Source organism: Solanum dulcamara, chromosome 7 (assembly GCF_947179165.1).
Source record: "Solanum dulcamara chromosome 7, daSolDulc1.2, whole genome shotgun sequence".
NCBI lineage: Eukaryota > Viridiplantae > Streptophyta > Magnoliopsida > Solanales > Solanaceae > Solanum > Solanum dulcamara.
The window spans coordinates 25,732,038-25,876,216 of record NC_077243.1 but is presented as its reverse complement, the minus strand read 5'-3'; the positions used below and the strand labels follow the sequence as shown (position 1 = coordinate 25,876,216).

General features: G+C 35.6%; 5 protein-coding genes across 6 annotated transcripts in view; 3 read left to right on the top strand and 2 right to left on the bottom strand.

The window, feature by feature from the left end:
* LOC129896015 (uncharacterized) overlaps positions 1 to 967 on the bottom strand; it is a 9,304-nt gene extending 8,337 nt beyond the window's left edge. The window contains exon 1 of the mRNA XM_055971833.1: positions 606 to 967. Within this exon, the coding sequence (XP_055827808.1) occupies positions 606 to 722 (117 nt within the window). The 5' untranslated portion in view covers positions 723 to 967. The remainder of the gene's footprint in view (positions 1 to 605) is intronic.
* Positions 968 to 28,374: 27,407 nt separating this feature from the next.
* LOC129896104 (uncharacterized) lies at positions 28,375 to 33,544 on the bottom strand. Its single transcript, XM_055971928.1, has 4 exons — positions 33,527 to 33,544; positions 30,992 to 31,063; positions 29,104 to 29,356; positions 28,375 to 29,031 (listed from the first exon to the last, which is right to left on the bottom strand). Exons 3-4 carry the CDS (start codon positions 29,338 to 29,340, stop codon positions 28,729 to 28,731), a joined length of 540 nt encoding a protein of 179 aa, XP_055827903.1. The 5' UTR covers positions 29,341 to 29,356; positions 30,992 to 31,063; positions 33,527 to 33,544; the 3' UTR covers positions 28,375 to 28,728.
* Positions 33,545 to 48,647: 15,103 nt separating this feature from the next.
* LOC129896511 (uncharacterized protein At3g06530-like) lies at positions 48,648 to 85,797 on the top strand. 2 transcript variants are annotated; one of them, XM_055972431.1, is made up of 39 exons: positions 48,648 to 48,959; positions 49,432 to 49,645; positions 49,801 to 49,896; positions 49,976 to 50,093; positions 50,194 to 50,367; positions 50,818 to 50,988; positions 53,113 to 53,168; positions 53,277 to 53,366; positions 53,445 to 53,578; positions 54,067 to 54,149; positions 54,268 to 54,387; positions 55,495 to 55,569; positions 57,045 to 57,213; positions 57,299 to 57,438; positions 57,533 to 57,625; positions 58,232 to 58,412; positions 60,548 to 60,642; positions 60,737 to 60,889; positions 60,972 to 61,125; positions 62,363 to 62,496; positions 62,703 to 62,784; positions 62,950 to 63,112; positions 67,699 to 67,774; positions 67,855 to 68,028; positions 68,113 to 68,184; positions 68,311 to 68,415; positions 69,499 to 69,588; positions 75,216 to 75,427; positions 75,551 to 75,752; positions 75,841 to 76,023; positions 76,300 to 76,395; positions 76,517 to 76,584; positions 76,659 to 77,010; positions 77,825 to 78,040; positions 78,406 to 79,086; positions 79,183 to 79,592; positions 80,389 to 80,647; positions 84,206 to 84,376; positions 85,109 to 85,797. In XM_055972431.1, the coding sequence occupies exons 1-39, from the start codon at positions 48,809 to 48,811 to the stop codon at positions 85,337 to 85,339; spliced, it is 6,444 nt and encodes a 2,147-aa protein (XP_055828406.1). In that variant the 5' UTR covers positions 48,648 to 48,808; the 3' UTR covers positions 85,340 to 85,797. The 2 variants fall into 2 exon arrangements, with proteins under 2 accessions (XP_055828406.1, XP_055828405.1); XM_055972430.1 differs by having other exon boundaries at positions 53,445 to 53,584.
* A 2,277-nt stretch (positions 85,798 to 88,074) lies between these two features.
* Positions 88,075 to 92,741, top strand: LOC129896885 (acid phosphatase 1-like). The gene is made up of 3 exons (XM_055972869.1): positions 88,075 to 88,814; positions 89,410 to 89,619; positions 92,407 to 92,741. Exons 1-3 carry the CDS (start codon positions 88,399 to 88,401, stop codon positions 92,582 to 92,584), a joined length of 804 nt encoding a protein of 267 aa, XP_055828844.1. The 5' UTR covers positions 88,075 to 88,398; the 3' UTR covers positions 92,585 to 92,741.
* A 14,072-nt stretch (positions 92,742 to 106,813) lies between these two features.
* Positions 106,814 to 143,967, top strand: LOC129896521 (uncharacterized protein At3g06530-like). The gene is given in 39 exon segments (XM_055972446.1): positions 106,814 to 107,125; positions 107,598 to 107,811; positions 107,967 to 108,062; positions 108,142 to 108,259; positions 108,360 to 108,533; positions 108,984 to 109,154; positions 111,279 to 111,334; positions 111,443 to 111,532; positions 111,611 to 111,750; positions 112,233 to 112,315; positions 112,434 to 112,553; positions 113,661 to 113,735; positions 115,211 to 115,379; positions 115,465 to 115,604; positions 115,699 to 115,791; positions 116,400 to 116,580; positions 118,716 to 118,810; positions 118,905 to 119,057; positions 119,140 to 119,293; positions 120,531 to 120,664; positions 120,871 to 120,952; positions 121,118 to 121,280; positions 125,870 to 125,945; positions 126,026 to 126,199; positions 126,284 to 126,355; positions 126,482 to 126,586; positions 127,670 to 127,759; positions 133,387 to 133,598; positions 133,722 to 133,923; positions 134,012 to 134,194; positions 134,471 to 134,566; positions 134,688 to 134,755; positions 134,830 to 135,181; positions 135,996 to 136,211; positions 136,577 to 137,257; positions 137,354 to 137,763; positions 138,559 to 138,817; positions 142,376 to 142,546; positions 143,279 to 143,967. Coding segments are annotated over 39 exon segments (6,450 nt in total). The 5' UTR covers positions 106,814 to 106,974; the 3' UTR covers positions 143,510 to 143,967.
* Positions 143,968 to 144,179: the final 212 nt, after the last annotated feature.

Sequence of the window (144,179 nt, the reverse complement as noted above, 5' to 3'; positions counted from 1 at the left end):
ATTCACACATAAAGAGCAGTTTTTAATTGATATCACATATCTAGAGACAATAAAACCATTCAAATCTAGTTGGTATTACAGATAAAGCTGTGACCTCTCCTTTTAGTTGTGTCAATGTCAAATGTTAAAAGACAGAGAATGGGACGTCTAAAGAGAAATACCGAACAGAAACATCCCTCTTTAAAGTATATCACATTGTTGTGTAATCAGCTTGTAGCAGACATTAAAAGAATGAAAATGAATCAAGTCTCCCGTTGAGGAACGTATTCCACATACAAAATAAATAAGTAAGAACATCCTATCGCTAACAACTTTAGTTTTGAGATGATGTGGTAACTTAATTCACTACAACTTCTTCCAAAGCCGCGTGATGAACATGATGATAAGGTCAAGTTCTGGACTTTATGTACTGGTTCAATAGGGTTATTAGATTAAAATGCTGCCCTGTTGTCTTAGATAATTTTTTCAAGAACGTAATTAACAGGTTTGGAACTGCCAAATTTTGCGGAATTTCTACTTAACCAAAACCAATAAATTGGCAATTAACATTCATTTATGTAAGAATATTCATTGAAGATTATAAAATTAGTAAAAATGCAAAAGACCTTGAGTGAGAGAACGTCACGAATCACGAGGCGATAATCGACGGCTACAGCGAGAAAGCGAGCATTTGGTGAGAAAGCATAAGAACCAGTTTGCTTATAAGCTTCTGTAAACTCCATTAGAGGTCAACTCGAGATTGCATTAGCTATAAAGGAAACCCACATCAACTGGACACCCACATTGCTTGATTTTTTTCTACTTTGTTGGTCAACAGATTTCAATTTAAGGTGAATGGATGGATCTGTTGGAGTTCCAAAGAATGTTGGAGAATGGAGTTCGTGGATCTCTGAGTTGTGAACTGTGGAGAGTGAAAATTAAAATGTTACAATGAATTTTGAAATATGAGAGGGACTAAAAATTAGTAATTTTTAAAGGAGATCATGGCGTTGTCACTTGCACTTGGCCAATTAAACTTTTAAACATATTAGAACATAATATTTTAAGCTATTTTTTCCTCTGATTAGTACACTTGTAATAAACTCGATTACACGTGGAATTTCATGTCATTTCTTAATGTCACATAAGAAATTAGGTGTTAAAAAAATAAAAAAAATCAATTTTGTAATTTCTGAAAAAAATTTAAATAGTCATCTTCTTCATATTTGGTAACAAATTGAGCATCAAATTCATACCCAATAAATTTTAAAAAAATCGATTTAACTTGTAAATTCAATTGCAAGTTCACCAACACAAACGGAAAGAACTCCAATCAACTTTTTTTAATTAATTTTACAAATTCACAAGATCCATTTGTTATTTTTCAAGCCTTTTCAAACTTATCAATGGAGTTTTATAATTTTCAATACTCACAATCACATTTACATTATCCATATCTCCTCTTTGAAACTAACTAACAAAATAATGACCTCAATGTTTTTAAAACATAAAAAATAAAAATTTCAGGGACGGGGGTGGGGGCAGAAAGAAGAGATTAGGGATGAATGATTCGTATCAAAAAATAAGAATGAAATGAAAAAGAAGAAGAGGAGAAGAAGAGTGGATGTGGTGGGTAAATTTGATGATTAAGAAAAAAAAGGGCTGAAGAAAGAAGAAAGTTGGGGGCTGGGGTGAGGGGCGGAGGAAAGAGAGCTGGTGGAGAAGAAGAAAGGTGTGAGTGGCTGGTGGGTGAACGAGGACTAAAGAAGATATATATATATTTTTAAAATATTTAATTAATTTTTTAAAGTAAAATAATGTTCTAACTCGCTTTTCAAATGCGTGTAATCACGCATATTTCCAACTCAGCAATACTAATAACATATAAGTTTGGTCAATTGTCAGATGGGTTTAAAATATTGTATTTTGATGAGTTTAAGGGTTTAGTTGACAAAGTGATAAATAGGAGGGTTCAACTGACAAACGAAGTCAATTACAGAGGTCTCCCAAGTCATTCTGCCTTTTTAAAACTTAAAATAAAAAAGTTACATTTTCTGAATTGTGAAGCATACCAGCGGATGAGTTTTTATTAGCCTTTTCAATTTATATTTTTAGATAAACGGAAGTCCCAGAACGGAAGGTAGATTTTTAAAAATTATTTATTTTTTCATCTTCAAAATTATCAAATTTTCTCCGCTATGTTTCCTTTTCAATCATTAGCTTTTAATACATCTTTTATATTTCAAAAAATTAAAATTGGGATATAAATAACAAAATCATCATCTACTTATTATATTTTTTTAATGTTTTGCATTGCATTTATTCAGTTTAAACTTGAAATTAATTCAAAAGAGAATTTTTAGTAAGTATATAAATTATTTTGTGTCCATTCTTTAGCTGGATTTAGTGAATTCAATTTATTTATTTCAGTTAATAACTTTCGTAGTTGTCTGGATAACTATGGAAGTTGTTTGTAGAAATAACTGGATATGTCTATTACATACAGAAATTGTGCAACAAATGTCTGTAGTTGTCAGACGATTACAGAAGTTGTTCCAATAAGTACGGCAGTTGTAAGATAATTTTGTTCATTTGATGGTCAACTAATTAATTGTCGGATCAATAATTTAATTATTTGTCTATAATGTACTATGATGGATCTTTTTTGCTGATTTTTTTCTATTTACTAATTTTTAACTATTTTAGTGTAAATATAATGATTCAATATAAGAGGATGAGAAGTGAAGCATCTTAATCCAATCCAAATGCTAGAGAAAATGTTGAAAGCTTAATTGTTGCTAGAAAAAAGGTACCACAATACTTCAAAGTATCGATGGACAACCATCTGGAGAAGAAAAAAGTGATCAAAGTAGCTGCAAGCAATCTAGTGAAATGAAAAAAAAGGTAAGAATAGCAGTGATCTATCAGGTGAAGAAAAAAGTGATGAAACTAGCAACGAAAATTCAAATGAATAGAAAAAAAATGATGAAGGTGACGGAGATAAATCAAGTGTAAAGAAAAAAGTGAAAAAACTGAAAGTGAGCAAACGGATGAAAAAGAAGAAGAATATATTTATTCCTCTCCAAATTATGTCAAAATCATTTTCAATGATAAATATAAATTTAAGATCCACTTGAATGTGTCTGGGTCTTATGATTCAAGAATCAATGCGAGAGTAGATTTTGAAGCTCAATTTGTTGAGTTTAGAAAGATTTTAATCGCACAACATCTTTAAAATGATTTCAAAAAATCTTGTTTTGATCACTTTTTAAAATTGGATCAAGTTGTAGCAGTACAACTTCCAATGAAATTAGTTCATGGCATTTGTCTTTGTCGTATATTTTTCTGAAAAGAAAAAAAGAGGTTTGGATTGATTATAATGGTTTGCCTACTTGTTTCAGAATTAATGAATTTTCTATTATGACTGGGTTTCGATTTCATTCTCTTTCTCCTCTAAGTCGGTAATTAGCCAAAATTTTTAAAAAAGGTAAAATTTTGATTGATATAGTGAATCAATCTACAAATACTGTTGTACTCATAGAAAAGACGTGTGATCTAGAGTTGACTAAAAACCAAAAGCTTTCTATTAGTATGGTTTGATTTTTCCATTATTTATTGTGTTCAAAAAGCGCAGATAGGAAGGTAGAAACTCATTGGCTAAAGATAGCGTCAAAAAAAACGTATTTGATTCATATCCATGAACTCATGCAAAAACTTAGTCAATATAAATTTTTTGAACTTGACTTTGTGTTTGAGGTTCCTTATTACCCTAAACCACATTCAATACACTTAAAATATTTAGAAAAGAACTTTAACATATATGTACAATTTAGAAGTCATTGGGTTCGGACCTATATGCATACGGAGGATGGTTCGGATCTTTGCTTAGAAGTTATGAGCCATTACAAACCATAAGGATTGAAATGGGTTATTACAATAGATACCAATTTACCTATCACTCATCTCATAGTGATCAAACAAGAAAAGTTGCGCTAAGTCAGAAAAACAATAGTACCTGAATCCTTAAACAAGAGAATGTACTTGTCCCGCATGTCACTCTCGGTATCCTAAGTAGCCTCCTCAATCGGATGATGCTTCCACTGAACCTTTTTCGATTTGATCTCTTTTGTCCTCAACTTTTGGACATCCCAGTCAAGAATCGCAACCGACTCTTCTTCATACTATAGATCCTTGTCTAATACTATTGAGTCCCACTTGATGATATAATCTCCATCCATATAGTACTTCTTCAGCATAAACACATGAAAACCTGGATGAACTCTAGACAAGTTGGATGGTAGTGCTAACCGATAAGTCACTTCCTAACACTATCAAGAATCTCAAATGGAGTAATATAACAAGGGCTAAGCTTATCCTTTTTACCAAATCTCATGGCTCCTTTCATAGGTGACACCTTCAGCAATGCTTGTTCACCAACCTGAAAAGTTATATCCTTTATCTTACGGTCTGCATACTCGTTTTGTCTAGTCTAAGCTCTATCAACTTGGCTTGGATGTTTTTTATCTTCTCCCAAGCTTCCTTCACTAGACCAACACCCAAAGGTTCTACCTCCTCAGCCTCAAACCACCCTATGAGTAACTGTTATTGTAAGAGAATTCACATAAGAGTAAGAATTGATCGTAATGGACCCCAAGTCAATCACACATGCTCTCGGTATATCTTTGACTACTTGTATCGTCATTTTGGACTGACCATCAGTTTGTGGATGAAAGGTTGTGTTGAAAGTGAGTTGAGTGCCTATCATGCCCCGAGATGGTACCCTAGGCGTGGCTGGCACTCAAAGACCATTGTTGGTCCCCAAGTAAACCACTTGGTCTGATCACACATCTAATCACTTAGTGGAAGACTCAAAATGAATTTAAAAGACATTCAAGTGGGCTAACTAAATCAACATTTTGAGAAGAATAATGTATTTAAAACAAATCTTAGATCACTTCATATCATAAGGATAGTTTTGAAAACCAAAACATCTACTCAATACTATCATTTATTTATCTATGAAGCCTCTATCCCTATTCATAAGGTGCTAATGATAAGTCCATGGCTACCCAAAAGAAAAATATCAAAAGTAAAACAAAATAATATGATTCCTCCGAAAACAAGAAGGTCTCACCACTATCAGAAAAGGAAAAATAGATCTTTAATGGAGTACCTATTGATGATATCTGACATCTGTAACTGCATCATGAACAAGTGAGATATCAGTACATGAAATATATGAGTATGTAAAATAATTGAAGAAGAAGCGGTCAACAATACTCAACTCAATAGATATGCAAATTAGAATTTAGCAATGTTTTCAAATCGACTCAATCATCTACAATCTCAATCAAACCAAACATATCATGCACTATCAACTCAACAATAAACTAAAAGGACTTAACTCAATAGATATGTAAATTAGAATTTAGCAATGTTTTACAAATCGACTCAATCATTTACAATTTCAATCAAACCAATCATATCATGCACGATCATATCCAATTTGGGAGTTCCTCTAACCGACAATCATCACCTATGAGCCAGTGATGCACAACGAAGCGGTGTCGTTTACACACCTAACCAATACTTTGCTAGGGTAAGGGAGAATCACTGTCATTGGATTCACAATCAATCAAAGTCTATCATTTTGGGACTTAAGAGGTTTAACCCTCCATCCTACGTTGGTTATGTAGTTCATGGAATTTGAGTTGTAACTATACTACTACTCAAATCGATGCTCAATACTCCTCCCAAGACTCAATATGCTCATATCTATGAGGTAAAATATTCAAATCATTTCATCTGATCTCACTGGACCCCTTTCAAAACTCAATCTCATCTCAATCATCATTCTTTCAATTAGACAATCCTTTCAATACCCATTCATAACTCATTGGGACTCTGAGTCAACAATCATCAATGCTTTCATTTAAGACATGCTTTTAACTCAATCATGCAGTCCCATCACTCTCGCTCAAAATAATTATTTATGTTGAAGAAATATTCATATTTCAAAGTAGTAAAATGTTTAAATACATCAACTTGACTCATGTTTAATGTATCTTCTTTCAAGATATTCAAAATCATGGTTTCAAACTCAATCAATGTAGGAGATATTAAATGCATTTAAAACATAATTTTAGCTCTTCAACTCAATCACAAAATAGATGTTTTAATATAAAAATGTTCAACTCCTTTATACTCAAAATAATAATTATAAGACTTGTCAAACTCATTCTCAAAATAATAATTAAGAGACTTCTCAAAATCATGCTCAAAATAATATTTAAGAGACTTCTCAAATTCATTCATATCTTTCCAAAATTCCATCTCAAACAATCATTTATACTCAAAATACTAATGTTGCAAAATAATAAAGTTTAAGAACTTGTTAGACTCAACTCATTCTCAAATATATGTTTAAAAGAACATATATAAATTTTCAATTCTTTCATACTCAAAATGGTAATTATGTGACTCCTCAAAACTCAACTCATTCTCATTCAAAAACCTTCACAAATCATATTTTAAAAACTCAATCACTTCATAATATAACAAAAAATAAAATCTCAATTTGGGTTCATATGAATGAAGACATAAATGGATACTTCAAATAGTCAACTCAAGAACATCATCAATACATATGAATTTATATACAAAGACTTAATAGAAATTATAGATAACTCAGAAACTCGATTTATGGAACCTTAAAACTCACTCAACTCAACTCAATGAAGATGTAGGGCACGAGGACAAACTCAGTCCAACTTTATGATTAATCTTACATACTTGAATCTTAGAAATTATTGAAGAAAAACATTGGGTTTGGAACCTTGTAGCTTGAAGTTGAGAAACCCTCCTATGGATTTATTGGAATAGAAGTTTAAGGAAGAATCTTGATTGAAAACCTTAGGATTCATGAAGGAGATCTTGAACTTGGAGTCTTTAGATCTTTCCATATTGGAGAAATCCCCTTTTTTAAGTTCTTGATATTTGGGAGAAGGAGAATTAGGGATTTTGAGAGTATCTATACGTATAAGAATGTTATTAGGTTGTAAGATTAAGATAAATGACTTTTTAATGAGTTATGTCGGTCAATTCAGCAATCTAAAGGTCTCCTCGTCAACCTATTCGGTGAGTCGTTGAAAGGGTGCTTTAGCTCTACTAAAATAGCAATTTCTGGAGGATTTTGGGTCTACTCAGTGAGCTAAGTTGGGATTTCGTCGAACTATTTGGCGAGTCACAAAATTGGCTAGTGAGCTCGCTGAATTGTCTTATCCAGACATGCTTTAGTAAAATGATAATAACTTTCTATTTCGAACTCTAAATGAGGCAAACTTGGCAGAGTTGGAAAGAAAACTCAAATAACTTTAATTTTGATAGGCCACCTAATTCCTTATATTCTAGAAGATATGATCGTTTAAAGCTTGAATCTTATACAAACTCATGTGAAAACTTAGTCAATAGAAATTCTTAAGATTTATCTTGGTGTTAGAGATCTCTTATGACCCTAAACCACATCTAATACACTTTCAATACTTAGTAATTGATCCTAACTCATATATATAATTAGAAGTCATTTAGTTCGAGTCTATACACATATGAAGAATGGTTCGGATCTTGGCAAATTATTTTTTTGGGGTGTTACAGTGCCCAACACTTCATGCAACTTTCCTAAAATTTAGAAGTAAATTGAGTGCCACGATCTGAAATGATAGAAAGGGACACCCCATATAGACTTACTATCTCTTTGACATAAATCTTAGCCCATTGTTGAAAGTTGTAATCGACTATAACTGGGATGATGTGGATTAATTCAGTCAACCTATCTATAATGACCTAAATTGAGTCATGTTTCCCCAAGGTCTTAGGGAGTCCCACCACGAAACTCATAGCTATCACTCTCACTTCCACTCAAGAATAGACATCCTTTGGAGTAAATCTACAAGTCTTTGATGTTCATACTTTACCTGTTGACAGTTCTAGTATTTGGATACATAGTAATGTCTTTTTTTCATTTCGAGCCACCAATAAAGTCGCCTCAAATTCCGATATATCTTGGTCACACCCAAATGAATCAAATACTGTAAACTAGATGACTCTACCAATGCACTCTTAATCAAATCATCAACCCGAGAAACACAAATCCTCCCTATAAAATTAAGCATAACTCCTGCATCGAGAGTAGTATCTTCGGTCTCCCCAGACACCACCTTATTTCTAAGTTTATTCACGTCCTCATTCTCAAATTGCTTAGCCTCGATATCCTCAATAAATATGGGTTTAACCTCAATATTGACCTAAACCTCATTTTTCTCTGAAATTCCCAACTGCATGAACTTAGATTCTAAGGACTGAATTTTTCTAGCTAAGGGTCATTTGGACACCCCCAAGCAAGCCAAAGTACCCATGCTCATTGTCATCTGGCTCAATGCGTTAATCACTACGTTTGCCTTATCCGGATGATATTGAATTGTCACATCATAATTATTGAGCAACTTCATCCATCTTTTATACCTTAGATTCAAATTCTTCTAAAGAAATACATGTTATAGACTACGATGATCTGTGAACACCTCATACTTGACACAATAAAGCTAATTTCTAGATTTTGAGAGTAAAAACTATCACTACTAACTTCAATTCATGTGTCTGATAGTTCTTATCATAGACCTTTAATTGCTTTATAGCATAGGGTATGACATTCCTATCTTGCATCAACACAACACCCAAGCCTAAAAGTAAAGCATCACAATACATAATAAAGTCTTTTTTTTCCACCGGCAATGTTTGGATAGGCGTTATAGTCAGGGTGGTCTTGAGTGTATGAAAACTCTTTTCGCACTTGTTAGACCACTCAAATGGTACCTCTTTTTGAGGCAATCTTATCAGATGCGTAGCAATAAAATAAAAGTTCTTGACAAACATGCAATAGTAGCTAGCTAGTCCCTCAAAACTCCTAACATCACTCACAAAGGTAGGCTAAACCCAATTCTTGACTGCCTCAATATTTTGGGGATCTACTATCACCCTTTTTGTAACACCCCAAAAGTTGAAAAGTCTAAACAAAAAAAATAGTACAGAAAAAGTTCACTGATGCAACTTTTACGAGCTGACTTATGGGTCGTTTGATAATCTATGGACCGTAAAGGTCAGTCATAGGAGGACTAAGTACTTAAAAAAATTTTTGAAGCCCAGGAGTTTGAATGAGCCCCACTTACGGTCAGTACAAAGACCTACGAACTGTAAGAGAGCATCATAGGAACAACTTAAGGAATTAGGAAGACACTATTTCAAAGAAGGGTTTCTACAAAGGGGTTCTACGGACTATAGAAACACGTACGGGCCGTAGGTGGCCCCGTCCAAGTGCATCATAAGGTTGGGTAGTAAGGTTCAAAGGACAAAGAATTTTGACGAGCTGTAGGGTCATTACAACCCGTAGACTTGGGTCGTAGGTTAGTTTCTAGTAGCTTCAATTTTGGGTTTTGATTTACACGAGTTTGATACACGACCCGTATAAGGACCTACAACCCGTAGATAGGTCTCATAGAGTCTCTTTGATAGTGTTATGCCCCAGGAGGGTACTCTAGACGTGGCCGACACTCGAAAGCCATTTTTGTCCTTCAAAAAACCACTTGGTCCAGTCACACTTTCATTCAATCACATTCTATCGGCGGAAGACTATATTATAAGAATACTATTCATAATTTTAGGGCCAAAGGCTAAACAAATACCCAATAAACAACTAGATAGAATAAAACTAGACAAAACGAACAATCCAACACTTCCACACTCTAGTCTAAGAAGCCTCTATCAACAATCCAAAGGTGCCAATGACAAGTCCATGGCTACCAAAAATTAAAAGAAGGGAAAAACAACTCACAACTACAAAGATAAATCTCGGTATCCTTCGGAACAAGGAGGACTTACCAACTAGCTAGAAGTAAGTCGATCTTCAACGGTACGCCGGTTGACGATCTCTAATACTTGTTTCTGCATCATAAAATGATGCAGGCCAAATAGCGTCAATACATGGAATATACGAGTATGTAAAATGGCTGAATGAAACAACATCAGAAAGAATCAAACCAACTCGGAATCTCAACTCAGAAAGAAGAACAACTCAATCAAGTGTCCTGCGTCTAAACAAAAATATGATTTAGACGGGACCATTCACATACAATTCAACCCAATCCGACTCAGAGTACTATCAAGACCTACATTGGAGTTTTTTTTATCCGACAACCATCACTTATAAGCCAGTGATAGTACAATAAACCGACATTGTTGCAGCGTCCATTCATACTTTGCCAGGGTATGAACGAATCAACCAATCATGGATCCAATCCAACCAAGTCCTATAATGGTAGGACAATAATTTTGGGGAAGCATCCGACTTTAACGGTTCCATCCCCTCCTACGTTTGGCGACGTAGTTATTGGATTTGAGTTATTACTTACTCTTACCCAGTTTGGTGCTCGATACTCTTCCCAAGACTCAATGCTCATAAAACTCCATCTAATCAACTTAGTCAAATCATATCAACAAGTCTCATTTAGAACCTTATCAACTCATCAACTCTATCACAATCAAACCTCTCCCAATCATACTATCCGATCAATCCCTATCATATCTTTCAAGAGTAGATTAAATATGCATTTATAACAACATACAAACCTATCCAGTCATTCCTCTATTCATTTAACAAATCTTTTGGGATTCATCACAACTCCAAGGTTTTAAATCAACAATTCAAGATAAGCAACATATTTAAGAAAATTAACATTCTTTATCATAATCAACATAGTTAAGAAATTAACAATATATGTTCGACCTCTCATCTCAATCAACTCATACCAACATGTAGCACATCACTTCCTTGACTCCACAACATCAACATAATAAAAATTAGGGTAATAGATGAAAAAGACCTATTTGGACCTAACTCTATCAATAAACTTCATTCTTATGAACAATCAATCTCAAAGAAGATATAGGGTACATGGGTGGACTCAACCAATGCTTTGAATAGCCTTACATACCTTGGTGATGACTTTGAAGAAACCTTCATATTAGGTCTTCAATGGAAGGCTTGAATCTTTGAAGTTCTTGAAGGCAATCCTTGTTGGAGAAAGATTTGAAGGAGAAGAGAGGGAATTTCTAGGGCTTTTTTAGAGAGAGAGTAGAACTGAAAAATGGTCCAAAAATGTCCAAGGCTAGTCTGTATATATAATTTGGGAAATGCCCAATTTGCCCTTTCTTTGAAAATCTGGAAAAAGGAGCTAAAACACTCCTGGCGCGATAATGACGCGTCACGCCACTGCGGCGCCAAGTCGAATATAGGCTTAAAACCTGCACATCTGATAGTGGCGTATCACGCCAAGGACCAAACTACTGAGGCTGTTTTATGGTACTATAGTGGTGTATCGCACCCTTACAGCGCCAAGCCTATATTTTCTGGGTTCTGGAAAATAGGCTTGAAAACCCTGCACATCTCATCGTGGTGCGCCGCGCCAGGGACAAACTACTGAGGCTTGTTCCTGGCGCGATAGTGGCACATCGCGTCACTGTGGCGCCAAGCCCAGGTTTCTAGCAATTGCCACCCAGGCTTGAAATTCCAGCAGTACTAGTCCATCTTAGGATAGTTATAACTTTTAACTCCGAACTCCAAAAATTACAATCTTGGCGGTGTTGGAAATAAGACTCAAAGACTTTTAATTTAATAGGTCATGGTCCACCCAGATCATCATAATTCAAAAGGTATGGTCGTTAGAAGTCGATCCCTTATACAGACTTATTCTAAAACTTAGCCAAGATGAATTCTTTGGACTTAGCTTGGTTCTAGGGATCCTTTATGACCCCACATCACTTCTAACGCTCTTCAATTACTTGGGAACTCATCCTAACTCATGCATACACTTCACAATAGTCGGGTTCGATCCTACACGTATATGAAGAAGTGTTTGAATCTTAGTAAAGAATTTTAGGGGATGTTACATTATCTCCCTCGTGGGATCATTCGTCCTCGAATGACGAGTAAACCAAGGATGGACTCGGGGTACAAATCACAATCAGAATTCAGTCATGCAACCAATCAAATTCTCAAAATAATTATTATCCAAACTCAAAATGCACAAACGAATTCAAGTCAAGAAAATGGACATTACCTTCAACGAATTGATTTCTCCACACGACTTTGACAGAGGCGATCTCTTTGTTCCTCAATTTGTGAATTTGGCGATCAAGAATTTGGATTGGAACCTCTTCATAGGACAAGCTATCCTTAACTCCAATACTATCAATGGGGACTACCAATGAGGGATCACCCAAGGATTTCTTCAATATCAAAAAGTGAAATACCGGATGAATGACGGCTAGCTCCGAGGGTAACTCTAATTCATAAGTTACACTTTCTATCCTCCACACAACCTGGTAAGGACCAATGTATCGAGGACTAATCTTTCCCTTCCTTCCAAATCTCATAACGCCTTTCATTGGGTGACACTTTTAAGTATACCCAATCATCCACCTCAAACTCTAAGTCTCTTCTCCTCACATCGATGTAAGATTTTTGACGACTTTGGGTTGTCTTTAGCCTATCTTGAATAACTCTCACCTTCTCCATATCTTGGTGAACAAAATCAGGCCCAATCAACTCAGCTTTACCAACTTCAAACCACCCAATTGGTAATCTACACCTCCTCCCATACAAAGCTTTATAAGTAGCCATTTGTATGCTTGCATAATAGCTATTATTATATACAAACTCTATGAGAGGTAAGTGATCATCCCAATTTCCTTTGAAGTCAAGTACACATGCCCTCAACATTGTTACACCCCACATCTTCGAACTCGAAATGTCCCTTAAGTTACTTAGAAGCTAGCATGTAAGCCACTTAAGTTATGACACTATCAAACGGCTCTAAGGAATGGAGAATGTGATACCCCATACTAGAGAAGGTTGGAGATGAAATCATAAGAGTCTGGAAGGAATTGGAGGCCAAGTAATGAGTCGTAGGACTCGATTTACCTATGTAAGCTACTGAGTTAAAAGTCATATGCACTTGAACTACTTAAGCATATATTAAACTTATGTAGCACGGATTACATAGGTACATAAAATAAGACGAGATTACGAGTCCACGAGGAAGGGAAAAAAGATGACACATGGTAGCCAATGAAGAAGCGACACGTGGCAGCACCTCAAGCAAGAAGGTGACCCACCTGCTTGGGGTCAAGTAGGTGACCCACCAGCTTGGGGGCGGCGGACCCCACTACCACGTGGCAGCCCATAGTTGGCAGCATGATACAGTGGCCCAATAGGGGTTGGACACGTGTCACCTCTTGGGGTTGACACGTGTCACCTCTTGGGGTTGACACGTGTCATACCCTAAAGCCACATTTATATGTTGATATATATCATATACTTCAGTTATCCATCAAAACATCAGCCAGCATAGAGAAAAAAAAACGTGAGGGAGAGAAATAGAGAGGCAGCCATGGTTCTTGAAATTTAAAGGTTAGTTTTCCAATTTTCTTCTGTGAATTAATTATATATGGTGTACCTTAAGTACGTGGATACGTATATATGTATTTTCAGACCTTCATGGAAGTAAAACTCCAGCTTTGCAAGTGGAATTTGGAAGAGAAAATAAGAGAAAACGCTAATTAACAAACCCGTTTTTGGAAGGGACAGTGGTTAGTAATATTGGTATAACTTCTTGTGTACAGATTCGTTTCGAATGATTTAATATGTTTTGGAAAGGTATTTCATGGGTATATAACTTTTATTCAGACTCTAAAATCCATTTTTACATGTATCAGCTTGAAAAATGGTGATGAAGTATAGAGGAGGTACTGCTCAGATTTGGTTTTGGAAATTCTACACTGACAGCTGTAAGTATTTTGGTCATATATTTTTGTACAAAATTTATGTAGGGATGATTCGAAATTGTTTGCGATTATAAGACACATGTATATAACTTTCATGAAGGACGTAAATCCTTTTTCCCTCCATTACCCCTTCGAAACGAAGCGACAAGGTAAAACAGTAAGCTGTCCAGATTTCACATTTTGGATAGTTTTGGCGAGTTTGACAAGTTTAACGTAAGGTAAGGCCTTTCCTTTTAAATTGGAGTTTATGGTATTGTTATATGGTGTATTACACCCCTTGTATGCTGCTGGAAGTTTAATAATGTCGTAGAAATGCTTGACGTTCGAAATAAGCTAAATTGGAGTCGTTAGAAGTGAATTGTCATCGAAATAAAGTGTCATTCTTGTGAGTTGCTGCTGCAGGGGTGTGGCTTGTTGTTGCAGGTCCTAAATATGTCCTAATGTGGTTTAGGGTGCTTCTGGTAGAATCCACATGACCCCTCGTTATGTATAATTAAAGGCGTCACAAAATAAAGGCTAGACGCCCTATTTTGATATCGTATTTTTGAATAAGTTGTTTGGAGTTTATGTTGTATATTGTTGGTATGAATTGCTGCAGGTTGTTATTGTTGGTTGGCTGTAGTTCTTAGGGACCTGATTGGAAATTTGGATAGGGAACATTACATGGGAGGTGCTTCCCAATTTTCGTTGACGCCTTAGCGAATAACAAAACTAATCGGGGAAACGACTAAGGAAATAGATTCCATTGATACTAAGGTGTAACCTAAGATGCTGGAAAGTTAAGAGGCGTTGATATTAATATTACTTTCATGTTGAATAGGTTCAAAGGATGGAGAAACAAGCAGGATAAGGAATAATTCAGACAAGGTATGTAAAGTTTTCTCTTGGCATGTTTTGGTATAAGCTCGTACAACTATCTTTCTTTCCTTTTGGCAAGTTTTAGCCTTAAGTGAATTGTGTGTGTAATGTGGGGATAATTTCATTCCCAAAACTCCAAGTACGCCTCATAACCCCTATCCACTACTTAGTTTTGGAATTTCTGTAAGGATTGAGTATTGCCTAGTAAGGCTTCTACGTGTTAAACAGTAGTGTGTGAAAAGTTATCTCTCATTTTCCTCGACATGTATTTGATACAAAAGTGAGATTATGATGCCATAATGATTCACCGAGCCCCATGATGGGTCAGGTATGAAATATGTGTATGTATCTCAGCTGGAAGAGGCTCCATTATATCGGGGCCTAGTTTTTGATACTGTCCACGGATGTATAGAAATTGTTTTATCCATTCAGGGGTACGGCGGGGGCCCTGTCCCGCCGTATGTTATCATTTATTTGTTTAGAGGTTTGCAGACATGTATATGTGAGTTGTGTATGTCAGTTTGATTAAGTTGGGTCTACATGATATATGATATATGTTATTATGTTATGGCAGTCTTGTCGTCTTGCGTGCCCTGTCATGTTGTGATACAAACAAAAAGGGCTACAGTTTATGAAAATGTTATCGCCCAGTGGGGTTCTGTTACATGATATTGTCTTATTTACGATTCAATGTGACCTCAGCTAATAGATATATGTATAGGGGGTCCAAGTCGGACCCCAATCGCGGCCTTTGGGGTTGGGTCATGAAAAACATATCCTCCAACGTTTGGATGGTGCGCTCCACTTGGCCATTTGTTTGGGGATGAAAGGTCTTACTAAGGTTCACCTTCGAACCCAGTCCCTTCTGGAAAGATTTGCGAAATTGGGAAGTGAACTGAGCTCCTCTGTCTGAGATGATAGACAAGGGGAACGCATGCAATCTGACGATCTCCTGAATATATAATTTTGCATAATCGTCTGCGGTGTTAGTAGTCTTAACTGCCAAGAAGTGAGCTGATTTCGTCATTCTATCTACAATCACCCAAATCGAATCATGTTGCTTTTGGGATCTTGGCAAACCCGTAATAAAGTCCATGTTGATCATTTCCCACTTCCATTCTGAAATTTCTATGTTTTGAGCTAACCCACATGGCCTTTGATGCTCAACTTCAACCTGTTGGCAATTTAGACACTTGGAAACAAATTTTATGATATCTCTCTTCATTCCACTCCACCAATAAACTTCCCTCAAGTCATGGTACATCTTTGTAGAGCCAAGATGAATAGAGTATCTGGAACTATGCGCTTCGGCCATAATTCTTTCTCGAATATCATCGACGTCTGGTACACATAATCTATTTTGGTACCTCAACACACCATCTTCCCCTTTGGTAAAAACCATCACCTCTTACTTATCAACAATTTCCTTCAACTGGAGAAGCATGGTATCTTGGTTTTGCTTCTCTTTTACCTCTGCTACGAGTGAAGATGCAGACCCATCCTAAACATTAACTCTGCCTTCATTGTTCTCTTTAATACGAACTCCCAATCAAGCTAACCTATGTACTTCCTTCGCCAATTCTTTCCTTTTCTCATCTATATGGGCAGTGCTACCCATAGACAACTTGCTAAGAGCAACAGCAACAATGTTAGCTTTACCTAGATGGTAGAGGATGCCCATATCATAGTTTTTGAGTAGCTCGAGCCATCTTCTTTGCCTCAGATTGAGTTCCTTCTGGATGAAGATGTATTGTAAACTCTTATGATCTGTGAACATATCAACATGCACTCTATACAAATAGTGGCGCCAAATTTTAAGAGCAAATACCACAGCTGGCAGCTCAAGGTCATGAGTTGGGTAATTTCTCTAATGAATCTTAAGCTGTCTTGAAGCATAGGCTATTACCTTTCCCCTTTGCATCAACATACAGCCCAAACCAACTCTAGACACATCACAATAGATCACAAAATCCTTTATTCCCTCGGGCAAAGTTAGAACAGGAGCAGTGGTTAGCTTGGTCTTTAATTTCTAGAAACTCTTCTCACAAGCATCGGACCATTGAAACTTAGCCTTTTTGGGGTTAGCTTGGTCAATAGTGATGATATGGATGAGAAACCCTGTACAAACCTTCGATATTAGCCAGCCAAACCCAAGAAGCTTCTTATATCTGTTGGGGATGTGGGTCTGGGCTAATTTCTCACTGTCTCAGTCTTCTGAGCATCAATCTGAATACCATTTCCAGATATAATGTGGCCTAGAAAAGCCACTGATGCAAGCCAAAATTCATATTTGGAGAACTTTGCATATAATAACTGGTCTTTCAAAGTTTGCAAGACAACTCTAAGATGATAGGCGTGCTCCTCTTTATTCTTGGAGTAAACCAAAATATCATCTATGAATACAATCACAAACATATCAAGATATGGTTTAAATACTCGGTTCATAAGATCCATAAAATTTGCAGGGGCATTAGCTAACCCAAAGAACATAACCAAGAACTCGAAATGGCCATAACGGGTCCGAAAAGATGTCCTTGGGATGTCACACTCTCTCACCTTTAACTGATGGTAGCCTGATCTTAGGTCTACCTTTAAGAAATAGGTGGCATGAGAGGGTATTTGTTCTTTATGGTGATCTTGTTCAGTTGCCTGTAATTAATACACATTCTAAGGGACCCATCTTTTTTCGCACAAATAGGACAAGAGCTCCCCATGGTGAGACACTCGGCCTAATGAATCCCTTATATAATAAGTCTTTCAACTATTCTTTTAACTTAGCCGGAGCCATTCTATATGGAGGGATAAAGATAGGTTGGGTATCAGGAAGAATATCAATCCCAAAGTCGATCTCCCTATTAGGAGGGATTCCGGGCAGGTCTTCAGGAAAGACTTCGGGAAACTCATTGACAATCGGAACCAACTCAAGGGATGGAGACTCAACCTTGTCATCTTTCACTCGGACAATGTGATAAATACACCTTTTGAGATTAGCTTTTTGGCCCTAAGGTATGAAATAAACTTACCCTTAGGCACGACAGGACTACCCTTCCACTCTATGACAGCCTCATTCGAGAACTTGAACTTGACAATTTGAGTCCTACAATCAATAGAGACATAATAGACATAAAGGCAGTCCATGCCAAGGATCACATCAAAATCAATCATGTCCAACTCAACTAAGTCAGCCAAGATATCCCTGTGATAGATTGACACAGTATAATCTCTATAGACTTTCTCAGCTAAGACAGAATCACCGACAGGAGTAGCTATGCAGAAAGGTTCATGAAGACATTCAGGAATTTTATTAAATTTACTTGCCACGTAAGGAGTCACAAAAGATAGTGTGGCACCCAGATCCATTAAAACATAACAGTGAAGAGAAAAGACTCGAATCATACCCGTCACAATATTTAGGGACTCCTCTTGATCTTAGCGACTACCCATGACATATAGATGGTTTGTACCTCCACTCGTACCTGAAGTAGTGCCTCTCTGATTACCTCTAGCTGGTGGTGCGATGGTAGAATAGTGGGCTTTATTCCCCCATGTTGGATACTCCTTCTGAAAATAGTCTGTTTGGCCGCATTTATAACAACCAACCCTTCCCGCTATGAACTCTCCCAAGAGGAGCTTACCGCACTTACCGCATGGTGGTTTTCCCCTCGAACCTTGACCCACGCTAGCCTGGGATTAAGAACCCTGAGATCTAACATTCTGGTGATCTTGTCACTGCCGATCATACCTATTATGCAGTATAAGTATACTTGTGGTGGACGAGGCATAGTTGGAAGGCCTCTTCTGGAAGAAGGACCTGTTGCCCTTGTTTTGCCACTGTTCATTCTCATGCCCCGCTGATTTTACCTTTTTGCTCAGATGCTCATCTCTGTCTTTCCTCTTCTCATCCTCCACATGTTGAGCGTACACCATTAATCTTGAAATATCCATATTGGAGATTAACAATGCCGCTTTGCACTCCTTCTTCACATGTCTTCCCAAATCAGAGACAAATTTCCTCATCTTCGACCTCATATCTGGGATCATCTATGGAGAATATCTGGACAGCTGGATGAACTTTAGACTATACTCCTTAACGGTCATACTTTCCTGTGTCAAATTCACAAACTCTTCCACCTTCACTTCCCTCAATTCTCTGGGGAAAAAATGGTCAAGAAAGGCTCTCTCAAATTCATCCCACATAGTAGGTTTAACATTTTCACCTCTACCTTATTCCCATTGGTTATACCAAATATTTGCCACATCTTTAAGTTGATAAGACACCAACTCAACCCCCTCGATCTCCATAGCATGCATAGCTTTCAAGATCTTCCATATCTCATCAATAAAATTTTGGGGGTCTTCATTAACCATAGACCTCGTGAATGCCGGCGGATTCATCCTTAGAAAGTCTCTAATTCTGGTGGCAACAGACGACTCTTGGGAACTAGAGCTAAGAGTTGGCGAACTCTGGTTACCATTTTGGGCAGCCACTAGTTGAGTGAGCATAGCAATCGCTCCTCAAAAATCTGCTTTCGAAGTTAGTGCAAGTGGAGTAGTAGGCACTTGAGGTGCCTTCACATACCTCGCAGGTCGGCCCCTAGCCCTTGATAGTAGTACCTCTAACTGTGGCATCTCTGCATCATCAGCATTCTTCTGGCTAAAAGTACGTTTAGGAGGCATTATCTGTAATGTATAAATGCACGAATTAGAAAGGAAGTTTTATAGAGTTTAACTCTATCGCACGAATTCAGAGTATGAAAGAAGTGAAACAATTCTTAATATCTTATAGCCTCCTGATTATAAGTGTGGTGCACAACACACCCATAAGCAAGACTCTATTAGACACGACTTTATAGACTCTCTAGGACTCTTGAACTCTGTGCTCTGATACCATATTTGTCACGCTCCGGAAAGTACCCTAGACGTGACCGGCACTCGAAAGCCATTTCTAGCCTTCAAGCGAACCACTTAGTCCAGTCACATTTTCATTCAATCACATTCTATCGGCGGAAGACTATATTATAAGAATACTATTCATAATTTTAGGGCCAAAGGCCAAACAAATACCCAATAAACAACTAGATAGAATAAAACTAGACAAAATGAACAATCCAACACATCCACACTCTAGTCTATGAAGCCTCTATCAACAATCCAAAGGTGCCAATGACAAGTCCATGGCTACCAAAAATCAAAATATGGGAAAAACAATACACAACTACAAAGATAAATCTCGGTATCCTTCGGAACAAAAAGGACTTACCAACTAGCTGGAAGTAAGTCGATCTTCAATGATACGCCGATTGAAGATCTCTAGTACTTGTCTTTGCATCATTAAATGATGCAGGCCAAATAATGTCAATACATGGAATATACGAGTATGTAAAATGGCTGAATGAAACAACATCAGAAAGAATCAAACCAACTCGGAATCTCAACTCAGAAAGAAGAACAACTCAATCAAGTGTCCTGCGTCTAAACAAAAATATGATTTAGACGGGACCATTCACATACAATTCAACCCAATCCGACTCAAAGTACTATCAAGACCTACATTGGAGTTTTTTTTATTCGACAACCATCACTTATAAGCCAGTGATAGTACAATAAACCGACGTTGTTGCAGCGTCCATTCATACTTTGCCAGGGTATGAACGAATCAACCAATCATGGATCCAATCCAACCAAGTCCTATAATGTTAGGACAATAATTTTAGGGAAGCATCCGACTTTAACGGTTCCATCCCCTCCTACGTTTGGCGACGTAGTTATTGGATTTGAGTTATTACTTACTCTTACCCAATTTGGTGCTCGATACTCTTCCCAAGACTCAATGCTCATAAAACTCCATCCAATCAACTTAGTCAAATCATATCGACAAGTCTCATTTAGAACCTTATCAACTCATCAACTCTATCACAATCAAACCTCTCCCAATCATACTATCCGATCAATCCCTATCATATCTTTCAAGAGTAGATTAAATATGCATTTATAACAACATACAAACCTATCCAGTCATTCCTCTATTCATTTAACAAATCTTTTGGGATTCATCACAACTCCAAGGTTTTAAATCAACAATTCAAGATAAGCAACATATTTAAGAAAATTAACATTCTTTATCATAATCAACATAGTTAAGAAATTAACAATATATGTTCGACCTCTTATATCAATCAACTCATACCAGCATGTAGCACATCACTTTCTTGACTCCACAACATGAATATAATAAAAATTAGGGTAATAGATGAAAAGGACCTATTTGGACCTAACTCTATCAATAAACTTCATTCTTATGAACAATCAATCTCAAAGAAGATGTAGGGTACATGGGTGGACTCAACCAATGCTTTGAATAGCCTTACATACCTTGGTGATGACTTTGAAGAAACCTTCATATTAGGTCTTCAATGGAAAGCTTTAATCTTTGAAGTTCTTGAAGGCAATCCTTGTTGGAGAAAGATTTGAAGGAGAAGAGAGGGAATTTCTAGGGCTTTTTTAGAGAGAGAGTAGAACTGAAAAATGGTCCAAAAATGTCCAAGGCTAGTGTGTATATATAATTTGGGAAATGCCCAATTTGCCCTTTTTTCAAAAATCTGGAAAAGGAGCTAAAACACTCCTGGCGCGATAATGGCGCGTCACGCCACTGTGGCGCCAAGTCGAATATAGGCTTAAAACCTGCACATCTGATAGTGGCGCATCACGCCAAGGATCAAACTATTGAGTCTGTTTTATGGTGCTATAGTGGTGTGTCGCACCCTTACAGCGCCAAGCCTATATTTTCTGGGTTCTGGAAAATAGGCTTGAAAACCCTGCACATCTCATCGTGGTGCGCCGCGCCAGGGGCCAAACTACTGAGGCTTGCTCCTAGCACGATAGTGGCGCATCGCGTCACTGTGGCGCCAAGCCCAGGTTTCCAGCAATTGCCACCCAGGCCTGAAATTCCTGTAGTACTAGTCCATCTTAGGATAGTTATAACTTTTGACTTCAAACTCCAAAAATTACAATCTTGGCGGCGTTGGAAATAAGACTCGAAGACCTTTAATTTAATAGGTCATGAGCCTCCCAGATCATCATATTTCAAAAGGTATGGTCATTAGAAGTCGACCCCTTATATAGACTCATTCTAAAACATAGCCAAGACGAATTCTTTGGACTTAGCTTGGTTCTAGGGATCCTTTATGACCTCACATCACCTCTAATGCTTTTCAATTACTTGGAAACTCATCCTAACTCATGCATAAACTTCACAATAGTCGGGTTCGATCCTACACGTATACGAAGAAGGGTCCGAATCTTAGTCAAGAATTTTGGGGGGTGTTACAGATAGATTAATCTCTGGGGTATTTTTGTCATACCCGACTCTTTTAGCACCTAAGCTGCATTGTTTTGGATTAATTCCCCCAACCTATAAGTACCCAAACCCTTCAAATCTTTTCTATTCCCTCTCATTCACCTATAATTCTCAAGAGCTGTCAAGGGTTTTCTTTTCAAAGGTCATCTTCTCTTCCAAGCTATGGTTTGAAGAACTTACGTCTCCTTTTCAATTTCATAGCTAAGAATCATTGAGGTATGTGGGAATTTCATCAATGGATTTTTTTCGTCCATAGAGTCCCAAATATTTCTCTCTTTCCTAAAATTTCAATCCAATTATTCTAGCATTTTGATGATTGAGTATTGAGTTTATTCAATTATAATTTCACTCATTTTCAATGATCTTATTATGCATGAATTGATGTTAATTACATGTTTTCAAGTATTTTTAAATGAACCCATACATTATGACTAGGGGTGCTCACGGTTCGGTTTGGATCGGTTTTTATTTAAAAAATAACCAAACCAATTGAGTCGGTTTTTCAAATTGTCAAACCAAATCAAACCAAACTATATCGGTTTTTACTATTCGGTTTTTGTCGGTTTTTATCGGTTTTTTCGGTTTTTGTCGGTTTTTAAAATACCTTGTAGTCACTATTTGAATAAAACAGAAAATAAATTTCAAAAGTATTTTCTTATTATAAATTTTATTGTAGCCAGTAGCTACTAGCCAAGATTGACGCATACATATTTAATAATAGAGAATGACTCACCTAAAGTTTTACTATTTGTAATTGTGAGTAGCTTTTCTGCGTATGAAGTCTATATTTTATTTATTTTTATTTTATTTAGTGTAATTCAAAAGAATGGCCCAAGATCAAAAATATAAAAACTCAATATAAATTGTATTTTTTTCATAAAAAAGTTAAAATACACACACATATATATACAAATTTAATTTTTAAAATATGTATATATAAAGTCGGTTTGGTTCGGTTTTTCGGTTTTTTTAGACTTGAAACCAAAATCAAACCAAATATAGTCGGTTTTTAAATTTAAAAACCAAACCAAATCAAACCAAATAAATGTCAGGTTTTTTTTCCGATTTGGTTTGATTATCGGTTTGGTTCGATTTTTAAATTTTTCGTGTTCAGCCCTAATTATGACTATTTTATGGCTATAAGCTATGTTTTGAGAGTATGCATGCACCATGATTTTTATGAACTATGATTTAAGAATTCTTCTAGATGAAGTATCAATATAAATTTTATGAAAAACTTATCGTGATTTTGATGCTTTTGATAAGTATCTTTATGAATATCCTATGATGTTATGGTATGTTTAAGGAGTTATTCTTACGAACTACGTGTCATAACTATGTGTCATCGTAGGAGAAAGGATCACCCGTTAGTAGAGGCTTGGTTGCTTAGATAGGGTTAGCTATTAGTTGAGGCTTGATTCCTTAGTAGCTTAGTGGATCCACTTAGGCGATGTAATGACCCTTACCTTGGCAAGTATGGATCCTCTCTTTTATGTGTACAAGGAAAACACCAAACTCCATGTTATAGCTTACATGATTTATGTCAGTTAACAATATCTCTCACTATGGCTTATGACTCTCTCAAAGACTTATGATTCTTTCACTATGTTACGTTTGACTTATGATTTTCTTACAAGTTTTGCATTGACCATGTATTATATTTCACATGATGTTTGAAAGATTTTTGACTATGTTTAACTTGGTCATTGCATTTTTATGATTTACGACATGCATTGCATATTCTCCATACTTAGTACATTGTATGTACTAACACATATTTTTGACAATCACGACGCTCATTCCCATCCTCGTGTTCGAATTCCCCTAAGAGTTACTATTTTTTGTGAATACTTATGATTTGATGGTATAATCCCTATGTCTTTTCCTTATGTTCAGACTATTTTACTTTCTTATAGTTTGGGTGAGCTAGGACTTGTCTTACGCCCCTGTCTAATTGGTAGAGGCAATGTCAGACCAGTGTGATGTTTCCGCATTTCAGATGTAATTCTTAGACTCTTGAGTAAATATGATAAGATTGTTTTTAAGACTTACCTTCCGCCTTTAAGATTTGTCTTTGATTTCATGTTATGAATGTCATGCTATGTAATCTAAGTGGATTGGTTGGAGTTTCTCAAAATTTTAATTGGCATATCACATCTAGGGTCTAGCTTAGGTCATGACACCCTCTTTCGAAATCACATGCCTTAAGAAGGCAACCAAAGACAACCAGAATTCACACTTGAAAATTTTTGCATACAACTTTTATATCCCTAGGATACCTAGAACAATACGAAGGTAGTCTGGATGCTCCTCCTTACTCTTGGAATAAATCAAGATATCACCCATAAACACAATCACGAAAGAATATAACACTAATTTGAACACCCCATCCATCAAGCTCGTAAAAACGGTCAGCACATTAGTCAAACCTAAACAATGTAACTAGGAACTCATAGTGCCTAAACCGAGTCTTGAAGGTCGTTTTATGTATGTCCTCAGGCCTAATCTTTAACTAATAGTACATCGACCTCAAGTCAATCTTATTGAACACTAAAGCACCCTACAACTGGTCAAATAGATCATCTATATGAAGTTAGGGGCACTGTTTTTGGAGGGTGACCTTATTCATTTGCCTGTAATCTATGCACATTCTCATTCTATCATACTTTTCTTTACAAACAACACCAAAGCACCCCAATGAGAAGCACTAGTGTTGACACTCAATTTTGACCAATCTATAACCCATTTCCAAATTGCTATTCAATTAAATGTGTATTTTAAAACTTATTTCTTTTATTGTATGCTCAAGTTTATATTTAGTATAATATTCATAATTTACAAAATTTTACTATTATTATTATTATTATGTTATTTATTTATTTTATGGATTCTTAATTTATAATAATGATTTTCAAACTTTCAAATTTTAAGTATTCATTTAGTATATAATAAGTATAGTGAAGTGCATTTCTTTTATATGAAAAATTATTATTTATTTACTTATTTAATATGTGTAGTATTTTTATTAATTAAGTAGCAATTCATTTAATTTTTCCTCCAAATTATTTAAATTGTGGCCTTTTTCATTCAATTCATGTTAATTCTAGCAAATTTTAGTGCAAATCTTATCAATTCTAGCCCGTATGAATCTAATGTAATCTAATTTTAAATTTCATTACCCAATTTTAATCTCACCCGTTCATTTTGTATTGATCAACGGCTATGATTTAGTTTCTCCTTTCTTTCCTTTTTTTATTCCTACACAGCCTAAACCCTATCACAATTTTCATATTTTCTCTTCAATGATCATCCTCTACTAGTGAAGACCACCAGAGAACAAACCTGCCACCGTCGTTCCTCCCTCTCGTCTTCCTCTCTAAATCGCATCGCCGGAGGACTTAGCCGGCCCTGCATTTCTCCACTGCCACTTTACTTCGCCATCTCCTCTCAACCAGACCATCGCCTTCTTCTTCTTCTCTCTCCCTCACCGCATAGACCACCGCACTACCCTTTTCTCTTCTCTTCTCCGATCTCTTTCCTCCCTTATCAGACCAGCACCACCTGGAACTCCACCCGATAACCATCATGGTGAGCTAATCTCTCCTCTTCTTTTCTCCTCCCTCTTCGAGTTTGACCAACTAAAACAGAAATTCTGTCTCACCACCATATCCGACCCGTGATGCCACCCATTTCATCTTGATTTTCACTAAAGTTTCAAAGTTCATAATGTTACGAATCTGCCTCAAGTATGATTTTCTTTGTACTCGGTTACTATGCCCAATTAGTGTGTCATCGGTGGTGCTACTCGGATTGGAATTTTTGTTGAAATTGATGCTAGGTCAATTTCACGGAATAACTTTTAAACATCAATATAGAATAAGCATCATATAACTTTAGCATTAAAACATCAAGAGGTGGAACAGCTCATTAAAACCTTTGGTTTATAATATCAACATGACTTTCATATCTTATTTACCATCCTACTAATGAACCTTGATTTATAAAAAAAATTAGGTCTATAATAAGTGATGGTATTTCGAGTACCATGCTAATCGGATCTACCTTTTAGAAAAAAATGTTCAAAAGCATTGACTGCATAGAGAGATGTCATACATGTCATATCATAATCTTAAACATTTAATTTGATTCAATGTGAGGATTATCCTTTCACATTGAAACCTTTGGCTAAGAAGCCCTTTCATCAATCAATCATTTCATAAACACTCTCCTTCATAAACATTTACCTCATAGCATTCATTGGAGTCAAACTTCATTTCAACTTTGCTTTATCATAAGAAATAAGGTGGGTTCATTTCGTAAAAATCATTCAATGCCTTTAAAAAATTATTGCATGCATGAGAGTAATGGAAATGCATAAAATACACATTTTCAAAGCAACCCACCACATATGTCTTAAAACTATTTTAAAGCCTTCATATAGGCACTTTAATAATATCATAACTTCATGAAATCAAGAGTCAATATACATCAATATATGTAAAAAAAATCAAATATATCATAATCTATGCATTTAAAGTCATCATATAAAAGCCCATAAGATTTTATCATTTTGAATTAAAATGCTAGGTTGAGAAAATATTTGGGCTCCATGGGTGGAAGGACTCATAGATGAAACCCACATACCTTGAGGGAAGCAAAATCCCTAAGAATACTTGAGGAAGAGAGGAGACTTGAATGCCTTGAATTTGAAAACCCTAGCCTTGACTTGAGGTTCTTGAGAGAATTTGGGAAGAGAGAATTTGAGAGCCTTAAGTCTAAGTGTGAAGAATGGAGTCTTGGAAGGGTTTAGTGTCTTTAACTAAGAGAATTCAGTCCTCAAAATGACACTATTTTGATTTAAAACATAGGGAAAAACTAGAATGCCCCTTTAAAAATCTGGCCGGAAGAGACTTCATGGGGACCCTTCACGGTCCATGGTGCTCACCAAGGTCCATGGTGGGGTCCCGTGATAAGGGACTTAGAGAAATTCAGGAAAAGGACTTGTAGGGTAGTCTCTGAAGTTTCTTCACGGACACCTTAACGGTCCGTGAAATGCATCACGACCTGTGATGGTCGTTCGTGGACCGTGCCTTCACGGCCATGGTTCTCACCACGGTCCATGATCCTCCATCGTGGTTAGTCCCCTATAGTCTGAGCCTTTTAATCTCTACCACGGTTGCACACCACAGTCAGTAGTGCTTACCACGGTCCGTGAAAGCTTCCGAGGTCAACTTCTGGTGCTAGTTTTTGCAACTTTCTGAGAATTCGTCCTTGGTTCCTTGGTTTAGAACCATTCACATTTCCAGGGTCTTACAATAATGAAGTTTAGTACTTATGAAGTTATGTTGAAATGAGTATTCTATTTTGTTTACCTACATGGGCATGCACTTGTTTCCATAGGCTGGCATCTAAGAAGCTTACATAAGATCTCAAATTGCCTTGACCCGTGAAGAGCATTCTTTAAAATTGTTCAATTGGCTATATGGTAGATGCAAGTTTGGAATGACCTCTACAAGTTAATGTGAAACCAATTTCTCTTCTTGAATGTGCAGAGGAATCATCATAGCCATTGTTTTTTCCAAACTTCTTTTTCATAGATACAGATGGAACAAAGGAATGACACGCTTCTTAAGCACTCCTGTATTGCCATAAGATTTTTGAAGTTGAAACTTAAAATTTGAGTTTATGAAATTGTGTTTGTACATACATTTTTTTTTTGTTGGAAAAAATTAAAGTTGTGACTAAAAGTCTCAAAAATCCAAAAATTAATTTTGAGTCAAATTTTGGAAACTTGAAAATATTCATTTTAATTTCACGATTAAACAAATATTTGACGATAAATTTATGATCAAATGCTAGCTAGAATGTGCTTACTATTTGATTTCAAAAAGACAATCATGTTGATTTTGGACCTTGTTCAAAATAACTCACATTTCACCATTCAAGCTAAAAAATGAAACCATAAGATACAATGAATCCTATCATAGATGAACTTGCAATCATAAGTGCAAAACAAATACCAACTCCAGCAATATATTGGCCTACTACTAAAATTGTGTAACTCCAGCAATATATTGGCCTACTACTAAAATTGTGTAACTTGGACCGTATCCCAATAGAACAGATCCACATAAGAAAATTAAGAAACCTATAAGTATAACGTAACGTTGGCCAATATAATCAGAGGTTCTTCCAGCAGTGAGTGAACCAATTAAAGCACATAAATTTAGTATCCCTGCTAGAACTTCTCAAAAATAAAAATCTGGACAAAACTCAAACATTAATTCTTTACCAAACTTCATAACTTAATACCAACTTCAAACCAAAAAAACATAAGCATTCATTGTTTTGCATCTACCAAATTAACCTAAAATAAAATGCAAACATTCATTGTTTTGCATCTACCAACTTCAAGAAAAAATAAGTAAAAGCTATCAATTTCTTTGCACTATTCAGAACATGCGAAATCTGAGATCTCCCATTAGTTTTTCTTGTCTTCAACTTGCCCACCTTCTTCTCTCTGTCTCTTTCCAACTGGTTCTTAGTGACAACTTATTTTTCTTTTCAAGTGAGCTTAGTGGGTGAGTAAGGAAAATTTGTACGCTCGCTAATTCTAGCATGATCACCTTTAAAAGATATCACTCTATTTCCAAATGCTCTTTTTTATTCATCCTCATCTTCAGTTTTGTGAGATGTTCAGATATGACTTGAGGCCTTATATTTGGATCACTTTCAGGCTCTCTAGCAGGACCAAATGGTTCGTACCGTTGCTTTGTTAATGTAGGTGTAGGCATAAAATGGTATTCTTCCTCTTGTGTTGGTCTAGGGGATGAACTATTAATGTCATAAAGATGTTCATGAACTTCTTCAACTTCTTTTTCATCTTCTTCAGTTCTGGCCCTTTTTTTCTTCAATGTAGCCTCTTGTTCTTCTTCACCAAGCTGAAAATAAATAGGTTTATGTATTAAGAACTTACGGGTACAATTAGATATGTAAATAAGAAAGGCTCTTACCTTGCATGTCCTTGCATTATGAGTTGATAAACCACACTTACTACATGTCAATTTAGTTCCTTTTCTTGAGTGAGCCCACTCTCCTGCTCTTTTAATTGATGCATCATTTTCCCTAGTTCTTTTGATATTTGGTCTTCCAACAGTTTTCACAAGATCAGGTGGGTCCATTGCATGTTCTGGCAGTACATTCCAGAATTTTTCACCTCTTACAGGCATCAACTTGGCCATATATGTCATCAAGTAAGCTTCCTTACTGTACCACCAATTAATTTCAGTCATTGGCTCTATTTTCTGGTACAACATAGCCTTGATGGCATAGGGGCATGGAATGCCAGTCAACTGTCATGACCTACATGTGCATATTTTTCTCAACCAAGTTCACTGTGTGCCTATTGTTATGTCGGAAAAAAGACGATTTAAAATTAATTTCAACTTTTTAGAGAAAAAATCAAATTTAGAAAAGAAAGTCGCCACTTAATTTTTAAGAAAAATCAAGAAACCTTAATTTTAAAGACCCTAACATATTTAAGTCTTAAAATTAGAGAAAATAGATAAGGGTTTAAATTTCCACTTTGAGAAGGCATTAGCATTCAAAGTGACCATTAACTTTTGAAAATATTAATTTAAAAGGAAATAAAGATTTAAAAACTATTTTTGAAAAAATGATCAAGCTTATACATTGGAAATAATATAAAAAGAAAGTGAAGTTTATCAAAATGGATAAATAAAGGTAGAAAATCATTTAAAAAGTAAATTAACATGAAATGGTTTATTTTTATGGGAATCTAATTAACTGAAACTAAACTAAGATTAATATCTAAGCAATCATAAATAACATAAGTAAATCAATTATTACAAACCGAATTAATAAAAATAAATAATAAATAACATATGAAAATATGGTCTGGCACTTAGTTTCTGTACGTCTGGACTAAACTGTTATGCCACCTGCATTTTGGACTTTTGGCCCAATTCTACTCTATATCACAGTTGTATATACACTATATATAGTGTATACAACATTATTTCTATATATTGAACTATATACCACCTGTTTGCTCCTTGTATCTGTTGTATATCATTGTATATTAGATATCAGTGTATACAACATTGTTTTTCTGCATATCAGACTGTATATATACTACATATCAGTGTATACAATAATTTTTCACCTATATTTTGTGTATACAGCCCAATATCAATATTCAAACCATGTATACTAGCTTCCTTTCCATGTATCAACTTTCCACCAATTCGAGCAAGATAATGGAGACTCAAAATTCAACGATATACAACGATGGAGTCCAAAGATGAACTCGAATTTATATTACATGCACCAAAATAAAATTACATAAATATCTACTCATTTTAAGCTAAACCAAGAAATATATCATAATATTTTAAGGTACCAAATTAATGAGTCTCTTAGAGATGATTAACAACATATATATATATATATGTAGACAGAGAAAAAGAAAAGAAAGAAGAAATATATTCAAGTAACTAAAGGACACGGAATTAATATATACGCTATACTAACTCAAATTTTAAAGAATGTATTAAATCAATTAGGTGATTGAAGTTCTAACTAAATAATAACATAAGTATATTTTTGTTATCTAAATAATGTTGAAAGAAAAAATTGAAAACATAAAAATTTATATTGTCAAAGGAAACTACTTGGAAAAATAATGAACAAAACTAAGAGCTTTCATAAAATAATTCTAAAACATGCTAGCTAATTAATCATAACACATGCTAACTATAAGAAATTTTTATCATTAATCAAATTATTCTTAATACATACAAACTAAAAAACAAGATTACGAATCAACTAAATATAAAATATGAAATAATTAAATAAAATAAAGCTGAGAAAATATTTTACCTCTTTCCGAGCAGCGAGACTGAAGACGACGAATGAAAGACGACTTCACCACCATCCAAGAGTTTGATGGAACTCCAATCCATAAAAAAAAAATTAAAAATTTAGACTCGAACCTTCGTGGATTCAACGTTATAAGAACTCTGTTCTTAGCCTAAATTTTAATTTCAATCTCCTATTTTTCTCGAAGAAAAATATGGATTGAAAGCTAGAAATTTAGGCTAGGGACGAGTCCAAAATCCTAGTCAAGTAAAGAAAATTTCTAACTTTGGGATCGTCCAAAAACCTCCCTCTTCTTTCCCCTTCTTAATGAGAATATGAACTTTTATATAGGCTCCAAAAACTCCAAATTCTTCAAGAATTTTCAATGTCGGAGAATGAGATTTTATTTTTAGAAAAAACTAAATTTCAAAAATACAAATTATAATTAAACTAACCCTACTAACATTGTATTTAATAAAAAAAAAACTTTTGAGATGATTTTCGAATAATCATATAAATAGTAATCAAAGATATAGTTATATAAAAATATGTATATTATACTAAAATTTATAAAAAGATAAAAATAGTTAAGAATAACATGAAAATATCTTTGTTTTTATAAAAACTAATTATTTAAAAAATATTTGAAATTTAAAGAAACTCGATAGTTAATTTGCATTGTGGAGGATCAAAATTGGGTATCAACACCTATCTTCACCCTCAGACACTTCATACCCAAGATCACCATTGAAATCAACATTACATAACTGGGTTGTTTTCATATAGGCAGTGAACAATTTCATGCACCTAGGACTATAATTAGTAGTCCATTTGCTTGCATTCTCTTTCTTCACTCTTAACCTGTTCATTATTTTGATTCTTATATCTTCAAGCATTTTTAAGATTGGCTTACCTCTTGCTTCCCAGATCCAACACTTAAAGGACTCTGTGAAATTATTATCCACCATTTCATTTTTGCATATAGTATCCAAATATGCCCTACACCATCTTTGGGGTGGATATTTTACCAAATCTTTCGCAGAACTTGTTGACAATGCATCAAGTGCACTTAACTGGTCCTTAAAATCTTCATCATAAGTACTCTAAGTAGCCTACCAAAACAGTTTCTTTATCTCCCCTGAACTAAATCTTTTCATCCAGTTGGCTTCAATATGCCTAACATAGTACCTATAACCAATTAAAGTGAACAATTAGTTAACTAACTTAAAGATGAAAAAATAATCAAAGCATCTTAAAGAACCTGTGATGAGACAAAGGAAGGACATTATTCGCTGCTTTTAATAGTCCCTTTAATGTTAAATAAGTAAATACACAGTTATAAATTGTTATAAAAAAGGGACAAATTTATTCAAATAAATATAAGAAATTAGTTACCTTCTGCATATCAGACATAAAGGTAACACTTTCACCTTCTTTCAGATTCAATGAATTGTTCAGGAGTTGTAGAAACCATGTACATGTTCTAATTGTATTTTTATCCATTATAGCCCATGCCAATGGGTAGAAATAATTCTCACAATCTTGTGCCATAGCCACCAATAGTTGTCCCTTGCATTGACCCTTCAAGAAGGTCCCATCTAGTCTAATAAAGGGTCTGAAGCCTTCTTTTCAGCCTAACTTCAGTGCATTGAAGCAAATGTACAATCTTGAAAAACGTTCTTTTACCTTGTTCCAATCCATCCTTTGATAAATTGATCACAACATCACTACCAGGATTGCTCAACCTAATCTCATTTGCATAAGTCACTATTCTGTTGTAATCATTTAAGAAACTGCCCTGCATTTTTTGCAGGGCCATCCTCTTGGCCCTTTTCAACTTTGTGAGATTAGCATTCAAGTTGAATTGATCCTTCAAGTCTTGTCTCATATCCTTAAGCTTGTACTGAGGATTATTTTACACTTACTCTTGAAATATTGTGCTAAAGTAGTTTAGCAAACTCTAAGATTTTTAAATACATTCTCACAATTGTGATTTGTCTTCAATGTTTTAACCTTAAAACCTGGACCCTTACTATCTTGTGAAATAAGAAGGACAAATGGACAACTAACTATGGATCTATACCATAATTTTGTTCTGTCACTTTTTTCCACTACTATAGGTTTAGCATTTGCAAGGGCATACAAATTCACAATTTTTCTTGCTTCATTCAAGTCCTTGAAGGTCATAACGGGATAAAGTTCTTTGTAATGACTGAGCTTCTCATTTACTTATCTAGTCTTTTGCATCTTAATGAGTTCTAACTCTTCAAAGTTATATTCATCATCATCTGACTAACCAATATCACTAGAACAACTTCCTGATTCAGCATCAATTCCATATTCACATTCAACCAAGTGTGTTTCACTGTGATGAATAATATTTGGGGTAGAAATAGTTTGTTCAAAATCATCAACAACAAAGAAATGAATCCACCTTAAACTGTTCATTCAATAAGCTTTGGAGTGTCCTAATACCTTCAGTCCCTTCAGTCAAGTAAGATTTTCCAGAAGACAATTTCATAAGTAATTGTTTCACAAGCAGAAAGTCAAAGTTACCTGTGTACTCTTCCACTATCTTATCATACTCTATAAGATGTGAATCAGTATCTCTCCTAGTAGCAACATACTTTTTGTCATATTCTAGTTGTGGTTTTGTAATCCATTTACCCCCATAATGCAACATAAGGTCAACCAAAAGATGTGTCATATTGAACTGGAAAAAAGCAACATAATGGACCTCAAATCAATACAGTAATCATTTTAGAAATCTATATTAAAATAAAGCAAAAACATAAATGGGCCACTTTTATATTACAACATAAACAATTGAGGGAAAGATTCTCAACTAACAGGCCCTAATAAACAATGAAAAGGGGCATTGGGACCACACACATCATGAAAAAGGACATTTCAAATAGATGTTGACACATACTACAAAAGAATAGAATTTGACCATTATAAAATTCTCAAAAGATTACAAAAATCCTAACTTGCCTATGCACAATGAATAAGAGACGAAACCACATGAATACTACTATTTTAACTCAAACAAATAAATAATTATTCCCCAAGTCTAACATAACAGAAAAGGACCACCATATACAAGACAAAATTCTCAAAAGATTACAACAATCGTAACTCATCCCAATGCACAAATTAATCAGACCTAAAATCACATGAATACTACTATTTGAACTCAAATAAGCAAGTAATTGATTCACTAATCTAACATACCAGAAGATTACGTAAATCTTAAACCCTAACAATGTTGCTTTGAAATCGTAAAATCTGAAAATTGGCTTAAAAATAATACAACAGGACAAATGATTTACTAACCTACAAAGGGAAGCCACAGATATCTGCAGATGATGCTTCGAAATCTAGAAATGAAGAGAGTTATCTGAAAATTTTGTGGGGAAGCTTAAAATGGAGAAAAGAACGATTATGGTCTTTTAATGGGTTGGGTCTTTTTAATCGGTTGGTCTTTTAATGGGTTGGGTCTTTTCAATGGGTTGGTTCTTTTAATGGGTTGGGTCTTTTAATTGGAATGGGGTAGGGTGGGTGCTTATGTGGACATCCTATGTGGCATAAATTAATACACATAGGATGCCACATTTCATTCCGTCAAATAGAAGGGTAAAAGTGACCTAATAGTATAACGAAAGGGTAGTTTTGAGCCCAAAAATAGTTGAAAGGTATATTTGAGCTATTTCAAATAGTTGAAGGATATTTTTAGTCCTTTTTCATTGTAAAAATAATGATTAGGTAATAATTGCATAGATATTAGGTGATATGACATTTAGTGAATCTTTGAGAAGTCATTGTGTTGATTCCTTTGAGTAGTATGCCAAGGCTTTCCAGTGTAAATGCGTTCATGGCTGCTACTGTTTTGATGGATTAAGCGATTTTTTTTATTGGTATGATGATTTTGTTTTCAAGTTTTGATATATTGAGATAGGTAATTAAATATTAGGTATATTGTATTATATGAATATTATTAGAGTTATGATATTTGAGGAATTGATGCTTAACCCTGGGCTTGAGTTTTAAAGAATTGATTATAGAGTTGGGTGAGTTGTTGGGTCTAGGTTAAACATATATATATAATATTAGTGTTACTGATTTATTTGCTTACGAATATTGTATACTTGATAGATTGAAAATGTGAGACTTTGAAGAAAGTAAAAGCATTGGTGAATTAGCTTGCTTGACTTCGATTCTTCGGTTAAGATATGTTATGGTTTATTCTATATCATAGATAGACTCTTAATAGTGATTGATAGTCATTGAGTAATGTGTGAAGTTCACTATGCATTTAATTATTATGGTTTGAATGATTGATATGTTTTTGTGATTGGTTTGCAATCCCAAAACCATGAAATCAATTATCTTGAACTTGCTCTATCAAAAGTAATGCTTTGAATAATAAAGGCTTGATGAAATATTGTTAATAATAAAGAATAATAAATTAATTATATATTTGGATCGGGTGTCACAAGCCGACACAATATATTTGGATCGGGTATCACGAGCCGACACGTTATTATTTGGATCAGGTGTCACGAACTGACACGATATATTTGGATCGAGTGTCACGAGCTGACATGATATTATTGGATCCAGTGTCACATTCCGACACGATAATATTAAAGTAAAATAAATTAAATGACTTAATACTACCTAATCTCAAATAACTCATTTCCCAAAAGAGCGTGGTGTTACACCCCACACTCTTGAGCTCGGAACGTCTTCTTAAGTTCCCTAGACACTATCATGTGAGCCGTATAAGCTACAACACTATCAAACAACTCTAAGGAAAGAAGATTGTGATACCTCGCGAGAAGGGAGGTTGGAGATAGAGTCATAAGAATCCGGAAAGAGTTGGAGGCTAAGAAATGAGTCGTAGGACTCGATTTACCTACGTAAGACACTAAGTTAAGAGTCTTATACACTTAAGTTGCTTAAGGATATATCAAGCTTACGTAGTACGAATTACATAGGCTCTTAAAGTGAGACGAAATTACGAACCCGCGAGGAAGGGAAAAAGACGACGCGTTGCAGCCAATGGAGGAGCGACACGTGGCATCACCTCAAGCAAGCAGGTGATGCATCTATTTAGGGTCAAGTAGGTGATGCAGCTGCTTGGGGGAGGTGGACCCCGCTGCCATGTGGCAGCCCCTAATTGGCAGCATGACACGGTGGCCAATCATGGCTTGACACGTGTCATCCTTAGGGGCTGACATGTGTTACCACCTAGGGACACCTAAATATATGTATATATGACTAATGTATTCAGTTCTGATCCAAAAATATCAGCAGCAACAAGAGAAAAACAAACCCTAAGTTAAGAGAGAAAAGGGTGATGGCTTTGGGAGAAAAATAAGGTAAGTCCCGATTTCGTTCGGTAAATTAATTATATAGTGTATACCACGATGATATGGAAGTATTAGTAGTATAAAATCAGGATTTGGTGCAGCAAAAATCGGACAAGCTGCCACAACGATTCAGCACGTGAAAATAATTCTGAGGCGCGATTTCGGCGAGTTCTAGCCAATTTCGGGAAAGGTAAGTTCTTCCCCTCTAATTTGAAGTTTATGATGTTAAATTATGGTGTATTGCACACCTTAGGAGCTGCTGGAAGTTGGGTAAAAGGTTTGAAAAGTTCGGCGTTCGAAATAAACGAATTTAGAATCGCTATAGTTAAGTTATTGTCGAAATAAGGTGTTGTGTGCGTAGGGGCTGCTGCTGGTTGTGTTGTGGCGTGTTGCAGGGTCTAAAAGTTCTCTAAATGATGTGTGGGAGCTGCTGGTTTCATCCACATGACCCTCCGCTTTGCAATTAAAGAATTCGCGAAAGAAAGATTAAAAAAAAACTCTAGTTTTGGTATCTTAGTTTCGAGTGAACTGTTAGGGGTTTATATTGTGTAATTTTGGTCGTAATATGTATATGTATGGGCTGCTGGTTGCATTGTTGGTTGGCTGCAGGTGCTAAGGAAATGGTTGGGAATTCGGATAGGGCACATTATAGGGGAGGTGCTGCCCGATTTTCGTTAACATCCTAACTAGTTAAGGAACTAGTCGAGAAGGCGAGCGAAGGGATGAATGTTATGAATACTCGTGGGTAGTCTAAGTTGCTGAAAAGTCCAAGGTTGTTAATACTTACATTACTTCCATGTTAAATAGGTTTCGAGGACAACGATGTGGACGTGATTAAGAGAAGTCCATACAAGGTATGTGAAGCTTTTCTTTGGCGTGTTTTTGGAATAGATATGTAGAGCTATTCTTCTTTTCTTTTGGCATGTCTTAGATATAAGTTATGAATGATATGTACATGATATTTGGGATTCAATCCATTCATAAAGCCCTGAGTATGAGTCGAGACTCTTGTTTACTTCTTGATATTAGAACTTCTGTAATAGCTGAGTCATTGCCGTTTAGTCTTCTATGTGATGAAAATTAGTATATGTAAAGCCTATTTTTTTCTTTCCTTTGGAATGGCTTAATTTTAAGTGAAATGGTATATGATATAGGTTTAGAGGTAATTTCATTTACGAGCTTTGAGTGTAACTCATGACTTGTAATCACTCCTGAACATAAGAGTCTGAAAGTAGTCAAACTACTATTCTCGAGCCTGCTATATAATGAATAGAAAGTAGAGGTACTAGCTCCTCTTTTTAAAGGCTCTAAAATGGTAAATGCGTCTGATTTGCATAAGTTGAGTCTTTGACTAGATAATTGTGTCTCTGATTGCATAACTGTGTCTCTGATTACATAAACCATGTTTCTGATTGCATAAGCTATATGACATTGTCTGGGTGCATGTTTGTGATTCTTGAGGCCCCAACTGATGTAAGCCCTAATGACATCTAAAGGGATACCTCGGATAATTACTCCCCCAGTCTTCAGGTGACGGTTCACTTGACTGTTTCATCGAGTCTTAGATAATGACTTAGTTGCATATGGTTTCTCACTACTCTACTCGTGCATACTGTAACCCATCCTTCCTCGAGTCCCATGATGGGCCGAGATATGTTATCGTGCACAAGTGTTACTACTTCTTTCACCGCGTCCCGGGCCGGATATGTATAGTTCCACGCACGAGGAGACGATGTCGTACGTGAGGTGTGATATATGTTATATGTTATGACGATACGATTATTCACCGAGTCCCGGGCCGGCTATAATATGATAGTATATGTGGTGGAATAAGGAAGGAACACTGAGTCCCTCCTTAGAGGGCCGGGTACATATGTATATTATGATGGTACGCTATAGACGTACACCACTCCATTCACCGAGTCCCTCACTAAAGGGTCGGATACTTTATGTAGGCATGCATATGAGATTAAAGCAATACATTATGACCATGAGCCCCGCAGTGAACCGGGTATAATACGATGATATACATGATAAGATGATACCGTATACGATGGTATGATATCGTAGACGATGATATGATGAAATGAAATGCATTATGACACGATGATATATAATTATGAAGTAATGATGATGACACCGAGTTCACTAGAGGGTCGGGCACAGTATATGATGGTATATAGGATCACGTGTCCTAAAGTGCAGGTACAGTAATTTGTTAATTGTTATACTTATCCCCTGCATCCCTATTTCAGTTATGATCTTAGTTACAATGTGTTATGCTTTACATACTCAGTAAATATATCGTACTGACCCCCCTTTTCTCGGGGGGGGGGGGGGCTGCGTTTCATGCCCGCAGGTACATATGTTTATTTTGGAGATCCATCAGCGTAGGAGTTCCTCTCTGCTGTGTCGGAAGTGCTTCACTATTTTGGAGCCTAAATTTTGATGCTGGTCACTTAATGTATATATTTGTACATTCAGGGGTACGACGGGGGTCTTGTCCCGCCATATGTTGTTGTTACTATTCTTAGAGGTCTGTAGACATATGTATATGTGGGTTGTTTATAAGTTTGTTTTGACTGTGCCTATATGTCATGTTGTAAATGTTTTTATATTATGGCAGCCTCGTCGGCGCGTGCCCTTTCATAATATGATACAAACGAAAGAGGCTACATGTACATGAAAAAGTTTTAACTCATTGGTTATTTTTGTGAGTAGTATCACCTTGTTCATAGTTCAATATGACTACAACTGATAGATAGATATACAGGGGTCCAGATCGGACCCCAATCGCGGCCTACGGGGTTGGGTCGTGACACGTGGTGTGGAGGCTTGAGTCCTCAAAAATCCTTTTGATATTGTTGACTGACTACGTAATTATTTTATTGTATTGTCATTGATCTTGTTGTTGCCACCTGTTAAGTGTTATAGTTGATTTCCTACAATTACTTTATGCATATTGATTTCTATTTTGAGTCGGTCGATGATACTTACTCGATATATATTATCCTCTGTTGACCCCTACTTGTATTTTTCTTTATTTTATTTTATGGAGTGCAGCGAGCGTACCCGTGATTTTGATTCCCTCTCAGCTCAAGCCAATGTTCAGCATATCGGGTTCTAGGGTGAGCTATTACTCTTAGCTCATGTTAGATTCTCTTAGACTTGACATTTTGAGATTAGATGTCCTTGGAGTGATGACTTTCAGATTTTGAGGAACATTTCAATAGACTTTAATGATTTTTATTATTTTTTACTTTCATAAATTAAGCTTCCGCATTATTTTCGTATCTTAAAAGTTGGATTTTGTATCAGTGGTTCTCTCACCTAGGAGGTTAAGTGTGGGTGTCACTCATGACCATTTTGGATCGTGGCAATATTCCTTCTCGTAGAACTTTGACAAGAGATTGTTATGAACTCTATAGCGAACAAAGGCAAGTTTTGAAGAAGGTTTTCAAAGAAGCACGTCCAAAAGTTTATCTTAAGATAGATACTTGGACCTCTATACAAAGAATCACCTATGTGTGTCTGACAACCCACTGTATAAATAGAAATTGGAATTTGCATAAAAAATAATTTTTTTTTGTCCTATTTCTAGTCATAAGGGAGAGGTTATGCGGCTTCCATTACTAAATGTTTGCTTGAATGGATTTGGATAATGTGTTTACTATTATAGTTAACAATGCTAGTTCTAATGATGTTACGATGAAAGAAATGTCTAAGCAATTGAGTAATTGGAGAACTAACTTAATAAAGGGGGTGAGGGTGAACACCTTCATGTGAGGTGTATGACACATATTCTTAATCTTATTGTGCAAGATGGGTTGAAAGAAATTAGTAAGTCCATCAAGCGAGTGAGACAAGCTGTGAAATACATTAAGCAATCTCCCATAAGAATTAAAAAGTTTAAAGAATGTTGTGAATCTCAATTGATAACTTGTGAGAAATCATTAGGTTTAGATGTTCCTACTCGGTGGAATTCTACATACTTGATGCTTGATACATCACAACATTTTGAGCTTGCTTTTGAAAGATATAATTTTTATGATATTGAATTTTTGGATCATCTTTGTACCCATCTTTGTGAAGATGGAACTAGTGCAAGTATTCTTACAAGTAATGATTGAGAAAATGTGAGGTCAATGATAAAGTTTCTTAAAACTAACTTCTTACTTTGAAAGTCTCTGATTCAAAGTATGTCACTAACAATGTGCATTTTGTGGAAATTGTTGAACTTGATCTTATTTTGAAAGAGATGATGAAAAATGAAGAAGGTAATTTAAAAAAAATGGTGAAAAATATGATGATAAAGTCCAGGAAGTACTGGGGTGAACCAGAGAAAAATGAACAAGATGATCTTTATTTCATCTGTGTTGAATTTCTGTAACAAGCTTGATTATGTTCCTCTTGCAATTGTGGATATGTTTGAAAAAGAAATTGGGGACTAGCCAACTTACCTGAAAGCTTTGTTTGGTTATTATGTTAAGAAGTCATCAAAAGGCTCTTTATTTCCATCATTTTCACCAACATCATCAGGCAACTCATCAAGTACATTTAGTGTGAGTCATTATGACAACTTTTAAAAAAAGGAACAATGAGAACAAAATAATAATTTGAGAAGTATAAAAAAATTAGTGAAGGTTCATGTAGTAAATCATAATTAGATAGATATCTTGTCGAAGATATTGAGTCAGATAGTGATGGCTTTGATATATTAATGTGGTGGAAAGTTATTGATCCAAGATTTTCCATTCTTGCGAAGATGGTTCGTGATGTGGTAGCCATTCCTAGTCCAAGCATCATATCAGAATGACATTCAGCACAGGTGGTCTCATTCCTTTTAGGAGTTCTTTGACTCCTAAACTTGTGCAATCTCTTATTTGTCTTCAAGATTGGCTTAGAGGTGAGCCTATTCCAATCAATATTGAGGAAGATTTGGAGTATCTTAAGCAACTTGAACTTGGTAAGAATTTTATATTTTTAATTCATTATATCAAAAACAATTTTCTTACTCGTGTTTCATAACAGTTAACAAATTTGTTTTTCAACTTCGACCTATTAGTCTTAGCAATTTCTCTAATAAGATTTTATCTAAAATGTTAGCTGTGAGACTCAATTGAATTTCTTCTAGAATTATTTCTGAAAATCAATATGCCTTTATCAAGGGTAGATAATTTTTTGAGAACATTCTTCTTACTTAAGAGATTAGTATCAGATCTAAAACTACTTGTTGCAATATAGTCATTAAACTAACTATGTATAAAGCTTATGATAAACTCTGTTGGATCTTTCTAACTCTGTTCTTAGAGCTTTGCTAAGGTTTTTATTAAAATGGTTTACAGAATGCTTGCTAACAATTGGTACTCTGTGATCATTAATGGGACTAGATTTGATTTCTTTAAATCAACCAAAGGTCTAAAACAAGGTGATCCTTTATCTTCTGTTTTTTTTATTATTTGCTAAGATTCTTTCTAGAACCTTGAATTATTTGAATCATAATGAGAGGTTCATTAATTTCTCTATGCATAGCAAGAGACCACTGCTCAATCACCTTAGTTATGCTGATGATATTGTTTTGTTTACTTCTAGTGATAAGTGCTCCAATAAGCTTCTTATAAAACAATTGAATTTGTATCAACAAGCTTTAGGATAATAGATAAATCAAGAAAAATCTTTCTTTCTAACTCATAGTAAGACTCACAGACTGCTTAACAGAAGGATCAAAAGGTGGACCGGTTATAAGTAATCTCTTTTCCCTTTAACTATTTAGGTTGTCCTATTTATTGTGGTAGATTTTTTTTCTTATTTCTCTGATATTTTCAAAAAGATTCTAAACAACACTGCAGGTTGGCAAGGCAGACTTTCGTCTCCGGTAGGTAAGGTTGTGATTATCAAACACATTTGCCAATCTCAGGCTCTACATACCTTGCTGCTCTTATGCCTCCTGCCACTGTTCTTAACGAGACTAAAATGCAGTTTGTAAATTTCTTCTGGAGTAAAAAAAATGGTAAGTATAACTATCACTGATCTTCTTGGGAGAATATGTCCTTTCCTACCAAGAAAATGTGGCTTGGGCTTTAAAAGTCTCCTCGATATCTGCAACACTTTCTCCACTAAGAGATGGTGGAGATTAAGGACTTCTTTATGGGCTCAATTTTTAAAAAATTAAATACTGTTCAAGAAAAAATCTCATTTCAAAGGTTATTGCTTCTAAAAACTCTACATCCTGGAGGGATCTTCTTCGCATCAAGAACAAAATTGAATACAATATCAATTGGATGATTAATTTTGGCAATATCAAATTTTGGTGGGATAACTAGACACACAAAGGCTCTTTAAATCAATTGGTTAATTCTACTTCTAAACCCGATAATCTTAATGTTAATAATTTTATTATTAATTATCAATGGTAGTTGGGTGATATCAATGCTTTGACACCATTGAATACCTTGAACTTGATCAATAATATTTTTATTAGCAGTGAAGATATTAAGGATATGGCCATATGAAAATTGAGTAAGAGTTTCACTTATTCCACTGCCTTTGAAATTCTTAGAAATCAAAATGTTGCTCCTTCCATTTTTACTATATCTGAATGAATAAAATTCCTTTTAAGATCTCTGTTTTTATGTGGAAGCTTTTAAAAAATATCCGTTAGATGCTTCTTTATCCAAATTTAATATTCACAAAGGCCTTAGTTGTTCTTATTGCAAAATTGCATGTTAAGAAACCACTGATCATGTTTTTGCAGAAAGTGAAATGGCAAAATATACTTGGGACATCATCTCAAGACCTTGGGGACTTCACATGACAAGATATACAGTAAATGCTATCACCTGGAAGTGGTGGAGACATCAATCAAAGAATATTATCCATAAATTTCTACTCTGAATCACTCCGATGATAGTGTGTTGCAAAAATTTGGAAAGCAAGGTGCACTCAAAAATATAAACACAAAAAAGTTCTGCTTTTAATATATGTTTTTAATCTTTGTTTCAGATTAAGGTTGCCATAAAAAAAATTCAAGTTTATAGACTACAACTGGAATTGAAGCAGAGTTTGTCTCATGACTGAGAATTTTAAAGCAGTGATTACAAGCAAGATGATCAAATAAATTAAGCCATCAGGAACTACTTGGAAGCTTAACATCAATGGAAGTAACATCAAAAATCAAAATAGGGCTAAAGCTGGAGGTATTGTTAGAAACAGAATTGCGAACATGATTATGGCTTTCTCATATCCTATTCAATTCTGCACTTACAAGTATAGTGAAGCTCAGGCGGCTTTAACTGGTATTTCATGGTGCTCTAATCAACTGTTTGAGGATCTAGAAGTTGAGTTGGATTCCATGATAGTGGTTCAAATGATTAATAAAATTTGTAAGCCTCCTTGGAGGATTGCAGGCATCATTGGTGAAATAAAACTCTTAATTAGCCACTGAAATATAACAGTCAAACACTGTTATAGAAAAAGGAATGAAGTGGCAGATGCTTTAGCAAAATATGCCACTCAAATTCAAGATCCGAAGATTTTTTGCAAGAAGTTGATTTGCCAGAAGTGAATAAAGCTATTCTTAGGATTAATAAATTGGGATTTCCCACCTTCCGAACAAGAGCCAAGAAGACTGATACCTGACAATTCGATCCACCTTGAATACTTTTTTTTTATATGCATTAACAAATATAGTTTAAATGCATTAGTATAATTATTTTTCTTTTGTAAAGATCACTGGATCAGAATCTTAATAACATAGGATCTCTATTGTCCTAAAATGTAAAAGTAGTTTAGGCTTTATGTCCCCCTCCATTTGGTTGTTAAAATGATAGAACGAGGGCACTTTGAAAAAAAAGTTCTTTCACTTTTTTTGATATGGCTTGTAGTGGAAATGAATCTAGTATTGTGGATATGTAGTTACATCTATCAATGTCATGATCCAATTTAAGACTGTGACTGGCGCTAAGGGGAAGAGTCTCAAAGCAAGCCTTACCAAAATTCTACAGAAAGTTGGACAGGGTTTCCTCTATTTTTGAGCCTATCCAAAATTTCCCTATCTCAGATATCAATATCACCACAAACAACATCTCTAAATTAAGCCATAACATCCATCATCAATCTAATCGCCACAAAATAATATCAATACATCTCCAAATACGAAAAGAAGTCTAAAAGTAATCACATGGCTACAACACGAAAGAATACTCATGACCCTTATAAAGGAAATGACTATTGAGCGACTCTAAGAATCCAAAGAAAGGTCCAAGTAAGTAGATAACTTGTTTCCCGCGCGAACAAGTGTGGGGCTCACCATGGAATCAACTTGCTAGCTCTAGCTAACGAAATCCACGCCAATATCACCTATATTTTCTAGAAAAAATTAGCGAGGAGTGAGACGCTAGCTCAGTGAGTAATAAAACTTAATCACAACCGTTTTAATGAAGGACAAGTCAGAAAATATGCTAGTATGATAATCAAAATCATAAAATAAATGCTCTTTTTAGAAAACAATAACCATAATCAATCTTGTTTGTCTCATATAAGCAATGTCAACTTAACCATTCAGAAATAAACTCAGTAAAACCACTTTCGTATCAAATCTTATACTATTCGGGAGGTTTCCAAGGATGAATCATGTAATCAGTGCGGCTTTCTTCTTTAAAGAATAGTTCATAACAGTGGACCCCTCATAAAGGAGTCATATTCATATGAATAGGTCCCTACTCGAGGGATATCACTAACGGTATGCTAGTTCTACCTTTCCACTAGTGAGGGCTCTATCGGTAATTAGTAAATACAAAGTGCACCAGGTCTAACGAACCCGCCATTAGCTACGGGATCCATCAAGATCTACTCCTATCTATATTTTTCTTTATAAACAGTAGAAGAATTTCCAAAATAGTACGAGGCATTTAAAGTTCTTATCTAATCATATTATATAAGACTTTAAATGGAAAACACAAGTCAAAATAATATTTTTCAAGCAAATATTAAATTCTTTTGATAACGGTAATCATGTCTCAGTTATCAATAAACATGTCTCATAATAGCAAGTTCGTCTCAAATAATAATTTCGGTATCATATCAAGTAAAAGACTTGTCCCACATGCAAATTTCAAACATTCGGTAGCACATTCACTTTATAAACCATGTATAAATCATAAAAAGTTATAAAAGCTCAAATTATGATAAGATTACTGCTCACAATACTTGTGCCGAAATACCAATCTCATCACTCGAGTAGTCTATATAAATTCCTTCGGTCACACTATAAACATATTCATAACAATTTCGTGTTAACTTTTTTATTAGGCTATTTTATGCTAAATTTAGAATACCCAACCCCTTTTGGACTTCCTGTTTTTCCACCAATTTGATGCATCATATATATTCAAAACATGAATAATTTAGTTGGAGCAATAAGCTATTAACTTCATCTAATTTTTCCTCCTTATTCATCTACTTCTATAGCCGGAACTACATCTCATTAGCCAAACTTGCCTTTAGTAATTAAATTTTAACACCCAAAGTAACTTACCTAGACTAAGAGTCTTGACAAAGTTATTGAAGAAGAAAAGAACAAAGATATACCTCAAATCCGATAACAAAATTTATGATAAACTTCTTTCTCCTCCTACGCCCCTCACAACCCTTCCGCTTTTTCTTCTCTTCTGTGTTCGTTCACTGGAAAGGCACGCAGTAGCTTAATTTTTTTTTAAAAAAAATTCAAAGTGGCTAAAGGAGAATAATAAAAGGAGTAAGCTCTTCCCCTGAACGTGTAATGGGCTAAAGCCCACTTTGTTATTTTTTCAAAACATAATCTGATCTTTGTACCTCTTTTTTTTTTAATCAAATGACATAAATGTCCTTGTTTAGTATAGGGTATTACAATCAACTAGTGACACGTGGTAAGTAAAACACTTTTATGCATAGCTTGTTTGGTAGTTTTATATATTTTATTATGAAATATTTATTATTTGTCTAAAGAGTTTCATTTTCTCGCAATTTGAATGTTATTGTAGATTTGCAGTGGTTGTCTGGTTGAGCTATAAACGTACATCGCTGCATTGTTGTTTTCTAAGTTGCTGCTTGCTGGAACTAGAAGCTATAGAAGGGCATTATGTTGTTGGTCTTTTGGAGTTTTGGTTACTGATATTGCGGTGCTGCCTACTGGAAGGCTTAAAGAAGGAAACAATATTTTGTTATTGTGTTGGCCAAGCAAAACCATTATGTGAATGGCTAAACTTGGAGTATGTGAAAATTTCGCATGTGCTTGTTGGTTACATTTACTTATATACTTGTGTTTTCCCTGTTGCAAATTTGGTTGTTTGTATTCCTCTTCATCGGATCATTTGAATCCATAGAATGACTGTTTTGCTTCATGTATTTGGTTGAAGCAGCTATCCTAGGGTTAGAAACTTGGGCTTTGATTTTTTTGGTTATTTTGCTAAGATAATAAGCTACCCCTGTCTTCGTTTCTTTCAAAATGCACAAGATTTGGTATAGAGTCACTTTGATCTTTTTTGTACATACTTCCAAATTGTACTTGCCTTAATTATCATTTTTTAAAATTGTTCTTTTTTAGGTTAATTGAAATTAAGCATTAATCCCAGCTGGTTGGTGTTGTTTTGTTTACTCTGAAAAAATTATGATGAGATAAACGTTCTTTGTATGAGACTATGAATAAACTGGTATATTGTAATACTGCTAATGTTGTTTGATATATTAAATTCATAGATTTGACACTATTTATTGATGTATGAAGAAGTTTGATAAAAAAAACTCACAACTTGAAAATTGAACCGAAATAAATCGAATTGAAATTGTAAAAATCAAACCAAATCGAATTTATTTTAATTTGATTCGGATTAACAATTTCACCAAATAAAAAATCAAAAAATCGAATAGAATCTTATAAATTGAATCTACCCGACCGAACACCTAGCCCTAATAAGAAGCTCCTCAACCACTATGAATCAAAGTCTACTGTGGAACTTCTGAATAACCATCCGTAGAAGCGGACATAGCTGATTGAAATGGACAGGCTAAGTACATTTGCTGATCAGAACCCTTGAAGTAGGACCCACTGTAATTGCCCACATTCTAGGGCTTCTTAGCCAAAGCCTTGACATGCCCGTCTTGTCGAACTCCCTCCACTTCTTCACAAAGTTAGTTACCTCGTTGAAGCTCTTACAACAGAGGTCAACTTTGCATTATTTTCATGATTTAGCGGCTATATTTTTAAGGTGCGTTTTTAAAATATCTACTAAAGAAAATAATATATGTATAATTTTATTTAATTTTTTATTTGGTAGAATTCTGAAACCAATAATATATGATATATAACTAATACATAACAAAATATGATATTAGTAATACAAGGGTTATTAATACGAATAAGTATGATTAAAGACAACTATTCCCGATACATCAAATCAAACAATAATAAAAAGTAATTTTAGATTAACTAATCTTAATATTATTAATACATTTTAATTGCGTAGTTTATTAATAATTAAGGAATCTATATATGTGTAATGTAAGACTTAGAGGCCTTTTTGATTGTCTTATAAGTTGCTTTCAATTTTTTTGAGTGTTTGGCTGACCAACTTAAAATTATTTTATGCTTAAAATAAGCTAAAAAAATAATTGAGTCTGTTTAGCTTAGTTTATCTAAAACAACATATAAGATTAAAATAACTTATTAGCCAAAAAATTAAGTTGGGCTACCACAACTTTTTTTTAAGCTTATAAGCAATTTTCAGTTTATAAGTTGCTTAAAATAAGTTAAGCCAACATCAAAATGACTTCTTTTAAAATTCAATATTTAAGGAATTTTGTTAAATTAACGTCAACATGACTCTCTTTGGATATAAATTTACATCTTTAAAATTATATACTTGTTTTTTCCACCCAAGTTATATACTCCAATATATTTGATATGTTTAATTGTTCCCTTTTATTTATTTTATCTGTCTTAATTTGACTGAATATAAATTTAAGAAAATAAAGGATATTTTTGAATCTTATCGTTTTGATAAAAAAAATATGTGAATCGTATCAAAATATCCTTTAAATTTTGTCATCTTAGATTCTATCCGAGATATTATAAAATTAAAGAGTTTATTAAATATTTTTTTAGTTCAAGTAACATTTCTTTTAAAAACTCAAATAAAAAATAAAATATATAATTGAAAACAAAGGAAGCATGTAACATGAACAAGAAAATTACTGGGTGCATAAAATGTGCACCTTTTAACAGAGGTAAATGTGACCATTTTAAAAAAAAAGTGAAGTAAAGAAAAAAGAACAATTTCTTGTCAGATTCTAAAACCCTAAACCCCAAACACGTCGTCCCCCTTCTTCCTCCATCCCTCTCAGGTTTACAAAAGCGCCTAACTCTCCCTTTCATCTCTCTCAGGGTTACAAAAAAGCAGCTTAACAGTTGAGGTATTAAGGTTTAACGATGGCTACTTCACTAGTTGCTCAACTGCAGCGGTTAGCAGTCCCGGATACTGAGCAGCGTAAAAGACCATTCACTCGCCCTTCAATCTTGTTTGACCCTAAAGAAGCCGCTGATATCGAGCTCGACACCATTCTCAACATTGCTCTATCAGGTGCCAACCCTTTTTAAGCATTCACAATTCACAAATACAGCTGCTTGTTACTTGTAATTTTCAGTAGGATACCAGGAAATTGTTTTGGTGTCTACTTTTTTTGCTCGGTCCTCATGCATAGTCTTCTTTAATTGCTCCAAAATACCAGCTTTCAAGTGCCACATGTGCCAAAACCAATGACTAATTGTTAAGCTGCGCACTTCAGTGTTTTTGGGCTGAAGTGAAACAAGGAAGATTATTAACAGTTCCTAATTGGGATTTTCTGTATTATAAGAAATTATGTATTGGACAAATGTATCTTACACATGTAGATACACAGGGAAAAACCGAAGAGTTTTATATTCATTTTTTGTTCAAGCATTTGTGCTTCATATTTTTCAGGACTTTGATTGTTATTATTGTTATTGTGATTCATTTGTATCGGACATCATCTAAATAAAGCTTTTGCTGGTGTTTCTTATTTGTAATTCAGGTTTGGAGGTGTTAATAAGTGTTGAAGAAAGATTTAAGAAGTACAAAAATGACTTGTTTAGTTATGGGAGTAGAGAATTGGATCGAGAGTTGATGGGCATTGAGGAAAACAACAGAATCAATGCATCGATTTATTCCTACTTGCAGTTGTTATCAGGATATTTTGAGTTATCAGCAGCCCTAAAGACGTTAGAGTACTTGATTCGTAGATACAAGTAGGCTGCTCACTTCAGTTGTTGAATTTAATGCAACACACTCTTTATTGGTGCTTCTAAAATATTTCTATACCACTTGATTTGCGAACATTGTTTGTTTCATGCTAGTCACATTTGTTCTGTGTCTAACTCTTATCTGTTTTTTCTTTCAACAGAATCCACATATATAATATCGAGGAATTAATTTTATGTGCCTTGCCTTACCATGACACCCATGTATTCGTTCGAGTAGTGCAACTAATAGACACTGGGTAAGAATGTTAATGTTTGCATATCTCATGCGGTGGCCTTGGTGATCAGATACAGGAATATAACATCTGCCTGTTTCAGGAATAGCAAATGGAAATTTCTTGAAGGGGTTAAGGCTTCTGGTGCACCGCTCCCCAGGAAGATTATTGTGCAACAAAGTATACGTGACTTTGGGATCTTAGAGGTTTTGTGCAACTATGTATGTACCTGCCCCTTGTGTGTATACCTGATTGTCTTTTCGATTTTTTTAAAAATAAATTTATTTTGATGTCTTACAAATTTTGAATGGAAAATTATAGGTGACAACTTCAAAGAAGGTTGAGCCATCAAGGCCTGCCACTGGGTTTTGTACAGCTGTAGTATTTGAGGTCTTAGGATCACTCACTACTATAGACAGTGAGGCAGTGAGGAGAGTCCTGCCTTTTGTGGAATTTGGACTTCAACCGGGCTCCAGAGGAGGAACCGACCAAAAGGTTAGCTTAGTGGCTTTGTATGCGATAACAGTTTTATGTTATAACTCTGTTTGACACTCTTTTCCTTTTGCCTCTTGTCACCAAGGCCTCCTTAGACTAAAGATGTCGAGCACTGTTTGATACTCTAGAGTAGAGGTTGGCTTGACCTTTTATGTACAAATATGGAGGCTGTCATGTACCTATGCCGTGTTTGAATGTTAGTGCTACCCAAACAGAGATTTATGCATGTTGGGACTGCGATGTGGAATACAGCCACATTTGATGTGTTTTTGCTCATTCCAATCACGTTAACTTACATTGCTAAGTCTTCCCCTGTAGTGTCCTTTTTTGCCTAGTTGATTAAATGCGTGGCACATTTTGTATCGCTGGAGTTCCTTACATTCAGACATTCTAGAGGCTTCAATCCATATCATTCATTGATCTTTTGACTGGGACTTTGGCTTTTTGTAGGCTGGTGCTCTGATGATCGTAAGCCTGCTAGCTGATAAGGTAGCTCTGTCCCCTAAGGTTGTCAAAAGCTTGATCCGTTCCCTTGCTGAAGTTGCTCGAGCAGATGCAAGAGATTCTACGGACTTGCAGTGGTGCCGTATGTCTTTGATGACCCTAATCACTCTTGTCCAGGTATTGTTGTGTTCCATTCAATTTGGTAGAGATTATTTTGAGCATGCCTTCCCTCTGGTTTGGATGAGGAAAATGTAGTATGTGGTTCTTTTTGATATTTTGTATCTTAGGGTCTATACTAAGGGTCCGTTTGGACATGATTTAGGTTGAGTTGAAGTTGAAATTTTGTTTGAACATGCGTTTGGATTTCTTAAGTTGTATTTTTTCTTATAAACATGAAAATCCCATAATTTGTGAAAATTATCAAAACTTCCCCAAGCAAATCATTGTTTTTAAACAACGTATCAGAATATCATAAGACGTTGAATTAATAAATCACATATGTTCATGTTTCCTTTATAAATAAATATTGCGATTACATATTATTACAAACTTTCAAATACACATAATTTTACAAAGATTCACTGGTCCAATAAATCATCAATAATGGTAATTAACTATTCTTTCATGAGATCCTCCTAATCTCTTCACATGGAACATGAGTCTTTTTTTATTTGGTTGCAAAATTTAAAATTATGGGTCTTTTTTTGAAAATATAAACTTAAGGGTCAAGTTTTTTATTTAAAAAAAATTGAAATCACAATTTGAAATTCTGAACCCTACTTTTTGGAGAATTTGGGATTTGAAATCATGATGGAAAATTGACGTCGAAATTTCATGCAGATTTCTTAAGCAAACGCTCATTTGATATCAAAACTTGAAATCACGCTCCCAAATCCTATGGACAACAACAATAACAACAACATACCCAGTGAAATCCCACAAAGTGGGGTCAAATCCTATGTACAAATGCCCACTAAATATGCAAATTATGTTGTGTTCTAGAATTCTAGTGGAAAGTTTTGTGGACTTAGAAGACTGATTTCTTACACTATTACTCTGATTGTGTTGTATATTTTGCTCTTTATCACTTAGTTACCTTAAACGTGTTATTGTTCTTATTTTCGCTGATGCTTAAAATCAACCAACAATTAACTGCTTGTATATATTTTAAGACAGCTAGATATCTTAACAGATATGGACAATAGTAGGTGAGCTTCAAGAGTGTCTGTGAATTATGCTTCTATTTTTATTACAATCAACAGTCTGTAAAAGCTTAGCCCCAAAAAACTCAAGTAGTAAAGTGGTGGTTAGCAGAGAACTTGTTATTGTATGATTTTAAATCAGGAACTGTTGAAAGCATATTTATCTGTTTTATTGTTTGGTTCTAGGGGTAAACAGTGATTTTTATTAGTCTATTGCTGTATTCTTTTAGACACCATTTTGTTATAGATAGACAATTACATTTAACTGAAAAAGGAACTTCTGTGTGTCGATTTTCTGATTACCCCTTTCTACACAAAAACTAGGAAATCATGAAATCTGGAACAACATTTTTTAACAGGTTTAGTTGCCAACATAGCTTGTTGGAGAGTATCTTTGTCTTTTAGTATAATGATAATTCAGAATTTTATGTAGTATGCATGGTTCCTAATGAGAGCTTTGGATAGAACCAATTGAGATCTAAGCTGAAGGTAAAAGAGGAACTTAGCTGTATCTACTTTGTTTATGGTATAAGTTACTAATAGTTTTGTTGTGTGCACATTTATCTTGGACCTTCATTATGATAAAACGATGGACACATTATATGCAAGAGAGTTAATCCTTTAGAAGTAGAGTCTTGAGGATCAATCAAGGATAGGATTCCCAAGATGATAGTCTGTTCCTTCTCAAATTTCATTTCTTTGCTTGGATGTGATCCAATGAATTATTTGGGCTTTTCTGGTGGCTGTATCTAGAGAAATGGACATTTATCTAGATCGCCAAATGCTTAAAGTTTTTTAGATGTCAATATGATGTTAAGCCTATTACGTCTCCTCATCTGTATGTGTCGTGGTGTCTGTCTGTCTGCCCATACTCCAGATAGAGTGCTACTAGTTGTTTAATTGATTGAATATTGATTGCTGTTACCTTTTTTAAAAAGGCAAGTTGTTTATCTGATTGCATGAGGAATATCACAGGAACATATCCTTCTCTTTTTTTACAATGTTGACAATTGGCATGCTGGTTGAATTTTATATGTGTTCTAGCAATTGTTATCTATGTCTCTAACTTTGTACTTCTGTTTAAAATCACTTTATGCAGTTGCAATCTGTTGAAATTATCCCCAAGAAGATTGTTGATATCCTCAAGGACATCAGGTACTATGTAGTGCCCTGCTCATATACTAACACATAGTAGACCCTATGTTGCCTTGGTTGAAATTTATAACATTCCTCTGAATCCTGTTTCTGGTTGTTTGTCCAAAGGGATATTTCGGGACTTCTAAGTGAATTGGTAGAGGTATTCAACACAGAGAAATTTCTGGCCTTGTTTTTGGACTCTCTTGTTGAGTACAGGTGGGAAAGGCTGCTTTACCTGCTGTGGCGTTTTACTATTTGCTAGACCCACTGACTTAAATGTTTTATGTTTTGTAGTTGTTCTGATGATCTTTGCCATGAAACTCTGTTGTCTATAGTAGAGATGGTTCCTTTAAAGGACTTTGTTGCTCGTATAGTCTCAAAGCTGCTTAACACATCTTTGCGAATATTGAAGGACAATGATTCAGCAGGTGCAGGTTTGCTTTGTTTTAAGATTAGCATGCACACCATCTATTCCATCCTATTGCATTTAAAAGATTTTCATTGATTTTGCCAACATGATGTGCATAAGTGTCATATATGCTATAACTAGTTGAGTAGGCACACACTGTCCAAGCGTCTGCTTAATTTAAATTCAATTAAATGTTGATAAAAGGGAGACATGTACTTGGGTTCAAAGAAAAGAAGCAGAAGAGTTGTTTTTTTTTGCAGGGGTGGGGGTGGGATATGTGGCAGACTGGATATGAAATTAGATTAGCTCCCATTCTTTTAGGTGATGAACTTTTTACCTTTTAATTTGTAGTGGTTAAAGGGGTATTACGAGATGAAACATGCAATTCTTTAACTGCATATCTGAATAAGCATCTCAGATCCTATAGATTCTTGAATAATATTTCTCTTTCTGCTTTTGCTAACCTGCATTTATTTTTTCATGTCATTCTATGCTTATAATTGTTAGGGAGCCGGTGCAATCAGATATTGGTTTCTCTCCATAAGAAATATCTGTTTGAGTCACGTGAAGCTGTCAACAGATATATTGAGGTTCTTTTTTCTTGCTTCTCTCTCCATATTCTGTGTGGTTTTTGATCTTTTCTTATTTATGCGGTAATTGTTTAGTTAAATAACTAATGCAAAATATCTTTTTCTTCTTTGCATGCAGGATATTAAACTGCGGTCAAAAAGTGACTATGAAATAGTTTTAAGGATGTTGAACTGTAATTTAGATCTTTCACATGAAATATCTAATTCAAAAGTTTGGTTTGCCATGGAACATCCGAAGGTATCTTTGTTTACCTTCCCATATTATACATTTCTTTCCTGATGGCTTCACCCTTTGGGCTGGCTATTTCTCTCTTATCTTTTGCTTATAAGTGCTGTGTCGCTTAGAAGTAAAAGAAAAAGGATAGTTTGCCAATTTTAAAAAGAAATAATAAGATATTTTACACTTCACATCTTCAAATGGACGAAAGGTATGAGTACAATTGGGATTTTTCCCTGATAATAATGATTTGGAGCAATCTTCAAAGCAGCAGCTCATCGTTGGCAGTTAGATGATCTTTTTCACTAAATGGATCAGAATGGGTGCATATTCGACCCCATTGTTAAGTTTTATAGTAGCAAGAAAAACAACCCAAATTAGAAAAGGACAAAACAGACAGAAGTATAGCAGCTATGCTGCATTGCTGTTGGCATTTTGAGTTAAAGAGTTAGCCATAAACTGAAGTCGTCCATTAGCCAGAAAATGAAGTTGTCCATCTTTTGATAAGAAACTTCACCAATACAAATTAATTCTTCAACTAAGAAGTGATATTGAGTTATTGACATTTGGAAGAAGCACAGTGATTTTTGTAATAAAGATCAGATTTCTTATGAGAAAATATAGATAAGTTTTCTTATTGGAAAAAAAAGTCCGTACTTTTTAAAATGTTTTAAAGAATAGCACCCAAGGGTGTGGCCTGGTGGTCAATGAAGTGGGTTGAGAACCACATGGTCTTAGGTTCAAATCCCAGAAGAGATAAAAAAACATTAGGTGATTTTTTCCCATCTGTCCTAGAAGGCTAGGACAGAGTTACCTGGTAAGTGTTGTTGGTGGGAGGTGACCGATTTCTCGAAGAATTAGTCGAGGTGCGCGAAAGTTGGCCTGGACACCACAATCATCAAAAATAAAATAAAATAAAATATTTTTTTAAAGAAGAGACTATCATCTGTTACTATTCTCACAATAAGAAAGAAAGATGATCATGTGTCTGTACTTTGTAAATGATGTTTAAAGAATAGATCACGAGTCTGTGCTTTGTACTTGTCGTTTTAAAGAACTTCTGAGATCAAATCTAGTTAAATATGGTACAAACTATTATTTACACATTTATGTGTGTTTTCCTTGCAGGCAGAGGTTCGACGATCTGCTCTTTTGGGGCTGGATGTCCGTGGTATGTTGAATGTTGAAACAACGGATTCTCAGGTATTGCTTCATTCTTTTAATCTAGATGTGCTGTATTCCCTTTCCCTACTAGTTGTTTTTCTCTGGTTTTTGACCTCATTCAGAGAGAATTTAATCTAGATATGCTATACTTTGATAGATCATAAACAAAATTAATGTTATTACCCTCTAATAGAAAATAGACCTTGAGCCTTGACTCAACCCTAAAAACTGCTCATGAAGTGAAGATTGCTTACGACCATATAAAGAGACCTTTCTGTTCCTAAATAGCTGATATGGGGAACTCAACGCCCCCCACACTCGGGCCTAGTGGAGCATAGATGATATAATATGAGGGCTCAACATTGGGTAAAACCAAGGATTGGGATGTGCCAAGCTTTGATACTATGATGTGAAAATTCTGCCTAACTCAGCCCCAAATGTGAACTCATGAGGTGAGGATTGCCAAATATCATATAAGGAGACAAATAACCTTACTCACAACCTATGTGAAGACTTTGACAACCAACCACACACGCCCGCCCAAGAATGGACATCTGGAGTGCGTAAAATTTAGTATGAGGGCCCAATATCGGGTAAACCAAGAGTTAAGATGAGTCTGAATCTCTGATACTATGATAAGAAATGAACCTTTAGCGTAACTCAACCTTCAAAGCTAGCTCAAAAAGGTAAGGATTGCCAAGATCATGATCCTATAAAGAGACCTTCCCATCCCAAAATAGCCGATATGAGAACTCAATACTCCTTTGTTGATGATGTCTGCAGAGCTTTAGATTTCTGGCAATTGAGCTGTAATCTGAATTACCTAGACCCCGAGTATCGTCTTTCTGTTTTTATATTTACTCCTATCCAACTATCAACTCGAGTAATTGATATACGAGACTCTGAGAACTTTATCCTTGGACTTGTTTTACCATAAATGACATGAGATAGTATGTTGAGGACAACGTCATCACTGTTTAATTTAGCTTGTATTGATGTGATTGTTGATGATTTCTTTCTGATATTCATCTGTTTATATATCTTGTTGAACATCAAGCATGCTCCTAATATTTTTTTGAGATTGAAAAATGTTCAAGCATGCTCCTAAAATTTTGGTTGCTGAATGTTAATTTCCTCTGTTGGGATGTTTAGCGCATTACAAGGTTTGTCTTTGTATCTAAATGGGGAAGAACATGTTGTTGTGCTGTGTTTGGGAAGCTCCAATCTTGCTTTTTAGTTGTATGTGTTACTGGGCCCCACCTGGAACTGTTGAGGGATTGATGCCCTAATAGTTTTACTGGGATGTGACTTTGCAATATTATTTGATTGTTGCATGCAGCTGTCTCTTTTCAAATAATTGTAGTTTGGATGTTTAACTGAATTGGTATATGCTAGCTTCTCTGTAATTTGGTGCTCGTATATTCTGCATGAATCTATTTTTAGGAGGTGCATTGAATTATTCTATTGATAAAGTCTCTTCAGACTTCATTTCTAATATGTGCTCTTCCTTTCAGAGATTTGGCACCATTCAAGATGCTATACTACGCCGGCTGTGTGATGAAGATTTGACTGTTGTTCAGGCTGCTTTAAACTTGGAGGCATTGCCCGAAATAATAAGTGCTCCACTTTGTATTGATGCATTCAGGAATGTGCTCCCAAGATGCATTAAGTTATTATCATCAGGTATCTTTACTTATGCGTTTGGTGAATTTTGTCCTAAATTGGACATATGTTTGCAGCATGTTCGCATTAACTCCTCAAATTACAGGTGCATCTCGTGGTGCTTCTCTAGCAGTTGACATTGCTCAGTCTTGCCTCCAGCATGCTGCAGCGGGTTTGCCGGATGAGGGTGAACATGTGAAGATGGTGGCAGCATTAATTTTTCCCTTTATTATAATAATTCCGAAGGTTTCATCGAAGAGTTTCAGTTGTTTCCTTTTAGTCACCGAACTAGCATGATTAGCTTGCTCGTTATCTTATTCTTTTCTGATGTTTGATACAGACCCAAAGATTAAATTTGAAAGCTCTTGAAATGGCCAAGCAAATGAAGTGGCCTTTCTATGAGAATCTGGTCAGTGTTTCTCTACTGGACAAGGTAATGGCTTTTATCATATTGCTGTGCATCTCTTCATTATTGTTGTATAATTGTTCATCAGAATTCAGATAAAAGGATACATTGCCTATCTTCAATTTGAAACTTTAAATAGGTCTTTTAAATTTGAGTTCCCAATTTGCTCCGTTTCTCGCATATAGTGATTTAACTGCCACTGTTATTGTTCTGTAGAATCTGAGATTGTAATCTAGCCATCACAAATTCCATCTGCTATATAATTTTGTAATAGGTCTTTCAGTTTATTTCTTTTCCTTATGTTCAGATGTAAAACTATGTGTGTGCGTGTGTCTGTGTAACACAATGTTATCAGAAATCAACTTTGGGACTTGCTTGTAATGAGTTAGGAAATAAATGTTTGCAGAAGCCTATTCCATTTACGTTTTCAAACAATTCTCCCTTTTCTTTTACTCTGGGGGCAGACTGGCAGAGGAGGTTGACGCCTAACTGTTCTGGAAGAATTTTGTCGTGAAAAATCATTAAACAAACCTCCTTTGGGGGGGGGGGGTTCATTTGTTCTTAATTCTTATTTAATTTGGTCAAAAAATGAATGATCATTGAACTAATCTTGCATTTTTTATTTTTATTTAGAAATTAGATTCTGGGAAAATAGTCTCAATCAACGCGGAGAACATTAATGTGCTAGCAAAAGCATTGTCAAGACATCCCGAGGAACATTTGCCTTGGCTGGTAGAATGCTGCAAAACCTTGGAACTGTCAAAAACTTTGTTCTTCTTAGTGTTGTTGCAATCTTTCACACTGCTGGAAACAGGTAAATTAATGGCTAGTTTGATGCTCTGGTGCTTCCACTAATCCACTCTATCTCCGTCTTTCTACCCCAGTGTTCTAGGCTTCCTTGATGCTTTAAACAAGTGTAAAATAAACACCAAATTTACAGTGCCTATTTATCTCCGTTAGTGCAAGTCTAAGCGTTTAAGATATCCCAAAAGGACTCATTGTAATTGTTATATATTTTGTCAAAAAAATTTGTTCAATTATATTTACTAATATTTGACCTAGAATGACTTACTTTAGTTCTTGGTAAAATGTTCTGATTTGATTATTCTTTTTTTTCCTGATAACTGAGAAATCCTTGTGGGCCAGTGTCACATGATTAGAAACTCGTGGATAATATGCCCTCGGAGATTTCTCGATTATAAAAAAAGATATGAGTCATTATTGTTTTTTTTTACTTCTCTAGAATCGCCCAATGTGGCAAAATGAAACATAAATTCGTAGTATATTATGCTATTTAATTACACTTACAATTGAATCAAATCGTGGCAATCTGAGTTGAAGTTTGACGATCTTGAAAATAATGCTAAGGCCTTTCTTTAAAACAAGCTAACAACACCTTTTCAAAAACAACAACATACCCAATGAAATATCAAAAACAACAACATACCCAATGAAATCTAACAACAGTAAAACAATGTGATAATCAAAACACAATAAACGAGTAAACAACATATGATAATAGATTTCAAAAGAAAGAAACTACAATAATATGACTAGTACTACAACAAGCATCAACACGCCTAAACCTTCGAAAAGCAAGATATCACATAACTGCCTACGAACCTTCTACTTGATACACGACCTCCCCACTTTCCCATCTAAAATCATGTCATCGGTAATATGAAGCTGTGGCATGTCCTCTCTAATCTCTTTTTTTGATGACCGTCCATGGGATACCGCCACCTCTCACCTCCCACCAGCAACAGGTTCTGTCTAATCTCTTTTCCCCAATAGTTTTTGGAGGCAACTCTCACCTTGTCCTGGATACCTCCATTTCTAATCTTATCGCTACTAGTATGATTGCACATACGTCTTAGCATTCTCATTTTTGCAACTTGCATCCCCTGAACATGGGAGTTCTTGACTGACATTTCTACCCCATACAACGAAGACAGTCTAACCATCATTCTGTGGAACTCACCTTTAAGTTTAGGTGGTGTCTTTTTATCACACAATATTTCGGAGGCAGGTCTCCACTTCATTCATGCCACACCAATGCGATGTGTGACATCATTGTTGATGTCCCCACTTACCTAGATTACAAACCCAAAATACTTGAAATTCTCTCTCTTGGGGCTAGTCTGTGTATGAAGTCTCACTTCCACTCCTACTTCATGCATCGCATATCCAGAAACCTAAGAAAAGAAGCCAGCTTCTTTTCTCAACACTTTTTTTTTTTCTTTTAAAATTAGTTTTTAATACTACCCTTATTGCAGTTCTAGAAATTAGAATCTCCGTTCTTGTGTTTAACATTTTATACCAAGGAATGGTACCTGAGGATTCATGTTGCAATTGGCTGCTTTGTTAAAGTCAATTCTTTAACGAAATTTTAATTATTCCAATCAGTGATGGAGCTAAAGTTAATTAAGCGGTTCAATTGAATCCTTCTTGTTGGAAAGTAATACTGTGCAAGTAGGGTAAAAACAAAATTTTGCTTGTATGTATTTACTAGTCATATTCTTAGTGTTGTATTGAAGGAGGTCTTGGAGTAACTGGTAAAGTTATTGCCATGTGACCAGGAGGTCACGGGTTCAAGCCTTGGAAACAACCTCTTGCAGAAATGCAAGGTAAGGCTGTGTACAATAGACCCTTGTGGTCGGGCCCTTCCCCGGACCCTGCGCATAGCGGGAGTTTTAGTGCACCGGGCTGCCCCTTTATTCCTAGTGTTGTATTCTTGCATCTTTTTATCCCCTCATTAGAATTTCTGGCTTAGCTACTGATTCAAATTTAAAACTCAGAAAGAGTATAGAAGCTAACTAATATTGGACAAAGGTGTAGAGTAAGTTGAAAAGATACTTTTGCTCTTTACTTTTACAACTCTAATGATGGATTACTGCAACATTATTTTGGAAAATGTTATGTTTACTTTCGGCTCCTCCTCTTTGTTAGGAGATGGTCAATTTTCAATGTTCTTTGGCATTTGCTTTCCGATCCTCCGAATGGAGTGGGAGTTGCTCGAGTCTGCTGGGAATATTTCAGAAGAGGTGGCTGATATGTAGTTTTCGGCCGTTGACAGTAGTAGGTTATTGTTGTATTTTGGCACCAGCTTTTGCTAATATTTACCTTAAACAATTGCAGTTCAACCCAGGATTATCGGAGCGAGACATTAATATACTCATTGAACATATGGTTGCTACCAACCCGAAAGAACTCAATGGTGAAATTCTGACTTACTTGTTTTGGAAGCTGCTTGGGTCATTTAGTAAAATAGCAGCTGAGACAGAACCTTTGGTTGGTGATCCTTTTTCTTATTTTGACATCTATATTTTTTTCGCTTTTTCGTCACCTGATGTATTTCCTGTCTCGTTTACAGGATAAGAATGAGAACTGGTTATGCTGCTTTCGGGATCTGTTTGTCTTTCTTGTATCCCGTATGAACCATGTCTTTAAGAAACATCTGTGTGTTGTTGTTGCAAAATGCAAGATCCAGACATCACACTTCCTCTCAGAGTTCTTTACTGATGAAGGTTTTGAGACAGTGCCTTTTAACTTCTTCATCATTCTGTATTAGTGTTGTTATTACCAACTCATTTTTTTGTGTATCTCTCTTGTAATTGTCATCTGTCTTTTCTTAAGCAGTAATATATTGACACTCGAGAATATCATTTCCTGGAAAAGCATCCTGTTAATAACTGCTGTTTCCCCCCATAGTGATACATTGTTTTGTGATTTTTTTTTTCAGGAGTTCTTTACTGAGGGAGGTTTAGTAACCGTTTCCATTAAATTCTTGTGCATTCGCTTACCCATCTTGCTATTAAAATTTTTACCTTAATATTCTTCTCCTTAGTTAACGATTAAGAAAGTTCCTTTCCTGCAGTAGTTGTTCATCATGTCTTAAAAGCCTCATATTTTGATGTTTAGCATATCAGTTTCTGGATAGACAACTGACCTGACAAAAAGGGCAGCCCGGTGCACTAAAGCTCCCGCTATGCGCGGGGTCCGGGGAAGGGCCTGAAACTGATATGCTAAACATCAAAATATGAGGCTTTTACCAGAGTGTTCAAGTTTGCATATTACTTTCATTTCTGATTGATAGTTTCATTTGAGATTAAGGCACTTGAATTACAAGCTTTTCTGCTCAACTGAAATGGTCTCTATGCAAGCTATTAAAGAACATTAGTATCTAAAAGCATCTGTGGAACACAAGCATGTTGGAACTACATTCAACCTGTTACAATGTGTAAAATTTAGGTTAGGTGTGAAGCTAGTGATGTGTTTATAAAAGAAAAGAAACTGTCAATTCTTTTAGGGAGTTCTCTAGAGAAGAAATTGGGGAGATGTTGCACTGAAGAGTGTATTCATACTGGACTAGCCTTCCAGGTATGTAAGGATAAACCTTGTGCATTTTATATGGTCTCTCAAGGTTAATTCTGAACTCTTCACATCAAGGAAACAAAACGGTTGAAAGGCAAAGATACAGTCTGGGATAACTGTAGAATTTGATTGAACTTCCTAATTTTGCCAACAGTGGGAGGTCTGATGAAATCTAAACCGATTCTGGAAGGTTTAGGAGCCCGTGTCAGTTGCTTAATTAGTAGATAGTTGTGACGGAAGTGATGCTTTTGTGATGTTTATGGATTTGGTGAGGATGTCCATTCCGGCGTAGTAAACTATCTGGAATTTTTTATTCACTCCTCCTTAATGATCTTTTTTGAGGATTTGTGTTACTTTTTTACCATATTTTTGGATGTTTTGATCCCACAGGTGTTTCTGCTGCTCTCCTTATTGGAAGTCTTCAAGTTTTCACATTTCTCTGCTCTCATCCGGATGAGAGTCTCACATTCCAACTCTTTGCTGAATTTCCCTTGATCCTTGTTCCGCTATCAAGTGATAATCAGGTTTTGTATTTACTTTTTACATTTAGAATGTGGCAGCAAAACAACTCAGACTATTTTCGTAGGATTTTTTTTGTGTTTCTCTCTTTTGTAAAGAGAAACACATTTTAGCTTGTCTTTTTATTGAAGGAAAAAGGAAACATGCTTTTCGCTTTTGATGGTGTTCTGTTTCACATTTGAAAGCAACATACTTATTTTTCTGTACGTAGGATGTGCGCAAAGCAGCAATGAATAGCATTGAAGGACTTCTATCCCTGTGGTCACGCGTTAATTTATCCAGATCTAAATATGGTATTCCTCTCTGGCAGAAGTCAGTTAACTCTCGTATACTTCTTGTATGCCTCTCTTGTACGGGGAATTTTTCCCACATCAACATATAAAATCCTCCATGAAAAAGAAGGTGCTCCAGTGATGTCTTTCTCTTCCATATGGCGTTAACATTCTGCAAAATGACAGGTCCTCATGCTGTCCGTGTCCATTTTCTGGGAGAACTTCTGGGCTTATTGGTTCAGCAGAAGAGATTGCTAATATCAGACAAAAATGTCCTCTCATCGTTGTTTTCATCATTGCTAGGCAACTCCAGCGATTCTCTTTTAGTGCAACACAATGTTGGAAAGAGGTTCGCTTTGTGGTCCAAATCTCCAATAGCACCCATCACTTTTTGTAGTAAATGTTGCATTCTTTGCTCCATATTTATTTTTTGGTCTGTTTAGGAAAAAAATAGATAATAGATTGCTTTCTGTTGCGGCCTGCGGTTGAGGAGTGGGTTTCAGTAACTTAGTTGAGTATGCTAAAAGACATTAATCTGAGGACCAGAGCTCTTCTATTCAATGTTTCTTTCTTAATAAAAACCCATGAGCAATAGCTAAGCAAAGGGAACTCGGTCAAGCGCTTTTGTCGATATCCAGTAGTCAAACTCCAAGACAAGACGGAAGATAGAGTGAATCCTCTTCAAAAGAATGCCCCACCTGCCGATACCAGAGCCTGAGCTGGTAAAATTGTATAAATAAAGAACATAATTCTTGAACCAGAGCAGGCAATTGTTCTACCCTTGGAACTTGGAGATTAAAGAAGATCACGCTGTGCAGCAACAGATGCAAGATCTCTATATGTTGATAGATACCCGAGAGACTGAGTCCTTGGGGGAGAGAAAGGAGGCATTGCTCCCAGAAAACGTGCAACCAACCTTTCCTTCCTGCTGCTTCCTTAAATTCGATCTCATAGAGTTCAATTCCCTTTCTCATCCCTTGAACTATATGAGCTCGCAATTTCCTTCACAACTCCCCGAACTTCTTCGTAGTGGCTCTCCTGCATCCCTCATTTTAGAAGGAACCTCAAAGTGGCTCTTTTTCATTTTTTTTGTTGAAACAGGTAACTTTTTATATTACTACCACAGTACATAGGCAGTGCTGAACCATATTTCCAATAAGTTCATCAAATCCAGCTATCTGATCCTAAATTGAGTCTATTACATCAATTAGGGAGGTAGCGTCATTGGAGTATAACTGATTACACCAAAAATACAGTAGCAGCAGGCAATTAAGCTTGACTTTTTGCATACTGTTTTCTATAATATCAAAACATTTGGAATTTCTCTCCTTCCACATTGCCTACCAAATGCTAGCAGGGACAATTCTCCATCTCTCTCTGCTCTTAGACAGCATTCCAGCTTCTTCCCAATTCTGAACGGCTTCAGCAATCTTGCAAGGCATGACCCATGACATGCCCTTGAGATTTATGAATAGTCTTCAGAGCTGGCTAGTCACTTTGTAGTGTAGAAAAAGATGGTTAACTGTCTCAGCAGTTTCCCCACAAAATAGGCACCTTGAGCACAATGGAATCGCTCTCCTCATTAGGTTATCTTGGGTCAGAACTGCTTCCTTAGCCAATAACCGCACAAAACATGATACTTTCAGGGGTATTATGTATTTCCAGATTCTTTTCCAAGGACAGTTACTAGTCAAACTGGTAGGAGTTGTTCAACCAGTCATAAGCACCCCCCCCCCCCAATTTAGTGGACGAATTTCCCAATCATTTAACTGTCTTCTAAAGTTGAAGTTCCACCCTTGAGGTATAGTGATCAGCTATGGACTTATGCTGGTGTGGCACTAAGGTACTAATATCTGGAAACAGATTTTCTAGCCTGCCAACATCATCCATACATCCTTCCAGAAGTCTGTTCTTTCCCCATTTGCCACTTTGATCCTTGTATTGTTTTTGAAATAATCCCACAAGGATCTAATGGACCTCCATACACTTACTCCGTAAGGTGTAGTCATCCAGTAATCTTCCCCTTCATACTTTGCACTAATGACTTCCTTCCTGTAGGATTGATTTTCATTGCAAAACTTCCACAACATTCTGAGAGCCTTGCTCTGATTTTTCAAGCTCTTAATACCCAATCCCCCTGGTCTCTTACCCACTGCTACAACATCCCATTTGACCAGGTTATAAATCTCTTTCTCATTGTTTCCCTGCCACAAAAACTTTCTTATGATTTTGTGCAATTTGTTGATGACCCTCTGAGGAATTGGAAACACTGACATCATATAAGTTGGGAGTGAAGGACAGAAACTATCAAAGTCAGTCTCCCACCTCTGGACAGATATTGTGATTTCCGCCTTGCTAGCTTTATTTCATTATATTCCATCCATATGCCAATTCCATTCATTTAATATCCCTTTGGTATTGTTGATATGGCAGATGTCGTTTCTAGTCTCTCTTTCGGTGCTAGGCGAAGTTTGTTATTATTTTTCAATCTTTTCTACTAGGTAATCTAGGATAAGTAATGTTATTTTCTGGTGATGACATGGACTCACAAATTACTATTCATAAGTTTTTGGGAGTATATCTGGCTGAAGAGTTGTATGATGATTGTGTACTACAACTTTGTTGCAATCTGATGTAAACAAGACAAGAAGGACAAACTTAAATGTATTTTGTTGTTCTGCTTTTGGTGTACAAACGTTTACTCTAATGAGACAGTCAATTTTAGATGTTTTAGGGTTGTTCTCTGGAAGTTTTTTTGTTTTGTTTTTTACCTTCCTCTGTTGTAAATAAGGTTTCCTCCAGTACTACCTAAGTACTAATATCAATACAAATGTTACCAGTTTTCCAAATATACAAGAAGAACGACATAAAAGATAGAAAATGGTTAGAAATGTAAAGCTAGATGTAAGTAGAATCAGAGAGTAGGCAATAATTAGATTGAAAAAAAGCAAATTACCTCTCACAATGGATACTTAACACCTATACTATAGAACCCCTAAAGAAGACATAAATTCCTCTTGCAAGATCCCCACCAAAAGTTGGAAAACATCCAAAGACGGCCAATTTCACCATTAGGCATTAGGAGATCTACCTCCGAAACCTAAATCCATCTTTTTAAATGGCTAATGGCTATTAACAAGATGGATGATTATCCCAGCTTGAATTGGTGGACAGTTTGAGAAGAGAGAAACCATAGATGCTTTGAAGATGAAGTCAACCATTTACAGAGGATAAAATGAAGTGTTTGGGCTGTTCAACTTTTGGTGTAAAAGAATATTTTTAGAAGATCATGAATTAATTTATGATTTGTTAGAATCCTCGTGAGATGACATAGGATCAGATGCTTTATGCTTTTGTGATTTGTAATTAAATGGGACTACACAGTTTTTATGTAGTCTTTATATCAATATACAAATATGTTACATTCTAAAAAAAGATAAAAATTCACCATTAGGTCCTGTGGTGTCACTCTGGAAATCTTTGTGGATGCTCCTATGGAATCTTCTGTATTTAGCTTTTTGTAAAAGATTGCCTTACCATTTTTCTCAAGCCTGTAGGAGGTCTATGGTAAATTTTCCCTTTATCTCTAAAAATTTACAAGTGTTTTTTTGTTAATTGTATCTGGTATAGCTTTGACCATTCGTGGTGCTATCTTTCCCTTCTTGGACATGCCCAGTCAGTCATATTTGTTAACTTGTTTCTACATTTGTCTGTAACTTTTAGTGGAATAAGTTATATTACTTCTTGTTGTTATATAGCATGTACCTGTGTGTACTTTGTAGTCAACAAAAGGTAAATATTTCTAGCTAAGCATTAAGGAGAACAAACCCAACAAACATTGTTGTGGCATCTTATTAAACTTTTTAAATTCCATTTTTGAAGATTCTTCTGCTGAAGACGTTCTTATGTATAAATAAACATAATTGCTGTTTTTCCCGGCCAAGGGTCTATCGGGGACAATCTCTCTACCTCTGAAGTAGGGGTAAGGTCAAGATACATTCTACCCTCCCCTGACCCCACTACGTGGGACTACATTGTGTATGTTGTTGTTATTGTAAGCATAACTGCTGTAAGTTAAGCGTCATCTCATGATTTATTATAATCTGTTGTCAATGTTTGGGTTTTTGTTGATAGGAAATAGTTTTCGTTAGTGGCTGTTAGACCTGGGGCTTGTTAAAAGGATTATTATTCTTGTAGTCTTATCTGATGTCATATAAGATGAGGTTATCCGGGAGAAGGTAGGAGTGGCTCCTGTGGCAGACAAGATGAGAGAAGCGAGACTCAGATGGTTTGGGCATGTGCAAAAGAGGTGTGCTGATGTGCCAGTGAGGAGATGCGAGAGGCTGGTTCTAGGGGGTACCCAGAGGGGTAGAGGTAGACCGAAAAAATATTGGAGAGAGGTGATGAGACAAGACATGACGCAACTTCATATTATCGAGGACATGACTCTAGATAGGAAGGAGTGAAGGTCGCGTATTAGAGTAGAAGGCTAGTAGGAGTGGAGTATTGTCTTGGAGTGCGTAAGTTTAGGGTTGTTAGTGTCTATCATAGTACTAGTCATACCCTTGTAATTCTTGCCATATGTTGGATTATCTCATATTTCACTATTATTATTGTTTCCTTCTTGTACACTTTACACTGCTTTTCTTATTATGGACTATGTTTTTCATTGTTTTCTTCATTTATGTGGGTTTGATGTACTTGAGCCTAGGGTCTTTCGAAAACAACCTCTCTGCCTCCTCGAGGCAGTGGTAAGGTCTGCGTATACTCTACCCTACCACACCCCCTTAGTGGGATTACATTGGGTATGTTGTTGTAGTCTTATCTGATGTCAACATCATCTTATTTACTGTCATCATTGTTTTTGAAATATGTCGGCATTAGTGGATGTTACTTAAATTCTGCAAAGGTGGTTACTTAAATTTGCTCTTGCAGATTTGATCAGACAACTAAAGACGAAATCCTGGCTTTCTTGATAGATTGTGCCCTTAGATTTTCTGCATATGCAAAGGTTGGCCTTCTTGATATGTTTATACATGCAATATTTGTTTTCTCTTGACCTTAGCTATAACTGTCAAAATTTGTATACAGCTAAAGATTTTGTCGTTGCTCAAAGGTGTTGGAGATACGGTTCTACGTGTTAACGGTATTGAATCATTAATGCTTGATCTTCTTGATAGACGCCAGAAGTGTCATATTGGGTTTGACAAATCATGCCATAAGTTGTCTCAAGTTGAAGTCACCATTCTTTGTCTTCTACTCGAGGTAAAATTTTAAAATATGTAAGTCCCTTCTGTTAGTTCCTATTATGTTGATCTAAGCTTCGACTTGGATTGTCATTGTTCATAGTTGTGTATAAAACCTTCTACTCCAACTGTTGGTGACCTTGAGGTCTTGGGCCTTGTATTAAAAGCCTTACAGGTTAGTTGGCCTTCTTTTCTGTACCCTCCCATCCTTTGAGCATGCACCTATATAAATTTCTATACTATGATGAATCATAACTTTCCGAGAAATATTCTGATAATATGCCATACTTTCTGGCCCTAGGTCTGTGATGTGTCGTCTGGAGACCCTGCTATTCTGAAGCCTTGTATGACTGTCCTCGGGGATCTTAGCAATTCCTTCTATGCAAGTCTGAAGACTGAGACCCAGGTTGATGACTGAGCATTTAATACCTCGCTCAATGTGCAAAGACTGATCTGAAGCAGTTTTTCTCCTCACTTGTTTTATCGTGGATTTTTGACATAGCTGAGCTAAAGGACTTTGATGTTAAGAAGAATAAACAAGAGTCGATTGACATATGATAATAATACTCCAATACTTCCTTAATTATACATTTTCTAATAATTGGCTATTATGTATGTATTTTTTTTTCATTTGGCTATTTTGCATTTATGAAGTCTGTTGTTTTGGTTATCTGTTTCTGTGTGTCCATGTACCTAATGTATACCTGATAAAGTACTTGTGCTTCTTGAGCTGGATCCAGGGAAAGTTTATGTCATGTATACAATCTAGGAATTTTCATAGAGTCTAGAGAGTATTTTAAAGGCTTACATGTGGTAACTGCATTGTAAGCCTACTTTAGGTTAAATTTCTTTGTGTTTCTGTAGGTCCACTTGGCAGCTAGCATAAGCTTTATAATGCAGCACCATTTTCTTAGTGTCTATGGCATGTAGTTGGCCTCTTCAAGTCAGCTTCCTTTTGATCAGGATAAGAAGGGAAACTATAGAAAAAATTGATTTCTGGCACACTCTTGTTCTTGTGGAAAAGAGAGAATAAACGGTTAAGCGGGAGAAGGTTTTCTCCATCACCCATATATTCTATTCTCAATTGCTTTCTCCATCACCCATAGGTTCTATTATCAGTTGCTCAATGATAAAAATATTCTTCTCATAGTTTTTCCAATTTTACGCTGTCTTGGCTTCTTTTTTCTGCTTCTGCTACTACTAATTTCTTTAGTACGCAGGTAGTGCGTGGATGCCTGACAGGAGAAAGTATCTCCTCTATTATCATATTCTTTTCAATCTCTTAATATTTGGATGCTTCATTCGTCATACCATCTGAACTTCTTTTTTTGATATGAATGTTATCTAGACTTCTTTGATTACTTTTGCTGCTATTCTCATTCTTCTTTCTGAGAGTAGAGTGCATGAACTTGAATATCTTCTTTTAACTAAGTATTTTTCCTGAAAACTTGTATTTGTCGATGTCATTGATCATGGTTTGAACTTTCAGGATCTTGTCTTTCGGCATCTTGTGCTCTTGTTTCGCAGTACCAATGGGGATATACAAAAAGCTACAAGAGAAGCCCTGCTTCGCATTAATGTATGTTACCAACTTTCTCCTCATCTGATTTGCAGTGATTGTTCACTGTCTAAGCATGTTCCAAGTTCCAGAATATCTGGCACCAATGTACATGTATTTGTTAAGAAGTCTATGCGAAACTAATATAGCTCTTTGAAATGAGAAAAATTGTGTCTAGAGTGTTCTCTGAGTTGGAAATCATTCTTTAGCCTACACACATACTCGCTCTTTATGCTGTGTGTCTATATCTAATCTGAAGTACATACGTCATACGTGACAAGTTAGTTGGTTGTATCCAAAACACATAGGTGAGAATGTTTGCAGTAATAAAAAATTGACTTGGGAATCTTTCCATGCGTTCACGTGCAGATCATTCCAATAATGCTAGAGTGCATTCCGCTTTGATCTGGAACCTGCAAAAATTTAAGGCTTTCATATAGTCTTTATGCTCTAGCTTATGCTAGACTTAACACCTATTGCAGTTGAGTTAAACCATATATGTCCATTAGCCCTAAGTTGTGTATCATGTACTCTAGGGAGGTAGTTAAACAAATTCACATCTCTTTCTAGATTGTGAATGTATTGGAGTGTTCACTCAGTCGGTTCGGTTTTTGGTACTCGGTCCAGTTTATTTGTTGTCGGTGTTTGGTTCAGTTTTTCTTGATTCAGTTTCCCATTGTATTCTTGCTTAAAGTTGAAAATATCTTTCAAGTACATAAAATCATTGTCTTATGGTAAAGAGAATTCACACTGTTTACTTACCTGGTGGACATCGAAGATATAATTTTCTGGATTCTTTTTTAAACCTTGTACTCTCCAAAACCCTCTTTTAGTGGGGAGGAATAGTACACAATGCTGTTCTTGGGCAAGGGAATCATTCCTCCAAAAAAAGAGCTGGTCTAGAGTCTTTTTTTGTGCATGTGAACTTGAAACCAACAATTATGCCAAAAATCAGAAAGATGACATCAGACGCTGAGCCTGAGGATATTGTGGGTAAACTGAGCTTATATAAAGCAAAAGATTAGACACCAAGCGCTGTGAAGACAACAACATGATAGTTGAAGTACTCAATATCAGATGTGCAATTATTTGTGAAGTAGAATGAAACTTCTAGCAAAGAAAGGCAGTTGGCCGATGCTAGTAATAAAACTTAGAAGAACTAACTTTGTGAATGATTATTACACCACTGAATCCACTGATTTTATTTTTACCTTCAGCTGCAAAGTAAGAATTTTTTCTCCTCTCGATGCTAGTGATAGAAGCACCAACTTTGTGAGTGATTATTACATCACTGAATCCACTGATTTTATTTATACCTTCAGCTGCAAAGTAAGGAAAAAATATTCCTCTGCGATTGCGAGGGGAAAAAAGTAAATCAGTGTGAGAATTATATGAACGAGTTAAAGCTGAACAATAAGGAAAATAGTGAACCATTTTATAGAATGTAATAAGGCATCAATAAGCAAACGAAGACAAAATGGAAAGTAGATTCTTCATCTCTCCATTGAGCAATGCCAGCTAGAGACAGGCAAAATGAGGGGAGAGGAGAATGTTAACACCACCAACAAGAACTACAGAAGCCTTTTGAAGAAGAGGTCTTACTCGGACTTAAAAGCTTGTGCTGTAGACAAAGCACCAGGCCAAGATGGATGCACTATGGTTTTTTTAATTAAATGCTGGGAGATAGTGAAGGGGGATTTGATGGCAACTATGCAGAACTTTCATTCTCATGAGTTCTTTGAAAAGAGATTCAATGCAACATATATAGCTCTTGTCCCAAAAAAAGAGTGGTGCTAAGAAATTGAGAGACTTCAGACCAATCAGTTTAATTTGTAGCGTTTACAAGTTGATAGCCAAGATTCTCACAGAAAGATTGAAGAATGTGATGCACAAGCTAGTAGATACTTAACAAATGGCCTTCCTGAGAGGAAAGCAAATCACTGATGCAATCTTAATTGCTAACGAGTGTCTAGACTCAAGAGTGAAGGGACAAGTCCCCGGAGTCATGTGCAAATTGGACATACAAAAAGCGTATGATCATGTTTGTTAGTTTTTTTACTTGAAATCATGCTTAGGATGGGTTTTGGATTGGAATGGATCAGATGGATACAATTTTGCATAAGCACAGTTAGATTCACAATATTGATAAATTGATCTCCTGAAGGTTTCTTCCCCTCAAACAAAGGATTGAGGCAAGGTGACCCTCTCTCACCTTTTTGATTCATACTAGTGAAGGAAGGCCTGAATATTATCCTAAAGACTGATCATATCAATGGGTGGATAAGGGGTTTCAATGTAGCATAGGAGAGGAACCAGAGATTGGAAGTCACACATCTCCAATATGAAGATGATACTATCATCTTTTGTGATGCTGAAGAAAGCCAACTTACCATCTTAAGAGTGGTACTCATTTTGTTTGAAGCAACTTCAGGGCTCCATATCAATCGGTGGAAAAGTCATACTTTTCTAATTAATTAGGTGAACATAATACAACAATTGACGGAGATCTTGGGAGGAGAAATAGGTTAGCTGCAAATATTATATTTAGAGCCTGTTTGGATTGGCTTATTTTAAGTGCTTTTCACCTAAAATAGCCTTTAAACAGTTTTGTAGTATTTGGGTAAGTTGAAAAGTGCTTACAAGCACTTAGTTTTAAGCTAAAATGACAAAAATAAGCCGAAAGCCATAATACAACAACTGACAGAGATCTTGGGAGGAGAAATAGGTCAGCTGCCAATATTATATTTAGGGCCTGTTTGGATTGGCTTATTTTAAGTGCTTTTCACCTAAAATAGCCTTTAAGCAGTTTTATAGTGTTTAGGTAAGTTGAAAAAGTGCTTACAAGCACTTCGTTTTAAGCTAAAATGATAAAAATAAGCCAAAAGCCATAAGTTAGAATTTCTAACTTATGACTTTTGGCTTATAAGTCAAAACTGAAAAGCCAATCCAAACAGGCTTTTAGGGATGCCTTTGGGAGCCAAAAGCAAATCCAAAGAGATATGGAATGGGGTGATGGAGAGATGTGAAAGAAGATTGTCTAGATGGAAAGCACGGTACTTGTCCAGAGGTGGAAGATTAGTCTTAATCAACTCAGTCTTAGATGCTTTGCCAACATGCCTGACGTCAGTTTTTCTTCTCCTAGCAGGGGTGGAAGAAAGACTTGTCCTTTAAGGTGGAATTTTTTGTGGAATGGAGAGATAAGAACAAAGGATTCCATTTGGTCAAATGGAAGACTATAGTTCTGTCAAAGAAACAAGGTGGGTTAGGCATTAGAAATTTGAGGGAACAGAACAAAAGCCTAATGATGAATTGGTTGTGGAGATTTCCTAAAGAGGAGCAGTTTCTATGGGTTCGAGTGATTCAGGCCAAGTATGAGAAGATAGGCTACTGGAAAACTAAGGAAGTGACTTCTGTCTATGGTATCAGCTTGTGGAGATTCATCAGAAATTTGTGGCATAGCTTCTTTGAAAGCACTAGATTCAATGTAAACAATGGAAGGAAGATTTTGTTTTGGGATGATAACTGGTTAGGAAATGGCAGCCTCAAGCAGCTTTTTCCAGACATCTATCTGTTGAATCAGCAACAGAACGCCACTGTGAAAGAAGTCCGGTTCCATTCATGGATGGAACTTAACATACAGAAGGGTGATGCAAGACTGGGAGGTTGATAGACTGGCTGAATTTTATGGCACCCTAGACCAATTTGGAGGATGGAAGGAGGGTGAAGACACTCTCAGGGTGGATTTGTCATAGCAAAGGTATTTCCACAATTAGCTCTGCCTGCAAGAATCTAAACCAGATAGGGACTCATATCAGATGTTTGACTTGGAAGCTTATATGGAAAGTTAAAAATCCATCCAAGGTGACGGTTTTAATCCATACAAGGTGGCAGTTTTAATTGGTTGGTAGTGAAAGGTGCAACACTAACTCAGGAGAATCTCATGAAGAGGGGAATACATGTGTCCAAGATGTTTTTTTTTGTGAGCAACAAGCAGAGACAATCAACCATCTATTTCTTGACTGCAGGGTGGTTAGGCAACTTTGGAACCTGTTTACCTGCTTCAGGGGGCATAAGGTGGACTATGCCAGAAAGGGCAGGTCAGGCTCTTGAAAGCTGGAACAATAAGGGTAGAGGTTGTACAGACAAAAGCAGATGGAGAATTGTCCCAGCAGTGATTTGGTGGACCATATGGAGATGTTTTGAGAGCATTAGCAGTCCTTTACATCGGATTAAAATGAACTGCATTATCACTTTTTGCTATTGGTGCAGTTCTAGTATATAGATGATCCTGTAGCTATTATAGATATTCTAGGTTCTTTGTAAGATGAAGTAGAATCGTAAGATAGACTTTCCCTGTATTTTAGTTTGTTGAGTCTCTACTCAATTGTATGTAGCTCTATGGTGTAAATTTGGGATTCCAGCCTTTAGTGCTGAAGATTAAGATACAAACCTGTTACCTTTGTCAAAAAAGAATGTTAACACCAGCAGTGAAATGTAGCAGAAGGCGGGAATGTTTGCTCAAAGAACCTTAAATAAACTAAAACCAAAATAATGAACCATATTAACTGAAATTTCAGTTACTGTTGGTTTGAGTTGAATAATGCACTCCCTTGTCCGTATGCTAAACTGAAGAATACATACCACAATATTGCTGATGCCATTAATTAAATTTGGTTTATGATTGTCATAATTCGTGTAAAAGATTTTGGGATTTGGTGGAGGTAAGAGAAGATGTTATAGAGGTGAATAATTTCCACAAGAATGTGTTGTGTTTGGATGGATGACAGGCTATAATAGTTCAAAGATATTTTGTCTATTGAATAATCTCAGACAGTAGTCTATCTGGCATCTTTGTGGTTTAAAATTGCTTTGCAATGGGGACTAAATGAGAATGACTTTCTATACTGCGTGAGGATTAGACCATTTGTGTAGCTCGTAGGAGAGGTGTATATTAATTTTATATTTGCTGTTGATATTTATGTCTTTTCTTCTAAAGCTGTACATCAGAATTTGATGACAATGTTCACAGCTTTGCCATTGCATTATCGTCGATGTATAACATCTAGCAAATTTATGGCTCATTATGTGTTATAGTTCCAAACTTTCATATCCTTAAGTTTATTAATAACAGGAGCCACCCTTGCTGGAGTTATTAATCCACCCCGTTACTCTCTTGTGAGTTATATTGGTGCTAAGTCATCTTGTACTCATGCTGGACCTTTCTTCTTCTTCTTCTTCTTCTTTTGCGCACACAATATAATTTGCGTCATTTTACTATGTGAGGGTGATTTGTATTTTTGCTAAAATTTGAAATCGTATTTAGCTAAAAGATGCAGATGCTTACTTGATGCTGGTTTTTTTGTTTCGTGATCTTGTATTTCAAAATATTTTATGGACAAGAACAACATAACATACTAGTTGTACACCCAGATAGATTTCTTTCTGCAAGTAGATGTTACTTTTGTCTGACTTGATTTACGATGAGTCGTGTCTCTAGTATCCTTGTATTGTGCTAGGACTTTGTTGGCCACTGCCTGGTTAGACTATCCGGAGCACTTCAAAATTGTATAATTCAGTATCTGATTAGTTTTCCTTCACAATGCAATGCACTGAGTAGCTAGTGGGGACTGACTGAATTCTTCTTCCAGATCACTTGCTCGATTGTTAGTCGGATACTTGAGTTCATTTGTGAGCAGAAAGTTTGGTCAATTGGGTCAAGGCATGAAAAGAAAAGAAAGAAAGGAAGTGCCTGCAATAAACGTGATGTTTGCCTTGATATTATTCCGGGAGGTGGAAACGTTGTTGCTTTTGTTGGTTCTCTGCTTGATGTGTTGCTGTTGAAGAAAGACATGGAGAACAGGTCAGTTGGCTTGTCATGCTATCATCTTATTGACTTGTCCACGAGAAGTGCTGCAATGTGACTAACCTATGATTATAGATACCCTTGTTTTACTATTGATGATATCAATCAATCATTTTGTAGAGCTTCTCTCATTTGTCCCTTGTTCAAGCTTCTTCAAAATGCCTTCATTGATAATGAGTGGATTCATCTGGCTGCCAACCAGGGCGATTTACATTATCATGCTTCATCTGAAAACTCTCAAATCATTGCTGATGCTGCCGTTCACATCCAACAAGAGTTGCTCCTTATCTTGGAAGACATTACTGCTAGTGTCACACCTGAGGTTTTATTAGGGGCCCTTTTTGTCTAACTGGTGTTCTACAGAGTTGCTTTGGGTTTCCTTATTCACATTTACTTGTGCATTTTGTCAGGATAAAATTTCTGTGAACTTTGATGTGGAACTCCTCATTAAATGTGCCCGTTCTTCAACCAATATGGTCACACGCAATCAAATTTTCTCATTGTTATCTGCTATTTCCAGAGCTAAGCCAGATGAAGTTTTAGACCATATCTTGGAAATTCTTGTTGTCATTGGGGAATCTGCTGTTAATCAGGTCTTTCTTTGATCATGTGAATTTTTTCCATTTTCTTTTGCCCCTCTGTTCTATTTCAGTACTCCTGTGTTGCGATAACTGTTTTGAATTTATGCTTCAAATTTGACTAATGAGAGTTGAACACCATGTCACATATCAGTCTGCATGTTGAATCTGTAGTTGAAACTAGAAGTTCAACAATTGTAAAATTGAACACTGCATTTATGGTGTTGAGTGTGTGTATATTTATGTCATCTCTACTGAGAGATTTTACATCCTTAAGTTCTCTCTCTACAGTGGGACAGCAATTTTCAACATGTATTTGAGGACCTCATATCTGCGGTTGTACCATGTTGGTTGTCTAAAACTGAAAGTGCTGACACGTTGCTTCAGGTAATATGGGCAGCATCCCTTTACAAAAACAAAATAATATAAAATATATGGGCAGCATCCACAGATAGATTCCATAACTCATGGAACTTCGTACTGATGCTGTAAATCTTTACTTTTCCAGATCTTTGTAAGTATTCTGCCTCAGGTGTCAGAACACCGGAGGATTTCAATGATTGTGCACGTTTTGAGGTATAGAATTCAAATTTTGAGCTGTAATATGTTCTCTGCCTGCATCATTTTTCTTTAATACACTTCTTTTGCAGGCATCTGGGTGAAAGTGTTAGTTTAGGATCATTGCTTTACCTCATATTTCGTTCGCTAGTTGCGCGAAACTGCTCCTCCTTGTGTGACAGAAGTGATCCGTCTTTCAGTTACTCAATTTCCCTCATAAATACGCAGTGGGAATATTTATTCGCTGTAGATTTGTTGGAGAAATATTCGTGTACAGTATGGCTTCCCTCAATTTTGATGCTTCTTCAGCGAATAGTAGTTAGTGACAGTGATGCAACACTCTTCATGGAGCAGCTAGTTGCAATGCATTTCATCTCAAACAAACTCCAAGATCCTGAAATTGCTTTTAAGCTGGATTCAGGGGAAGATTCAGACAACATTCAGGTTTGTTTCCGTTGTAATTTCTTTTGCACTACTGTTTGGTAAATGTATGATAGTCATCCTGATCTCTTGCAAGATGAATAGCACACGAGTGCTTCATAATGTGAGGAATGATTCTTTTTTTTTAATGTAGCGAGGAATGATTCTTCTTGTATTCATGCAATAAATTTTTTCGGGTTTGTATGCAAATGGATATTTTTTTCTGTCCAATGGCCGTCTCTTTCCTTTGGTATCCTTGTAATAAATTATTTTGGGTTCATATGCAGATCATTGTTTTATGATCTTGCTTACCATCCTATGATAACTTTTTCAAATTTCATTTGAGATCTTGATCTAACATCCAGCAAAGCATGGAGGAATCCAGAAATTTTAGGAGTGCCTTTAAAGCTTTTCTACAAAACCACAATGTTTCTTACTTGTGCTTGGCTATATAGTAATAAATATAAATACTTGAAGTTACTTGTCTTTTTCTGTTTGTTATTGTGACATAAATGGACTGCTCTTGTTGTTGCTTTCCATAGTTGGAGTTTTTCTTTGCATGATGCCATGCCTTATGTTCTAACCTAATAATATTCTTGAGTTTTTTTCCCCTAATTGGGTCCTTCAGATTTGTCTTTTAAACCAAGCTTCTGAAATGATGACTAAATTCTAGGTTTCTTTAGATGTATGATTGCAGTGACTCAGCTTTTACTGTGATAAAGTGCCTTCTGTACTGACAATTGATCATTTAAACAGCATGACAACTTTTACTGCTGTTTTTTCTTGTGCATTTGCATAATTCTTTTCTTTAACCCATTTAATTTTATTGCTGGTGCAGCTGACAGTTGGGTTAATCATGAAGGAAATTGTTTGTCATCTCCAACTTGTTGACTCAAAAAGAAAACAGATAGGTGTTCTTTCTGTTTTCCGGAAGGAGCTAAAGGAATATATGAATACTGTTTTAAGTGCGGTTACGAAACGACTTACACCCTCTGTATACTTCAAAGCAATCGTTCAATTGCTGGGTCATGCGGATAAATGTGTGAGAAGGAAGGTAATGTAGACACTTATCCTTGTCATTGTTATTCAGAAAGCATTATTTACACTTGTGACACCTGCTATCATTGGGAGCTTAGGCACCTTACATGTCTTACATGGTGCATTGAGAAAACTGTTTTGTCAATTCTTTTTTCTTCTCTTATGTGACTAAATTTAAAACAATTTCAGCATTTGGGCCTATTTCCTGTTGGAAACAGTCTAATTGATGCACTTTTATTCTTTGTAAAAAATGGGTGTGAGCATGTGGCATGTGAAAGGGATCTTGTTGGAATTTTTCCTGTTAATCTATTTTGGTGTTATTTCAGTTTTATTGTGGTGATACTGTTTTTGTCTTTTATGATCTCTGTCTTTTATAAACAGGCTCTTGGAACTTTGTCGGAGACAGTGAAGGATAATGGTCTTGTTGGCTTAACGCATGAAAAAAAGGGTCCAGCTTTGAGTTCAAGAAGTTCGTGGTTTCATCTGAACGAGAATTCTTTGCAATCCCTGGACACCTTGTGTCTTGAGATATTAAAATTAGTTAATTCACAGAGTGAATCAAGTAGTTCTTTGAAACTGGCAGCAGTGTCAACACTGGAAGTTTTGGCAAACAGGTTTCCTTCAGATAATTCAGTATTTAGTGTGTGCTTAGATTCTGTTAGTAAAAGCATCTGTACGGACAATTCTGCCCTTTCTTCTAGTTGCCTTCGTACAGCTGGTGCCTTGATTAATGTGCTAGGGCCAAAGGCGCTCCCTCAGCTGCCTTTTGTCATGGAAGGCATGATTAGGCAATCTCTCAATGCTTTGTCAACTGTAACAGCAGAAACCAAGCAAACTGATGGTGATGCTTCCATAGTTTCATCAATTCAGAATGATTCTGTCTTAATGTCTATTTTGCTCACCCTAGAGGCAGTTGTAAACAAGCTTGGTGGCTTTTTAAATCCATATCTTGGTGATATTTTGGAACTTATGTTATTGAAGCCTCAGTACACTTCCACGTCAGAACTAAAACTGAAGCTGAAAGCTGATTCTGTACGAAAGCTAATCACTGAAAGAGTCCCTGTAAGTTTCATCTAGTGCATTTCTTCGTATGGTATAATTTATATGTGCAGTACTTTGAATGTTACTATGAACTCCTCCTACTCCTTGATTGAGCAGGTTCGTCTTTTACTTTCTCCATTGCTGAGGTTATATTCTGATGCAATTACGTGTGGGGATTCTAGTGTATCGGCTGCTTTTGAAATGATACAGAACCTTGTGGCTGCTATGGATAGATCATCGGTTGGTGCCTATCATGTAAGAATTTTCGACGTATGCTTACAAGGTCTTGACCTGCGACGTCAGCACCCTGCTGCTGTTAAAAATGTTGATGCTGTTGAGAAGAATGTCATCAATACTGTGGTGGCGCTTACCATGAAACTTACAGAGAAAATGTTCAAACCTCTTTTCATGAGGAGTATTGAATGGTCAGAGTCACTTGTTGAAGAAAATGAAAATGTGGGGACCAAAAGTATAGACCGATCTATTGCCTTCTATGGCTTGGTTAGCAGTCTAGCTGACAGCCAAAGGTGAGTCATCAGCATCTTTGTTTTTTTATGATATCCATTCTCACGTATTCTTGTAATTGATATAGTTATGAGACACAGCCAGTACAATTTTGCAAGTAGATCTCATGTGGATAAAGACTTTGATGGAATGATTGAAATATCTGGGACCAGATAGTGAAGGTCACAGTGTGACACCGCAACATTCAGTGGAGGCGTTTGGCATATCACACATTCCTATTCCTACCATACTCACTCCCCCCCCCCTCTCTCTCTCTCTGTAGTACGTTTTGAGAGGTGAAGCTGGCTTTTGCTTAGATTTCGGTAGTAGGCTCAGAAATTTCAGCAACTCATAGAAGAGGTCTTCTACAAACTGAGACTGATACCTGAAATAGTAGTTTTAGCTTACGGACTACAAGGTTCAGTTTGTTTTTGACTGCCCACCACAAGCTTATGATGCCTAGGAGAACTCTGCCATCATTAGGCATTCATCCATGCAAAAGTTGTTTTTATGAATCTTCACTCTTCTGTGTTTCTTTTCCTTTCTTTTCATTGCACTAGTTCCCTCTCTGAGGCACCTATGGCAATAGGCATGGAACTCCTTGTTTATTATATCATCTTGGCTTCTATATGAATCTTTTCTGGTTGAGCGACTATCTCCAAAAAAAAAGAAGGAATTATTGCAACAGTACTCTTATAAACTGATGCTTATTATTTTAGGAAAAGTTTGAGATTATTGCAACAGCACTCTTAAAGTGATACTTATTTGCTGGAATATTTCTGAGAGAGCTAGAGTATTAATATTTATGTTTCGCCTCAGGTCGTTGTTTGTACCAAACTTCAAGCACTTGCTTGATGGCTGTGTGAGACATCTCGTGGATGCTGAAGGTGCGGAATTGGCTCTAAAGCACAAGAAGAAAAAGGTGAAGCTTCAGGAAAGTAACAGCAAGAAGAAGGATAGCGATTGTGGTTTGTCCATCGGTTTGTGGCATCTGAGAGCTTTGATTTTGTCCTCCCTTCATAAATCTTTCCTGTATGACACTGGGACCCTGAAGTTTCTAGACTCAGCAAATTTCCAGGCAAGTTTTACTATCTACGCCTTTCTCTATTAATTTGCATATTTGAGAAGCTCACTAAATCATTTTCTGCATTTACTGTTCAAGCTGGTAACACAAGTAGTTTTTCATTCTTGATAATACGTGATATTCTTCTTTTGCCATTTTCCATCTGTTTCATTGTCTGCCTATATGTTTGTGTAGGGGGAACCTCAATGAATAAGTTTGTTTTCTGTTGCAAAGTACTTCCTTATTCAACACATTAATGCCACTAATGTTGATAGATTATCCCTTGGTTTGGTATTTGTAAGCTAGATTCACTTATTGTTGGAGTATGGATAGCTCATTCTTAATTGTCTGTTGCTTGCTTAATACAACCCGATCGACTTTCTATGCCGAATTAAAAACAGTGCCTTCAATCTGCCTTATCACATGATTGCTTTGTTTTATGAGGATTTAGTCAGGTGCGTAGGGTAGGGGTGGACACACGTAAATCCAAGCGGTGTCGACACCGCTTGGTCTGGAAAATATTCACTTATATGAAGGTAAATAATATGCAGAACATAATATAAGATAAATAAAAAAGAAATGACACCACTTCGCGACAGGATTTTGTTAGCTCACTGGTGAAGCGCTCAAATAATCCTATCGCTGTTGCAGAATCGAAACCCCCTGACCAAATCTTGGTTTTAAACTCTTAGTGTCATCAAACTACTGATGGCAACAAGACTTGATCCCTTGACTTCTCCTTCAAAAAGAAGAAACTCATCCAACTAAGCAAAGATCCGTTTGGTTTAGATTTCTGCAATATGTAAAAGAGCTGTGACCCTTATCAATCAAATCAGAACCTGGGAACAGTAACAATTTTAAGCCGTTCTATTGTTGGATTATTCAATCAAAACTTAAAACCCTAATTTCAAAAAATCTTCATTTACCAATTTCAGTAGTCCTAACTTTTCTATAATTTGCATTTGTAGGAGATCAAATGTACTATGTGCTACTCTTTTATTTGTTAATTCCCTTAATATTTTTTTTCGTTCTTGCTCTTTTTAGTTTGAATTTCTTGAAATTATTCACTGTTGATGAGTTTTTTACCTGTGGTCTGGTGTCTTACATAGGAAAAATCTTAGTAATATATTCTAATGAGTCTGTTGATACATTTCAAAAAATGAAAATTCGTCGAGAAGTGTTATAGTAGTGTACTTGATCCCCTCCACATACACAACCACCACTGAAGTATGTGTTAAAGATGACAGAAGTCCCACATCGGTGGTTAATGAGATGAGTGGTCTCCTTATAAGGCTTGGTTAATCCTTCTTCCTCTGAGCTAACTTTTGGGGCGTGAGTTGGGCTCAAGACGTAATTTTAATGGTATTAGAGACGGATCCATCTCACCCGATGTTAAGGCCCCCATATTAAATTTGCCCACACACCAGATGTCCAGCCCTGGGTGTGAGGTGGGGTATTATAGAACGAAAAAGTCCTATATCTCGGTGATTAATAAGATGGGTGGTCTCTTTGTAAGGCTTGGGCAATCCTCCTCCCTTTAAGCTAGATTCTGGGTGTGAGGTGGGGTATTATAGAACGAAAAAGTCCCATATCTCGGTGATTAATAAGATGGGTGGTCTCTTTGTAAGGCTTGGGCAATCCTCCTCCCTTTGAGCTAGATTTTGGGGTGTGAGTTAGGCTCAAGACCTAATTTTATAGTATGATATCATCCTAGTGATTTATTTATTTGTTCATTTCTTTTAATTTCAACACCGCTTACAAAATGCTGTATACGCCATTGGCAAAGGGAATCTGATAAGGTCAACTTGGGAATGAGAACTAAATTAATGTCATGTCCAACATTTTGCAGAGTTTGAAATTGAGCTAGTTTTGAATCTCCCACTGAATTTTTGCAATGTGTCAAGGACACCTTTTCGTCATATGGAATGTGTATTGGAAATTCTAGTTTATTCCTGCATTGGTATATTGAAGTCTTCTGCATATATATGCTTAGAACTAACTAGATTGATATTACTCGTACTAGATCCAAGGCTGGTGACTTTTGCAGGCATGACCCTTAAATATGTCTTCTGTTGATATTAGCCCTTTCCTCTTCTCTAACGTTCAACAAGTGTCTCAAACTCAATGTGAGAAATCTCATTTGAGTTTTGCTTATTTTGTAAACATAAAAAATACAGTGTTGAAATAGAGTAGAACCACTAAAATGAAAACGCTGTTGAATTTTTTAAGTGACCAACTGCACAATAGAAGATTGTGCTTCTTGCACATTCTCATAAAAAACAAAAAATGCAATAGCATTGAAATCATTTTTATTGACCAATCAGAATTGCTTTCCAGGATCTATTATTGCCTCAAAATGTCCAATATATATACATTATTGGACCAAAATCTATTCTCTGACCTCTGTCACCCAAAAACAGGTGTAGTGTTGAAAATATCCCAGCAATAAATGATCATTGTAGCTTGAATTGGTGGAACAATGAACAAACATTCCATGTGTAGAGGAAGGTGTAGGTCATTGTGGAGAGGGACTTCTCTGGTCACCGGATAAGAAGAGACGTGAATCATCATAGAGTGGAGCCCATATGGTCACCGAAGAGATGAGCGACATTAGGTTGCTTGAAAAGAAAGGAAGAAAAAACTAGTGTCAGTTTGATGCTGCCCGGAAGCTATCTTTTAGTCTTTACTAAGATTGTAGAGGTTTTGATACCATGCGAAAAAGTATAGGAGAAGAATTCTCCCGTGTTTAGTTAAAGTGGCAAAGGTTGAGGGACTCGTGACTTGAGTCGCACCTTCGAGCCCTGCGCCATGTGAGGTCTGGATGGGTTTCTTAGTCATCCAAAAAGAAGTACAAGGGAAGAATTCTTGTTGACTTGGTTAATAGTGTTCAGGAATAGGTGTTGGGTTACATACAAAAATGGCACATAATCATTTTCTGTGCCTAATAAGCTAAGTAAATATTATGTAGTTTAAATACATCATATCTTAACAAATCCTATCTCATATCATGTTATTTTTTTCTTACTCAACAATGAATCTTGATATGTGAACTTAGGGATATGTTATCTTAAAGTTCTACAAGTTTTGATCCTTTTTTCGTGTGTGGGGGTTAGGGTGGGTGGGGTTCATGAGCATCTCCTGTCTGTTACAAATTTTATCTGAAACAGAGGTTTATCGTAAATGTCGGAGTAGGTACTTTAGTTGGGTGATGTCAGTGGTTAATTGTTTCTTCCAATATTGTTTGCTGGTAAAGTTAAGGCTGCGTACAATAGACCCTTGTGGTCGGGCCCTTCCCCGGACCATGCGCATAGTGGGAGCTTTAGTGCACCGGGCTGCCCTTTTTAATATTGTTTGTCTTAATTTTGATTTATGATTTTGCTGAATACAAGTTGCTGTGCATACAATTAATTGAAAATGTGATTGGTCATATAAGGTGTAAAAGGTGTGTTGTACTCAATAAAGGTTGTATGAGCAGAAGTAAGGTTCTTGTATCTGTACAGATGAAAGTGCCATAAGTATTTCCAACTGTTTTGTAGTTCCCTCATTCGACTGACATTCTTCGTGCTTCATTAGGTTCTTTTAAAACCGATAGTGTCACAGCTTGTAACAGACCCACCAGCTGCCCTGATGCAATATCCCAATGTGCCATCAGTGGAAGAAGTTGATGATTTATTAGTTACATGTGTTGGTCGGATGGCTGTAACTGCTGGTTCTGACCTCCTCTGGAAGCCGCTAAACCATGAGGTGACTACTTAATTTACTTTTACAACGTTTATTGCTTACTATTATCTTCAGTTTTATGATCACAGTGGATGAATTCCTGGGATTAAATATGTTTCATGTATATTTATTTGTATAAGCTCCTACCATAATGACTCCCCCAGAATCTCTCTGTTGAGAAGAATGAGACGAACTATAGATTCTGTATTTGATTTCTTGTTGTCCTCTCCAGCTGATACCTGAGATCAATTCGGTACTTCTTTTAATGAATTCTGCTGAGCTAAGCGGGTTGTATCATGTCAGTTGGGCTGCTATAAGATATAATTCATTTGAACTAATTGCATCCAAAATCTTATTCTACATTTGGTTATTTCATTTGTCGCATTTGAGAATAATACTAAATACAATATGAAGGGCAAATTAAACCCATGCTTCTATGTCGTGGGAATTAGCTCATAAATTTGAGTGCACCTGCTCATCCTGGCAAGATTTTAGGTATAGTTTCTCAGTTCTGTTTAATCATCAAATTCTCTTCTTCATTGCACCTGATTCATTACTAGTTGTGGCCTTGCCAAATTGGATAAATTCATGAAATGGTATTTTTTTGTGGCGTTTATCAATATACATGTCTTTTATGCAAAACCCTGCTACCTATGTCTTGTCCTGATAAGATCATTCATTTGCTCTTTTGATGTGTTTCAAAAACCATATAATTTTTCGAAAGAGAGATGTTGACTGTTCACACTATCTATACAGGTGCTGATGCAAACTCGTAGTGAGAAGTTGCGCTCTCGAATTTTGGGGTTGAGAATTGTGAAGTATATGGTGGAGAATCTGAAAGAAGAATATCTGGTGTTATTGGCCGAGACCATTCCCTTCCTTGGGGAACTGCTTGAAGATGTTGAGCTTCCTGTCAAGTGTCTTGCACAAGAAATTCTCAAGGAGATGGAATCCATGAGTGGTGAAAGCTTACGGCAATATCTCTGAACTCATTAATCTGAACTTGATTGTGAAAATCTATAGAAGCCTCTCCCTCAAGGGTGTGCAGCGCAGGGATTTTGCCTTCTTGTTTTGAAAGGTAATGAGCAGGTTGCAGCATTCTGCCTTTCCTAGTCCTGCATACTGAGATATCAGGGCACATATAAAGCACTTGGACAGGACTGGACACTCATCGTGGGATGATACCATATTTTCCCTACTTGAGAGTTGTGCACAGAGCTCGAAAATCTGAGAATGTTGGAAATAGTTTTGTAGCTGGTTATTAAAACATTTCTAGGATAGAAGGAATCGGCTCTTGTATATACATGGTGTGGCCTTACCTCTTTTTCTCCTCTAGATGGGAGGCAATTTTGTTGAAAAGGAAAGAGAACTGAGTATACTGCTGTTGTCAACAGTAAATGTGTATTTTGCTAAACTCACATTGAAGAGAAGTCGTTATTGTTTTCCTAGCCCAAAACTGCTACCTTTACTATTTGAACCATAATTTGATGTTACTTTAAATGAATGACGACAAATTCTCAGTACTAATTTACTCTGTTTTTATCTTGCTATCCCAAGTGTATTCACAATATCTTATTTTCCACCAAATTAAACCTTAAGGCAAGATCATAAGTTTAGATTCTCTCGTGTTTAGTGTCTATTGGCTAATAATCAGGATAAAGTTAAGTAATAACATAAAGTCGAACTGCAACATTATTTTATCATAATAATAAGATGATTGTAAATGACATTTAAGATATTCTAATCTTGATTTAGGTAAGTTCATTCATTAGGTTTTGATCATAATTGATGTTATTCCCTTCATTTCATATTACTTATCCATTTGTCTTTTAACACATCCTCTAAAAAATCATAAATAAAAATAGCAGTTTTACTAATTTACCTTTTAATTTGTTTTAATACACTCCATGCGTGTCTTATTCATCAATATCAAGAGTAATGATGGGGGAATTAGCCTATTTTTTGCGTGTAACAAGAACTTTATAATATTTATACTTACAAAAGAATTGATTCAAGGGTGAAATGGCCTCTTTTTTTAAAAAAAATATTAATTATATATTGATTTGTAAATTGACAAATAACTTGAGACAATTATTTTTATTAATGGACAAGTAATGTGGGGCAGAAGAGTAACATTTTTTTAATCAAGCCCTCCGTTCATTTTACTTTTACTTGTTAAGTATTAACTTGAGGAGCAATATATAAATAACAATTTTACTATATTAACCTTTTAATAAAGAAAACTCAATGTTTTGGAAATTGTAAATGACTATGGTTAATAATGAGGATAAATTAGGAATTAATTCCATGTTTGGATACAATGTATGAGATAACTTATCTTAGGATTAATTATTAGTATTGAAATAATTTATCTCTTTTTTTGGTGGAATAATAATCCTGGGATAACTTATCTCGAGATAAATTAGTTAAAATGCAAAACTACCCCTGAAAATTCTTTTTATAAATTACTATTCATATCATTTACACTTATGCAGGATATTTTTGTAAACAAATAACTTATTCTTAGAAATTATGCAATACATGTTATGTTGAATACAACAAACTATACATTCAATAAAAATCATTCTAGAATAACAACCCGTCATATCTCGTATACAAATCAAATGAGCCATAAGTGAAGAATTATCTTTTATTTTTTTCTTTTTGTAAATTGAACAAGTAAAAGTAAAGGGGGGAAGTATATAATTTATTACTCCCTCTGCTCCAATTTATGTGACACACTTTTATTTTTAATTCGTCTCTGAAAAAATATCACATTTCTGTAATTAGAAATAATTTAAATTTTAAAATATTCCTTTTATCTTAATGAAATAATTTTTAGTTACCCAAATAATCAAAAAATATTCTAGACCATAAATTTCAAATATTATTAAATTTACCCATCATTATATTTTCTTCATTGCAATTCAAAGCTCTAGTCATTTAAGGAATAAAAAATAGAGAGAATACATGCCCCCCTCTAAATTAGTATTGTTTTTTAAAAAACACTTAAACTTTGAAGGGAGGGGGCTATGACACCCTAACAACTTGGAAGTAATATTATTACCTTCTTTTTCGGTCGATTCCAATTTTAAGGAGAGAAGTGATTACGTACAATCTCAAATTGTCACGTGTTAAATGTTATAAATTATAAAAATAAATATAAGAAAAAACTATATATATAAACAAACGCTGAAATACAATTTCATTTAACTAGATATATCAAAAAATTTAACATATACAAATATAAATCACACCAAAAAAAAATTTTAATCTCTAAATCAACAAATTTAAATTGAAATACAAAAAATACAAACAGAAAATCAAAAAATACAAATACAAATCAATCAAATCTTAGTCTAATTTTAAAATACAAAAATACAAATAGAAAATCAATCGATACAAATACAATTTAATTTAATATTTGTGAGATTTTTTTCGAAATTACCGCATCTATTATTAATTCAATTGAAAGTATTATTTGTATAAATACTTAATAGTCACATGAGATACATATATACAAACTCAAATTATAGTATGTTATGTCATTAACCAAAGATTAGTTATTTTGTCTGATTATGTTTGTAAGTGTTTACTATTTTTAAAATAAGATGATTTGATAACTCCCTCCCTTTGTTTTTGGATTGAAAAAGGTAACAGAAAGAGTTTGAATTGTAGGCAAACATAAGAATGCGTGCGCCCAATCATAACGAATGAAGCAATGTGATTGGCCTGCCAGCACCCACGTCTTATGCGCCTTATGACATATTCTCTGCATTTTCCTCTCCATTGACTCCATTGCTTTCTTCCTTGCTCTTTTCTGATTTGTCCTTCTTTTGTCTATCTTCTTCCTTTTTTTCCCCATCTGCATCGAAAATCGCAGCTTAACTATTATCTTCACATTTCATTTTACTTGGTAAAACGGGAAAAAAGAAGAAGAAGAAAAGTAAAGAATCTCTGCAAAACTCGAAACCCCATCAAGCATCTCTTCTTTCTGTATATATACCCTTTTAAGCACAATCCCCTAATCCTATAAGGAATTCCAAATGAGAATAATTTTGGTAATTTCCATTTTCTTGATTCTGTTTATTTTCGCCTTCGCAAATGAAAATTTCAATACCCATGTGGTTGATAGGCCATTGATTGTTGAATTTTCTGAAAATAATGAACCCCAATTGAAGGAAAGCAGTGAGGAGCTTCTGTTAGAGTGTACAAGTTGGAGGTTTGCTGTGGAGGCTAATAATTTAACCCCATGGAAGACAATTCCAGAGAAATGTGCTGATTACGTGAGACAATATATTACTGGTGGGGCTTATGACATGGAGATTGATAGAGTTTCCAATGAAGCTGGAGCCTATGCACAAAGCATGAAATTGGGGGAAGATGGAAAAGATGTCTGGATTTTTGATGTTGATGAGACTTTGCTTTCCAATCTACCCTATTATTCCCAACATGGTTATGGGTATGATGTTTATGGTTATGGTTAAAAAATCAAATTAAATCATAATTTGAATTAAATTAATTAAAAAAATTGATATTTAATTTAATTTTAAATTTTGAAACTAATTAATATTTTGGTTTGTTTTAGTTTTACTAAAAAAAAACAAAAATAATCAAACTGAACTTATAATTATTTATATATTATTCTATCAATAAAATCTAAATATTTTGTTAAATTTTTAAGTCTTTAACTTTGTCTTTCTCAAATTCTAACGCTTAAATTTTTGTATATAATTTTCTTATACCCCTCCCCCGGTTAGTTCTTCAATTATTGAGCTTGAGTTTATTTTTTTTGTAAAGATTTGATCTTTTAACCTTAATATTGTTTAATTAAATCATTTTGTTCGTGTAATAATAACTCTAGTGTTATTTAATTGAATACACACTAGTTATCATGTGGATTGTTCATGTATTAAGTGTTTGTATGCCCCTCAAGGAACATATATACTTGTTCACGTCCTGGGTGTTTGTTTATTATACTTGAAGTTATACTTGAGCTTTTTGAGCATTGTTCACTCTGTATCTACTGGTTGATTTTTGTGATAAGTTATTTGTAGGTTGGAGGTTTTTGATAGTGTGGAATTCGATAAATGGGTTGAGAAGGGAGTGGCGCCAGCAATTGGGTCTAGTTTGAAGGTTTATCAAGATGTTATGAGGATAGGATTCAAAGTTTTCTTGTTGACTGGGCGCAGCGAAAGACACAGAATAGTTACTGTGGAGAATTTGATGAATGCTGGGTTTCAGGATTGGGACAAGCTCATACTCAGGTGAGTTACACCTTTGAGATATCAAACAGTAAGATTGAATCTTGGATACGTATCTATTCAGTTCCATTTCATTATTTGACTAAATTCATACAAATTAGAGATACTTTAAAACTATAAATCAAGACCTTATTAACTTGTGAAGAATCAAATTGCTCTTTCTTAAGAATAAATTAGTTCGAGGAAAGTCTGATGAATACTACACCATTAACTCAAACAAGTAATTGTTTTTGCATCATTCTCATGCTTAGTTGTTGCTTAAAGTTATGGCTGCATATATTATATTCTCTGACCTCAGAATTCAAGTTTATTCATCAGTCAACAGATGAAAATTGGATTCGACATGGCTACTATTTTGATTAACCCTACTTGGTCTATAGAAAGGTAGCTTTACCTAGACGATAACTAGTTAATCTAGAGGTGCTAAGACTATAAGAGCTCACGTTCAAATTGCATCAATATTTCATTTCCATCTTAGATGTCGGTATTCTCCATAACTAGTATGCTAAAGAATGCCATTTTTTTTTATAGTTGGTGATGTAATATTTGATACATCTCCTTTATCAAGGATAGCAAGACATGTTTATAATGAGAGGCGGATTCAGAATTTTGAATTTTGGGTGTCACATTATTTTGAACAGTAACCTACGAGTAAGAAAATATTTAATATTTATTAGCAAATTTGCATACAAAATTTAGACTTCTTCTATTGGTTTAGTTAAGATTTTATTAATCTACTTATTCACAATTCCTTTTATAATAAATTCGCTAATGATATCTTACATCGTAAAAAAAAGTTTTAAGAAAATATACTCCATAGCAAGGCTCAAACTTGCATCTCTACGATGGTAAACTTGAGCTTTAACCACTGGCACCACAAGATTCATTATTTCTAAGAGTGCCACGTTTAATATTTATACTTTCCTTATAAATATATATACAAATATACAAATTTTCAACCGAGACCACGGGGTGCTGCTTCCGGATGCACATAGATACGCCCCTGTGTCTATTGCTAAACCAAGATTAAAACAGAAACAGAGATAATAATCCATGGAGAGTAAGGTTTTAAACCAATAAAATCAGATAGTTTTAGATCTTGAGTAGCATGTGTAGAAGAGCTTTGCTTCTTGATACACCTAAATCATTGCTGTGTATCTTTTCGTCTGTATTTCTGTGCATATGGAAATTCTTTTCCAGGTAAAAGTATTTGAGTATAAAAGCTAATAGGGGCAAGTATTTAAAGAAGTTATAGTAATCTGCATGAGACTTCCTCTAAGGGAGTAACAAGTGGAGTATTTTCCATATAATGTAATGGCAGTTTATCAACTAGATGAGCAAAAACATCAGAATATTATTAGAAGGAATATGATGAAATAAAACCAGAAAGAGGTAGAAAAGTGGGGGAAAAAACTCTTATACATAGTGCTTCATTCTGTAGTTATGAGCATGTGATCTTTTGATATCTGCAACTTGTCTCCATGACTTCAAAATGGAAAAGAGACTCTGGATTTCTAAATCAAAATGCATATTATTCATCTAGGTGAACCTATAGAAAATATATTTAGTTTTGTGTTTTAATTGACTAAGTTTACCATATTGCATACTACATCGACAATCTGCAGATTGCAGTGGGGCAGAGGGGCAAGACAGGGAAAACCTCAATTTTTGAAAATTTTAAATGGGACAGGGTGGGTGCATGGTATGTTTCATCTTGTCCATTTGTAAGTTTCTTAATCAAATTTATTACTCCTAGTAGTTTATTGTTGTCCCTTAGTTTTGTACTGTATACAAGAATTTCTACCATGTTTAAAATTCTGCTTGTTTTGTTTTATGGTTGTTTTTGTTTGTTTTATTGTCAAATAGGATTGAGTTGTACCATTTTTTTAATACTTGTTTAGTCGTTAATTATCAATGTAAGTTTTTTAGAAAAAGGATTACATTACTTTGTCACTAGCTGGTCTCTAAGTAATAAAAAATAAAAGGAGTAAATTTCCATTCTTATAATGAAACCTACTCTATTGATTTTTTCATTTAGATTTTCTCTAGTTTTGAGCTTGATATATGTAATCCTCATTCTTGAGTTTTTCCAACAACAAATAAAAAACGTTGACATATATTTAGTGTAGTCATTAGGAATCACATTTGTTTTATGTATGTGCTTTTGAAATAAGAAAATTTACTAATACCCAAATTCATCCATTTTGGCACTTTTAAATTACTCAACACTTGTTAGTGCAACTGTGAGAATGCAAAGTGAAGATAAACATTTTAGCATGCATATTTTCCTTCTCTTTCTGCTATGTTTAGATGCCAAAGTCTTGAGAACAAGTAGTAGTGATTCACTTCGATCTTGGGGTTTGGATGCTAATCGTTGTGAATAAATATTGTAGATGTCTGCCTGGGTATGGGAAAGAGGCTTGGGCATGTGGGACTATTTTCAGTAATAATGTGTACAATCCTGCAGTGATTAGTTGTTTGTACGTTTTCCATGTGGAACACAATAATAATGTGAGCATGTGCACTGTTCCTTTCCTAGTGCAAAATCAGGATATCTAACCAGGGCATTCAAAAAGGTTCAAGTATGTCCAATAACCAACCTACAACCTAGAGCAATTGTAGAACCTGCTCAAGGAGATTCAACATTGATCATTGGTGCCTTAAAAGTAGTAATCTTAGCGTTTCCTCCCCTTCATCTTCTAAGAACTTGTCAATGTAAGCTCTAATACTATATCCTTGGCTAAGGTGACACCAAAAATTCTAATGTTTGTTAATGATGATGTTATGCAGGGGATCAGAGGATCATGGGAAATCAGCCACAATTTATAAATCAGAGAAAAGGAATGAGATGGTAGAAGAGGGGTTCAGAATAGTGGGCAACTCTGGAGATCAGTGGAGTGATTTGTTGGGCTCTTCTGCATCTAATCGCTCATTCAAACTTCCTAACCCAATGTACTACATTCCTTGACATCCCCAATAATTTTCTGCGGAAACATACTTCCTCTCATTCTTTCGATAAGAAAATCCATAAATTAACTTATGTACCCTCTGCAATTCATGTCATTCCTTGTAATAACATATATATAGGTTGGCAAGGACAAAATATAATTTCTTTTATTGTGAAATTAAGTTGATCCTTTTTTAAAAAAAGAAGAAAGACAAGTGAAGTGAGAGAGCCAAACCTAAGATGATTGGAATTAGGAAAAGCATGATGATTCATCTTGATTAGTTGGAATCATGACCTATGATACCTAATTCTTAATTTGTCAACCTAGAAATGGTAAATTTGAGAATATAGATCTCTAAAGATTTGTTTGATAGTTGGTTAGAGTTGTAAATGTATTAATAACTAGTTATAAAAACGTGCGTTGCACGTTTATCCAAAATACTTCATATAAATTTTGTATTGCAAATGACGTATTTTATTCCCTTCAAATCTATTGGTATTTACTAAAAAAAACCCATCATTTTTACAACAGTAAGTACATATATCTTTCTAATTAAAAAAATACATCCTCAACTATTAAATTGATTAAAAATGCATAAAGTAAAAATAACTAATTATTGTACAAATATAATATTCAAATGGGGGTACTAAAATACTACATGCTAGGCTAATGTATAAAAAATAACAAACCACTGTAAATTCTCAATAATAATAACAAAACAATATAATTAAATAAACAAGAAACATAAACATTTGACAAAACAAATAAAAAGAGAGAAGAGAAGAGAACATAGAGATTTTCTCATAAATTTTTTTCAACTGTTTTAAGTGTGTACTATATTGTGTCAAATGTCTCTATTTATAGGATATAATTAAGGAACACAAATAGTTGTCATGAATATGATATTAATCCATTTGAGATCATGGATGAGAGGTGGGAGTAAAAAACATAGTGAATATAATTATTAGTGGGAGTTACATATATTAAGTACATATAAAATTTATATAATGTACTTCACATTAATGCAAATATTTATATATATAAAAAATATAATATAGATATTTATGGTTTTTTTTTCTTTTTGTGAAGGACAAACATAACCATTCATATTTTCAATTGAAAGATGAACAAGACAAAATATTAATGAATTTACTCCAGCATGGAATGAATACAAAGATACATATTCAAGAGATTTAATGGTGGTTGATTCATGTACTAATATGATGATTTACTATTTACTATTTAATTTATTAAATAGTTTATAACATTTAAAATTTAATGTAGGGGTAAAACCGTAATGTAACTTTTCCCTAACATTCTTCCCACTTTTAGTATAATATGATATATGAATTAGTCATGAGTGAATTTATGTATTGTTTTATGCATGATTAATTACTCATGTATTAGGCGTACATGTATTAATTATTTTGATATTCTATCTTGCATAAAATAATACATATATTCTCTCATAACTTATACATGTATAAGTTATTCAGGTTCTAAATTATCAACCAAATATTGTATTAATTTTATAAATGAATAACTTATTTCCTATCTACTTATCAAACATAATATAAGTTGTACGAAAAATGCATGAATTCATCCCCTCAAAATAGGCAATGAATTGCGGACAACTTTCTCCTTCGCCGGTAGTTTCGAGAGAAACTCATCATGGTCAATTCTCCTAACTCAAGTGGTTACTTGAAATTTAGTATAAAACCATAAATAGAACTGCTACCAACCACTCCTTGAGCACAATTGTGTTTGATTGTATGACCATATTTATTACGTCGTGTTAGAAACACTATGTATGCATAAAAATTTGGATTCTTATTATTTTTGGTGTTTCACAAGTAATCACAAGTAAGCAGAAATTATTATCGCAAAAACTAGGGGTGTATGTAGATTAGGTCGTTTTGAATTTTTTAAATATCAAATTAATTTTTTTGTGTGCGGTTTTTAAATCTATAATTCAAATTAAATTAGTAAAATTTAGATTTTTCAACCTCGGATTTTTTCGGGTTTCTCAGATTTTCAAGTGTTTCGATAACGTATTCATACAAACATACAATTAACTTGTGTTTCAAATATTTCTTTAGTCCTACCAAAATATATCTATATCTAAGGTGTTTCTTAAAAAAACACAAAATATGATATGAGTGATGACACTAAACTATTCAACCAAAATAATAATAAAATCACATAAAACAAATATTGTAAATAAATAAGTCATAATGAAAATGATCATAATATTAAAGTACTAAATCATGCTAAAATAAGTCTAACAAGTATTAATTACATGACGAAACATTAAAGAAAAAATAAAATTAGATTACCTATTTTAATTGTCAAAACTAATGTAAAACTAAAGAACAAATATTCAATATTATTGTCATTCTTAGTGTTAAATTGATTTTTTTTAGGCATAATACATAAATATGCCCTTTAACTTGACCTCATGTCACATTTATACCTCCCAACTTTAGGTGCATACAAGTAGGCACTTAAACTTGTATAAAATTGAACAAGTAGACGCACACATGTTCTACGTGGCACAATACACGTAGGATGCCACGTAGGACACAAAATTGTCATGTAGGACGAATGTGTCTGTTTGCTCAAGTTTTGAATAGTTAAAGTGCCTACTTGTGCACTAGTAAAGTTAGATGTCATAGTTGCTAACTGAAGCCAAGTTAAAAGTCATATTTATGTATTATGCCTTTTTTTAATAGCATTAGTATTGATTTAATTTTGATTTGATCTTTATTATAGTTACTAATATCTATAGACTACAACATTTATTGAAGCATTTAAAATTCTAAGTCAAACTTGAAATAATATGTTAAAAGATAAAAACTATGAAAAAGTACAAGAAATTGTAACACCCCATACCATTTTAACTTAGCGTATCCTAAGAAACAGTAGAAAATTTGTAAAAAATCAAACTAGGGACCAGTCCGCGTCGCGGACCTGGGAGAGTAATTTTGATCTGAAATTTGTTTTAGACAGTAGAGTCCGTGATGTCTCCTCGTCGTGGAGAAGAAAAAAATCAGAAAATTGAATTTGGGGACTAGGTCCACGTCGCAGACCTGGAGACTTATTTTTGCTCGATTTTTTTAATGAGGGGCATTTTAGTCTTTTTTCTACCTTTCCCAAACTTAACTCACTTTATTTTGGGACCAAATCCATCCCTTATCAGTACCCAAAGGTTTTTTCCCCTCATTAAACACCCAAAGCTTTTGAGAGCAAGAACTAAAGAGAAGAGGATAAGCTAGGGTTCAAGAAATTCAAGCGTACCTTTCAATTTTCGCTTAGGAAATCTTCATTTCAGGTATGTAAGGCTATCATAATGATGGACTAAGTTCGTCTTCGTGCCCTACATATCTATATAGTCAAGCTAAGTTTCAAGATTGAGTTTTTGTTATAAAATAAACTAACTTAGCAAAATTAGAAAGAGAGACAGTAAGAGAAAGAGAGAGTTGAGAAGATATCAGTGTGTATTAATTCCATAACACATAAGGCTATTTATAGCCAAATGTGTTAAAGAGAAAGCTATAATAATAGAAATACAATGATGTCCATTAAGTGATAACATCATTATGTAGGGAAAAAGAAGAAGAAACTGTCATGACCCAAAAATCGAGGTCATGATTGACACACATCTCAAAAATCAATCTGATGTGTAACCCTAAAAATAAAACTCATACAAGACTCTCAAAGGGGAAAGTGATGCCACAATTTAAATAAAAAGAAAAACAATAAAGAGAAAATTATCCCAAAACCTGGTGTCATAAGTATAAAGAGTATCTAATATAAGGTTCGAATATGAAGATACAACATAAGTCTCTGAATGATACAAAAGACTGAAAAATAAGGATAGAATAGTGACGATCCGAATTCTGGGACCTCACCACTAATCTGAGAATACACAATCCGCTAGAATATCAACTGCCACGTGAGGTACCCCGACTAGTATCTGCATTAAAAAGGGATACAGAAGTAGGGGTGAGTACAATTCACATGTACTCAATAGGTTTTAGCTGTCCGAGTATAAGGAATTAATCAAATCTATGAAATAAACTAAGTAACTCTTCCACCTGCATATAGAAAAGTCCCACTTCGGCATCGGTGCCGCCAGTTTTTATATATATATAGTGGCGCGAGTAAAGTAAACCGTAATAACAGCTCATAATCACAATTAATTAGATAATTCAAGCAGCACATATATTAATGCAATGCAATATGATGATGCAATGAGGTGGTGGTACGGTGGAATCAAGACTGTCACACAGCCTGTCGTATACACCTGCCGACCTGTGCTACCAAGTAGGACCCATGGGGGTCTCACAGATCATATACCTCAATCAGAATATCTCATTATCCTTGCCACCTCCTCGTGGTCAAGGGATCACAATGCATCCACTACCCTGCGGTAATACTGCCTCGGACAGGGACTCAAGATACAAAGGTTTAAAAGTGTTTCATTTTCCTTCTCAAAAAGAATTTCCATATTTCTCAACTTCTATGATGAATGAGGATGAATGCATCAAAACACATATGACATGAAAGTAATATTCAACTCACATGTGGTAGAAGGTTCAAAGTTCTCAAAACTTAACCTACACATGATATTCACCCTCAATAAATAGTAATAGGAATATTCATCCCTTTCTCAACAATATTTCAATACTCAAGCATTCTCAAAACCCCCAACTCAACCTCTCAGGCGAGCATCACAAGTCAAATAATATACTCAAGCCTCTCTCTTAGGCAAATCATGAATCACATGCTCTCAAAGCAAATAAGATAACAAATAAGGCCTCCACATAGACTATGTAATACAAATAAATCCCCACATGGCAATACATTAATAAATAAGCCCCCACACGGGCATCACAATATATGCATATTGATTTCTATTTTGAGTCGGTCGATGATACTTACTCGATATATATTATCCTCTGTTGACCCCTACTTGTATTTTTCTTTATTTTATTTTATGGAGTGCAGCGAGCGTACCCGTGATTTTGATTCCCTCTCAGCTCAAGCCAATGTTCAGCATATCGGGTTCTAGGGTGAGCTATTACTCTTAGCTCATGTTAGATTCTCTTAGACTTGACATTTTGAGATTAGATGTCCTTGGAGTGATGACTTTCAGATTTTGAGGAACATTTCAATAGACTTTAATGATTTTTATTATTTTTTACTTTCATAAATTAAGCTTCCGCATTATTTTCGTATCTTAAAAGTTGGATTTTGTATCGGTGGTTCTCTCACCTAGGAGGTTAAGTGTGGGTGTCACTCATGACCATTTTGGATCGTGGCAATATTCCTTCTCGTAGAACTTTGACAAGAGATTGTTATGAACTCTATAGCGAACAAAGGCAAGTTTTGAAGAAGGTTTTCAAAGAAGCACGTCCAAAAGTTTATCTTAAGATAGATACTTGGACCTCTATACAAAGAATCACCTATGTGTGTCTGACAACCCACTGTATAAATAGAAATTGGAATTTGCATAAAAAATAATTTTTTTTTGTCCTATTTCTAGTCATAAGGGAGAGGTTATGCGGCTTCCATTACTAAATGTTTGCTTGAATGGATTTGGATAATGTGTTTACTATTATAGTTAACAATGCTAGTTCTAATGATGTTACGATGAAAGAAATGTCTAAGCAATTGAGTAATTGGAGAACTAACTTAATAAAGGGGGTGAGGGTGAACACCTTCATGTGAGGTGTATGACACATATTCTTAATCTTATTGTGCAAGATGGGTTGAAAGAAATTAGTAAGTCCATCAAGCGAGTGAGACAAGCTGTGAAATACATTAAGCAATCTCCCATAAGAATTAAAAAGTTTAAAGAATGTTGTGAATCTCAATTGATAACTTGTGAGAAATCATTAGGTTTAGATGTTCCTACTCGGTGGAATTCTACATACTTGATGCTTGATACATCACAACATTTTGAGCTTGCTTTTGAAAGATATAATTTTTATGATATTGAATTTTTGGATCATCTTTGTACCCATCTTTGTGAAGATGGAACTAGTGCAAGTATTCTTACAAGTAATGATTGAGAAAATGTGAGGTCAATGATAAAGTTTCTTAAAACTAACTTCTTACTTTGAAAGTCTCTGATTCAAAGTATGTCACTAACAATGTGCATTTTGTGGAAATTGTTGAACTTGATCTTATTTTGAAAGAGATGATGAAAAATGAAGAAGGTAATTTAAAAAAAATGGTGAAAAATATGATGATAAAGTCCAGGAAGTACTGGGGTGAACCAGAGAAAAATGAACAAGATGATCTTTATTTCATCTGTGTTGAATTTCTGTAACAAGCTTGATTATGTTCCTCTTGCAATTGTGGATATGTTTGAAAAAGAAATTGGGGACTAGCCAACTTACCTGAAAGCTTTGTTTGGTTATTATGTTAAGAAGTCATCAAAAGGCTCTTTATTTCCATCATTTTCACCAACATCATCAGGCAACTCATCAAGTACATTTAGTGTGAGTCATTATGACAACTTTTAAAAAAAGGAACAATGAGAACAAAATAATAATTTGAGAAGTATAAAAAAATTAGTGAAGGTTCATGTAGTAAATCATAATTAGATAGATATCTTGTCGAAGATATTGAGTCAGATAGTGATGGCTTTGATATATTAATGTGGTGGAAAGTTATTGATCCAAGATTTTCCATTCTTGCGAAGATGGTTCGTGATGTGGTAGCCATTCCTAGTCCAAGCATCATATCAGAATGACATTCAGCACAGGTGGTCTCATTCCTTTTAGGAGTTCTTTGACTCCTAAACTTGTGCAATCTCTTATTTGTCTTCAAGATTGGCTTAGAGGTGAGCCTATTCCAATCAATATTGAGGAAGATTTGGAGTATCTTAAGCAACTTGAACTTGGTAAGAATTTTATATTTTTAATTCATTATATCAAAAACAATTTTCTTACTCGTGTTTCATAACAGTTAACAAATTTGTTTTTCAACTTCGACCTATTAGTCTTAGCAATTTCTCTAATAAGATTTTATCTAAAATGTTAGCTGTGAGACTCAATTGAATTTCTTCTAGAATTATTTCTGAAAATCAATATGCCTTTATCAAGGGTAGATAATTTTTTGAGAACATTCTTCTTACTTAAGAGATTAGTATCAGATCTAAAACTACTTGTTGCAATATAGTCATTAAACTAACTATGTATAAAGCTTATGATAAACTCTGTTGGATCTTTCTAACTCTGTTCTTAGAGCTTTGCTAAGGTTTTTATTAAAATGGTTTACAGAATGCTTGCTAACAATTGGTACTCTGTGATCATTAATGGGACTAGATTTGATTTCTTTAAATCAACCAAAGGTCTAAAACAAGGTGATCCTTTATCTTCTGTTTTTTTTATTATTTGCTAAGATTCTTTCTAGAACCTTGAATTATTTGAATCATAATGAGAGGTTCATTAATTTCTCTATGCATAGCAAGAGACCACTGCTCAATCACCTTAGTTATGCTGATGATATTGTTTTGTTTACTTCTAGTGATAAGTGCTCCAATAAGCTTCTTATAAAACAATTGAATTTGTATCAACAAGCTTTAGGATAATAGATAAATCAAGAAAAATCTTTCTTTCTAACTCATAGTAAGACTCACAGACTGCTTAACAGAAGGATCAAAAGGTGGACCGGTTATAAGTAATCTCTTTTCCCTTTAACTATTTAGGTTGTCCTATTTATTGTGGTAGATTTTTTTTCTTATTTCTCTGATATTTTCAAAAAGATTCTAAACAACACTGCAGGTTGGCAAGGCAGACTTTCGTCTCCGGTAGGTAAGGTTGTGATTATCAAACACATTTGCCAATCTCAGGCTCTACATACCTTGCTGCTCTTATGCCTCCTGCCACTGTTCTTAACGAGACTAAAATGCAGTTTGTAAATTTCTTCTGGAGTAAAAAAAATGGTAAGTATAACTATCACTGATCTTCTTGGGAGAATATGTCCTTTCCTACCAAGAAAATGTGGCTTGGGCTTTAAAAGTCTCCTCGATATCTGCAACACTTTCTCCACTAAGAGATGGTGGAGATTAAGGACTTCTTTATGGGCTCAATTTTTAAAAAATTAAATACTGTTCAAGAAAAAATCTCATTTCAAAGGTTATTGCTTCTAAAAACTCTACATCCTGGAGGGATCTTCTTCGCATCAAGAACAAAATTGAATACAATATCAATTGGATGATTAATTTTGGCAATATCAAATTTTGGTGGGATAACTAGACACACAAAGGCTCTTTAAATCAATTGGTTAATTCTACTTCTAAACCCGATAATCTTAATGTTAATAATTTTATTATTAATTATCAATGGTAGTTGGGTGATATCAATGCTTTGACACCATTGAATACCTTGAACTTGATCAATAATATTTTTATTAGCAGTGAAGATATTAAGGATATGGCCATATGAAAATTGAGTAAGAGTTTCACTTATTCCACTGCCTTTGAAATTCTTAGAAATCAAAATGTTGCTCCTTCCATTTTTACTATATCTGAATGAATAAAATTCCTTTTAAGATCTCTGTTTTTATGTGGAAGCTTTTAAAAAATATCCGTTAGATGCTTCTTTATCCAAATTTAATATTCACAAAGGCCTTAGTTGTTCTTATTGCAAAATTGCATGTTAAGAAACCACTGATCATGTTTTTGCAGAAAGTGAAATGGCAAAATATACTTGGGACATCATCTCAAGACCTTGGGGACTTCACATGACAAGATATACAGTAAATGCTATCACCTGGAAGTGGTGGAGACATCAATCAAAGAATATTATCCATAAATTTCTACTCTGAATCACTCCGATGATAGTGTGTTGCAAAAATTTGGAAAGCAAGGTGCACTCAAAAATATAAACACAAAAAAGTTCTGCTTTTAATATATGTTTTTAATCTTTGTTTCAGATTAAGGTTGCCATAAAAAAAATTCAAGTTTATAGACTACAACTGGAATTGAAGCAGAGTTTGTCTCATGACTGAGAATTTTAAAGCAGTGATTACAAGCAAGATGATCAAATAAATTAAGCCATCAGGAACTACTTGGAAGCTTAACATCAATGGAAGTAACATCAAAAATCAAAATAGGGCTAAAGCTGGAGGTATTGTTAGAAACAGAATTGCGAACATGATTATGGCTTTCTCATATCCTATTCAATTCTGCACTTACAAGTATAGTGAAGCTCAGGCGGCTTTAACTGGTATTTCATGGTGCTCTAATCAACTGTTTGAGGATCTAGAAGTTGAGTTGGATTCCATGATAGTGGTTCAAATGATTAATAAAATTTGTAAGCCTCCTTGGAGGATTGCAGGCATCATTGGTGAAATAAAACTCTTAATTAGCCACTGAAATATAACAGTCAAACACTGTTATAGAAAAAGGAATGAAGTGGCAGATGCTTTAGCAAAATATGCCACTCAAATTCAAGATCCGAAGATTTTTTGCAAGAAGTTGATTTGCCAGAAGTGAATAAAGCTATTCTTAGGATTAATAAATTGGGATTTCCCACCTTCCGAACAAGAGCCAAGAAGACTGATACCTGACAATTCGATCCACCTTGAATACTTTTTTTTTATATGCATTAACAAATATAGTTTAAATGCATTAGTATAATTATTTTTCTTTTGTAAAGATCACTGGATCAGAATCTTAATAACATAGGATCTCTATTGTCCTAAAATGTAAAAGTAGTTTAGGCTTTATGTCCCCCTCCATTTGGTTGTTAAAATGATAGAACGAGGGCACTTTGAAAAAAAAGTTCTTTCACTTTTTTTGATATGGCTTGTAGTGGAAATGAATCTAGTATTGTGGATATGTAGTTACATCTATCAATGTCATGATCCAATTTAAGACTGTGACTGGCGCTAAGGGGAAGAGTCTCAAAGCAAGCCTTACCAAAATTCTACAGAAAGTTGGACAGGGTTTCCTCTATTTTTGAGCCTATCCAAAATTTCCCTATCTCAGATATCAATATCACCACAAACAACATCTCTAAATTAAGCCATAACATCCATCATCAATCTAATCGCCACAAAATAATATCAATACATCTCCAAATACGAAAAGAAGTCTAAAAGTAATCACATGGCTACAACACGAAAGAATACTCATGACCCTTATAAAGGAAATGACTATTGAGCGACTCTAAGAATCCAAAGAAAGGTCCAAGTAAGTAGATAACTTGTTTCCCGCGCGAACAAGTGTGGGGCTCACCATGGAATCAACTTGCTAGCTCTAGCTAACGAAATCCACGCCAATATCACCTATATTTTCTAGAAAAAATTAGCGAGGAGTGAGACGCTAGCTCAGTGAGTAATAAAACTTAATCACAACCGTTTTAATGAAGGACAAGTCAGAAAATATGCTAGTATGATAATCAAAATCATAAAATAAATGCTCTTTTTAGAAAACAATAACCATAATCAATCTTGTTTGTCTCATATAAGCAATGTCAACTTAACCATTCAGAAATAAACTCAGTAAAACCACTTTCGTATCAAATCTTATACTATTCGGGAGGTTTCCAAGGATGAATCATGTAATCAGTGCGGCTTTCTTCTTTAAAGAATAGTTCATAACAGTGGACCCCTCATAAAGGAGTCATATTCATATGAATAGGTCCCTACTCGAGGGATATCACTAACGGTATGCTAGTTCTACCTTTCCACTAGTGAGGGCTCTATCGGTAATTAGTAAATACAAAGTGCACCAGGTCTAACGAACCCGCCATTAGCTACGGGATCCATCAAGATCTACTCCTATCTATATTTTTCTTTATAAACAGTAGAAGAATTTCCAAAATAGTACGAGGCATTTAAAGTTCTTATCTAATCATATTATATAAGACTTTAAATGGAAAACACAAGTCAAAATAATATTTTTCAAGCAAATATTAAATTCTTTTGATAACGGTAATCATGTCTCAGTTATCAATAAACATGTCTCATAATAGCAAGTTCGTCTCAAATAATAATTTCGGTATCATATCAAGTAAAAGACTTGTCCCACATGCAAATTTCAAACATTCGGTAGCACATTCACTTTATAAACCATGTATAAATCATAAAAAGTTATAAAAGCTCAAATTATGATAAGATTACTGCTCACAATACTTGTGCCGAAATACCAATCTCATCACTCGAGTAGTCTATATAAATTCCTTCGGTCACACTATAAACATATTCATAACAATTTCGTGTTAACTTTTTTATTAGGCTATTTTATGCTAAATTTAGAATACCCAACCCCTTTTGGACTTCCTGTTTTTCCACCAATTTGATGCATCATATATATTCAAAACATGAATAATTTAGTTGGAGCAATAAGCTATTAACTTCATCTAATTTTTCCTCCTTATTCATCTACTTCTATAGCCGGAACTACATCTCATTAGCCAAACTTGCCTTTAGTAATTAAATTTTAACACCCAAAGTAACTTACCTAGACTAAGAGTCTTGACAAAGTTATTGAAGAAGAAAAGAACAAAGATATACCTCAAATCCGATAACAAAATTTATGATAAACTTCTTTCTCCTCCTACGCCCCTCACAACCCTTCCGCTTTTTCTTCTCTTCTGTGTTCGTTCACTGGAAAGGCACGCAGTAGCTTAATTTTTTTTTAAAAAAAATTCAAAGTGGCTAAAGGAGAATAATAAAAGGAGTAAGCTCTTCCCCTGAACGTGTAATGGGCTAAAGCCCACTTTGTTATTTTTTCAAAACATAATCTGATCTTTGTACCTCTTTTTTTTTTAATCAAATGACATAAATGTCCTTGTTTAGTATAGGGTATTACAATCAACTAGTGACACGTGGTAAGTAAAACACTTTTATGCATAGCTTGTTTGGTAGTTTTATATATTTTATTATGAAATATTTATTATTTGTCTAAAGAGTTTCATTTTCTCGCAATTTGAATGTTATTGTAGATTTGCAGTGGTTGTCTGGTTGAGCTATAAACGTACATCGCTGCATTGTTGTTTTCTAAGTTGCTGCTTGCTGGAACTAGAAGCTATAGAAGGGCATTATGTTGTTGGTCTTTTGGAGTTTTGGTTACTGATATTGCGGTGCTGCCTACTGGAAGGCTTAAAGAAGGAAACAATATTTTGTTATTGTGTTGGCCAAGCAAAACCATTATGTGAATGGCTAAACTTGGAGTATGTGAAAATTTCGCATGTGCTTGTTGGTTACATTTACTTATATACTTGTGTTTTCCCTGTTGCAAATTTGGTTGTTTGTATTCCTCTTCATCGGATCATTTGAATCCATAGAATGACTGTTTTGCTTCATGTATTTGGTTGAAGCAGCTATCCTAGGGTTAGAAACTTGGGCTTTGATTTTTTTGGTTATTTTGCTAAGATAATAAGCTACCCCTGTCTTCGTTTCTTTCAAAATGCACAAGATTTGGTATAGAGTCACTTTGATCTTTTTTGTACATACTTCCAAATTGTACTTGCCTTAATTATCATTTTTTAAAATTGTTCTTTTTTAGGTTAATTGAAATTAAGCATTAATCCCAGCTGGTTGGTGTTGTTTTGTTTACTCTGAAAAAATTATGATGAGATAAACGTTCTTTGTATGAGACTATGAATAAACTGGTATATTGTAATACTGCTAATGTTGTTTGATATATTAAATTCATAGATTTGACACTATTTATTGATGTATGAAGAAGTTTGATAAAAAAAACTCACAACTTGAAAATTGAACCGAAATAAATCGAATTGAAATTGTAAAAATCAAACCAAATCGAATTTATTTTAATTTGATTCGGATTAACAATTTCACCAAATAAAAAATCAAAAAATCGAATAGAATCTTATAAATTGAATCTACCCGACCGAACACCTAGCCCTAATAAGAAGCTCCTCAACCACTATGAATCAAAGTCTACTGTGGAACTTCTGAATAACCATCCGTAGAAGCGGACATAGCTGATTGAAATGGACAGGCTAAGTACATTTGCTGATCAGAACCCTTGAAGTAGGACCCACTGTAATTGCCCACATTCTAGGGCTTCTTAGCCAAAGCCTTGACATGCCCGTCTTGTCGAACTCCCTCCACTTCTTCACAAAGTTAGTTACCTCGTTGAAGCTCTTACAACAGAGGTCAACTTTGCATTATTTTCATGATTTAGCGGCTATATTTTTAAGGTGCGTTTTTAAAATATCTACTAAAGAAAATAATATATGTATAATTTTATTTAATTTTTTATTTGGTAGAATTCTGAAACCAATAATATATGATATATAACTAATACATAACAAAATATGATATTAGTAATACAAGGGTTATTAATACGAATAAGTATGATTAAAGACAACTATTCCCGATACATCAAATCAAACAATAATAAAAAGTAATTTTAGATTAACTAATCTTAATATTATTAATACATTTTAATTGCGTAGTTTATTAATAATTAAGGAATCTATATATGTGTAATGTAAGACTTAGAGGCCTTTTTGATTGTCTTATAAGTTGCTTTCAATTTTTTTGAGTGTTTGGCTGACCAACTTAAAATTATTTTATGCTTAAAATAAGCTAAAAAAATAATTGAGTCTGTTTAGCTTAGTTTATCTAAAACAACATATAAGATTAAAATAACTTATTAGCCAAAAAATTAAGTTGGGCTACCACAACTTTTTTTTAAGCTTATAAGCAATTTTCAGTTTATAAGTTGCTTAAAATAAGTTAAGCCAACATCAAAATGACTTCTTTTAAAATTCAATATTTAAGGAATTTTGTTAAATTAACGTCAACATGACTCTCTTTGGATATAAATTTACATCTTTAAAATTATATACTTGTTTTTTCCACCCAAGTTATATACTCCAATATATTTGATATGTTTAATTGTTCCCTTTTATTTATTTTATCTGTCTTAATTTGACTGAATATAAATTTAAGAAAATAAAGGATATTTTTGAATCTTATCGTTTTGATAAAAAAAATATGTGAATCGTATCAAAATATCCTTTAAATTTTGTCATCTTAGATTCTATCCGAGATATTATAAAATTAAAGAGTTTATTAAATATTTTTTTAGTTCAAGTAACATTTCTTTTAAAAACTCAAATAAAAAATAAAATATATAATTGAAAACAAAGGAAGCATGTAACATGAACAAGAAAATTACTGGGTGCATAAAATGTGCACCTTTTAACAGAGGTAAATGTGACCATTTTAAAAAAAAAGTGAAGTAAAGAAAAAAGAACAATTTCTTGTCAGATTCTAAAACCCTAAACCCCAAACACGTCGTCCCCCTTCTTCCTCCATCCCTCTCAGGTTTACAAAAGCGCCTAACTCTCCCTTTCATCTCTCTCAGGGTTACAAAAAAGCAGCTTAACAGTTGAGGTATTAAGGTTTAACGATGGCTACTTCACTAGTTGCTCAACTGCAGCGGTTAGCAGTCCCGGATACTGAGCAGCGTAAAAGACCATTCACTCGCCCTTCAATCTTGTTTGACCCTAAAGAAGCCGCTGATATCGAGCTCGACACCATTCTCAACATTGCTCTATCAGGTGCCAACCCTTTTTAAGCATTCACAATTCACAAATACAGCTGCTTGTTACTTGTAATTTTCAGTAGGATACCAGGAAATTGTTTTGGTGTCTACTTTTTTTGCTCGGTCCTCATGCATAGTCTTCTTTAATTGCTCCAAAATACCAGCTTTCAAGTGCCACATGTGCCAAAACCAATGACTAATTGTTAAGCTGCGCACTTCAGTGTTTTTGGGCTGAAGTGAAACAAGGAAGATTATTAACAGTTCCTAATTGGGATTTTCTGTATTATAAGAAATTATGTATTGGACAAATGTATCTTACACATGTAGATACACAGGGAAAAACCGAAGAGTTTTATATTCATTTTTTGTTCAAGCATTTGTGCTTCATATTTTTCAGGACTTTGATTGTTATTATTGTTATTGTGATTCATTTGTATCGGACATCATCTAAATAAAGCTTTTGCTGGTGTTTCTTATTTGTAATTCAGGTTTGGAGGTGTTAATAAGTGTTGAAGAAAGATTTAAGAAGTACAAAAATGACTTGTTTAGTTATGGGAGTAGAGAATTGGATCGAGAGTTGATGGGCATTGAGGAAAACAACAGAATCAATGCATCGATTTATTCCTACTTGCAGTTGTTATCAGGATATTTTGAGTTATCAGCAGCCCTAAAGACGTTAGAGTACTTGATTCGTAGATACAAGTAGGCTGCTCACTTCAGTTGTTGAATTTAATGCAACACACTCTTTATTGGTGCTTCTAAAATATTTCTATACCACTTGATTTGCGAACATTGTTTGTTTCATGCTAGTCACATTTGTTCTGTGTCTAACTCTTATCTGTTTTTTCTTTCAACAGAATCCACATATATAATATCGAGGAATTAATTTTATGTGCCTTGCCTTACCATGACACCCATGTATTCGTTCGAGTAGTGCAACTAATAGACACTGGGTAAGAATGTTAATGTTTGCATATCTCATGCGGTGGCCTTGGTGATCAGATACAGGAATATAACATCTGCCTGTTTCAGGAATAGCAAATGGAAATTTCTTGAAGGGGTTAAGGCTTCTGGTGCACCGCTCCCCAGGAAGATTATTGTGCAACAAAGTATACGTGACTTTGGGATCTTAGAGGTTTTGTGCAACTATGTATGTACCTGCCCCTTGTGTGTATACCTGATTGTCTTTTCGATTTTTTTAAAAATAAATTTATTTTGATGTCTTACAAATTTTGAATGGAAAATTATAGGTGACAACTTCAAAGAAGGTTGAGCCATCAAGGCCTGCCACTGGGTTTTGTACAGCTGTAGTATTTGAGGTCTTAGGATCACTCACTACTATAGACAGTGAGGCAGTGAGGAGAGTCCTGCCTTTTGTGGAATTTGGACTTCAACCGGGCTCCAGAGGAGGAACCGACCAAAAGGTTAGCTTAGTGGCTTTGTATGCGATAACAGTTTTATGTTATAACTCTGTTTGACACTCTTTTCCTTTTGCCTCTTGTCACCAAGGCCTCCTTAGACTAAAGATGTCGAGCACTGTTTGATACTCTAGAGTAGAGGTTGGCTTGACCTTTTATGTACAAATATGGAGGCTGTCATGTACCTATGCCGTGTTTGAATGTTAGTGCTACCCAAACAGAGATTTATGCATGTTGGGACTGCGATGTGGAATACAGCCACATTTGATGTGTTTTTGCTCATTCCAATCACGTTAACTTACATTGCTAAGTCTTCCCCTGTAGTGTCCTTTTTTGCCTAGTTGATTAAATGCGTGGCACATTTTGTATCGCTGGAGTTCCTTACATTCAGACATTCTAGAGGCTTCAATCCATATCATTCATTGATCTTTTGACTGGGACTTTGGCTTTTTGTAGGCTGGTGCTCTGATGATCGTAAGCCTGCTAGCTGATAAGGTAGCTCTGTCCCCTAAGGTTGTCAAAAGCTTGATCCGTTCCCTTGCTGAAGTTGCTCGAGCAGATGCAAGAGATTCTACGGACTTGCAGTGGTGCCGTATGTCTTTGATGACCCTAATCACTCTTGTCCAGGTATTGTTGTGTTCCATTCAATTTGGTAGAGATTATTTTGAGCATGCCTTCCCTCTGGTTTGGATGAGGAAAATGTAGTATGTGGTTCTTTTTGATATTTTGTATCTTAGGGTCTATACTAAGGGTCCGTTTGGACATGATTTAGGTTGAGTTGAAGTTGAAATTTTGTTTGAACATGCGTTTGGATTTCTTAAGTTGTATTTTTTCTTATAAACATGAAAATCCCATAATTTGTGAAAATTATCAAAACTTCCCCAAGCAAATCATTGTTTTTAAACAACGTATCAGAATATCATAAGACGTTGAATTAATAAATCACATATGTTCATGTTTCCTTTATAAATAAATATTGCGATTACATATTATTACAAACTTTCAAATACACATAATTTTACAAAGATTCACTGGTCCAATAAATCATCAATAATGGTAATTAACTATTCTTTCATGAGATCCTCCTAATCTCTTCACATGGAACATGAGTCTTTTTTTATTTGGTTGCAAAATTTAAAATTATGGGTCTTTTTTTGAAAATATAAACTTAAGGGTCAAGTTTTTTATTTAAAAAAAATTGAAATCACAATTTGAAATTCTGAACCCTACTTTTTGGAGAATTTGGGATTTGAAATCATGATGGAAAATTGACGTCGAAATTTCATGCAGATTTCTTAAGCAAACGCTCATTTGATATCAAAACTTGAAATCACGCTCCCAAATCCTATGGACAACAACAATAACAACAACATACCCAGTGAAATCCCACAAAGTGGGGTCAAATCCTATGTACAAATGCCCACTAAATATGCAAATTATGTTGTGTTCTAGAATTCTAGTGGAAAGTTTTGTGGACTTAGAAGACTGATTTCTTACACTATTACTCTGATTGTGTTGTATATTTTGCTCTTTATCACTTAGTTACCTTAAACGTGTTATTGTTCTTATTTTCGCTGATGCTTAAAATCAACCAACAATTAACTGCTTGTATATATTTTAAGACAGCTAGATATCTTAACAGATATGGACAATAGTAGGTGAGCTTCAAGAGTGTCTGTGAATTATGCTTCTATTTTTATTACAATCAACAGTCTGTAAAAGCTTAGCCCCAAAAAACTCAAGTAGTAAAGTGGTGGTTAGCAGAGAACTTGTTATTGTATGATTTTAAATCAGGAACTGTTGAAAGCATATTTATCTGTTTTATTGTTTGGTTCTAGGGGTAAACAGTGATTTTTATTAGTCTATTGCTGTATTCTTTTAGACACCATTTTGTTATAGATAGACAATTACATTTAACTGAAAAAGGAACTTCTGTGTGTCGATTTTCTGATTACCCCTTTCTACACAAAAACTAGGAAATCATGAAATCTGGAACAACATTTTTTAACAGGTTTAGTTGCCAACATAGCTTGTTGGAGAGTATCTTTGTCTTTTAGTATAATGATAATTCAGAATTTTATGTAGTATGCATGGTTCCTAATGAGAGCTTTGGATAGAACCAATTGAGATCTAAGCTGAAGGTAAAAGAGGAACTTAGCTGTATCTACTTTGTTTATGGTATAAGTTACTAATAGTTTTGTTGTGTGCACATTTATCTTGGACCTTCATTATGATAAAACGATGGACACATTATATGCAAGAGAGTTAATCCTTTAGAAGTAGAGTCTTGAGGATCAATCAAGGATAGGATTCCCAAGATGATAGTCTGTTCCTTCTCAAATTTCATTTCTTTGCTTGGATGTGATCCAATGAATTATTTGGGCTTTTCTGGTGGCTGTATCTAGAGAAATGGACATTTATCTAGATCGCCAAATGCTTAAAGTTTTTTAGATGTCAATATGATGTTAAGCCTATTACGTCTCCTCATCTGTATGTGTCGTGGTGTCTGTCTGTCTGCCCATACTCCAGATAGAGTGCTACTAGTTGTTTAATTGATTGAATATTGATTGCTGTTACCTTTTTTAAAAAGGCAAGTTGTTTATCTGATTGCATGAGGAATATCACAGGAACATATCCTTCTCTTTTTTTACAATGTTGACAATTGGCATGCTGGTTGAATTTTATATGTGTTCTAGCAATTGTTATCTATGTCTCTAACTTTGTACTTCTGTTTAAAATCACTTTATGCAGTTGCAATCTGTTGAAATTATCCCCAAGAAGATTGTTGATATCCTCAAGGACATCAGGTACTATGTAGTGCCCTGCTCATATACTAACACATAGTAGACCCTATGTTGCCTTGGTTGAAATTTATAACATTCCTCTGAATCCTGTTTCTGGTTGTTTGTCCAAAGGGATATTTCGGGACTTCTAAGTGAATTGGTAGAGGTATTCAACACAGAGAAATTTCTGGCCTTGTTTTTGGACTCTCTTGTTGAGTACAGGTGGGAAAGGCTGCTTTACCTGCTGTGGCGTTTTACTATTTGCTAGACCCACTGACTTAAATGTTTTATGTTTTGTAGTTGTTCTGATGATCTTTGCCATGAAACTCTGTTGTCTATAGTAGAGATGGTTCCTTTAAAGGACTTTGTTGCTCGTATAGTCTCAAAGCTGCTTAACACATCTTTGCGAATATTGAAGGACAATGATTCAGCAGGTGCAGGTTTGCTTTGTTTTAAGATTAGCATGCACACCATCTATTCCATCCTATTGCATTTAAAAGATTTTCATTGATTTTGCCAACATGATGTGCATAAGTGTCATATATGCTATAACTAGTTGAGTAGGCACACACTGTCCAAGCGTCTGCTTAATTTAAATTCAATTAAATGTTGATAAAAGGGAGACATGTACTTGGGTTCAAAGAAAAGAAGCAGAAGAGTTGTTTTTTTTTGCAGGGGTGGGGGTGGGATATGTGGCAGACTGGATATGAAATTAGATTAGCTCCCATTCTTTTAGGTGATGAACTTTTTACCTTTTAATTTGTAGTGGTTAAAGGGGTATTACGAGATGAAACATGCAATTCTTTAACTGCATATCTGAATAAGCATCTCAGATCCTATAGATTCTTGAATAATATTTCTCTTTCTGCTTTTGCTAACCTGCATTTATTTTTTCATGTCATTCTATGCTTATAATTGTTAGGGAGCCGGTGCAATCAGATATTGGTTTCTCTCCATAAGAAATATCTGTTTGAGTCACGTGAAGCTGTCAACAGATATATTGAGGTTCTTTTTTCTTGCTTCTCTCTCCATATTCTGTGTGGTTTTTGATCTTTTCTTATTTATGCGGTAATTGTTTAGTTAAATAACTAATGCAAAATATCTTTTTCTTCTTTGCATGCAGGATATTAAACTGCGGTCAAAAAGTGACTATGAAATAGTTTTAAGGATGTTGAACTGTAATTTAGATCTTTCACATGAAATATCTAATTCAAAAGTTTGGTTTGCCATGGAACATCCGAAGGTATCTTTGTTTACCTTCCCATATTATACATTTCTTTCCTGATGGCTTCACCCTTTGGGCTGGCTATTTCTCTCTTATCTTTTGCTTATAAGTGCTGTGTCGCTTAGAAGTAAAAGAAAAAGGATAGTTTGCCAATTTTAAAAAGAAATAATAAGATATTTTACACTTCACATCTTCAAATGGACGAAAGGTATGAGTACAATTGGGATTTTTCCCTGATAATAATGATTTGGAGCAATCTTCAAAGCAGCAGCTCATCGTTGGCAGTTAGATGATCTTTTTCACTAAATGGATCAGAATGGGTGCATATTCGACCCCATTGTTAAGTTTTATAGTAGCAAGAAAAACAACCCAAATTAGAAAAGGACAAAACAGACAGAAGTATAGCAGCTATGCTGCATTGCTGTTGGCATTTTGAGTTAAAGAGTTAGCCATAAACTGAAGTCGTCCATTAGCCAGAAAATGAAGTTGTCCATCTTTTGATAAGAAACTTCACCAATACAAATTAATTCTTCAACTAAGAAGTGATATTGAGTTATTGACATTTGGAAGAAGCACAGTGATTTTTGTAATAAAGATCAGATTTCTTATGAGAAAATATAGATAAGTTTTCTTATTGGAAAAAAAAGTCCGTACTTTTTAAAATGTTTTAAAGAATAGCACCCAAGGGTGTGGCCTGGTGGTCAATGAAGTGGGTTGAGAACCACATGGTCTTAGGTTCAAATCCCAGAAGAGATAAAAAAACATTAGGTGATTTTTTCCCATCTGTCCTAGAAGGCTAGGACAGAGTTACCTGGTAAGTGTTGTTGGTGGGAGGTGACCGATTTCTCGAAGAATTAGTCGAGGTGCGCGAAAGTTGGCCTGGACACCACAATCATCAAAAATAAAATAAAATAAAATATTTTTTTAAAGAAGAGACTATCATCTGTTACTATTCTCACAATAAGAAAGAAAGATGATCATGTGTCTGTACTTTGTAAATGATGTTTAAAGAATAGATCACGAGTCTGTGCTTTGTACTTGTCGTTTTAAAGAACTTCTGAGATCAAATCTAGTTAAATATGGTACAAACTATTATTTACACATTTATGTGTGTTTTCCTTGCAGGCAGAGGTTCGACGATCTGCTCTTTTGGGGCTGGATGTCCGTGGTATGTTGAATGTTGAAACAACGGATTCTCAGGTATTGCTTCATTCTTTTAATCTAGATGTGCTGTATTCCCTTTCCCTACTAGTTGTTTTTCTCTGGTTTTTGACCTCATTCAGAGAGAATTTAATCTAGATATGCTATACTTTGATAGATCATAAACAAAATTAATGTTATTACCCTCTAATAGAAAATAGACCTTGAGCCTTGACTCAACCCTAAAAACTGCTCATGAAGTGAAGATTGCTTACGACCATATAAAGAGACCTTTCTGTTCCTAAATAGCTGATATGGGGAACTCAACGCCCCCCACACTCGGGCCTAGTGGAGCATAGATGATATAATATGAGGGCTCAACATTGGGTAAAACCAAGGATTGGGATGTGCCAAGCTTTGATACTATGATGTGAAAATTCTGCCTAACTCAGCCCCAAATGTGAACTCATGAGGTGAGGATTGCCAAATATCATATAAGGAGACAAATAACCTTACTCACAACCTATGTGAAGACTTTGACAACCAACCACACACGCCCGCCCAAGAATGGACATCTGGAGTGCGTAAAATTTAGTATGAGGGCCCAATATCGGGTAAACCAAGAGTTAAGATGAGTCTGAATCTCTGATACTATGATAAGAAATGAACCTTTAGCGTAACTCAACCTTCAAAGCTAGCTCAAAAAGGTAAGGATTGCCAAGATCATGATCCTATAAAGAGACCTTCCCATCCCAAAATAGCCGATATGAGAACTCAATACTCCTTTGTTGATGATGTCTGCAGAGCTTTAGATTTCTGGCAATTGAGCTGTAATCTGAATTACCTAGACCCCGAGTATCGTCTTTCTGTTTTTATATTTACTCCTATCCAACTATCAACTCGAGTAATTGATATACGAGACTCTGAGAACTTTATCCTTGGACTTGTTTTACCATAAATGACATGAGATAGTATGTTGAGGACAACGTCATCACTGTTTAATTTAGCTTGTATTGATGTGATTGTTGATGATTTCTTTCTGATATTCATCTGTTTATATATCTTGTTGAACATCAAGCATGCTCCTAATATTTTTTTGAGATTGAAAAATGTTCAAGCATGCTCCTAAAATTTTGGTTGCTGAATGTTAATTTCCTCTGTTGGGATGTTTAGCGCATTACAAGGTTTGTCTTTGTATCTAAATGGGGAAGAACATGTTGTTGTGCTGTGTTTGGGAAGCTCCAATCTTGCTTTTTAGTTGTATGTGTTACTGGGCCCCACCTGGAACTGTTGAGGGATTGATGCCCTAATAGTTTTACTGGGATGTGACTTTGCAATATTATTTGATTGTTGCATGCAGCTGTCTCTTTTCAAATAATTGTAGTTTGGATGTTTAACTGAATTGGTATATGCTAGCTTCTCTGTAATTTGGTGCTCGTATATTCTGCATGAATCTATTTTTAGGAGGTGCATTGAATTATTCTATTGATAAAGTCTCTTCAGACTTCATTTCTAATATGTGCTCTTCCTTTCAGAGATTTGGCACCATTCAAGATGCTATACTACGCCGGCTGTGTGATGAAGATTTGACTGTTGTTCAGGCTGCTTTAAACTTGGAGGCATTGCCCGAAATAATAAGTGCTCCACTTTGTATTGATGCATTCAGGAATGTGCTCCCAAGATGCATTAAGTTATTATCATCAGGTATCTTTACTTATGCGTTTGGTGAATTTTGTCCTAAATTGGACATATGTTTGCAGCATGTTCGCATTAACTCCTCAAATTACAGGTGCATCTCGTGGTGCTTCTCTAGCAGTTGACATTGCTCAGTCTTGCCTCCAGCATGCTGCAGCGGGTTTGCCGGATGAGGGTGAACATGTGAAGATGGTGGCAGCATTAATTTTTCCCTTTATTATAATAATTCCGAAGGTTTCATCGAAGAGTTTCAGTTGTTTCCTTTTAGTCACCGAACTAGCATGATTAGCTTGCTCGTTATCTTATTCTTTTCTGATGTTTGATACAGACCCAAAGATTAAATTTGAAAGCTCTTGAAATGGCCAAGCAAATGAAGTGGCCTTTCTATGAGAATCTGGTCAGTGTTTCTCTACTGGACAAGGTAATGGCTTTTATCATATTGCTGTGCATCTCTTCATTATTGTTGTATAATTGTTCATCAGAATTCAGATAAAAGGATACATTGCCTATCTTCAATTTGAAACTTTAAATAGGTCTTTTAAATTTGAGTTCCCAATTTGCTCCGTTTCTCGCATATAGTGATTTAACTGCCACTGTTATTGTTCTGTAGAATCTGAGATTGTAATCTAGCCATCACAAATTCCATCTGCTATATAATTTTGTAATAGGTCTTTCAGTTTATTTCTTTTCCTTATGTTCAGATGTAAAACTATGTGTGTGCGTGTGTCTGTGTAACACAATGTTATCAGAAATCAACTTTGGGACTTGCTTGTAATGAGTTAGGAAATAAATGTTTGCAGAAGCCTATTCCATTTACGTTTTCAAACAATTCTCCCTTTTCTTTTACTCTGGGGGCAGACTGGCAGAGGAGGTTGACGCCTAACTGTTCTGGAAGAATTTTGTCGTGAAAAATCATTAAACAAACCTCCTTTGGGGGGGGGGGGGGTTCATTTGTTCTTAATTCTTATTTAATTTGGTCAAAAAATGAATGATCATTGAACTAATCTTGCATTTTTTATTTTTATTTAGAAATTAGATTCTGGGAAAATAGTCTCAATCAACGCGGAGAACATTAATGTGCTAGCAAAAGCATTGTCAAGACATCCCGAGGAACATTTGCCTTGGCTGGTAGAATGCTGCAAAACCTTGGAACTGTCAAAAACTTTGTTCTTCTTAGTGTTGTTGCAATCTTTCACACTGCTGGAAACAGGTAAATTAATGGCTAGTTTGATGCTCTGGTGCTTCCACTAATCCACTCTATCTCCGTCTTTCTACCCCAGTGTTCTAGGCTTCCTTGATGCTTTAAACAAGTGTAAAATAAACACCAAATTTACAGTGCCTATTTATCTCCGTTAGTGCAAGTCTAAGCGTTTAAGATATCCCAAAAGGACTCATTGTAATTGTTATATATTTTGTCAAAAAAATTTGTTCAATTATATTTACTAATATTTGACCTAGAATGACTTACTTTAGTTCTTGGTAAAATGTTCTGATTTGATTATTCTTTTTTTTCCTGATAACTGAGAAATCCTTGTGGGCCAGTGTCACATGATTAGAAACTCGTGGATAATATGCCCTCGGAGATTTCTCGATTATAAAAAAAGATATGAGTCATTATTGTTTTTTTTTACTTCTCTAGAATCGCCCAATGTGGCAAAATGAAACATAAATTCGTAGTATATTATGCTATTTAATTACACTTACAATTGAATCAAATCGTGGCAATCTGAGTTGAAGTTTGACGATCTTGAAAATAATGCTAAGGCCTTTCTTTAAAACAAGCTAACAACACCTTTTCAAAAACAACAACATACCCAATGAAATATCAAAAACAACAACATACCCAATGAAATCTAACAACAGTAAAACAATGTGATAATCAAAACACAATAAACGAGTAAACAACATATGATAATAGATTTCAAAAGAAAGAAACTACAATAATATGACTAGTACTACAACAAGCATCAACACGCCTAAACCTTCGAAAAGCAAGATATCACATAACTGCCTACGAACCTTCTACTTGATACACGACCTCCCCACTTTCCCATCTAAAATCATGTCATCGGTAATATGAAGCTGTGGCATGTCCTCTCTAATCTCTTTTTTTGATGACCGTCCATGGGATACCGCCACCTCTCACCTCCCACCAGCAACAGGTTCTGTCTAATCTCTTTTCCCCAATAGTTTTTGGAGGCAACTCTCACCTTGTCCTGGATACCTCCATTTCTAATCTTATCGCTACTAGTATGATTGCACATACGTCTTAGCATTCTCATTTTTGCAACTTGCATCCCCTGAACATGGGAGTTCTTGACTGACATTTCTACCCCATACAACGAAGACAGTCTAACCATCATTCTGTGGAACTCACCTTTAAGTTTAGGTGGTGTCTTTTTATCACACAATATTTCGGAGGCAGGTCTCCACTTCATTCATGCCACACCAATGCGATGTGTGACATCATTGTTGATGTCCCCACTTACCTAGATTACAAACCCAAAATACTTGAAATTCTCTCTCTTGGGGCTAGTCTGTGTATGAAGTCTCACTTCCACTCCTACTTCATGCATCGCATATCCAGAAACCTAAGAAAAGAAGCCAGCTTCTTTTCTCAACACTTTTTTTTTTTCTTTTAAAATTAGTTTTTAATACTACCCTTATTGCAGTTCTAGAAATTAGAATCTCCGTTCTTGTGTTTAACATTTTATACCAAGGAATGGTACCTGAGGATTCATGTTGCAATTGGCTGCTTTGTTAAAGTCAATTCTTTAACGAAATTTTAATTATTCCAATCAGTGATGGAGCTAAAGTTAATTAAGCGGTTCAATTGAATCCTTCTTGTTGGAAAGTAATACTGTGCAAGTAGGGTAAAAACAAAATTTTGCTTGTATGTATTTACTAGTCATATTCTTAGTGTTGTATTGAAGGAGGTCTTGGAGTAACTGGTAAAGTTATTGCCATGTGACCAGGAGGTCACGGGTTCAAGCCTTGGAAACAACCTCTTGCAGAAATGCAAGGTAAGGCTGTGTACAATAGACCCTTGTGGTCGGGCCCTTCCCCGGACCCTGCGCATAGCGGGAGTTTTAGTGCACCGGGCTGCCCCTTTATTCCTAGTGTTGTATTCTTGCATCTTTTTATCCCCTCATTAGAATTTCTGGCTTAGCTACTGATTCAAATTTAAAACTCAGAAAGAGTATAGAAGCTAACTAATATTGGACAAAGGTGTAGAGTAAGTTGAAAAGATACTTTTGCTCTTTACTTTTACAACTCTAATGATGGATTACTGCAACATTATTTTGGAAAATGTTATGTTTACTTTCGGCTCCTCCTCTTTGTTAGGAGATGGTCAATTTTCAATGTTCTTTGGCATTTGCTTTCCGATCCTCCGAATGGAGTGGGAGTTGCTCGAGTCTGCTGGGAATATTTCAGAAGAGGTGGCTGATATGTAGTTTTCGGCCGTTGACAGTAGTAGGTTATTGTTGTATTTTGGCACCAGCTTTTGCTAATATTTACCTTAAACAATTGCAGTTCAACCCAGGATTATCGGAGCGAGACATTAATATACTCATTGAACATATGGTTGCTACCAACCCGAAAGAACTCAATGGTGAAATTCTGACTTACTTGTTTTGGAAGCTGCTTGGGTCATTTAGTAAAATAGCAGCTGAGACAGAACCTTTGGTTGGTGATCCTTTTTCTTATTTTGACATCTATATTTTTTTCGCTTTTTCGTCACCTGATGTATTTCCTGTCTCGTTTACAGGATAAGAATGAGAACTGGTTATGCTGCTTTCGGGATCTGTTTGTCTTTCTTGTATCCCGTATGAACCATGTCTTTAAGAAACATCTGTGTGTTGTTGTTGCAAAATGCAAGATCCAGACATCACACTTCCTCTCAGAGTTCTTTACTGATGAAGGTTTTGAGACAGTGCCTTTTAACTTCTTCATCATTCTGTATTAGTGTTGTTATTACCAACTCATTTTTTTGTGTATCTCTCTTGTAATTGTCATCTGTCTTTTCTTAAGCAGTAATATATTGACACTCGAGAATATCATTTCCTGGAAAAGCATCCTGTTAATAACTGCTGTTTCCCCCCATAGTGATACATTGTTTTGTGATTTTTTTTTTCAGGAGTTCTTTACTGAGGGAGGTTTAGTAACCGTTTCCATTAAATTCTTGTGCATTCGCTTACCCATCTTGCTATTAAAATTTTTACCTTAATATTCTTCTCCTTAGTTAACGATTAAGAAAGTTCCTTTCCTGCAGTAGTTGTTCATCATGTCTTAAAAGCCTCATATTTTGATGTTTAGCATATCAGTTTCTGGATAGACAACTGACCTGACAAAAAGGGCAGCCCGGTGCACTAAAGCTCCCGCTATGCGCGGGGTCCGGGGAAGGGCCTGAAACTGATATGCTAAACATCAAAATATGAGGCTTTTACCAGAGTGTTCAAGTTTGCATATTACTTTCATTTCTGATTGATAGTTTCATTTGAGATTAAGGCACTTGAATTACAAGCTTTTCTGCTCAACTGAAATGGTCTCTATGCAAGCTATTAAAGAACATTAGTATCTAAAAGCATCTGTGGAACACAAGCATGTTGGAACTACATTCAACCTGTTACAATGTGTAAAATTTAGGTTAGGTGTGAAGCTAGTGATGTGTTTATAAAAGAAAAGAAACTGTCAATTCTTTTAGGGAGTTCTCTAGAGAAGAAATTGGGGAGATGTTGCACTGAAGAGTGTATTCATACTGGACTAGCCTTCCAGGTATGTAAGGATAAACCTTGTGCATTTTATATGGTCTCTCAAGGTTAATTCTGAACTCTTCACATCAAGGAAACAAAACGGTTGAAAGGCAAAGATACAGTCTGGGATAACTGTAGAATTTGATTGAACTTCCTAATTTTGCCAACAGTGGGAGGTCTGATGAAATCTAAACCGATTCTGGAAGGTTTAGGAGCCCGTGTCAGTTGCTTAATTAGTAGATAGTTGTGACGGAAGTGATGCTTTTGTGATGTTTATGGATTTGGTGAGGATGTCCATTCCGGCGTAGTAAACTATCTGGAATTTTGTATTCACTCCTCCTTAATGATCTTTTTTGAGGATTTGTGTTACTTTTTTACCATATTTTTGGATGTTTTGATCCCACAGGTGTTTCTGCTGCTCTCCTTATTGGAAGTCTTCAAGTTTTCACATTTCTCTGCTCTCATCCGGATGAGAGTCTCACATTCCAACTCTTTGCTGAATTTCCCTTGATCCTTGTTCCGCTATCAAGTGATAATCAGGTTTTGTATTTACTTTTTACATTTAGAATGTGGCAGCAAAACAACTCAGACTATTTTCGTAGGATTTTTTTTGTGTTTCTCTCTTTTGTAAAGAGAAACACATTTTAGCTTGTCTTTTTATTGAAGGAAAAAGGAAACATGCTTTTCGCTTTTGATGGTGTTCTGTTTCACATTTGAAAGCAACATACTTATTTTTCTGTACGTAGGATGTGCGCAAAGCAGCAATGAATAGCATTGAAGGACTTCTATCCCTGTGGTCACGCGTTAATTTATCCAGATCTAAATATGGTATTCCTCTCTGGCAGAAGTCAGTTAACTCTCGTATACTTCTTGTATGCCTCTCTTGTACGGGGAATTTTTCCCACATCAACATATAAAATCCTCCATGAAAAAGAAGGTGCTCCAGTGATGTCTTTCTCTTCCATATGGCGTTAACATTCTGCAAAATGACAGGTCCTCATGCTGTCCGTGTCCATTTTCTGGGAGAACTTCTGGGCTTATTGGTTCAGCAGAAGAGATTGCTAATATCAGACAAAAATGTCCTCTCATCGTTGTTTTCATCATTGCTAGGCAACTCCAGCGATTCTCTTTTAGTGCAACACAATGTTGGAAAGAGGTTCGCTTTGTGGTCCAAATCTCCAATAGCACCCATCACTTTTTGTAGTAAATGTTGCATTCTTTGCTCCATATTTATTTTTTGGTCTGTTTAGGAAAAAAATAGATAATAGATTGCTTTCTGTTGCGGCCTGCGGTTGAGGAGTGGGTTTCAGTAACTTAGTTGAGTATGCTAAAAGACATTAATCTGAGGACCAGAGCTCTTCTATTCAATGTTTCTTTCTTAATAAAAACCCATGAGCAATAGCTAAGCAAAGGGAACTCGGTCAAGCGCTTTTGTCGATATCCAGTAGTCAAACTCCAAGACAAGACGGAAGATAGAGTGAATCCTCTTCAAAAGAATGCCCCACCTGCCGATACCAGAGCCTGAGCTGGTAAAATTGTATAAATAAAGAACATAATTCTTGAACCAGAGCAGGCAATTGTTCTACCCTTGGAACTTGGAGATTAAAGAAGATCACGCTGTGCAGCAACAGATGCAAGATCTCTATATGTTGATAGATACCCGAGAGACTGAGTCCTTGGGGGAGAGAAAGGAGGCATTGCTCCCAGAAAACGTGCAACCAACCTTTCCTTCCTGCTGCTTCCTTAAATTCGATCTCATAGAGTTCAATTCCCTTTCTCATCCCTTGAACTATATGAGCTCGCAATTTCCTTCACAACTCCCCGAACTTCTTCGTAGTGGCTCTCCTGCATCCCTCATTTTAGAAGGAACCTCAAAGTGGCTCTTTTTCATTTTTTTTGTTGAAACAGGTAACTTTTTATATTACTACCACAGTACATAGGCAGTGCTGAACCATATTTCCAATAAGTTCATCAAATCCAGCTATCTGATCCTAAATTGAGTCTATTACATCAATTAGGGAGGTAGCGTCATTGGAGTATAACTGATTACACCAAAAATACAGTAGCAGCAGGCAATTAAGCTTGACTTTTTGCATACTGTTTTCTATAATATCAAAACATTTGGAATTTCTCTCCTTCCACATTGCCTACCAAATGCTAGCAGGGACAATTCTCCATCTCTCTCTGCTCTTAGACAGCATTCCAGCTTCTTCCCAATTCTGAACGGCTTCAGCAATCTTGCAAGGCATGACCCATGACATGCCCTTGAGATTTATGAATAGTCTTCAGAGCTGGCTAGTCACTTTGTAGTGTAGAAAAAGATGGTTAACTGTCTCAGCAGTTTCCCCACAAAATAGGCACCTTGAGCACAATGGAATCGCTCTCCTCATTAGGTTATCTTGGGTCAGAACTGCTTCCTTAGCCAATAACCGCACAAAACATGATACTTTCAGGGGTATTATGTATTTCCAGATTCTTTTCCAAGGACAGTTACTAGTCAAACTGGTAGGAGTTGTTCAACCAGTCATAAGCACCCCCCCCCCCCCCCAATTTAGTGGACGAATTTCCCAATCATTTAACTGTCTTCTAAAGTTGAAGTTCCACCCTTGAGGTATAGTGATCAGCTATGGACTTATGCTGGTGTGGCACTAAGGTACTAATATCTGGAAACAGATTTTCTAGCCTGCCAACATCATCCATACATCCTTCCAGAAGTCTGTTCTTTCCCCATTTGCCACTTTGATCCTTGTATTGTTTTTGAAATAATCCCACAAGGATCTAATGGACCTCCATACACTTACTCCGTAAGGTGTAGTCATCCAGTAATCTTCCCCTTCATACTTTGCACTAATGACTTCCTTCCTGTAGGATTGATTTTCATTGCAAAACTTCCACAACATTCTGAGAGCCTTGCTCTGATTTTTCAAGCTCTTAATACCCAATCCCCCTGGTCTCTTACCCACTGCTACAACATCCCATTTGACCAGGTTATAAATCTCTTTCTCATTGTTTCCCTGCCACAAAAACTTTCTTATGATTTTGTGCAATTTGTTGATGACCCTCTGAGGAATTGGAAACACTGACATCATATAAGTTGGGAGTGAAGGACAGAAACTATCAAAGTCAGTCTCCCACCTCTGGACAGATATTGTGATTTCCGCCTTGCTAGCTTTATTTCATTATATTCCATCCATATGCCAATTCCATTCATTTAATATCCCTTTGGTATTGTTGATATGGCAGATGTCGTTTCTAGTCTCTCTTTCGGTGCTAGGCGAAGTTTGTTATTATTTTTCAATCTTTTCTACTAGGTAATCTAGGATAAGTAATGTTATTTTCTGGTGATGACATGGACTCACAAATTACTATTCATAAGTTTTTGGGAGTATATCTGGCTGAAGAGTTGTATGATGATTGTGTACTACAACTTTGTTGCAATCTGATGTAAACAAGACAAGAAGGACAAACTTAAATGTATTTTGTTGTTCTGCTTTTGGTGTACAAACGTTTACTCTAATGAGACAGTCAATTTTAGATGTTTTAGGGTTGTTCTCTGGAAGTTTTTTTGTTTTGTTTTTTACCTTCCTCTGTTGTAAATAAGGTTTCCTCCAGTACTACCTAAGTACTAATATCAATACAAATGTTACCAGTTTTCCAAATATACAAGAAGAACGACATAAAAGATAGAAAATGGTTAGAAATGTAAAGCTAGATGTAAGTAGAATCAGAGAGTAGGCAATAATTAGATTGAAAAAAAGCAAATTACCTCTCACAATGGATACTTAACACCTATACTATAGAACCCCTAAAGAAGACATAAATTCCTCTTGCAAGATCCCCACCAAAAGTTGGAAAACATCCAAAGACGGCCAATTTCACCATTAGGCATTAGGAGATCTACCTCCGAAACCTAAATCCATCTTTTTAAATGGCTAATGGCTATTAACAAGATGGATGATTATCCCAGCTTGAATTGGTGGACAGTTTGAGAAGAGAGAAACCATAGATGCTTTGAAGATGAAGTCAACCATTTACAGAGGATAAAATGAAGTGTTTGGGCTGTTCAACTTTTGGTGTAAAAGAATATTTTTAGAAGATCATGAATTAATTTATGATTTGTTAGAATCCTCGTGAGATGACATAGGATCAGATGCTTTATGCTTTTGTGATTTGTAATTAAATGGGACTACACAGTTTTTATGTAGTCTTTATATCAATATACAAATATGTTACATTCTAAAAAAAGATAAAAATTCACCATTAGGTCCTGTGGTGTCACTCTGGAAATCTTTGTGGATGCTCCTATGGAATCTTCTGTATTTAGCTTTTTGTAAAAGATTGCCTTACCATTTTTCTCAAGCCTGTAGGAGGTCTATGGTAAATTTTCCCTTTATCTCTAAAAATTTACAAGTGTTTTTTTGTTAATTGTATCTGGTATAGCTTTGACCATTCGTGGTGCTATCTTTCCCTTCTTGGACATGCCCAGTCAGTCATATTTGTTAACTTGTTTCTACATTTGTCTGTAACTTTTAGTGGAATAAGTTATATTACTTCTTGTTGTTATATAGCATGTACCTGTGTGTACTTTGTAGTCAACAAAAGGTAAATATTTCTAGCTAAGCATTAAGGAGAACAAACCCAACAAACATTGTTGTGGCATCTTATTAAACTTTTTAAATTCCATTTTTGAAGATTCTTCTGCTGAAGACGTTCTTATGTATAAATAAACATAATTGCTGTTTTTCCCGGCCAAGGGTCTATCGGGGACAATCTCTCTACCTCTGAAGTAGGGGTAAGGTCAAGATACATTCTACCCTCCCCTGACCCCACTACGTGGGACTACATTGTGTATGTTGTTGTTATTGTAAGCATAACTGCTGTAAGTTAAGCGTCATCTCATGATTTATTATAATCTGTTGTCAATGTTTGGGTTTTTGTTGATAGGAAATAGTTTTCGTTAGTGGCTGTTAGACCTGGGGCTTGTTAAAAGGATTATTATTCTTGTAGTCTTATCTGATGTCATATAAGATGAGGTTATCCGGGAGAAGGTAGGAGTGGCTCCTGTGGCAGACAAGATGAGAGAAGCGAGACTCAGATGGTTTGGGCATGTGCAAAAGAGGTGTGCTGATGTGCCAGTGAGGAGATGCGAGAGGCTGGTTCTAGGGGGTACCCAGAGGGGTAGAGGTAGACCGAAAAAATATTGGAGAGAGGTGATGAGACAAGACATGACGCAACTTCATATTATCGAGGACATGACTCTAGATAGGAAGGAGTGAAGGTCGCGTATTAGAGTAGAAGGCTAGTAGGAGTGGAGTATTGTCTTGGAGTGCGTAAGTTTAGGGTTGTTAGTGTCTATCATAGTACTAGTCATACCCTTGTAATTCTTGCCATATGTTGGATTATCTCATATTTCACTATTATTATTGTTTCCTTCTTGTACACTTTACACTGCTTTTCTTATTATGGACTATGTTTTTCATTGTTTTCTTCATTTATGTGGGTTTGATGTACTTGAGCCTAGGGTCTTTCGAAAACAACCTCTCTGCCTCCTCGAGGCAGTGGTAAGGTCTGCGTATACTCTACCCTACCACACCCCCTTAGTGGGATTACATTGGGTATGTTGTTGTAGTCTTATCTGATGTCAACATCATCTTATTTACTGTCATCATTGTTTTTGAAATATGTCGGCATTAGTGGATGTTACTTAAATTCTGCAAAGGTGGTTACTTAAATTTGCTCTTGCAGATTTGATCAGACAACTAAAGACGAAATCCTGGCTTTCTTGATAGATTGTGCCCTTAGATTTTCTGCATATGCAAAGGTTGGCCTTCTTGATATGTTTATACATGCAATATTTGTTTTCTCTTGACCTTAGCTATAACTGTCAAAATTTGTATACAGCTAAAGATTTTGTCGTTGCTCAAAGGTGTTGGAGATACGGTTCTACGTGTTAACGGTATTGAATCATTAATGCTTGATCTTCTTGATAGACGCCAGAAGTGTCATATTGGGTTTGACAAATCATGCCATAAGTTGTCTCAAGTTGAAGTCACCATTCTTTGTCTTCTACTCGAGGTAAAATTTTAAAATATGTAAGTCCCTTCTGTTAGTTCCTATTATGTTGATCTAAGCTTCGACTTGGATTGTCATTGTTCATAGTTGTGTATAAAACCTTCTACTCCAACTGTTGGTGACCTTGAGGTCTTGGGCCTTGTATTAAAAGCCTTACAGGTTAGTTGGCCTTCTTTTCTGTACCCTCCCATCCTTTGAGCATGCACCTATATAAATTTCTATACTATGATGAATCATAACTTTCCGAGAAATATTCTGATAATATGCCATACTTTCTGGCCCTAGGTCTGTGATGTGTCGTCTGGAGACCCTGCTATTCTGAAGCCTTGTATGACTGTCCTCGGGGATCTTAGCAATTCCTTCTATGCAAGTCTGAAGACTGAGACCCAGGTTGATGACTGAGCATTTAATACCTCGCTCAATGTGCAAAGACTGATCTGAAGCAGTTTTTCTCCTCACTTGTTTTATCGTGGATTTTTGACATAGCTGAGCTAAAGGACTTTGATGTTAAGAAGAATAAACAAGAGTCGATTGACATATGATAATAATACTCCAATACTTCCTTAATTATACATTTTCTAATAATTGGCTATTATGTATGTATTTTTTTTTCATTTGGCTATTTTGCATTTATGAAGTCTGTTGTTTTGGTTATCTGTTTCTGTGTGTCCATGTACCTAATGTATACCTGATAAAGTACTTGTGCTTCTTGAGCTGGATCCAGGGAAAGTTTATGTCATGTATACAATCTAGGAATTTTCATAGAGTCTAGAGAGTATTTTAAAGGCTTACATGTGGTAACTGCATTGTAAGCCTACTTTAGGTTAAATTTCTTTGTGTTTCTGTAGGTCCACTTGGCAGCTAGCATAAGCTTTATAATGCAGCACCATTTTCTTAGTGTCTATGGCATGTAGTTGGCCTCTTCAAGTCAGCTTCCTTTTGATCAGGATAAGAAGGGAAACTATAGAAAAAATTGATTTCTGGCACACTCTTGTTCTTGTGGAAAAGAGAGAATAAACGGTTAAGCGGGAGAAGGTTTTCTCCATCACCCATATATTCTATTCTCAATTGCTTTCTCCATCACCCATAGGTTCTATTATCAGTTGCTCAATGATAAAAATATTCTTCTCATAGTTTTTCCAATTTTACGCTGTCTTGGCTTCTTTTTTCTGCTTCTGCTACTACTAATTTCTTTAGTACGCAGGTAGTGCGTGGATGCCTGACAGGAGAAAGTATCTCCTCTATTATCATATTCTTTTCAATCTCTTAATATTTGGATGCTTCATTCGTCATACCATCTGAACTTCTTTTTTTGATATGAATGTTATCTAGACTTCTTTGATTACTTTTGCTGCTATTCTCATTCTTCTTTCTGAGAGTAGAGTGCATGAACTTGAATATCTTCTTTTAACTAAGTATTTTTCCTGAAAACTTGTATTTGTCGATGTCATTGATCATGGTTTGAACTTTCAGGATCTTGTCTTTCGGCATCTTGTGCTCTTGTTTCGCAGTACCAATGGGGATATACAAAAAGCTACAAGAGAAGCCCTGCTTCGCATTAATGTATGTTACCAACTTTCTCCTCATCTGATTTGCAGTGATTGTTCACTGTCTAAGCATGTTCCAAGTTCCAGAATATCTGGCACCAATGTACATGTATTTGTTAAGAAGTCTATGCGAAACTAATATAGCTCTTTGAAATGAGAAAAATTGTGTCTAGAGTGTTCTCTGAGTTGGAAATCATTCTTTAGCCTACACACATACTCGCTCTTTATGCTGTGTGTCTATATCTAATCTGAAGTACATACGTCATACGTGACAAGTTAGTTGGTTGTATCCAAAACACATAGGTGAGAATGTTTGCAGTAATAAAAAATTGACTTGGGAATCTTTCCATGCGTTCACGTGCAGATCATTCCAATAATGCTAGAGTGCATTCCGCTTTGATCTGGAACCTGCAAAAATTTAAGGCTTTCATATAGTCTTTATGCTCTAGCTTATGCTAGACTTAACACCTATTGCAGTTGAGTTAAACCATATATGTCCATTAGCCCTAAGTTGTGTATCATGTACTCTAGGGAGGTAGTTAAACAAATTCACATCTCTTTCTAGATTGTGAATGTATTGGAGTGTTCACTCAGTCGGTTCGGTTTTTGGTACTCGGTCCAGTTTATTTGTTGTCGGTGTTTGGTTCAGTTTTTCTTGATTCAGTTTCCCATTGTATTCTTGCTTAAAGTTGAAAATATCTTTCAAGTACATAAAATCATTGTCTTATGGTAAAGAGAATTCACACTGTTTACTTACCTGGTGGACATCGAAGATATAATTTTCTGGATTCTTTTTTAAACCTTGTACTCTCCAAAACCCTCTTTTAGTGGGGAGGAATAGTACACAATGCTGTTCTTGGGCAAGGGAATCATTCCTCCAAAAAAAGAGCTGGTCTAGAGTCTTTTTTTGTGCATGTGAACTTGAAACCAACAATTATGCCAAAAATCAGAAAGATGACATCAGACGCTGAGCCTGAGGATATTGTGGGTAAACTGAGCTTATATAAAGCAAAAGATTAGACACCAAGCGCTGTGAAGACAACAACATGATAGTTGAAGTACTCAATATCAGATGTGCAATTATTTGTGAAGTAGAATGAAACTTCTAGCAAAGAAAGGCAGTTGGCCGATGCTAGTAATAAAACTTAGAAGAACTAACTTTGTGAATGATTATTACACCACTGAATCCACTGATTTTATTTTTACCTTCAGCTGCAAAGTAAGAATTTTTTCTCCTCTCGATGCTAGTGATAGAAGCACCAACTTTGTGAGTGATTATTACATCACTGAATCCACTGATTTTATTTATACCTTCAGCTGCAAAGTAAGGAAAAAATATTCCTCTGCGATTGCGAGGGGAAAAAAGTAAATCAGTGTGAGAATTATATGAACGAGTTAAAGCTGAACAATAAGGAAAATAGTGAACCATTTTATAGAATGTAATAAGGCATCAATAAGCAAACGAAGACAAAATGGAAAGTAGATTCTTCATCTCTCCATTGAGCAATGCCAGCTAGAGACAGGCAAAATGAGGGGAGAGGAGAATGTTAACACCACCAACAAGAACTACAGAAGCCTTTTGAAGAAGAGGTCTTACTCGGACTTAAAAGCTTGTGCTGTAGACAAAGCACCAGGCCAAGATGGATGCACTATGGTTTTTTTAATTAAATGCTGGGAGATAGTGAAGGGGGATTTGATGGCAACTATGCAGAACTTTCATTCTCATGAGTTCTTTGAAAAGAGATTCAATGCAACATATATAGCTCTTGTCCCAAAAAAAGAGTGGTGCTAAGAAATTGAGAGACTTCAGACCAATCAGTTTAATTTGTAGCGTTTACAAGTTGATAGCCAAGATTCTCACAGAAAGATTGAAGAATGTGATGCACAAGCTAGTAGATACTTAACAAATGGCCTTCCTGAGAGGAAAGCAAATCACTGATGCAATCTTAATTGCTAACGAGTGTCTAGACTCAAGAGTGAAGGGACAAGTCCCCGGAGTCATGTGCAAATTGGACATACAAAAAGCGTATGATCATGTTTGTTAGTTTTTTTACTTGAAATCATGCTTAGGATGGGTTTTGGATTGGAATGGATCAGATGGATACAATTTTGCATAAGCACAGTTAGATTCACAATATTGATAAATTGATCTCCTGAAGGTTTCTTCCCCTCAAACAAAGGATTGAGGCAAGGTGACCCTCTCTCACCTTTTTGATTCATACTAGTGAAGGAAGGCCTGAATATTATCCTAAAGACTGATCATATCAATGGGTGGATAAGGGGTTTCAATGTAGCATAGGAGAGGAACCAGAGATTGGAAGTCACACATCTCCAATATGAAGATGATACTATCATCTTTTGTGATGCTGAAGAAAGCCAACTTACCATCTTAAGAGTGGTACTCATTTTGTTTGAAGCAACTTCAGGGCTCCATATCAATCGGTGGAAAAGTCATACTTTTCTAATTAATTAGGTGAACATAATACAACAATTGACGGAGATCTTGGGAGGAGAAATAGGTTAGCTGCAAATATTATATTTAGAGCCTGTTTGGATTGGCTTATTTTAAGTGCTTTTCACCTAAAATAGCCTTTAAACAGTTTTGTAGTATTTGGGTAAGTTGAAAAGTGCTTACAAGCACTTAGTTTTAAGCTAAAATGACAAAAATAAGCCGAAAGCCATAATACAACAACTGACAGAGATCTTGGGAGGAGAAATAGGTCAGCTGCCAATATTATATTTAGGGCCTGTTTGGATTGGCTTATTTTAAGTGCTTTTCACCTAAAATAGCCTTTAAGCAGTTTTATAGTGTTTAGGTAAGTTGAAAAAGTGCTTACAAGCACTTCGTTTTAAGCTAAAATGATAAAAATAAGCCAAAAGCCATAAGTTAGAATTTCTAACTTATGACTTTTGGCTTATAAGTCAAAACTGAAAAGCCAATCCAAACAGGCTTTTAGGGATGCCTTTGGGAGCCAAAAGCAAATCCAAAGAGATATGGAATGGGGTGATGGAGAGATGTGAAAGAAGATTGTCTAGATGGAAAGCACGGTACTTGTCCAGAGGTGGAAGATTAGTCTTAATCAACTCAGTCTTAGATGCTTTGCCAACATGCCTGACGTCAGTTTTTCTTCTCCTAGCAGGGGTGGAAGAAAGACTTGTCCTTTAAGGTGGAATTTTTTGTGGAATGGAGAGATAAGAACAAAGGATTCCATTTGGTCAAATGGAAGACTATAGTTCTGTCAAAGAAACAAGGTGGGTTAGGCATTAGAAATTTGAGGGAACAGAACAAAAGCCTAATGATGAATTGGTTGTGGAGATTTCCTAAAGAGGAGCAGTTTCTATGGGTTCGAGTGATTCAGGCCAAGTATGAGAAGATAGGCTACTGGAAAACTAAGGAAGTGACTTCTGTCTATGGTATCAGCTTGTGGAGATTCATCAGAAATTTGTGGCATAGCTTCTTTGAAAGCACTAGATTCAATGTAAACAATGGAAGGAAGATTTTGTTTTGGGATGATAACTGGTTAGGAAATGGCAGCCTCAAGCAGCTTTTTCCAGACATCTATCTGTTGAATCAGCAACAGAACGCCACTGTGAAAGAAGTCCGGTTCCATTCATGGATGGAACTTAACATACAGAAGGGTGATGCAAGACTGGGAGGTTGATAGACTGGCTGAATTTTATGGCACCCTAGACCAATTTGGAGGATGGAAGGAGGGTGAAGACACTCTCAGGGTGGATTTGTCATAGCAAAGGTATTTCCACAATTAGCTCTGCCTGCAAGAATCTAAACCAGATAGGGACTCATATCAGATGTTTGACTTGGAAGCTTATATGGAAAGTTAAAAATCCATCCAAGGTGACGGTTTTAATCCATACAAGGTGGCAGTTTTAATTGGTTGGTAGTGAAAGGTGCAACACTAACTCAGGAGAATCTCATGAAGAGGGGAATACATGTGTCCAAGATGTTTTTTTTTGTGAGCAACAAGCAGAGACAATCAACCATCTATTTCTTGACTGCAGGGTGGTTAGGCAACTTTGGAACCTGTTTACCTGCTTCAGGGGGCATAAGGTGGACTATGCCAGAAAGGGCAGGTCAGGCTCTTGAAAGCTGGAACAATAAGGGTAGAGGTTGTACAGACAAAAGCAGATGGAGAATTGTCCCAGCAGTGATTTGGTGGACCATATGGAGATGTTTTGAGAGCATTAGCAGTCCTTTACATCGGATTAAAATGAACTGCATTATCACTTTTTGCTATTGGTGCAGTTCTAGTATATAGATGATCCTGTAGCTATTATAGATATTCTAGGTTCTTTGTAAGATGAAGTAGAATCGTAAGATAGACTTTCCCTGTATTTTAGTTTGTTGAGTCTCTACTCAATTGTATGTAGCTCTATGGTGTAAATTTGGGATTCCAGCCTTTAGTGCTGAAGATTAAGATACAAACCTGTTACCTTTGTCAAAAAAGAATGTTAACACCAGCAGTGAAATGTAGCAGAAGGCGGGAATGTTTGCTCAAAGAACCTTAAATAAACTAAAACCAAAATAATGAACCATATTAACTGAAATTTCAGTTACTGTTGGTTTGAGTTGAATAATGCACTCCCTTGTCCGTATGCTAAACTGAAGAATACATACCACAATATTGCTGATGCCATTAATTAAATTTGGTTTATGATTGTCATAATTCGTGTAAAAGATTTTGGGATTTGGTGGAGGTAAGAGAAGATGTTATAGAGGTGAATAATTTCCACAAGAATGTGTTGTGTTTGGATGGATGACAGGCTATAATAGTTCAAAGATATTTTGTCTATTGAATAATCTCAGACAGTAGTCTATCTGGCATCTTTGTGGTTTAAAATTGCTTTGCAATGGGGACTAAATGAGAATGACTTTCTATACTGCGTGAGGATTAGACCATTTGTGTAGCTCGTAGGAGAGGTGTATATTAATTTTATATTTGCTGTTGATATTTATGTCTTTTCTTCTAAAGCTGTACATCAGAATTTGATGACAATGTTCACAGCTTTGCCATTGCATTATCGTCGATGTATAACATCTAGCAAATTTATGGCTCATTATGTGTTATAGTTCCAAACTTTCATATCCTTAAGTTTATTAATAACAGGAGCCACCCTTGCTGGAGTTATTAATCCACCCCGTTACTCTCTTGTGAGTTATATTGGTGCTAAGTCATCTTGTACTCATGCTGGACCTTTCTTCTTCTTCTTCTTCTTCTTTTGCGCACACAATATAATTTGCGTCATTTTACTATGTGAGGGTGATTTGTATTTTTGCTAAAATTTGAAATCGTATTTAGCTAAAAGATGCAGATGCTTACTTGATGCTGGTTTTTTTGTTTCGTGATCTTGTATTTCAAAATATTTTATGGACAAGAACAACATAACATACTAGTTGTACACCCAGATAGATTTCTTTCTGCAAGTAGATGTTACTTTTGTCTGACTTGATTTACGATGAGTCGTGTCTCTAGTATCCTTGTATTGTGCTAGGACTTTGTTGGCCACTGCCTGGTTAGACTATCCGGAGCACTTCAAAATTGTATAATTCAGTATCTGATTAGTTTTCCTTCACAATGCAATGCACTGAGTAGCTAGTGGGGACTGACTGAATTCTTCTTCCAGATCACTTGCTCGATTGTTAGTCGGATACTTGAGTTCATTTGTGAGCAGAAAGTTTGGTCAATTGGGTCAAGGCATGAAAAGAAAAGAAAGAAAGGAAGTGCCTGCAATAAACGTGATGTTTGCCTTGATATTATTCCGGGAGGTGGAAACGTTGTTGCTTTTGTTGGTTCTCTGCTTGATGTGTTGCTGTTGAAGAAAGACATGGAGAACAGGTCAGTTGGCTTGTCATGCTATCATCTTATTGACTTGTCCACGAGAAGTGCTGCAATGTGACTAACCTATGATTATAGATACCCTTGTTTTACTATTGATGATATCAATCAATCATTTTGTAGAGCTTCTCTCATTTGTCCCTTGTTCAAGCTTCTTCAAAATGCCTTCATTGATAATGAGTGGATTCATCTGGCTGCCAACCAGGGCGATTTACATTATCATGCTTCATCTGAAAACTCTCAAATCATTGCTGATGCTGCCGTTCACATCCAACAAGAGTTGCTCCTTATCTTGGAAGACATTACTGCTAGTGTCACACCTGAGGTTTTATTAGGGGCCCTTTTTGTCTAACTGGTGTTCTACAGAGTTGCTTTGGGTTTCCTTATTCACATTTACTTGTGCATTTTGTCAGGATAAGATTTCTGTGAACTTTGATGTGGAACTCCTCATTAAATGTGCCCGTTCTTCAACCAATATGGTCACACGCAATCAAATTTTCTCATTGTTATCTGCTATTTCCAGAGCTAAGCCAGATGAAGTTTTAGACCATATCTTGGAAATTCTTGTTGTCATTGGGGAATCTGCTGTTAATCAGGTCTTTCTTTGATCATGTGAATTTTTTCCATTTTCTTTTGCCCCTCTGTTCTATTTCAGTACTCCTGTGTTGCGATAACTGTTTTGAATTTATGCTTCAAATTTGACTAATGAGAGTTGAACACCATGTCACATATCAGTCTGCATGTTGAATCTGTAGTTGAAACTAGAAGTTCAACAATTGTAAAATTGAACACTGCATTTATGGTGTTGAGTGTGTGTATATTTATGTCATCTCTACTGAGAGATTTTACATCCTTAAGTTCTCTCTCTACAGTGGGACAGCAATTTTCAACATGTATTTGAGGACCTCATATCTGCGGTTGTACCATGTTGGTTGTCTAAAACTGAAAGTGCTGACACGTTGCTTCAGGTAATATGGGCAGCATCCCTTTACAAAAACAAAATAATATAAAATATATGGGCAGCATCCACAGATAGATTCCATAACTCATGGAACTTCGTACTGATGCTGTAAATCTTTACTTTTCCAGATCTTTGTAAGTATTCTGCCTCAGGTGTCAGAACACCGGAGGATTTCAATGATTGTGCACGTTTTGAGGTATAGAATTCAAATTTTGAGCTGTAATATGTTCTCTGCCTGCATCATTTTTCTTTAATACACTTCTTTTGCAGGCATCTGGGTGAAAGTGTTAGTTTAGGATCATTGCTTTACCTCATATTTCGTTCGCTAGTTGCGCGAAACTGCTCCTCCTTGTGTGACAGAAGTGATCCGTCTTTCAGTTACTCAATTTCCCTCATAAATACGCAGTGGGAATATTTATTCGCTGTAGATTTGTTGGAGAAATATTCGTGTACAGTATGGCTTCCCTCAATTTTGATGCTTCTTCAGTGAATAGTAGTTAGTGACAGTGATGCAACACTCTTCATGGAGCAGCTAGTTGCAATGCATTTCATCTCAAACAAACTCCAAGATCCTGAAATTGCTTTTAAGCTGGATTCAGGGGAAGATTCAGACAACATTCAGGTTTGTTTCCGTTGTAATTTCTTTTGCACTACTGTTTGGTAAATGTATGATAGTCATCCTGATCTCTTGCAAGATGAATAGCACACGAGTGCTTCATAATGTGAGGAATGATTCTTTTTTTTTAATGTAGCGAGGAATGATTCTTCTTGTATTCATGCAATAAATTTTTTCGGGTTTGTATGCAAATGGATATTTTTTTCTGTCCAATGGCCGTCTCTTTCCTTTGGTATCCTTGTAATAAATTATTTTGGGTTCATATGCAGATCATTGTTTTATGATCTTGCTTACCATCCTATGATAACTTTTTCAAATTTCATTTGAGATCTTGATCTAACATCCAGCAAAGCATGGAGGAATCCAGAAATTTTAGGAGTGCCTTTAAAGCTTTTCTACAAAACCACAATGTTTCTTACTTGTGCTTGGCTATATAGTAATAAATATAAATACTTGAAGTTACTTGTCTTTTTCTGTTTGTTATTGTGACATAAATGGACTGCTCTTGTTGTTGCTTTCCATAGTTGGAGTTTTTCTTTGCATGATGCCATGCCTTATGTTCTAACCTAATAATATTCTTGAGTTTTTTTCCCCTAATTGGGTCCTTCAGATTTGTCTTTTAAACCAAGCTTCTGAAATGATGACTAAATTCTAGGTTTCTTTAGATGTATGATTGCAGTGACTCAGCTTTTACTGTGATAAAGTGCCTTCTGTACTGACAATTGATCATTTAAACAGCATGACAACTTTTACTGCTGTTTTTTCTTGTGCATTTGCATAATTCTTTTCTTTAACCCATTTAATTTTATTGCTGGTGCAGCTGACAGTTGGGTTAATCATGAAGGAAATTGTTTGTCATCTCCAACTTGTTGACTCAAAAAGAAAACAGATAGGTGTTCTTTCTGTTTTCCGGAAGGAGCTAAAGGAATATATGAATACTGTTTTAAGTGCGGTTACGAAACGACTTACACCCTCTGTATACTTCAAAGCAATCGTTCAATTGCTGGGTCATGCGGATAAATGTGTGAGAAGGAAGGTAATGTAGACACTTATCCTTGTCATTGTTATTCAGAAAGCATTATTTACACTTGTGACACCTGCTATCATTGGGAGCTTAGGCACCTTACATGTCTTACATGGTGCATTGAGAAAACTGTTTTGTCAATTCTTTTTTCTTCTCTTATGTGACTAAATTTAAAACAATTTCAGCATTTGGGCCTATTTCCTGTTGGAAACAGTCTAATTGATGCACTTTTATTCTTTGTAAAAAATGGGTGTGAGCATGTGGCATGTGAAAGGGATCTTGTTGGAATTTTTCCTGTTAATCTATTTTGGTGTTATTTCAGTTTTATTGTGGTGATACTGTTTTTGTCTTTTATGATCTCTGTCTTTTATAAACAGGCTCTTGGAACTTTGTCGGAGACAGTGAAGGATAATGGTCTTGTTGGCTTAACGCATGAAAAAAAGGGTCCAGCTTTGAGTTCAAGAAGTTCGTGGTTTCATCTGAACGAGAATTCTTTGCAATCCCTGGACACCTTGTGTCTTGAGATATTAAAATTAGTTAATTCACAGAGTGAATCAAGTAGTTCTTTGAAACTGGCAGCAGTGTCAACACTGGAAGTTTTGGCAAACAGGTTTCCTTCAGATAATTCAGTATTTAGTGTGTGCTTAGATTCTGTTAGTAAAAGCATCTGTACGGACAATTCTGCCCTTTCTTCTAGTTGCCTTCGTACAGCTGGTGCCTTGATTAATGTGCTAGGGCCAAAGGCGCTCCCTCAGCTGCCTTTTGTCATGGAAGGCATGATTAGGCAATCTCTCAATGCTTTGTCAACTGTAACAGCAGAAACCAAGCAAACTGATGGTGATGCTTCCATAGTTTCATCAATTCAGAATGATTCTGTCTTAATGTCTATTTTGCTCACCCTAGAGGCAGTTGTAAACAAGCTTGGTGGCTTTTTAAATCCATATCTTGGTGATATTTTGGAACTTATGTTATTGAAGCCTCAGTACACTTCCACGTCAGAACTAAAACTGAAGCTGAAAGCTGATTCTGTACGAAAGCTAATCACTGAAAGAGTCCCTGTAAGTTTCATCTAGTGCATTTCTTCGTATGGTATAATTTATATGTGCAGTACTTTGAATGTTACTATGAACTCCTCCTACTCCTTGATTGAGCAGGTTCGTCTTTTACTTTCTCCATTGCTGAGGTTATATTCTGATGCAATTACGTGTGGGGATTCTAGTGTATCGGCTGCTTTTGAAATGATACAGAACCTTGTGGCTGCTATGGATAGATCATCGGTTGGTGCCTATCATGTAAGAATTTTCGACGTATGCTTACAAGGTCTTGACCTGCGACGTCAGCACCCTGCTGCTGTTAAAAATGTTGATGCTGTTGAGAAGAATGTCATCAATACTGTGGTGGCGCTTACCATGAAACTTACAGAGAAAATGTTCAAACCTCTTTTCATGAGGAGTATTGAATGGTCAGAGTCACTTGTTGAAGAAAATGAAAATGTGGGGACCAAAAGTATAGACCGATCTATTGCCTTCTATGGCTTGGTTAGCAGTCTAGCTGACAGCCAAAGGTGAGTCATCAGCATCTTTGTTTTTTTATGATATCCATTCTCACGTATTCTTGTAATTGATATAGTTATGAGACACAGCCAGTACAATTTTGCAAGTAGATCTCATGTGGATAAAGACTTTGATGGAATGATTGAAATATCTGGGACCAGATAGTGAAGGTCACAGTGTGACACCGCAACATTCAGTGGAGGCGTTTGGCATATCACACATTCCTATTCCTACCATACTCACTCCCCCCCCCTCTCTCTCTCTCTGTAGTACGTTTTGAGAGGTGAAGCTGGCTTTTGCTTAGATTTCGGTAGTAGGCTCAGAAATTTCAGCAACTCATAGAAGAGGTCTTCTACAAACTGAGACTGATACCTGAAATAGTAGTTTTAGCTTACGGACTACAAGGTTCAGTTTGTTTTTGACTGCCCACCACAAGCTTATGATGCCTAGGAGAACTCTGCCATCATTAGGCATTCATCCATGCAAAAGTTGTTTTTATGAATCTTCACTCTTCTGTGTTTCTTTTCCTTTCTTTTCATTGCACTAGTTCCCTCTCTGAGGCACCTATGGCAATAGGCATGGAACTCCTTGTTTATTATATCATCTTGGCTTCTATATGAATCTTTTCTGGTTGAGCGACTATCTCCAAAAAAAAAGAAGGAATTATTGCAACAGTACTCTTATAAACTGATGCTTATTATTTTAGGAAAAGTTTGAGATTATTGCAACAGCACTCTTAAAGTGATACTTATTTGCTGGAATATTTCTGAGAGAGCTAGAGTATTAATATTTATGTTTCGCCTCAGGTCGTTGTTTGTACCAAACTTCAAGCACTTGCTTGATGGCTGTGTGAGACATCTCGTGGATGCTGAAGGTGCGGAATTGGCTCTAAAGCACAAGAAGAAAAAGGTGAAGCTTCAGGAAAGTAACAGCAAGAAGAAGGATAGCGATTGTGGTTTGTCCATCGGTTTGTGGCATCTGAGAGCTTTGATTTTGTCCTCCCTTCATAAATCTTTCCTGTATGACACTGGGACCCTGAAGTTTCTAGACTCAGCAAATTTCCAGGCAAGTTTTACTATCTACGCCTTTCTCTATTAATTTGCATATTTGAGAAGCTCACTAAATCATTTTCTGCATTTACTGTTCAAGCTGGTAACACAAGTAGTTTTTCATTCTTGATAATACGTGATATTCTTCTTTTGCCATTTTCCATCTGTTTCATTGTCTGCCTATATGTTTGTGTAGGGGGAACCTCAATGAATAAGTTTGTTTTCTGTTGCAAAGTACTTCCTTATTCAACACATTAATGCCACTAATGTTGATAGATTATCCCTTGGTTTGGTATTTGTAAGCTAGATTCACTTATTGTTGGAGTATGGATAGCTCATTCTTAATTGTCTGTTGCTTGCTTAATACAACCCGATCGACTTTCTATGCCGAATTAAAAACAGTGCCTTCAATCTGCCTTATCACATGATTGCTTTGTTTTATGAGGATTTAGTCAGGTGCGTAGGGTAGGGGTGGACACACGTAAATCCAAGCGGTGTCGACACCGCTTGGTCTGGAAAATATTCACTTATATGAAGGTAAATAATATGCAGAACATAATATAAGATAAATAAAAAAGAAATGACACCACTTCGCGACAGGATTTTGTTAGCTCACTGGTGAAGCGCTCAAATAATCCTATCGCTGTTGCAGAATCGAAACCCCCTGACCAAATCTTGGTTTTAAACTCTTAGTGTCATCAAACTACTGATGGCAACAAGACTTGATCCCTTGACTTCTCCTTCAAAAAGAAGAAACTCATCCAACTAAGCAAAGATCCGTTTGGTTTAGATTTCTGCAATATGTAAAAGAGCTGTGACCCTTATCAATCAAATCAGAACCTGGGAACAGTAACAATTTTAAGCCGTTCTATTGTTGGATTATTCAATCAAAACTTAAAACCCTAATTTCAAAAAATCTTCATTTACCAATTTCAGTAGTCCTAACTTTTCTATAATTTGCATTTGTAGGAGATCAAATGTACTATGTGCTACTCTTTTATTTGTTAATTCCCTTAATATTTTTTTTCGTTCTTGCTCTTTTTAGTTTGAATTTCTTGAAATTATTCACTGTTGATGAGTTTTTTACCTGTGGTCTGGTGTCTTACATAGGAAAAATCTTAGTAATATATTCTAATGAGTCTGTTGATACATTTCAAAAAATGAAAATTCGTCGAGAAGTGTTATAGTAGTGTACTTGATCCCCTCCACATACACAACCACCACTGAAGTATGTGTTAAAGATGACAGAAGTCCCACATCGGTGGTTAATGAGATGAGTGGTCTCCTTATAAGGCTTGGTTAATCCTTCTTCCTCTGAGCTAACTTTTGGGGCGTGAGTTGGGCTCAAGACGTAATTTTAATGGTATTAGAGACGGATCCATCTCACCCGATGTTAAGGCCCCCATATTAAATTTGCCCACACACCAGATGTCCAGCCCTGGGTGTGAGGTGGGGTATTATAGAACGAAAAAGTCCTATATCTCGGTGATTAATAAGATGGGTGGTCTCTTTGTAAGGCTTGGGCAATCCTCCTCCCTTTAAGCTAGATTCTGGGTGTGAGGTGGGGTATTATAGAACGAAAAAGTCCCATATCTCGGTGATTAATAAGATGGGTGGTCTCTTTGTAAGGCTTGGGCAATCCTCCTCCCTTTGAGCTAGATTTTGGGGTGTGAGTTAGGCTCAAGACCTAATTTTATAGTATGATATCATCCTAGTGATTTATTTATTTGTTCATTTCTTTTAATTTCAACACCGCTTACAAAATGCTGTATACGCCATTGGCAAAGGGAATCTGATAAGGTCAACTTGGGAATGAGAACTAAATTAATGTCATGTCCAACATTTTGCAGAGTTTGAAATTGAGCTAGTTTTGAATCTCCCACTGAATTTTTGCAATGTGTCAAGGACACCTTTTCGTCATATGGAATGTGTATTGGAAATTCTAGTTTATTCCTGCATTGGTATATTGAAGTCTTCTGCATATATATGCTTAGAACTAACTAGATTGATATTACTCGTACTAGATCCAAGGCTGGTGACTTTTGCAGGCATGACCCTTAAATATGTCTTCTGTTGATATTAGCCCTTTCCTCTTCTCTAACGTTCAACAAGTGTCTCAAACTCAATGTGAGAAATCTCATTTGAGTTTTGCTTATTTTGTAAACATAAAAAATACAGTGTTGAAATAGAGTAGAACCACTAAAATGAAAACGCTGTTGAATTTTTTAAGTGACCAACTGCACAATAGAAGATTGTGCTTCTTGCACATTCTCATAAAAAACAAAAAATGCAATAGCATTGAAATCATTTTTATTGACCAATCAGAATTGCTTTCCAGGATCTATTATTGCCTCAAAATGTCCAATATATATACATTATTGGACCAAAATCTATTCTCTGACCTCTGTCACCCAAAAACAGGTGTAGTGTTGAAAATATCCCAGCAATAAATGATCATTGTAGCTTGAATTGGTGGAACAATGAACAAACATTCCATGTGTAGAGGAAGGTGTAGGTCATTGTGGAGAGGGACTTCTCTGGTCACCGGATAAGAAGAGACGTGAATCATCATAGAGTGGAGCCCATATGGTCACCGAAGAGATGAGCGACATTAGGTTGCTTGAAAAGAAAGGAAGAAAAAACTAGTGTCAGTTTGATGCTGCCCGGAAGCTATCTTTTAGTCTTTACTAAGATTGTAGAGGTTTTGATACCATGCGAAAAAGTATAGGAGAAGAATTCTCCCGTGTTTAGTTAAAGTGGCAAAGGTTGAGGGACTCGTGACTTGAGTCGCACCTTCGAGCCCTGCGCCATGTGAGGTCTGGATGGGTTTCTTAGTCATCCAAAAAGAAGTACAAGGGAAGAATTCTTGTTGACTTGGTTAATAGTGTTCAGGAATAGGTGTTGGGTTACATACAAAAATGGCACATAATCATTTTCTGTGCCTAATAAGCTAAGTAAATATTATGTAGTTTAAATACATCATATCTTAACAAATCCTATCTCATATCATGTTATTTTTTTCTTACTCAACAATGAATCTTGATATGTGAACTTAGGGATATGTTATCTTAAAGTTCTACAAGTTTTGATCCTTTTTTCGTGTGTGGGGGTTAGGGTGGGTGGGGTTCATGAGCATCTCCTGTCTGTTACAAATTTTATCTGAAACAGAGGTTTATCGTAAATGTCGGAGTAGGTACTTTAGTTGGGTGATGTCAGTGGTTAATTGTTTCTTCCAATATTGTTTGCTGGTAAAGTTAAGGCTGCGTACAATAGACCCTTGTGGTCGGGCCCTTCCCCGGACCATGCGCATAGTGGGAGCTTTAGTGCACCGGGCTGCCCTTTTTAATATTGTTTGTCTTAATTTTGATTTATGATTTTGCTGAATACAAGTTGCTGTGCATACAATTAATTGAAAATGTGATTGGTCATATAAGGTGTAAAAGGTGTGTTGTACTCAATAAAGGTTGTATGAGCAGAAGTAAGGTTCTTGTATCTGTACAGATGAAAGTGCCATAAGTATTTCCAACTGTTTTGTAGTTCCCTCATTCGACTGACATTCTTCGTGCTTCATTAGGTTCTTTTAAAACCGATAGTGTCACAGCTTGTAACAGACCCACCAGCTGCCCTGATGCAATATCCCAATGTGCCATCAGTGGAAGAAGTTGATGATTTATTAGTTACATGTGTTGGTCGGATGGCTGTAACTGCTGGTTCTGACCTCCTCTGGAAGCCGCTAAACCATGAGGTGACTACTTAATTTACTTTTACAACGTTTATTGCTTACTATTATCTTCAGTTTTATGATCACAGTGGATGAATTCCTGGGATTAAATATGTTTCATGTATATTTATTTGTATAAGCTCCTACCATAATGACTCCCCCAGAATCTCTCTGTTGAGAAGAATGAGACGAACTATAGATTCTGTATTTGATTTCTTGTTGTCCTCTCCAGCTGATACCTGAGATCAATTCGGTACTTCTTTTAATGAATTCTGCTGAGCTAAGCGGGTTGTATCATGTCAGTTGGGCTGCTATAAGATATAATTCATTTGAACTAATTGCATCCAAAATCTTATTCTACATTTGGTTATTTCATTTGTCGCATTTGAGAATAATACTAAATACAATATGAAGGGCAAATTAAACCCATGCTTCTATGTCGTGGGAATTAGCTCATAAATTTGAGTGCACCTGCTCATCCTGGCAAGATTTTAGGTATAGTTTCTCAGTTCTGTTTAATCATCAAATTCTCTTCTTCATTGCACCTGATTCATTACTAGTTGTGGCCTTGCCAAATTGGATAAATTCATGAAATGGTATTTTTTTGTGGCGTTTATCAATATACATGTCTTTTATGCAAAACCCTGCTACCTATGTCTTGTCCTGATAAGATCATTCATTTGCTCTTTTGATGTGTTTCAAAAACCATATAATTTTTCGAAAGAGAGATGTTGACTGTTCACACTATCTATACAGGTGCTGATGCAAACTCGTAGTGAGAAGTTGCGCTCTCGAATTTTGGGGTTGAGAATTGTGAAGTATATGGTGGAGAATCTGAAAGAAGAATATCTGGTGTTATTGGCCGAGACCATTCCCTTCCTTGGGGAACTGCTTGAAGATGTTGAGCTTCCTGTCAAGTGTCTTGCACAAGAAATTCTCAAGGAGATGGAATCCATGAGTGGTGAAAGCTTACGGCAATATCTCTGAACTCATTAATCTGAACTTGATTGTGAAAATCTATAGAAGCCTCTCCCTCAAGGGTGTGCAGCGCAGGGATTTTGCCTTCTTGTTTTGAAAGGTAATGAGCAGGTTGCAGCATTCTGCCTTTCCTAGTCCTGCATACTGAGATATCAGGGCACATATAAAGCACTTGGACAGGACTGGACACTCATCGTGGGATGATACCATATTTTCCCTACTTGAGAGTTGTGCACAGAGCTCGAAAATCTGAGAATGTTGGAAATAGTTTTGTAGCTGGTTATTAAAACATTTCTAGGATAGAAGGAATCGGCTCTTGTATATACATGGTGTGGCCTTACCTCTTTTTCTCCTCTAGATGGGAGGCAATTTTGTTGAAAAGGAAAGAGAACTGAGTATACTGCTGTTGTCAACAGTAAATGTGTATTTTGCTAAACTCACATTGAAGAGAAGTCGTTATTGTTTTCCTAGCCCAAAACTGCTACCTTTACTATTTGAACCATAATTTGATGTTACTTTAAATGAATGACGACAAATTCTCAGTACTAATTTACTCTGTTTTTATCTTGCTATCCCAAGTGTATTCACAATATCTTATTTTCCACCAAATTAAACCTTAAGGCAAGATCATAAGTTTAGATTCTCTCGTGTTTAGTGTCTATTGGCTAATAATCAGGAT

Excerpts from the sequence above, each read along its gene's own strand:
- LOC129896104 (XM_055971928.1), bottom strand. The coding sequence starts at position 29,340 with ATGACATATATGGCCAAGTTGATGCCTGTAAGAGGTGAAAAATTCTGG. Across the intron at positions 29,032-29,103 it reads ATAATGCAAGGACATGCAAG|CTTGGTGAAGAAGAACAAGA; the intron begins GTAAGAGCCTTT and ends ATTTATTTTCAG.
- LOC129896885 (XM_055972869.1), top strand. The coding sequence starts at position 88,399 with ATGAGAATAATTTTGGTAATTTCCATTTTCTTGATTCTGTTTATTTTC. Across the intron at positions 88,815-89,409 it reads TATTCCCAACATGGTTATGG|GTTGGAGGTTTTTGATAGTG; the intron begins GTATGATGTTTA and ends AGTTATTTGTAG. Across the intron at positions 89,620-92,406 it reads TGGGACAAGCTCATACTCAG|GGGATCAGAGGATCATGGGA; the intron begins GTGAGTTACACC and ends GATGTTATGCAG.
- LOC129896511 (XM_055972430.1), top strand. The coding sequence starts at position 48,809 with ATGGCTACTTCACTAGTTGCTCAACTGCAGCGGTTAGCAGTCCCGGAT. Across the intron at positions 48,960-49,431 it reads TCTCAACATTGCTCTATCAG|GTTTGGAGGTGTTAATAAGT; the intron begins GTGCCAACCCTT and ends TTTGTAATTCAG. Across the intron at positions 79,593-80,388 it reads AGTCTAGCTGACAGCCAAAG|GTCGTTGTTTGTACCAAACT; the intron begins GTGAGTCATCAG and ends GTTTCGCCTCAG.